The sequence below is a fragment of the Moschus berezovskii genome, chromosome 15, assembly GCF_049115385.1.
Source record: "Moschus berezovskii isolate FMDL1 chromosome 15, NW_MosBer_1.0, whole genome shotgun sequence".
Taxonomy (NCBI): Eukaryota; Metazoa; Chordata; class Mammalia; order Artiodactyla; family Moschidae; genus Moschus; species Moschus berezovskii.
Window position 1 is genome coordinate 5,488,683 of NC_142474.1, and position 141,036 is coordinate 5,629,718.

A 141,036-nucleotide genomic window follows, 5' to 3' on the forward strand; every position below is an offset into this window, starting at 1 on the left:
TGACGGGGCCTTCTTCCCCTTGGGCATGTCTGTATCCACATATCCTCCTTTCTCTTATAAAGACACCAGTCAGTGGGTTTTGGGTTTTGGGCCCACCCTCATCCAGTATGAGCTCTTCTTAACTTGCTTACATCTGCAAAGCCTTGTTTCAGAAATAACCCAAAGTACACCTAAGATTTTTACCTTTCACTGAATGTCAGTTTTACAGACAAGAAATATTTCACCTATCCCAAAGGAAAGATCTTTGGGGTGCATACTAGATATGTTAAGATCAGAAGGGCAATGGTCCCTGAATGGCTCACAATTAAACGATCTGGCAGTCAGAAGTGCTTTACAAAGGAGAGGAACACTCTGATAATGAACATGTCCGGGGCAGCTCCCTTGGACTTGACGCCTCCAATTGTAATTTCCCCTACAGGAGCCCTGGAGAAGGAAATGGCAACCCCACCCCAGTATTCTTGCTTGGAGAACCTCATGGACAGAGCAGCCTGATGGGCTGCAGTCCATGGGGGCGCAGGGAGTCGCACACGACTGAGCAACCAGCGTTTCTTCATTGAACTCTAGCTTCTGGCGTCCCTGCTGAAGCATTCAGGGGAGGCGTCCCGGCGTTTGCCACTCTCTCCGCATTTCATTGCCCTGTCTTTTTGGCATCTGGGAAACAGTTCCTTGGTCTGTCTTTCCTAAAAGTTGACGACCTTGACACTTTTGAAGAGGCCTGCTATTTCACAGAACGTCCCTCCTGTGGTTCCGTCCAAAGTCTCCTCGCGGTTGAACTCAAGCTGTGCACCCTCGTCAGGAACCACCCGAGTGGTGTGCGTCTACCTCGGTGTCTGCACCAGGAGGCCCTGGGAGCTACGTGTGCCCTTATTGGTGATGCTGATATTGATCACTTGGCCGAGTGAGGTCCACCAGCTTTCACCACTGCCAGAGAACTGTATCTTCTCTTTGTAATGAATAAGCATCTCACGGGGAGATATTTTAAAACGATTTCAATATCCTATTATTCCTGCAGTCTTCACTAATTTTTTCACGATTTCACTACCTTTAGCATCCATTATGATGCTTGCTCAATCAGTCTATAGCTACGTGTATAATGACCCCAACACTTAGCAGCTTCAAATAATAACCGTTCATTTTTTCACTGGTTTTTGGAGTCAGGAATTCAGTATTGTTTGACCCGAAGGTTCTCCTTAGACTCTCTCAGAAGACTGAAGTCAAGATGTTGCCTGGGGGCCTCCCTGGTGGTCCAGTGGTTATGAGTCCGCCTGCCAACGCAGGAGACACAGGTTCAATCCCTGGTCCGGGAACATCCCACATGCCCCGGAACAAGTAAGCCTGGGCACCTAGAGGCCGTGCTCTGTCCACGACAGAGAGTAGCCCCCGCATGCCGTAACCGGCCGAAGACCCAGAGCAGCAGCGATGACCAGCACCACCAAAGGGGAATGAATAAAGAAATCTTTTAAAAAAAGAGAAAAAAAAATGTTGGCTGGGACTAGAATTATTTGAAAGTTCGGCTAGGGCTGTAGCATCAATGTCCAGCAGGAAGAGCAGAATGAGAGCCATAATAGAAACCCCATGGTTAATGATTGATTTTAGTGACATATTTTACTGAGCCCACTATATCTAAAATCTTATCATTTCAAAATGTCCTCAATATAAAAAATCATTAATGAGATATTTGACATCTTTTTTTTTTCAGGCTTCTTTGAAATTCAGTGTGCATTTAACACAGCACATTCCAATTTGGGCCAGTTACACTCAAGCCTTGCACAGCCCTGTGTGGCTGGTGGGTGTCACAGCAGACAGCTCAGTCCTGGGGGATCCGCTTCCAAATGCCTCTCTTATGTGGCCCTTGGCGGCCTTGGCTCCCAGCACACAGGCCGACTGCTAGGGCTGCTTGAGTGTCCTTGTGACGTGGGGGTTGACCTCCCCCAAGCAGAAACTGCCAGAGCCTGGCTGGGACGTTCTCATTCATCCACCATATTCACCAGACATTGCACCTTCAGATTACCATTTATTTCAGTCTTTACAAAATTCTCTTAATGGGAAAAAAAAAAGTTCAATTCCCTGGAAGACTGTAAAAGGCACCTGGAACAGTTCTTTGCTCAAAAAGATAAAAAGTTTTGGGAGAATGGAATTATGAAGTTGCCTGGAAAAATGGCAGAAGATAGAGAAACACAATGGTGAATGAAAGAAAGGGAAGTCGCTCAGTCGTGTCCAACTCTCTGCGACCGCGTGGATGGACTGCAGCCCACCAGGCCCCTCCGTCCATGGGATTCTCCAGACAAGAGTACCCGAGAGGGGTGCCATTGCCTTCTCCAGGGGATCTTCCCGACCCAGGGATGGAACCTGGGTCTCCTGCACTTCGGGCAGATGCTTTACCATCTGAGCCGCCAGAGAAGCCCCCAATGAATACATTGCTCAATATGAAAAGTGGTGAAAATGAACACTGTGTCTTTTATTTTTACTTAAACACCAAAGTTGGCACCTTTTGGCCAACCTAATATAACCGAGTTTCCCGATAGTTTCCCTTCTGCCATATTCTGTTTATTAGAATCGAATCGCTGGGTCCAGTCCCTGCTCAGGAGGAGGTGAATTTGGCTCCACCCCTGAAGGGTGTCAAAGAACTGGTGCTGTTGCTGTCGTTCAGTCACCCGGCTGTGTCCAACTCTTTGCAACCTCATGGACTGGGATTCTCCAGGCAAGAATACAGGAAAGAGTTGCCATTTTCTCTCTCCCAGGGAGAAAGAGCTCTTCCCAACCCAGAGATCAAACTCAGGTCTCCTGCCTGTGTCTCCCGCATTGTAGGCAGATTCTTTACCCCGAGCCACCAGGGAAGCCCGAAGAGTTGGCAGCCATATCTTAAAATCCCCTCACCCCCGTTTATTCGCTTATGTCAATATGGACTCGTGGATCTTATTCTATTCCATTTTTATTGTCTTCCGTCATTACTATTATTTGATTTGGTGCTCAAATGGGCCTGGTGTGGCTCCTGTCAGCCCCTTGCATCTGGTTCCTATATCTTTTTATCACATCCCCCTTATTGTTGGAGCATGACCTTATTTTCTGACACAACGATTTCTACTTTTCTTACTCCAGCCTCGATCCTTTCAGTGGTGAAAATCCGGGTGCCGTCCAACTTGAATTCTGACTAACGTGCAGTGACAGCTCCTCTTTGCATTTCCTCTTACCTGTGAGCCCGGGCCTTCCTCCCATGCTTGTGGTTTTCCTCTTCTGCAAACTGATCTTCACGTCCATTGCTCTGTTTCCACTGGGGCTGCCGTCTTCTCTGCCGCTGTTTCCAGGAGTTTCTCGTACGTTCTAAGCACTGCAGTTTTAGACACTGTGATGTGTTCACACTTACCATCTTTCTATTAACTTTGTCCATAGGGTCCTTTGGTCAGAATTCCTTCATTTGGACATAATCAAAATAAATTTTATTGGTTGTTGTTTTTTTTTTTTTGCCTTTGATACATCGTGCTTTTTTTATTCTGGTAAAACATAGATAATATGAAACCAACCATTTTAGTCATTTTAAGGGTACATTCATCACGTGTGCAACCACCATCATTGTCCACATCCAGAGCTCTTTCATCCCAGACAGAAACTCTGTCCCCGCTGAACTCCACCCCTCCTCCCATCCCCCCAACAACCTCTGGAAACCACTAATTTAATTTCTCTATGAAATTGACTACTCTAGGCATCAGAGACATCGTACAATGTTTTCCTTTTTATGACAGGCTTATTCCCCTTAGCGTAATGTTTGCAAGGTCCATCCATATTGTAGCAAGTGTCAAATGTAATTTCTCTTTATGGCAGAATAGTACTCCATTGTGTATACATAACTTCTAATGTTTCTAATTTTGCACTTCATATTGTCTTTAATCCATCTAGAACCCATCTTTGTTTTCAGTATGAATGAAAGATCTGGTTTTAGGGACTTGCCTGGTGGTCCAGTGGTTAAGACTCTGTGTTCCCAGTGCAGGGGCCCTGGGTCCAATCCCTGGTCAGGGACCTGGATCCCACTTGCAGCAACTAAGAGTTTGCCTCCGCAGTGAAGGTCGAAGATCCTGCCGCAACTGAGACCCTTTACAGCCGAATAAATATTGATTTGTTGTTTTTTTAAAAAAAGATCCAGTTTTATTGGGGGCCACTTTCCCAACACCATCTTCTGAACAGTTCCTCCTCTCCTCACCGGGCTGCGGGGCTACTGTCATTGTGTCTTTATTTCTCGTATCCCCACGAGATACACTCTTGTATATCCACGAGCTCCCCTGACCCCGTTGGCCTGTGGTCCCTGCACCAGCAGCCCCACGGCCTCTGTTATGATGGTTACACATCTTTTAACTGCTGATGGGATGTCTCCTCTTTACTCCTCGTTTTTAAGGTTGTGGTTAAGCTCTTTCCACGTCATGTCTCATCAAATCCTCAAAACGCCCTGTGTCAGTGGGTTCGACCCCGATCCTCACGTGACAGGTGAGGAGACGGAGGCCTCAGAGAGGGCAGGTGGCCTGATGGAGTTTACAGAGCTGACAAACGGCAGAACTGGGACAGAGAAAAGCTCACCTGGCTCGAGGGCCACCCTCTGTTCCCCGGAGCCCAGCTGCCTCTCCGGCTGCAGTCTGCCAGGTTCTTATCTGTAAGAAGGGGGAGGGCACTGGAAAGGCTGCTGGACGGGCCACTTGCCAGCCTGCTTTCATATCAGGATGAGAAACCACTGAGCATTTAAGCAGAGCCTTTCCAACCGGGAACTGGTTACAAAGATGATGCGGGAGCCCAGAAGCCAACCAGGAAGTGGTTTAGAACTCCCAGCTCCCCCTCCTTCCCCCTCGGGCCCCCTCCCTACAGGGATAATACAGTCTCCTGCGAGGGCGCCCCAGTACAGGACATGCCTGTGAGTTCCTTACTGAGACATTAAACGACAGTTCACATAAGACGCTCTTCAACGTACCTAGACTTGGAAGCACCAAGAGTGGAGTCATCAACAGCCCACTGATTGGAGCTGCTGACCAGGGCGTGGTTTGCCCTGGCTCCTGCACCTGCCCTCTTGGCAGACCTTTGCAGGCGCCTGATTGGAGTCAAACCTTTCACTGAGGCCTCAGAAGAGTGAACTTGGCGGAACCCCAGGGTATTGGATGAGGCCTTGACTCTACTGACAACTGAGTAACTTTCTCAACCAGGCCACTGAAGGGAAGACCTATTTGGAAGAGTGATTTAGATCATTCTTTTCTGACTTTTCAGTGAAAAGAGAAATTAAATGCCTAAGCTACTGCAGTTTTGGAGGGAGGTTTTCTTTAACCTTGGGTGTTTTGTTTTTTCTTCTTGCATTGGTTAAGAAGATTGCTTTTCATTTTTCTACAGACTTTGATGCAGTAAATGTTCTAGACTAGCAGTATTTTCGTGTATGTTGTGAGAAGATTAAGATATTTTAGAGTGTATTTTGGAGAAGACCCCTATCTTAGAATTGGGTTGCCATTTAAAAATAAACAGTTCACCAAAAAGACAACAAGAAAAGAATTCACAGCAGTGGAAGGTCATTGCCATCTCTAAGCTGGAGGGGCCAAAGGAGGAGGTAATATGACAGTAGTCCGGGGCCTGTGGTCACTCAGCAAAGCTGGAAACACAGAGGACTGGCCTGTGGGAGCTGGAGCTGTGGAGAAGACGCGGTTGTTGATGGAGACGCAGCCCAAGGTGTGAGGAGACAGGGAAAAATACCCTGGCTTCTCCCTCCCTCAAACCGCCAATCTCCCCCAGGACCTCCCGTTGGCCAATGAGAAGTCCACGGACCTGGAGCCTGGGAAGTGCAGCCTGCAGAAGTCAGCCGCTCTGCAACTCAGAGCAGAACCAGGGAAGGGCAGCACAGGGATCTGAGGGCAAAGAGGACCGGTCCCTCCCCAGCGGGACCTCCCATCCCTGTCCCTGCTCCTCCCAGCAGTCCCCACCACAGCTCCAGCCCTGGCTTCTTGGATCTAGAGATGCCACATCATACCTGTGTCTCCCCGCCCGCCAGCCGTAGCCCCGCCTGGGATGCCTCCTCCTGCCCGTTTAGCTTCTCAGCTCTTTCATCACCCGTACAAGCACCTCCTTGTGTTGATATTCCATCTTCTGTTTGAAATTCCCAGACTGGTCTCCATTTTCCAGACTGGACCCGTGCTAATACAGCCATGCCACATTTCACAGAATGGCCACAGTGCTACCTGCTAAGTCTGTGGATGGACTGAGTAATGAACCAGATGGGAAGGCAGAAATCAAATGGGCTGAGTGCTGGCGGCAGGGCCCACCCCAGGAACTGCGTGGGCCAGGCTGCGAAGGAGCCACAGAAATCCCATGGCCGACTCTAGTTTCTACCAAGGTGCTGGGATTCACAAGTCAGGACTCGGGCACAGCTGAGAGGCTCCGCGTGGCTCTGGGCCAAGGGAATCAGTTTCTGTTAAGGGCCTCAGGCTGCTTGTCTGTATTCATATATCACCCCGTGTTTGCTTGCCAGGGTTGCCAGAACAAAGCACCACAGACCAGGCGTTTTAAACCACAGAAACGTCTTCTCTCACAGATTTGGAGGCTGGAAGTCTGAGAGCAAGGTGTCCTCGGGGCTGTTTCCTCCCGAGGCCCTCTCTCGGCTGATAGAGGGCTGTCTTCTTCTCTCTGTGCATCCGTGTGTCGTAATCCCCTTTTCTTATAAGGTCCTATTGGATTAGGACTCACCCTGTTGACCTTGTTTTAACTTCATAACCTCTTTAAAGGCCTCATTTCCAAATAGAGTCCCATTCTGAGATGTCGGGGGCTAAGACTTCAACGTATGACTCAGGGCCTGAGTGGGGGAGCGGTTGGTTTACAATTCAGCCCATGACAACCGCAATCTCACAAGGTGGACATTTTCAGCCCCATTTTCCAAACAAGGCAGTGGAGGCCCAGACGGTGATCTGCCCGGGGCCACCCAGAGCTGGTCAGCTCTCCACCCGTCAGGCCCCCAAACTCTTCGCTCGCTCTCCGTGATGGCCTCAGACCCCGGGAGATGCACTCGTCTCCCCTTTAACTCCTGTGTGTCGTAAGACAGCGATCCCCCATGTATTGAGCGTGTATCAGTGACCAGGCTCTTCCACTGGCATTTTGCATGTCTTCCGTGTACACAAGATGCCCTTCCTGCTAGCCTCTGCTCAGACGTCCTCAGACACGCCCCCCCACCCCGGAGCCCCTCATTTGTAACAGTGCCACCACCCTCAGATCCGTCTCCTGCCTTGTCTTCCCTTACAGTGTCATCTGTACCTGAGAGTATCCTGTATGTGTGGGTTTTGTGGGTTTTTTTTATAGTCTTCCCCCAACAAGACTGCATGAGGGCAGGATCCAGGTCCTGACATATCTTTATTGCCTAAATGAGATTCATCACAGTCGCTTAATGTTGGTTCAGTAAATAATGAAATGAGTGAATGCTCTCGTCAAATCCTCACCAAATATCTGTAGGATGAGGGCCGAAGGAGTCTCCCTTTATTGGAGAGGAAACTAAGCTCAGAGAAGGTCCCACGCTCACTCAGGTGGCAGGTAGAGAAGATGAAATTTGAACCAGGTCTGTATTCCCAACCTCCACAGCCAGGCCAGCCTCCTTGTCTTGGCCTTCCTTCTAAATCGCTCCTTGCTCTGTGGCTTCCCAAATGACCCTCACAGCTGAACCTCTTATTCTGGAAATTCCCAATTCTTCACTGAGCTGAAATGCAGTATCATTTTGTGCTAGCAGGTGTCACAAGAGCAGTTATCATGGCCACAATCAGCTGTCCAGAACTCCCCAGCAGGAACCTGTCAGAGTTTATTTAATCACCTTTAAGGACAAACTTTTGCTCCATAATCAGTCTGCAGCTACATCCTTACACCTGTGTTTAGGGGCAGTCAGGTGAGAATTTCTCTGGGAACAGATTCCTAAAAAATGGAATTCCACAGAGCTATGAACACTTTTAAACTGCATAGGTTCCATGCAAAGCCGGGAACTTACAAAGTCTGGTTTACAAGCCAGGAATGTGGGGCCCAGAGAAGGCACGTGGGTTATCCAGGAGCACACAGCAAGATAGCACAAGGGCCAGGTTTGAAATTGGCTCCATTGGCTTCCACCTAGGCTCAAATGCCATCTTTGTGCATTTTGATATGTTTGTGGGCCTAGATTTGACTACTCCTTTAGACATTCAATCATCCATCTGTTCATTTAACAAATGCATTGGTGAGATACAGGCTCAACGCTGTAAGAATGGTTCAAATAACAAATATCTCCTAGACAAGAAAATAAGTTTATTTTCTTCTCTCACATCAGTCTGAACAAAAGCTGTTCAGAGCTGGATGATGGCTTTATGGTTTTAGAGGCCCAGACTCTTTCCAGCAGTTTCCATCTCATGGTCCAAGAGGGCTGCCCTAGTACTGCCATCACATCTACATTACTGCTAGTAGGTAGTAGAGAAAAGGCAATAAAAGTCAACCTCTTTAAGGGCACAAACCAGGGTGTTTTGTGCCACTTTCATTCCCATCCTATTGGCTGAAACTAGTCATATGTCCTGTACTGCTGCAAGGGAGACCACGAACAGTATTCATTAGCTAACACAGCTAGGCAGCCATCACGTTTATTCGAAAACTCAGGGCTCTATTTCCAATGAATATACTGTCCTTTCTCTGCCACTCATACATTTTCTGAGCACCTACCATGTGTGGAGAAGGTGCAGCAGACCGGAAATAACATAAACTTTGGAATTTTACTCCTCTTGGGTTTGAATCCGAATTTTGCCTTTCCCGGCTGTGTGGCATGACCTCTCTGAGCCTGTTTCGTCATTTAAAAAATGGAGACAGGAAAGTGAGTGTGTTAATCCCACGTGGGAGTCTTGTGAGAGTCATGGTGTAGGCTTAGCACTGAACCTGGTCTATACTTGGCACTGAGAAAACAGCAGCTGCTGCAATGTGTATTTTATGCTTGCAGCATATCTCAATTCAGACTACCACATTTCAAGTGCCCAGTAACCACTTATAGTGTACGAAAGGTCTAAACCAGCAAACAAAAGGATAAATGTTTTGAAAGAAAAAAAGAAAACAAATGGCAGCTGCTTTTAAAATGAGCCATACCCAGAGCCAGCCTCCCAGAGCCAGAGGTGACTCAGCAGAGGCCCTGCCCTCCATTCCAGTGGGGAGACATTCCAGGGCAGCTTCCTGTCAATAAAAGCTTGGAGACATGTCCACGCATAATCCCAATATATCAATCATGCATGAGTCAGAGAATGATACCCATAGTCACAAAGCAGCAGCTGGGCCCAGGATTCCTGGCATCCTTCCACACCCAAGAAGCTTCCCTGGTGGCTCAGATGGTAAAGAATCTGCCTGCAATGTAGGAGACCTGAGTTCCTCCCCTGGGTTGGGAAGATCCCCTGGAGAATGGAACGGCTACCCACTCCAGTATTCTTGCCTGGAGAATTTCATGGACAGAGGGGCCTGGTGGGCTACAGTCCATGAGATCACTAAGAGTTGAACATGACTGAGCAACTTTCATTTTCCAAGCCCATCTCCCCAACCCCATTTTACCTTTGCTTCTCTAAGCAAACAGAACCAAGGGTTTTTCAGGTGGCGCTAGTGGTAAAGAAACTCTCTGCCAGTGCAGGAGACATAAGAGACACAGGTTCGATCCCTGGGTTGAGAAGATCCCCTGGAGGAGGATATGGCAACCCACTCCAGTATCCTTGCCTGGAGAATCCCATGGACAGAGGAGCCTGGTCGGCTACAGTCCAGGGGGTCGCACAGAGTCAGACACGACTGAAGTGACCTAGCACGCACGCAAACAGTGCCAAAGGGAGTGCTGCAAACACCGTGGGCTCTACTGTTGATCAGTCTCCTCCTACAGGGCCATGGGGCCCGGTTCCAATTGGAAGCCATCGCGAACAGACTCGGCTGACCCTTCCTACGCCTATAGGAGCAGGGTTTTCCAGGGTAGCTGGGGAGAGAAAATTGCTGGGGTGAACTGTAGATCTGGGGGGTGCTCCAATTACAACTGAGGGAGGCATCTCTTCCCAGTTTACCCATAGGTCACAGTTTCTCAACCTCAGCCCTACTGACACTTTGGGCCAGAAAATTCTGTCCTGTACCTGGTAGGGTTCGGCAGCATTCCCAGCCTCTACCCGTGAGATGCCAGCAGCGTATCACTACCCCCAGGTGTGACAGCCACAAGTGCTTCAAGGCATTACCAAATGTCCCCTGGGGGGCAAAATCATCCCAGTTGAGAAACACTGCTCTCAATGTACAGAGCCTGCAAGCAGGGTTTATGAGCACAGATTCTTTCAGCAGATTCATGGCTGTCATTGATTTTCTTCTCTGTAGACAGAGACATTACTTTGCCAACCAAGGTCCGTCTAGTCAAGGCTATGGTTTTTCCCGTGGTCATGTATGGATGTGAGAGTTGGACTGTGAAGAAAGGTGATCACCAAAGAATTGATGCTTTTGAACTGTGGTGCTGGAGAAGACTCTTGAGAGTCCCTTGGACTGCAAGGAGATCCAACCAGTCCATTCTAGAGGAGATCAATCCTGGGTGTTCATTGGAAGGACTGATGCTAAAGCTGAAACTCCAATACTTTGGCCACCTCATGCGACGAGTTGACTCACTGGAAAAGAGTCTGATGCTAGGAGGGATTGGGGGCGGGAGGAGAAGGGGACGACAGAGAATGAGATGCCTGGATGGCATCACCAACTCTGTGGACATGAGTTTGAGTGAACTCCGGGAGTTGGTGATGGACAGGGAGGCCTGGCGTGCTGTGATTCATGGGGTCGTGGAGAGTCGGACACGACTGAGCGACTGAACTGAACTGAACTGAGACAGGTGCACAGTTTATCTCTCTGGAAGAGGGCCATGACCTTGGTGATTACTAGTGTAAGAATAAGGATTCCAGACAGATAACTAGTTGGAAGTTGCTGAACACAACGGGGAGCTCAACTCAGGGCTCTGGGACAACCTGAAGGGGCGGAATGGCGGGGGAGGGAGGGCGTTCCAAAAGGGAGGAGATCTATGTACACTTGTGACTGGTTCACACTGTTGTGCAGTGAAACCAGCACAACATTGTAAAGCAATTATCCTCCCATTAAAAGTAAATTAAAAAAAAAAAGAGTAAGGATTTCAGGTCTTATTGGGATAATTAGTGGAATTTGAATATGAACGATAAGAATGACGCTGTAAGACTGGATCGACGTCAAATGTCCTGATTTTGAAAACTATGCAGCGGTCCTGTAAGAGAATGTCCTTGTTCTTAGGAGATGCACACTAAAGTAATTAGCGGTAAAATGACATTGTATCTTTTTTATGTAACTGACTCTCAAATGATTCAGAAAAATTACACAGAGAGAAATAATGATAAATGCAGTAAAATGTTGACAACTAGGGGATATGAATGAAGGTGATACACAGAAATTTACTGTACTGTTTTTCCAACTTTTCTGTAAATTTTAAATTGTTTTTTAGAAATTATTATTTTAAAAGGGTTTTTTAAAATCATCGATGCTTTACTCTAGTTTTTAAAACACAGTTTTCATCTGCTGTTCCCATCTGCTCCCAGGGAAGGGAAGCATGATTATGCCTAGGAACTGGGACCCACAGAGGTTACAGCCCCAGGAATCTCCCAGAAAGGGTTCTATTTGCTTTTATTGGTGTCTGTAAAACGCCCAGCAGGGGCATGACCATGGAAGGTGACAAGAAACAAGGTTGGAGAGTCAGCACGGCCTTTACAGCCAGGAGAGGGTGTGGATCTCACCCCAACACCCTCATAATCAAATGTAACAAACATTTCTGCCAAGAACCCCACCTCTCACGGAGCTCACTGTGAACCTTACAAGAGACCTATGAAGTGCTACTCTTTCCATTTTGAGGAAGGAAAATGGACCCACAGAGGCTCAGAAACACAGCTGTGAAACTCCAAGCTTCAAAGACCAGGCTTCTTCCACTGCCCACCGCTGCCCTGGCCTTCGTCCTCATCTTAGGAGTGTAATTCTGGGTCTTCCCTCATTTCTGGCTTTGCTCTAACTCGATGACCAAAATCATGTGTCATTCTCTAGGTCAGAAATAACTACTTGATGCTGCTGGACATCGCTCCTTGGGATGTCCAACCTGCATCTCACGTGCAGCATGCCCAGAACATAACTCCTGGTCTCCCCCTCCCCAAACCTGCTCCCATCTTGTTCTTCCCCAGGTCAGTCAATGGCACCTCCATCCTTCCAGTGGTTCAGACTAGAAACCTGAGAGTCATCCTTGACCTCTCTCCCTCACCCCCCATGACATCAACCAGCAAGTCCTGGCCACTCCACCTTCAAAATGCATCCAGAACCCACCACTTCTCCCACCTCCACAGTCACTCCAGTCTGACCTTCCAACCCCTCCTACTTGGACTATTGCAGTCACCTCCTCTCTGGTCTCCTGGTTTTCCTCAGTCTCTGAGCCCACCTCCCACAAGCAGCCCAAGGATCCTACTAAAATGTAAGGTCAAGGTCACTGTACAATTCTTTACTAAAATTTGCCCAATAGAACTTTCTGCAATGGTGGAAATGTTCTATATCTGCACTAATTCATTAGCCTCCAGCCACGTGTAACTATTGAGCACTTGAAATGTGCTACGTGTAACTGAAGGACTGAAAGTTTAATCTTAACTTACTTAATTAGCCACCCTCTCTTGGCAAGACTGTGGGAAATGGGTATGCTTGAACACAGCTGCTGCTGCTGCTAAGTCATGTCAGTCGTGTCCGACTCTGTGCGACCCCATAGGTGGCAGCCCAACAGGCTCCTCTGTCGCTGGGATTCTCCAGGCAAGAATACTGGAGTGGGTTGCCATTTCCTTCTCCAATGCATGAAAGTGAGAAGTGCAAGTGAAGTTGTGTCTGACTCTTAGCAATCCCATGGACTGTAGCCTACCAGGCTCCTCCATCCATGGAATTCTCCAGGCAAGAGTACTGGAGTGGATTGCCATTGCCTTCTCCATGAACACAGCTAGTGGGAATATAAATTAGTTATATGATTCCAATGGCAATATCTGCTTACCTACCTACCAATAGGTTTATCTATATCTGCCAGAATGGCTAAGCAGTTAACATTTGTCAAAGCAATCCCACTTTAGGAGCAAGTTCAATAGACCTACCTTCATGTGCCAAAATGACATTGAGCAAAACGTCTATAACATTCAAAGATGGGAAATGACCCAAGTGTCCATCAATAAACAACTAGTTAAATGAATTATGATCTAGCCACACAGTGGAAAACGATGACGTTATCTTAAAAATGAGGAAATAATGACCCTTGAAGCACAAAGAAAACAGTAGATAAGACTCCATCAGAAGTAAAAACGTTTTGTGCCTCAAACGACGCCCGCAAGAGAGTTAAGAGACAATCACAGCATGAGAGGAAATGCGACAGCCATGCTCCCGGCTCTTTCCCTACAGCGACCTGGGCCAGGCTAGTGCCTGACAAATGTGTTCCCTGAGCAAATGAATGACCTGTCTGTCCATCACCCATCATGTGCCGGCCACCAGGGGAGCTCCAGCTCCACCAGGGGACACCAGCTGGAACCAGCCACCTCATCCTGCTTAGAGGTCTGGGACACAGGCAGAGCTTGGAAGGGCGTGTCCCTGAAGTCTGAGATCCAGCCGATCCCAACGCAAGGCACCTTAATCTCCTGGACTGAAATTTTGAACTGTGTAAGCTACAAGGCAAAGCCAGCCAGATTTGCCAGAATTCAGCAGGATGTGAATTGCAGACTGCAATCTCTCCCTGCCAAAGAAGAGTGCTTTTCTTTCCTGGGAGGTGGTATGTACAAAGAAACGGAAAGGGGGCGTGGATCTGGCGGGGGAGAGTGGCCGCCCAGCGTGGGAACGCCTAGGAAACACTCCTGGGGTGACTGACTTTTCCTAGCACCGGGACAATCCAGGGTTTAAACCTTCAGAGGACAAGGATGGAGCCTCCAAAAGATCTTACAGAATGGGGTCTTACCTCCCCTCCCTGTTTCCCCTGGGTACCTCTCGGGTTCTTCCACCACCTCTTGAACACTCTTAGCTCCCATCTGGTGGGTGAGGAGGTGTGGAATTTATGTGAGCAATTACCGTGTAGTTTGTAGTCGGCTAGACCTCAGTGCCTGGAGAATCCCAGGGACGGGGGAGCCTGGTGGGCTTCTGTCTATGGGGTCACACAGAGTCGGACACGACTGAAGTGACTTAGCAGCAGCAGCAGCAGCAGACCTCAGATATGCAGATGACACTACCCTTATGGCAGAAAGTGAAGAGGAACTCAAAAGCCTCTTGATGAAAGTGAAAGAGGAGAGTGAAAAGGTTGGTTTGAAGCTCAACATTCAGAAAACAAAGATCATGGCATCTGGTCCCATCACTTCATGGGAAATAGATGGAAAAACAGTGGAAACAGTGTCAGACTTTGTTTTTTTGGGCTCCAAAATCACTGCAGATGCTGATTGCAGCCATGAAATTAAAAGACGCTTGCTCCTTGGAAGGAAAGTTATGACCAACCTTGATAGTATATTAAAAAGCAGAGACATTACTTTGCCAACCAAGGTCCGTCTAGTCAAGGCTATGGTTTTTCCCGTGGTCATGTATGGATGTGAGAGTTGGACTGTGAAGAAGGCTGATCGCCGAAGAATCGATGCTTTTGAACTGTGGTGTTGGAGAAGACTCTTGAGAGTCCCTTATACTGCAAGGAGATCCAACCAGTCCATTCTAAAGGAGATCAATCCTAGGTGTTCATTGGAAGGACTGATGCTAAAGCTGAAACTGCAATACTTTGGCCACCTCATGCGATGAGTTGACTCACTGGAAAAGACTCTGATGCTGGGAAAGGTTGGGGGCGGGAGGAGGAGGGGACGACGGAGAATGAGATGGCTGGATGGCATCACCGACTCTGTGGACATGAGTTTGAGTGTACTCCGGGAGTTGGTGATGGACAGGGAGGCCTGGCGTGCTGTGATTCATGGGGTCGCGGAGAGTCGGACACGACTGAGCGACTGAACTGAACTGAACTGAGACCGGTCGAGTTCCTGCTGAGGTAATAAATTCATCTGAGACTCAATTCACTCCATAAGCATTTAGTCGAGCCCTTTGGGAAGATCCCCTTGGAGAAGGGGAAAGCTACCCACTCCAGTATCCTGGCCTGGAGAATTCCACGGGGTCTCAAAGAGTCGGACACGACTGAGGGACTTCCACTTCACTTCACTTAGGCTGATCGGGACGTGTGAGAGAGGCTGCGAACCCAGCAAGTCTTAGCCCTGGGGAGCTTGCTTTCTGCGGCGGCGGGAGCCTGGCACCGTCCGTTCCGACGAGCACTGGGAAGGCGGGGTGACGTCACAGTGACCGGAGCAGGGGGCACCTCCGGCGCTGCGGTGACAGGGGCCTCTGAGGCCACCCAGCTCCCGGCCGTGAGCAGGGAACACCCCGCGGTCGAGCGCTTGGCCCGGCGCCCAACAGACAGCCAGCGCTCACCAAATCTGACCGAGACTTATCGCTCTCCCGTCTCCTCCCTCCGGGGGACACTGCCCCAGCCCCCGGTCAGGCTCGTCCCCGCGGGCACCGCGAGGGCTGGGCCCACGGCGGGGGGCGACGCTCGGGGTCTTCGGAGAGCCTGAAACCGGCCCCGGCCAGGGGCCCACCCCGGGCGTCCCCTGCCCGTCACAGACGCCAGCCTGAGACTGCCCCAGAGACGCCCGCTCAGACCTCGGCCCCCGGCCGGTCCGCGGCCGGGTAAAGCCAGCCCACCCGGGGCCGCCAGCGCGCTCGGACCCGCAGGGCGGCGGCGGCGCGCAGAGGGGCGCGGGCGGCAGAGACGCGCCGCCGCCCGGCTCTTCCGCACGCCGCGGGCCCGCCCCTCGCGCGCCGCGGTTGGCTGCGGCTCGGGGGCCGCTGATTGGCTGGCGCAGACCCGGCGCGCGCCCCCATTGGCTGTGACGCCCGGCCGGGCGAGGCCCCCCGCCGCCGCCGCGGCCGCGCCCCGGGCCGGGCCGTCATTGGGCGGCGTGATCTCGCCGCGGTTCCGCGGCCCTGCCGCCGCCGCCAGCGGAGCGCACCGGGCTGGCCGGGTGAGGGGCCATGGCGGGCGCCGAAGACGGGCCGGGCCAGCAGCCAGACCTCGAAGACGACGAGGCGGCGTCCTGCCGGCGCTGGGGCGCGCAGCACGCCGGGGCCCGCGAGCTGGCCGCGCTCTACTCCCCAGGTAGGACCGCCGGGCCCCCCTCCCGGCCCGCAGTCGCCAGCCAGCCTGGGCTGCGGGGCCGCGATCCCGGGCCCTCTGGATCGGAACCCCAGCCTCAGGCCCCGATGCAGAGCTCCAGCCGCGGCTCCTAACTTGCAAGTAGCGCCCCTAAGTCTGGGGACCCCACCCCAGCGCCCTTTCCAAGCGCAAACCAGAAGCCCAGCCACGGGGCTTTCTGGATGCAAAGAGAGCCCCCCGGATCAAGGACCTGCCATATCAACTCATCGGGCTACGGACAGCTCCCGTCACGCTGTCCGATCCCAATCCTAGCCCGGGGTCCCCGCGGCTGTAAAGAGCCCCTAGTCTTGGGGACCCAGCACGCCAGGACCCCAGCACGAAGGCACCCCCCCTCAGCGACATGCACTGCCCCCACTCCTAAGAGTTACACCCTATCCCAGGTTCCCCAGATACAGATTTCACACCCTAAGGCCCTATCTGCACCCCTGCCAGGGCCCTGGGCTGTAGTGACTTCACCCGACAAATCTGAGCATATCAGGTCTGCTCTGGGAACCTCAAGTCAGGGGGCCCCAGGTGCCGAGTGCCCCAGACGCCCTTCCTCCAAAGCCCCATCCTAGATTTATAGCTTCAGTTTACAGACCCTCATCCCTCCCCCCGCACCCCCCGAATTAACTCTCACCCTGTATTTTGAAATTCTGGGTGGTGAGGGCCCTCTCTGCACACCTTCCAGTTTAAGCTTTCTCTCAAAATTTAAGCCCCAGGCCCATCCATTTCCTCTCCCCCATGTAGATGTTTATATTAGCCTCCTCCATAAGGATTTGGGGGTGTCCACAAATCAGATCACAAACTTAGAGACCCTTGCTCTGCTTCTGCCCCCAGGACAAGGTCTGGGTGTCTTCCTCCTGGGCCTACCGTTTCTGCTCTAGCAAGCACTGACCTCCACCCCCTTCTCGTGACTTCCACTTGAGCCTCACGAATCTCATTGCCAGGGCCCAGCAGAGCCAAGTGTCCCCAGGGGTTAAGGAATTGCCTTTGAGAACTCCAGAGTCAGGTGACTGGGAGGCCCCTCTGCTTGGGTGTTCCCAGCTCATCCAGCTTTATTTATTTGTCAAACATTCTGACATCTTTCCTTTTGCCCCGGGCAGGGGGAGGGGGACCCCATGCATAGATATCCCTTGCCTGGGGTGAGAATGAGTCCGCCACCACTTTTGGCTTTCTGCCCTGATTGGCCAGGGTTTGTATTCCATCTCTGCCATAGCTGTCTGTATGACCTTGGGCCATTTGCTTTCTCGTTGAGTCCTGGATCACCAGAGGCTTTTCTTGATTTGCAGTTTCATGTTCTGAGTCTGTTGTTGTTTTTTCTTTTTCATACCTAACTTGGGCACCTGGTCCATGATGCCATAGTGTCTTCAGCCTGTTCCCCCAGCACCCAGCTTGTGGACCTAAAACCTCCGGTGCTGCCTGGGGCAGCCTGGACTTAGCATCCTGACTCTGCTTCTTAACTGTGTGACCTGGGTCAAGGTGCTGGCCCTCTCTCAGCCTCAGTTTCCTCACCTTTAAAATGGGTTATGATAAAGCTTAGCTGTTCCTTAGTGTCACTGGGAAGGGGAAATGATATCATCTATCTTGTGCAGTGCCTGGCATACAATAGGGAATCCCTATTATTAATGCAATAGCCCAACCTCTCCTGTGAGTCTTGGGGTACGCTGCCTCATCTCTGCGGTCCTCCGGCTCACCACCTGGAAATCCAGGGTAAGATTCAAAGGCCTCCTCCTTTGAGGAGCTCCTCCTTTGTCCAGCTCCACCCACTCGAGTAAACCCTACAGACCTTGAAATCATGAGGGTGTTCTGAGCCTCCCTTGTGAACCCCCACTTCTCATTCCACCATGACTACATCTTTGTCCAGTTCTGGTTTCCCCAAGTGCCCCTCACCGTCTGAAGGACAGCCCCTCAGGGATTTAAGGATGCAGACAGTCTCCTGGTGCCCCAAACCTCCAATCAGAGGGCTTGTCTCCTCCCAACTTGGAGTTTGGGTGGGGCAAGGGGAGTGCCTGGAGAGGGGGAGTGAAGCAGAAAGAGACTGGCTTCTCTAAATTCCATAGGCCTCCCCCTGCCTGCCTCTGTCCCATGACCTTGGGGAAGCACCTCCATCTCTCTGGGCCTGGCCTTTAAAGTAAGGGACCAGACTGAATACATATTGAGCACTGGGACCCTTGGGGGAACAGTGGTGAACCAAACAGGGAAAACAGAGTTGGTTTTTTGTAAACCCAGTAAATAAGGGAAATAGCTCACTTGCTCAGTGGTGGCAAGTGCTGCGGGACAAATAGCCAAAAAGGGAGAAGTTGGGGGCGGTCACATTTTAGGGGGGCAGTTAAGGCCTCTCTGAACAGGTGACATTTGACCCGAGGCCAGAAGGGAGGGCCGCCTGAAGATATTTGAGGAAGGATTGGTCCAGACCAGGGACACAGCAAGTGCAGAGACCTTGAGGTTAGGAGCAAGCGGGAGACCGAGGTGGCCCGTGGGCTGGAGCAGAGGGAGCCAGGGCAGAGTCAGGAAGGGTTCTGGGCTCTGGGACGGAATTCCTGAGATCCACGGGTCCAGCGGTGGGTCGGGACCGTGACAGCTGGCAGCAGTAATGGGGCAGTTAACGTGGTTGACATCTACTGGTCCCTGAGTGTGTGCTGGGCGTCTCCTTCCTGCGCTCCCATTTCAGTCTCCCTACAGTTGCCTCAGGGGTATCCTGGTATTAACTCCATTTTACAGGGCAGGAAACAGAGACCCCTGTAGCCTCCTCATAGCCCACCCTCCACACATGTTCTTCCCAGTGCTTGTCCTGCCTGGGACTCGGCTTGCTTCTGCCCACCAGAGGGGAAGGTCAGCCTCGCCAGGGACACCATATGTTTGGCTGGCCTGGAGTGGCTGCACCTTGTCCATCTTTAAGACCTTCCCTGAGGCTTAGCAAAGAGTGATGATCATGGTCACACAGAGAGTTAGCAGGGCCAGAACCTGAACACTGTTCAGGGGCGTCTGGGTTCCGTGTTCCAAATCTTTGCTGTTGAGGTGAGCCCGCCCAGGGTGGGGGTGCAGGAGGGGGCCCATGTTCCAGGGTGGCAGGGCAGCATGCCCGCAGGGCTGGCAGCAGACACAGAGGGCCTGGTGTCAGTCGAGAGCCGTGAGGGGCCTGATTGGGGCAGCTTGGGGCGATCAGCCTCAGCACGATCCCCTGGACCCTGAGAGTCTGCCCCGAGGACCCGCCTGGGGCCTGGGAGCCATAAAGGGTCCAAGTTTAGGTTTTGCAGACCCTCTGCCAGGTGCAGCCTTTGTGAAGGGTGGGCGGGCTAGGCAGGCCTCCTCCAGCCTCACGGGCATGCCCAGAGGCGAGGCGGGTGTCCCGCTTCCTGGCAGGTACCAGCTGACCTCTGGCTATGTGGCTACGCCGGGTGCAGGGGTGGATCTTGGCGGGTCCCCGGAGCCCCTGTTCACCCCCCTGGCCTGTGGGACACAGGCATTCAGCGTGGGCGGGGGGTGAGGTGAAGGGTGTCAGGAGTGCCGGGTGGGGGTCCTGGCCTGCTGTCCTGGAGTTGAGCTGGACTTTGCCCCCAGAGGGCCTCCCGAGGCCCTTCCTGGGCAGGCTGGTCCGTCACACTTGCGGCCCGGGTTTCTGTCTCCCTCTCCGGCCACACTCGTTCTCTCCGTCTCCGTGTATGTGGAGACCCCGTCTCTCTCCTCCTCTTCTCCCTGTCCCTCACCTCTGTGCTCTGATGCTGTTCTCGCCCATCTGTCTGTCTCTCTTCCTCTGCTTCTCTCTGGTCCCTGCCTCCCCGCTACCTCCTGTTCCCCGACCTCCCTGAGACCGAGGATCACCTAGTGGCCCCGGACCCACCTTAAGGGCAGGTTCCAGGGCTCGTCTGACTGAAACCAGAAGAGGCGGGCCCGGCGCCAGGCCTCCAGCTGTGACCTGTCCCCAGGAAAGCAGAGGTGCCCCCCGCGCCACCCCTGCCAGCCCTGCACAGCCGCCACACGCCAGCTCGGCCCCTCCCCAGGCCTGCAGGCATCACCTCTCCCCCTTGGCTCCGATCATGGTCAGACCAGGGGCTGACTCGGGGAAGCAAGGCCCGGCGCTGTGCCGGAGGTGGCCCGAGCCCTCTATCCGGAGGAAAGACCTTCCCCTCCCCGGCCTCAGTCTGCCCACCTGTGATGTGATACCATTTAGACCCCTTGACCGTGTGGTCCTGGCCCAGTTAACTGTCCTTGTTGACTTTGGTGACGCTCAAGGGACTTTGGACATCTCTGCAGGCCTGCATTCCCCTCTGAAGGTCGGGGCAGATAGCCGCCAGCTTTTGGTGTACGGCAGGCCAGGCTGGCTGGGATCCTCCCTGGCAGTGTACCTGGCCTGTCAGAGGTGCTCAGTGAATGCTTGTTATAATAGATGTGTTTTTTCTGGGTTATGGTTGAGGCACTTGTTCTGCAGAAGACTCCAGATCCCAGAGCCTAGAGGACGATTTAGATGGGAAAATACTCAGATTTTGGGATGTTGTCCATGGCAAGGGGAGAAAGTTAGGCACCTTTGGAATCAAGACAGCCCCAAATATCCAGGCTAAGGTGTCCCACTTACAGGCACGAGCCTCAGTTTCCTCATCCAGGAAGGAGGATCACATAGTTCCTCCCTCAAGGCACTGAGACTTGACTGAAAGCCTGTACCTCACCTTTAAAAACCTTGATGACTGCAGGGGCCTGGCCAGCGCTGCCACCAGGGGAAGCCCCCCAGGATGAGGCCTCAGGGAGGAGAGAGGGCTGGGGTGAGCCGGGAGCTCTCCCCCCCATCTGAGGAGGGCTCAGACCTGGGGTGGCCAGAGCCTATGTTCTTAAAGGAAGCAGGAAAATAGGAATTTAGGGTATTTTTCTTTTAAGTGTAGCTCCTCTTTTTCTTAAAACTAAGAGCAAACTATGGCAGAGCAGGGGACTTCCCTGGTATTACAGTGGTTAAGGATCTGCCTGCCAGTGCAGGGGACTTGGGTTCGATCCCTGCTCCAGGAAGATGGACATGCCACGGGCAGCTGAGCCCGCACCCCACGACCAGAGAAAGCCTGTGTGTCGCCAGGAAGCACCAGGGCCGCCATTTGTTGTTCAGTCACTCAGTCGTCTCCAACTCTGCGACCCCACGGACTGCAGCACCCCAGGCTTCCCTGTCCTTCCCCACCTCCCAGGAGCTTGCTCAGACTCACGTCCATTAAGTCAGCGATGCGAAGCCATGCAACCGCCTCATGCTTAGAAAAGACCCTGATGCTGGGGAAGACTGAAGTGCAGCCATAGATGGATAAATGAGACAAGACAGAGGGAGTGGGTCTACGGAGGCTCTGGCCTGGGCTGCACGCTGTACCCAGCCCACAGCTGGCCTGGTCAGTCGTGTTCCTGTCACTTAATCTCATTGCTGGTGCTGCAAGCTGGGGGGCGGCAGATCATACTGAGGACTCTTCCGTCCCTGACCACCGGCCTTCCCGGCTTCCTGCTTCTGAGCCCCCCGTCCCGGCCGCAGACCAGAGACACAAAAGGGAAGGCCCTTCAGGGTCCCGCCAGGGTGACCCCAGGTGGGGGCGCTGGGGTGGCAGGGCCCCGGGGTGCCAAGGAAGCAGCCCCTGACTGCAGAGTGGACGGCGGGGGAGCTTCTGCACCTGCCACCGTGTGAGGCTGGGAGGATCCTGGGCGTGTCTAGGCCCCAAGGTCCTCGTCTGTAGGAGGGATGCAACCCTGGGCGTGTCCTTCGCCCACTCGGAGCCTTGGTCTTCTCACAGGGCGGAAGTTCTGGCTCTGGCTCAGGGCGCAGTCCGCTCTGTGCAGCCCAGACAAGGCCCGTTCTCTCTCTGAGCCGGTCCGTGTCACGCAGCACTTCAGTGAAGGGTGCCCAGAAGCAAAGCCTGGCAGTTTTCCTCTAGGATCGTGCTTAGGAATTTGTTATTCCACAAGCATTTACTAAGCACCAACACATGCCATGGCCCTACTGTGCAAGGCAGGCACGGTCCCTGGCCTCCTGAGTTGACATTTAGGGAGAGGAGGATGGAGGTTACGCAGGCAGAGTTTCTCATGATGTCGGGGAGCCCAGGCTAAAGGAGCAATCGTGGATGGCTTCCTGGAGGTGGAGGTTCCACAGAGAGATCTTCAAGAGGAGATCTGTCCCTGAGACCAGCTGCCTGAGAGAACAGTGTTCCTGGGGGCCCTGTCACATGCTGTGTCACCCATGCAGTGCTTTTATTTCCTTTTGTATTTTTAAATTTTAATTTATAATTATGAGATCTTTGCGAAAATATCACATTCATAAATTTTAAATTCAAAGGGAGGCGAAAAGACAGTCTTAACTCTACAGCTGTTGGTTTGTTTGTTCTTTCTTTTTTTACGTAAATGGGTGTTTGGCACTTTGCTGTCTGAACTTACCAGTTTGTCCCGAATGTCCAGTCCCTCCGTCAGCCACATAGGAACAGTCACCCAGGCTTTTTGCCTGGCAACAGAGACACTGTAAACCAAATTAATTTGTCCAATTCCCCAGGCAGTGGACACTGAGGTTATCCTCAATGTTTCAATACGTTCAACAAAGCTGCAGTTGAGTGAATCAGGCTGTCCCAGCCTCCAGGATATTAGAAATATGTGCCGAAATTACAGAGATGGTTTCATACCTGCATGCTGATTCCTGGCTCCTCTTGAGAATTAGAGCATCTAACCTCCCCGGGCCCACACTCCCCATCCTGGCAGTAGTCAGCCAGGTAGTGCCTACTGCTTCAGGAAGGGCACGTGTGCTACAGTGCCCCACTGCCCCCACCCAGCCCAACTCACTGCTTCGAACCACCTATCCAGCCCCTGGAGATGTTAAGAGCTTGAGACCTCCTCATCAGCCCTGTGGCTGGAGCCATGGATGTGATAACCATGGCTGGTTTCTCCTGAGTTCCTGACTCATTGGCTGGAGCCCCACTTGATGGACGTAGGGCAGGGTCTGAATGTGCGTAATTAAAAGCTGTCTGTAGCGCTTCCAAATAACTGCCTACCAGAAGGGGGCAGGTGATGGGAATAATGAGGATTAAAGAAGCTCATTAAAATTCCTTCAGGGGTCTCCAGAGAGAGCCTGAAGGGGTCCACGAGACCAGCGTTCTGGTCCCATCTGCCAAAGACTCGGCACATGTAAGGCCAGCCTCGTGGGCAGCAGGCCTGTGCGCAGAAGGCTTTGGTTTAACACAGCCGGCCCGGAGTATATGACGTTGGACAGACCTGTCCCATTCTCTGGGCTTCAGTGACGCTCTCTGTGAAATGGGCAGGCTGTCCCTGCTTGCAGCCTGCAGCCTGCACTGCGGACTCATGGAGCACAGTCAGAGCCGCTCCCGGGACCAGCCCCGCCTGGCCCTGATTCCGATCCCGCTGCCTTGGCCCGCCGGCCTGCACTCACTCTCGCCCCTTCTCCCCGCAGGCAAGCGCTTCCAGGAGTGGTGCTGCGTGGTCCTGTGCTTCTGCCTCATCGCCCACAACACGGTCCACCTCCTGCTGTTGGCCCGCTGGGAGCAGACGCCCCTCGTGATGCTGGGCATGGGTGAGTGCCCGCGGCCCCGCTGCCTGCCTCAGTTTCCCCAGGGGCCAGGGACCTACCTAGTGTCTGTGCCACTCTGTGGGCGACTCACACACCCGTGCGTGTGTCCGTGCGTGCACAGGCGTGGGGTTCAGGCTGTGGGGACCCTGTCTCCCGTCGCACACAGGTGGCAGCTGTGTCCTTGCTTGGCCGAGACCTGGGCGCCATCCTCGGCTCCTCCCCGCAGTCACTCCACATCCGCACCATCAGTGAGTCTCCTGGCTCTGCTTCTGAGTTGTATCCAGCATCCACCATCCCCTCCCTGGTCCGGCACCATCCTCGAGGCTGGGCTGTGGCAGAGGCCTCCTCCGTCGTCTCCCCACCTCCACCTCAGCCCTCCACTGTCCACTGTCTACAGGCAGCCGGGAGGATCCCACCGGATCCCCCATGAGCTCACACCACTGGCCTGTTGTCCCCAATCTACTTAGAATAAAACACCAGCTCCTCAGCACAGCCCCCATCCCTCCTCCCGTCACTTCCCTCCTCCCGTCGGCTCACCCTGCTTCCGCCGCACCAGCCTCCTCGCTGCGCCTCCCTGGGCACTGTCAGACACGCTGCTAGCTCAGGGCCTTTGCACATGCTCTTCCTGAGCTTGAACGCTTCCCACGGAGCCCTGCGTGGTTCACTGCCTCGTCCCCCTCACGGAGCTCTTCCCTCAGCAGCAGCAGCCCTGCTGTGCACCCAGGCCCCACACCCCACTCTGTCCTATATTCTGTCTGTCCCTGCCTCCCCCCGTCACACATCCGCTCCCTGAGCGTCAGGACTCGTGCATCTTTGCTGCTGTGTCCCCAGACGCGATGCCTCACACAGTAGGTGCTCTGTAAACACTCACCGGATCAGTGAGTGAATGAAGGGACGAGCTGTACGCATGGGTGCCTGCCAGTCGGCTTCCGCCGGTCCGTCCTCATGCGTCCGCGGGCTGGGCAACGGCACTGCCATCATTGGCGGCGTTATCCAGAGCAGGAGACCTAGCCTCAGAGTGGGGACCGGCCGGAGTCGCCCCTCAAAACGGAGAGCACTACAGCTTCTAATGCAGTGTCTCCACGCCCAGGGCCTGGAGTGACGTCATTCCTTCCTGTCCGCGCTCTGCCCCTCGCGCTCCCCTCTGACTCCAGTGCTTGTCGCCCGACCCCAGGCTCGGTGGCCGCTGTGCCCTTGGTCCAGCCGGCCGGCCCCAAGTGTTCAGCTTCCACAGTCTCGTTAAAAGCATTCTGGCCACTCAGGCCAGTAGCACTCAGGCCTGCTAATTGAGCCATCAGGGTCTGCGGTGGGAGTGGGCATGTGCTGGGGGACCAGACCAGCTGGAAGGGAAGGAGAGCAACCCATTAGTGCTGAGGAGCCGGGCCCTGCCCTCAGAGCCGGACATGCCCCCTCTGTCCAGGGGCAAGAAGGGCCTGTGTCCCCGGCCTCTCTGCCTCGGAGCAGCACGGTCACTGCCAGGGGTGTTGACATGTGAGCCCGACGCCCCACCTGGGGGCGCTCACAAGCAGACTGCTGCATCCACCCTGGCCTCACGCCAGCTCCGCCACTCCCAGGCTCTCTGGCTCTGGGCAAGTGTCTTTACACCCCCGAGCCTCTCTGCCACATCTGGAAAGTGAGGCTGCTCGTAGTACCTGCTGGCTGGGGCCACTGTGAGCACCAGATGCATCCCTGCTGAGAGGGCAGCGGCTGGGTCAAGCTAGACAGGGGGCACCGCCCAACGTTCCCCTCCCCGGGGCTCAGACCTTGCCTCTCAATGGTCATTTAACTGTGGATATTTCCTGAGACTACTGCATGCCAAGGGCTTGTCAGGTGGCACTAGTGGTAAAGAACCTGCCTGCCAATGCAGGAGACCTGGAGGCGTGGATACGATTCTGGGTCCGGAAGATCCCCTGCAGGAGGACATGGTAACCCACTCCCATGTTCTTGCCTGGGAAGTCCCACGAGGAGCCGGGCGGGCTGCCGTCCACATGGTTGCTAGTCAGGACTGACGACGGCACAGCACACCCGCCGCGTGCCGGGCCCCCCCGGGCTCTTTGAAGCGCAGGCGGCAGCGAGTGAGAGTCTCGGCCGCGTGCTCTGGGCCCCGGGTGGTCTGCCTGTTGGGCAGCAGGAGGGTCTGGAATGGTGTATCCAGACCTGCCCATCTCCTAAACTGCAGACTCCCTGACTAGGGACTATATGGCCTCCACTAGGAGGGAGAGCATGTTCTCAGCAGCGGGCCCACTCTGGGCAAAGGACCCATAGCACGAGAGCCCCCGTGTCGGTTGAGTGAGCCAAGAGGTTGGACACCCTGGGTAGTGCCCACCTCCCTCCCCCGACTGGGGCCAGATCTTCCAGCCCTGGGGTCAGGAGATTTCTCACCTGCTTATCAGCCAAGCTCTTCCACCAAACACCTTTGCCTCTGGCCTGATAACAGCCCACAATCCCCTGATAGCAGTGTTTGCACAGTTCCTGATCGATTTAAGTAACCACCCTGATTTCTGTGTTGACACGCCGGAAGGAAGGGCACTGTGCCAGCCTACAGAAGCCACCCCTAGACTGCTGGTATCTCCCAGGAATTCTTGTGCCCCTGGTAGGCCCCAGAAAGCCAAGGAGCCAGAAGCCTTGAAAAGGTGCCCAGTTAATAAATACAGATAGATGATGCCATCCTGGGTGGCAAAGTCAAGATTGGCGGAAACTGGCAGGGAAGATGAGAGGGAAGAGGTCAGGGAAGGTCTCGCTGGAGAAGTGACATTTGCGCAGAGACCTGAAGGTGGTGAGGGAGTTAGGCAAATGGTTCTCTCTGGGGTATTCCAGGCAGAGAGAGCAGCAGGTGCAAAGCCCTTGGGTCTGGTGTAAGGCCCCCATGCGCTTGGAGAAGAGAAAGGAGGCCAGTGTAGCTGGAGAAAATTGACCAAAGGAAAAGTAGTTGGGGGCAGATCAGAGACCCATGGGGACCAGCCATGCAGGGCTTTAAAGGCCGTGGTCTGAACTTGGAGTTTTATTCTACAAGCCGTGAGAAGTCACTGGCGATTGTCCCCTTGGAGCTAGTTCAGTTCACTCGCTCAGTCGTGTCCGACTCTGCGACCCCATGGACTGCAGCACGCCAGGCCTCCCTGCCCATCACCAACTCCCGGAGCTTACTCAAACTCATGTCCATTGAGTCAGTGATGCCATCCAACCATCTCATCCTCTGTCATCCCCTTTTCCTCCCACCTTAAATCTTTCCCAGCATCAGGGTCTTTTCCCAGGAGTCAGTTCTTCACATCAGGTGGCCAAAGTACTGAAGTTTCAGCTTCAGCATCAGTCCTTCCAATGAATATTCAGGACTGATCTCCTTTAGGATGGACTGGTTGGATCTCCTTGCAGTCTAAAGGACTCTATAGTCTTCTCCAACACCACATTTCAAAAGCATCAATTCTTCGGCACTCAGCTTGCTTTATAGTCCAACTCTCACATCCATACATGACCACTGGAAAAACCATAGCCTTGACGAGACCGACCTTTGTTGGCAAAGTAATGTCTCTGCTTTTTTAATGTGCTGTCTAGGTTGGTCATAACTTTTCTTCCAAGGAGTAAGCATCTTTTAATTTCATGGCTGCAGTCACCATCTGCAGTGATTTTGGAGCCCCCAAAAATAAAGTCTTCCACTGTTTCCCCATCTATTTGCCACGAAGTGATGGAACCGGATGCCATGATCTTAGTTTTCTGAATGTTGAGTTTTAAGCCAACTTTTTCACTCTCCTCTTTCACTTTCATCAAGAGGCTCTTTAGTTCTTCTTCACTTTCTGCCATAAGGGTGGTATCATCTGCATATCTGAGGTTATTGATATTTCTCCCAGCAGTCTTGATTCCAGCTTGTGTTTCATCCAGCCCAGTGTTTCTCATGATGTACTCTGCATGTAAGTTAAATAAGCAGGGTGACAATATACAGCCTTGACGTACTCCTTTTCCTATTTGGAACCAGTCTGTTGTTTCATGTCCAGTTCTATCTGTTGCTTCCTGACCTGCATACAGATTTCTCAGGAGGCAGGTCGGGTGGTCTGGTATTCCCATCTCATTCAGAATGGTCCACAGTTTGTTGTGATCCACACAGTCAAAGGCTTTGGCATAGTCAATAAAACAGAATTAGATGTTTTTCTGGAACTCTTGGTTTTTCAATGATTCAGTGGATGTTGGCAATTTGATCTCCGGTTCCTCGCCTCTTCTAAGACCAGCTTGTACATCTGGAAGTTTCACGGTTCACGTACTGTTGAAGCCTGGCTTGGAGAATATTGAGCATCACTTTACTAGCGTGTGAGATGCGTGCAATTGTGCGGTAGTTTGTACATTCTTTGGCATTGCCTTTCTTCGGGATTGGAATGAAAACTGACCTTTTCCCCCTGGAGCCGACACCATCTGATTGATGCAGCAGGGAGGGCTGGAGGGAAGGCGAAGGTGGTGGTCCAGACCCAAGAAGGGCAGCGGAGGTGGTGAGAAGTCGTCAGAGCCGGGGGCGCTGTGAAGGGTGAGCTGCCAGAAGGTGCTGACAGGTTGGCTGTGGCGGTGACAGGGAGAGGGGTCGGCGGCCTGAGGGAAGAGACCGCCAACAGCCGGGAGGGAAGTGGAGGAGCCGCGCGAGAGGAGCTGCCCGGGGTGCTGCCCGCCGCCGGAAGGCCTCCAGCGGGAAACCGGAACCGGAAGTCCGGGTATCCCGGAGGAGAGACGCTGTTTGCGGCCCAGGTGCTGGCGGAGCGGCCCGGGCTGTGCTTGTGCGGGCAGAGCAGAGGCCTGAGAGCCCCAGCGCTTCGGGGCGGGAAGAGGGCGAGCCGGGCAGGGTCGCGCAGACCTAGACGAGAAGGTGTTTCGGAAGACTCGGGGTCAGCGAGGAGCAGCCACCACGCGGAGCGGCGAGACGGTGTCGGCTTTGCCCACCGGGAGGTCTTCAGAGGCCCGCAGGAGGACGGCGTTGGCCGCAGGGGATGAGTGACCCAGGAATGGCCGCGGGAGCCCCGAGCGGTTAGCTGCACTTGGGGAAAGTGTGGGGTGGTGAGCTGGTGCCCAAAGGAGGGACTGGAAATTCCTGGTAGACAAAGGAGGGCGGGGGTTCCAGGCGAAAAGCACAGTGAATGCAGAGGTCAGCAGTCATTCAGCAGCCACAGGGCCTCGGGTCGTGGCCGGCCTCTCGGGTCAGGAGTTTGGCCTGGAGGAGTCTCCGCTGGATTTGAGCGGAAAGGTGGTAAAGACAGGATTTGGCCCCAGGTCCGGAGGGACCAGGGCTTCCCTGATGGCTCAGCAGGGAAAGAATTTGCCTGCGTTGCAGGAGACGTAGGTTCAATCCCTGGAGGAGGAGGAAATGGCAACGCATTCCAGTATTTTTGCCTGGAAAATCCCATGGACGGAGGAGCCTGGTGGGCTACAGTCCATGGGGTCACCGAGGGTCGGACACAACTGAGCAACTAAACACACACACACACTACACCGTAGGGACCAGCCCTCAGCAGCGTCTGTTTCTGTCTCAGCCCGGTCTCCACATCAGGCCTCAGGGTGGACGGGGCGGAGAAGTCCCAGGCCGTGGCCTGTGGGGAAATGGAGGCCCCGGGGGGCAGTCTCAGGGTGAGTCAGGGTAGCTGGGGTGAGCCATCATGGTCTCCTAGCCTGGCCCCGTGTCCTGCAGGCAGGTTGGTGACCAGGCTCAGGCCACCCCCAGGGTGAGCCAACCACCAGGCGCTGACACCAGCCCTGGGACAAAGAAGCTTCTGTGTGCCTGCCTCTGCCAGCCCTCCTTCCATTAAAGAGGACTCGGGCAGCAGGCCTGGAGGCCTGGACTCGCGCTCTGGAAACGGCCACGGCCCATAGATCACAGAGCCATTTCCTCCTGGAGGCGGGGGAAGGACTCTGTCTCTTCAAAAATAATTCCTGGCATCTCTGTAAAGCCCACTTCCCTCCTCCCTGCTGGGCAGCCAGAAAAGGCCAGGGGCTGGTCACTGGACAGATGACACCGCAGAGGCTTCGAGAAGGGAGCAGTATTTAACTACTAACTGGCTGCATTGGCGGACCGCTTACTGTGTCCCAAGGGCCTGCACTGTGTGCTCAGTCACGCCTTTGTGTCTGACTCTTTTCAACCCCATGGACTGCAGCCCGCAAGGCTCCTCTGTCCATGGGATTTCCCAGGCAAAAATGCTGGAGTGGGTTGCCATTTCCTTCTCCAGGAGATCTACCCACCCCAGGGATGGAACCTGCGTCTCTCGTGTCTCCTGCACTGGCAGACGGATTCTTTACCACTGCATCACCTGGGAAGCCCTTAGGACCTGCATTCGCCTGTTATTAGCTGATGGTACTTAAGCGATGTAAATACCGTTCCTGTCTCAGACCTGGACCTGAAGGCTCAGCATCGTCATGAACAGCCCTCTCTCTGGTCTTTGGCCACCGAACAGCAGCTCTGACCACTCCTTACCCTCCAGGTCTCATTTCTTCCTCTAGCAAGTGGGATGTGGTGGAGCCCATCACAGTGGACAGGAAGTGAGATGATACACTTTTTTTAATGGACTTTTTTAGGACAGCTTTAGATTTACAGGAAATGAGCAGATAGTACAGCAAGTTCACGTGTAAGCCCTAGCCCCAGTTCCCCTTATTAGTAACACCTCATATTAGTATCACATGTGTGTTACAATGAATGCACCAATGTGCATACATTATTATGAGGTCAAGTCCATATTTATTCAGAGATCCTTAAGTTTTTTTCAGTTTTTAAAATTGTTTTAGGTAACAGCTTTGTCGACATATCGTTCACACAATATTTTGTTCACCCATACCAAGTGCACAATTCAGTAGTTTTTAGTAAATTTATCAAGTTACCTAATCATCACCACACTCAGTTTTAGAACTTTGATCACCCTGCTGAGAAACCCTGTACCTCTTAGCCATAAAGTCCTAACTGCTGTCCTTTCTGCATCAGTAGATTTCCATAGTTTGGATATCTCATGTACATGGAACCCTAAACTGTGTGGTCTTGGGTGTTTTGGTTGGTTGGTTGGTTGTGTCCTGCTTCTTGTTTTGTGTTGGAGGATAGCCAGTTACGACGTTGTGATAGTTTCAGGTGCGCAGCAGTGGCTCAGCCACACAGACCATCCTTCTCCCCAAGACTTGCCTCCCGTCCAGGCTGCCACTTTCTGAACACAGTTCCCTGCGCTGTGCAGTAGGTCCTCGTCGGTCATCCGTTTTAAATGTAGCAGCATATGCGGATGTCCTTAATTTTTAGTTACTGCCCTTTTTCTATTCCAGGATCCCACCCACGATCCCACATCACATTTAGTTGTCATGTCCGTTGAGGTTCCCGAGCTGTGAGTTTCTTGGATCTTCCTTGTTTTAAGTAACCTGGACAGTTTGGAGGCGTGCTGGTGTCTTGTGGGATGCTCGTCTGCTGGGGTTCATCTAGTGTTTTTGTTAGTGGGCCATGTGTCTTAGGGAGGAAGAGCCCAGAGGTCAAATGCCATTTTCATCACCATCTATAGCAAGGATACATACTATCAGCTGACGTATCACCATGACGTCAGCCTTGACCACCGGGCTTAGTGCTGTTTGTCAGGTTTCTCTAAAGTTCCTCTCACCAGCTCCCTTTCGTATTGTTATTCCCCTTGGAGAGAAGTCACTGCACAGCACATGTTTAATCTGTGGGGATTTATATTCCCAATAATATACTTTTTTTTTAACACTTTTGACAAAGGACCCAGCACACAGGAAGCACCCTAGTGTTAACTGTAATTACAAAACATTTTTCTAATATTGTTTTTATTATCATCATCATCTGTAAGGAGTTTCTCAGGTGGCGCTAGTGGTAAAGAACCTGCCTGCCAATGCAGGAGACATAAGACACGCAGGTTCGATCCCTGAGCTGGGAAGATTTCCTGGAGGAGGGTATGGCAACCCACTCCAGTATCCTTGCCTGAAGAATCCCATGGACAGAGGAGCCTGGCGGGCTACAGTCCATGGGGTCGCAAAGAGTCGGACACAACTGAAGTGACTTAGCACGCACACATCATCTGTAAGGATTAAGTGCTTAGGACGATTAAGGAGATGAGATCTGTAACCGGCTTAGGACTGGCCTTGGTACAGTTTAGGGATTAAGAGAGATAAAACATATAAGGTGCTGGCACAGGGCCTGGTAACTATGAGTGCTCAATAAATATCAAGTAAAACTAAATAAGCAGGTGGGTGGGTAGATGGCTGGGTAGGTAGATGGCTGACATCTTTACCCAAAGAAGAGGGGGGTGTACGTCGTTACACAGGCTTGTGAATGAAAGCTCACAGGAGCCGAGTCATTCCCACCCCAACCTGGAAACAGCCTCGCTGTCCACCAGCCAAATGGATAAACGCACTGCGGTGCATCCAGGTGGTGGAACACTGTTTGGCCATGAAAAGGATGGACTCCTGAGACAACCACAGGAATGCCTCGAGAAGCATTGTGCTAGTGAAGGAAGCTAGACCCAAAGCACATCCCATAAGGCTCCATCGATGTGAAGCTCCAGAAATGGCAAAATCACATGGATGCCTCGAGAAGCATTGTGCTAGTGAAGGAAGCTAGACCCAAAAAAGCACATCCCATAAGGCTCCATCGATGTGAAGCTCCAGAATTGGCAAAACCAATGTACAATTACGGGAAGCAGATTGGTGGTTGCATGGAACAAGGGTGAGGAGGGAAACTGGGCACCACAAGGGAGCCTGCTGGAGGGCTGTGTTCTCCGGAGGCAGTGTTCCTTCAGGCTGATGGGACGGGGGCTCAAGAGGCACCTCCGCCGACTCTTCGCTGGCAAAGTGAAGATGCTGGGGCCCAGAGCAGGCAGAGAGTTTGCCCAGGGTCACACAGCAGCACCTCCAACTCCTGATCTAGCTCCCCCTTAGCTTGGCCACAGCGCCGCTATTCCCCCGTGGTAGACACAAGGCAGTGTGTACACAGCATCCTGCAGTATGCAACAGGAGCTCTATTAATGCCCCCGGACCTACTGAGGCACAGTGTAAGGGCATGAAAGGGTGCTGGTTTTGGAGACTGGTAGACGAACCTCTTCTCAAACCAGGTCTGCCACTCAGGGAGGTGGTTCATCCTCCATGAGCCCCTTTCCTCATCCAAGAATTGGGGAAAATAAACGAGGCTGTGCCCTCAGATGGTGACCAGTGCTGTGAAACAAAGCAAGGAGATGTGACCAAGAGCACCTGCCTGGGAGGATGGCTTAGCCAGGGCCTTCGTGATGTCTACCCTGAGCTAGAAGACGGAGGAGGAACCAGCCCTTCAGCCTCCTCTTTCTTCACCAGAGAGAAGAGCAGCAAGTGCAAAAGCCCTGGGCCTCCCAGCCTTCGCCAGCCCCTTCCCCAGCCCAGCCCGCGCTCCCTGCACCGCCCCTGAGGAGCAGGACTGCCCAGCCCTGTGCACCAGCCTTAGAGCCCTGGCACAGCTTCCCCCTCCCCAGCGCGGCCCCCAGGCAGTGTCACCCGTTCCTCACCTTTTTTTTTTTTTTTTTTTAATTTATTTTTGGCTGTGCTGGGTCCCCACTGTTGTGCGCAGTCTTTGTGTAGTTGCGCCGAGCGGGGGCTACTCTCTGCTTGTGGTGCCCAGGCTTCGTTGCCCTGTGATATGTGGGATCTTCCCAGAGCAGGGACTGAACCCATGTCCCCTGCACTGGCAGACAGATTCCTCTCCACCATCTGGCAAATCCTCCTGCCCCTTATCTTTCTGTCCCAATTACATGAGCTCAGCCTATGTCCGATGCATCTCTGGCTCTAGCGCTGGGCACACAGTAGGTCCCTGCAGAATGCCGTCTTTATGGACTAAATGACTGAACGACAGCAAAGATAATAATAGTATTGAGGGCTCCCTCTGCACTTCAGACTGTACTTAGCGCTTCCCGTCGATTAATTCAACAGATGTTTACTGACCCGTATTGTGTGCCAAGAAGTGGGATGTAGCTATAAACGAAAGATGAAAATTCCTGACTTGTGGAGCTGACATTTTTATACGGGAAGACAGTAAACAGAAGTGAAGTCCAAGGTGATAGGTGCTTGGAGAAGAGAGGCAGGAAATGCAGGGAGATGGGGGTGGTTACGGTTTTAGATCAGGTGTCCTTGGGGAAACTTTGAGGCAAAGATCTGAAGGAAGTGAGGGAGTGAGCTGTGTTACATTTTGGGAAAGAATGTTCCAGCAGGATGAAGAGCAAGTGCAGAGACCCAGGGCTTATAAGGGGGTGTAAGGGCAGGGGAATATGCCAGTAGGGCTGAGATGCAGGCGGTGGGGAGCAGGATGGGGGTGGTGCTGGGGTGTCACCTCGGGCAGCAGGCTGGCCACTCTGCCTTGGTTTCCCCGTGTGGTGGACAGTGTCGTGGTACATCCTACTGAGTTATATTTGGACCCCAAGGTAGCTTAAGAGCCCAGCTCTGCCACTTGCCATGTGTGCAACCTCAGTCTAGTTAGTTCTATTCTCCAAGCCTCAGTTTCCACCTCTATAAAGTAAAAATAAAGATGGTACCAGCTTCTAATAGATGGTAAAAATTCATGAAGATCGAGCATGTCTAGCACTGAGAAAGTATTCAGTAGACGGTAGCTGCTGTGTTCTTTTTTAATCCTCATTCTCATCCGTCTAGAGGAAACTGGGGCACAGAGAGGTTAAGGAACATGCCCAGTGTCACACAGCTGGTGAGTGACAGCTGGCATGTGAGTTCAGGCGTAACAGCACTTACCCTCTGGATTATACCGAACCCTCCAGTGAGCATGTGGTTTGGGGGCTCTCTGAGGGGGTCTTTGTTCTGAAAAGGCTGCTGGGGGCCCAATGATCACACTGACTGTTGGTTAAAGCTGAGTTGCGGGGGTGTGGCTTCTGTCTGGACCTCGGGTCCTCCCTGACACATCTATCACCAGTAGCACTGGGGTAGAGCAGGGCGGCTGTGGGTCAGAGAGACAGCGCCAGGCGGCTACTGACAGGGACAGGCCGGGCGATCGGAGCTCCGTTTAGTCTTCCAGGCTCACCTGGGAAGTGAGGCCCCGCGGCTCCCTGGGGGTGATCAAGTAAAGGGACAGCTGCGGCTCCACGCATAGGGAGCAAAGTGTCCCGAGGAGAGGACGCCCTAAGCTCAGTGAGTGAGCGAGTGGCCTCCTGCGGCGGGGTTGGGGCAGGCGGGGACACGCCCTTGATGCCCGCCTCTGGCTCACCCTCCTCTTGTCCACAGTGGCAGGGGCTCTCCTGGCTGACTTCCTGTCCGGCCTGGTGCACTGGGGAGCCGACACCTGGGGTTCCGTGGAGCTGCCCATCGTGGGGAAGGTGCGTATGTTGACCCAGCCCTGAGGCCCTGTCTCCTCCAGGAGGAGGTGGGGCTATCTGACTTGGGCTGAGTCCCCTTTCCTCTCTGAGCCCATTTCCCTGTCTGTAAGATGGGAACTGTCGTTCCAGCCTGACCCCCCACCCCCGCCTTCAAAACTAGAACAGGAATCCCCTGGGATTTCCTGGAACAAAAGCATCAGGCCTGGGACAGACAGCTTTGATACATGTCCACCTCACTGGACCCCCTTGAACTTTGGGACCACACCGCATCTTGTTCTCTGCCTGCCCTGCTGCACCACACTGTTCGTTTTCATTGAACTTTTATCTAGTGCCAGTCAGACGTTTTTGATTGCGATAGAAAATCTAGTACACACTTAACCACAGAAAGGTACTGATTTGGGTACTAAAAATTTTAGAAGCCAAATTAGAGTGTGGCTGGGTCCAATAGGACGAACAGACTGTATTCTCTGGACCCCGTCCCTCTCCACTTCTGTCTCTGCTTTCCCCTCCGCTGGCTCCAGTCTCACGCGGGCTCTCCCCTGCTAAGGTGGCCGGGATGGCCGTCCACTGCCTCGAGGTGCGTCCTGCCAGCTCGGTGCTCCCCGGAGACCACCCCCTTCCCCATAGTTAGGACCAAGGTCCCATGGCTCGTCCCCATTGGCCTCGCTTGGGTCACGTGACCACCACAGCCAGTCACTAGCCAGAGGAATGGGGCGCTCTGATTGGCCAGGCGGGGTCCGAGGAGGCAGCCTGATTGGAGCAGCTGGTATTAAGAGAAGAAGCGGAGGCTCTTATAGAAGGAGCGGGTTGGATACTGGAAAAAAATAAAGGGTCCTGCCTGTCAGTGTGAGGGGTCTCCTCAGTTGCCTCGGGGTAGGAGAGGAGGGAGGAGGTTGTCGCCAACCCCATCCATAGCCCAGGTCCAGAGACAGGCCCACAGAGGAGCAGTACCAGCCGGAGGTCCCACCAGGTCATTTCCAGCCATCTTCTGCCAAAGCTGCTAGACCCGGAGCCTGAAGGCTGAGGGCACCCACAACAGTGCCGTGCTGGGGCGGCATGCCAGAGACGAGGAGGCTCTCCCGCGCGGAGTGTGTGTGCAGGAGGTCGGGGAGGGGCTGACTGGTCGGCTGTGTCCCCCCTCCCATCCCCACACCTCACCTAGGCTTTCATCCGGCCATTCCGGGAGCATCACATTGACCCAACAGCCATCACCCGGCACGACTTCATCGAGACCAACGGGGACAACTGCCTGCTGACGCTGCTGCCACTGTTAAACATGGCCTACAAGTTCCGCACCCAGAGCCCGGGTGAGCATGCCGGCTGGTGACGGGGAGCCTCCAGGGAGCCCTCCAGGACAAGCACACACTCACCCCTCCCACAAGCCTCCCATAGCTTGTGTGGGTGTTTGGCCCCTTGGTGTTATAAAAGTTTAGTTAGTTGTCCTCATGTAAAATTGGGATATTTGACATAAGCATCTCTGTTTCCAGCTTCTCTTGCACAATCCAGCCTGGCTACCCTGGGTCCTTTGCTCCCACCTGGCCTCACTGGGCCGGAGCTGAGCTGTGGGGTCCCCCTTACACAAGATGCACGCTCCCCAGTTTGCCACAGCCCCCGCTGCTCCCTGCAGTCCTTACCTTCCCCCGCCTCCCACCACCTTGTTCATTTGAATTCACCTGCCTGGTCCTGGGGGCTTCTGATCTTGCTCCCTTGGCTTAGTGGAAAGAGTGTGTATAGCCTGCAAACTCAGTCCTAAGTTCAGATCTCTGCCCTGCCTGTTTGGGGAAGGGAACTTGTCCCAAGGCAAGTCGCGTCACCTCTCAGGCCTCAGTGACCTCAGTGCAGGGGAAGGTGGGGGAAGAGCCCTTCCTCTGAGCTAGCTCTTGTTCGAACTACTTGACGCCTCGCTGGTCTTCAGAGCAGCCCCCCATGGGGAGATGGGCTGAGTGTGCATGGTTCCCACCCACATCCTCTCCCTGCTACTCTGAGCGGTTGAGGTGGCGGATGTGAGCTCCCTTCTGAGAACTGCCAGCACAGGTCCTGCCCCTCCCCTTGGGATAAGCCTGGAGCCAGTGACCCAAAAAGCCTGCAAAAGACCAGCCCCTGCCTCTGAGTGGGACCAGCTCTGTGGAGTCATCAGCGTTTCAGAATCCAGCTCCGCCCCCCGGGATCGGGCTGAGACGAGACTCCTCCATCCCATCTTTGCCTCCCTATTCCCCTGCTCTGTCCTGCTTTCCTCACTCCCTTGGGTGTGTTTCAGAAGATTCCCCTCCCCAGTCAGATAATCACATGCACATGAGTCCTTGTCTCAGCGAGGCTCTGCTTCTAGGGAATCCAGACCAAGATGTATTCCCGTTTCATTGATGAGGAAGTTGAGACGCAAAGAGCTAGAGTCGCTAACCCAAGTTCACACAGTCGAGAATGTCAGAGCAGGGACCTGCACCCAGCCCTGCCTCACTCCAGGGCCCACATTCTCAGCCATTACTTCTGCTTATTCCCATTCTGCCCACTGAGTAGAAGGGAAGGCTGAGGCCAGGAAAATCTGAGCCTGCCAGAGGCCGTGTGGGAGGTCAGAAGGAGGCCGGGGTTCCTGCTGTCCCGGGAAGTTTGCTGGCAAGGGGTAAGGGCCAGGCTGGCAGTGGGCCCCCACCCTATGTGACAGCTGTTTGGGGCCCGTGGGCACCCACCCTCTGCCCACCCCGCAGAAGCCCTGGAGCAGCTGTACCCCTGGGAGTGCTTCGTCTTCTGCCTGATCATCTTTAGCACCTTCACCAACCAGATCCACAAGTGGTCGCACACATACTTCGGGCTGCCGCGCTGGGTCATCTTCCTGCAGGACTGGCATATCATCCTGCCCCGAAAACACCATCGCATCCACCACGTCTCCCCTCACGAGACCTACTTCTGCATCACCACGGGTGCGTTCACAGAGTAGCAGGGGACAGGCTGACCCCACTCCGACTGCCGCTCCATCCTTAGGGTCGGAGGCAGAGGTCATGGGGGAGGCGGCGCAGTCCTGGAGGAACTTTGTCTCAGAACTCACATTTCATGGGCACCTACTACATGCCTCGCACCCTTCTAGGTGCCAGGGACACAGCCATAAATAAGACAGACATACACACACCCTCTTCATAGAGTTGTGATTCCAACCACCCGTCATCTACCAAATGTTTATTGAGCACCTACTGTGTGCTATGGCACTGAACAAAGCAGACAAAACTCCCTATCTTTATAGCATCCTAAGAGGGGACGTTCCAGGCAATAAAAAGTAAGTACTACATCTAACAGTCCCAACTGCCAAGGAAGAAAATAACGCCGAAGGGGGTAGCAGAGGGAAACAGGGAGCTTTGCCCCTTTAAATGAGGTGGTCAGGGAAGGCCTCCCAGAGAAGGTGGCATTTGAACTGAGGGAGAGAGTCATGATTCCTGGAGGAAGAGCTCTGCAGGCAGCAGGAGCAGTGGGTGGAGGAGGCAGGAACACACACGCCTGGTTTGTTTCAGGAGCAGCGAGGGGGCTGGTGTGGAGTCGGGCCCAGAAGGATAGGAGAGCTGGCAAAGTCCAGGTGTGAAAGATGCCATGGGGACAGACAGAGCCGGGTGAAGAGCAGAGAGTCGGGGGGAGTGGGGTGTGGCTGTTTATAAAGGAGATCAGAAATCTGAAAACAGTGTGAGAGGGGCCCTGCGGATAAATAAGGACAGATCAGACCAAGCAGAGGGAACAGCAAATACAAAGGCCCTGAGGCCAGAACATGTGCCCCAGGAGCAGTCAGGAGGCCCACATGGGTAGTCAGTGAGCCAGTGCCAAGGAAAGGCAAGCAGGTTTTCCAGGGCCTGTGATTATCTTTTTAAGCTTAAGTATACTACGGGTGCTGTTAAGTCAGGCCAACTTGGGTAACCTTCAGCTCCTCTGTATGTAACTTTCAGAGGCTCGCAAGCCTCCCTGGTTACCAGTTTTCTCATTCACAAGATGGGGCTACAGCCACTCCTTCACACACCACCTCCTAGGACTGTGGTGTGAATGGTCGGACAGCAGATACAAGTGCCTGGCACATAGCGGGTATTCAGTAAGCTACACCTGTGGGTTTGGGAGTAGGGGTTGGGTTTCACTTTGGTTTAGTTTGGTCAGGTATTTTGTAGGGTTTTTTGTTTTTGCCTTTCTGAAAGCAGAACTGAGAGCCACAGGAGATATTTTGTTGTACATCCTAAAGTCATGATTTTTAGGAGCAGGTGGAGTGGTAAAATTTAGGCTGTTCAGGAGATCACTTAATTGTTCAGCCAGGCCTGGGATCAGTCTGGTTTGGCCAGGTACTAGCTGGGAGACTGCCCTCCAAGACAGTCTTCTCATGGGGAAAATGGGACTCATAATACCTAGTTCAAGGTTCAGGTGGGAGACTGTATACAGATTAAATAAGATTATGAGACTTACTTAATGGAAATAAGACTATTCACTTAGCAGCTACCATGCCAGGCATCATCCTAGGCCCTGGGATCCAACAGGATCAACAGTGAAAGAACATGGGGTTCTGGTTGGGAGCTGGAGATCAAAACCAACACTAAACAAGGAAGTGACAAATCAATGAGGATGGTTACAGGTTATCATGAAGGCTGTAAAGAAATAAGGATGGGTGATGTGTCAGGCCTGGAGGACTGTTAAGTGGTAGTCAGGGAAGGCTTCCTGGAAGGGGTGGCATTAGAGCCAAATGATAAGAAACACTGCCTCCATGCCTGGCATATAGTAAGCGCTCAATAAGAAGGTGAGTGAAGGAACGAAGGTATGTCTGAGCAGCCCCTCAGCCCATTGATGGGAATCTCCCATCCCCAGATTCCTTGGTCAGCCCTTTTCCCCTGCCCTCTGCAGACCTACTCCCACTTCCTCCGCTGCCCACACCAGGGCCAGCTCTCTCTCTCTCTCTCTCTGCTCTTAGTGTCGCTCTCCCTTTCAACCCCTCCTCACACCTCTCTGCCCTGTCTCTGCTGCAGGCTGGCTCAACTACCCTCTGGAGAAGATGGGCTTCTGGCGACGCCTGGAGGACATTATCCAGGCCCTGACAGGCGAGAAGCCTCGGGCAGACGACATGAAATGGGCGCAGAAGATCAAATAACTCCTCTAGGCACCGCCTCGTTGCCAGCCTTCCCCAGCTCCCCCAAACTGAAGCCATCTGCCAAATTCCAGCCTCCTCGCGCTGGCCACTCCAGGTGGAGAGGACACCCGTGGGCTGGGCCCGGGCACCTCCAGCCCACCCACCCACCCTGTGACACAATACTTGAGCCACTGGTTTTTTTTCATTTCCTTCTTTTCATTTTTTTCCCCCTTGGCCCCTCCCTAGCCACCTGAGCTGCTCTGTCTGCCAAGCCTGACTCTGCAAAAAAAAAAGAGCTCCACCCTTTCAGCCATCCCTTGGGTTGAGGACAAGATCACCAACTCCCCCACATGCCCACCACCCCCTGCCCCACGGGGCAGCCCTTCAGCATGGCTGGTATCAGGGCACTGAGTCATCTTACCTGTTCCTGTCTGTCTGCCCACAGGGCTCTAGGAGCCCCCAGGCACAGCTGAGTGTCCCTGGACTGCCACCCCGCTATGGCCCTGCAGACTTGACTCCAGAGGCCTGGGTGGACAGCCCACCCAGTCACCACCTTCAACCTAGCTTGTCCACCCAAGGGCGGCAAAGTGCAGCAAGGGTCTGGGGGCAGCTGGCCAGACGAAGCTGGAATTTTCTGATTGAGTCTGGACTCTGTTCTCCCCGACCCTTCCCCCATCTGCCTGTGTGATTCCAGCCAGAGCTGATGTTTCTAATCGGAGGATGTCTTTGAAGGGAACAGCCCCTGCAAAGGGTCTTGGTCATTGGAAAGGGACACGGTGTCCCCTCTGACTTGAGGGTATGTCACAGAAGGAAGAGTGGGGCTTTTTTGTTTCAGTTATTTTTTTTTAACGGTGCTTGCTTGTTTAATGTAAATAATAGAAAGCCTTAATATCTTTTCTGTAACACGGAGTAATATTTTAATGTCATGTTTTGGATGTACATAATATATTTATAACAAAGCAGCAAGAGTCTCCGTAACCTGGGCTGCCTCCTGTTTCCTGATTGGCTGGGGGAGGGGACATAAGGAGGCTGGAGGGTGAGGTCCCACCCACCCCTATTCCCAGCTTCCCTCGCAGCCCTCTGCTAAGGATGGAAGCTTTGTCCCCCGATACAGTGAATTGGTGTTGCCATCTGCTCCAGACCCTTTTGGAAGGGGGACCCATGACTCCGTGAGGAATTTTCGTGTAGGAGATCATGGTGATAGAGACATGGAGGCAGAACCCTACTGAGGACTCCTTCTGCAAAGCTTTACTGGCACCTGGTATGTGCCAGGCTCTGGCCTGGACACCAGGCATGGAAATGAACCAACAAACAGGACCTCCCCTGGTGGAGTTGACTTCCTGGGGAGAGAGACAATAAACATAAATAAATCCACACGGACATTCAGATGGTGATTTGTAAAGAAAATGAAATGCTTGGGATGACATTGGAAAAGCGGGGTGAGGCTGCTTTGGCAGGTCAAGGAGGGCCTCTCTGAGCAGGTGACATTTGAGCTGAGACTGGGAGGAGATGGAGCCAGTTGGGGAAAGAACTGTGGGAAAAGCCCTCCAGACCGGACAGTAGTGCAAAGGCCCTGAGGCAAGAACACGCCTGGGATTTTTAAAAGAATGTGGCTGGACTGGAGTGAGCAAGGGGACAGTGGAAGAAGAGGGGTTTGAAAAATAGGGACCGACTACACGGACAGCCAAAGCGAAGACTGGACATGTTAGATTACCTGTTCATTCATTCACTGAACAAAACAAGGCACCTCCTACAAGCCAGGCGCTGGGGTTCAGCAGTGAACACACAGGCATTTACAGTTAATCTAGTCTGGGCTAGATAGTTTCTATAACGTTAAGGAAAAACAAAAACCTTCTGGGGACAGAGAATGATAAAAGACTAGAGCAGTCACAGGTAAAGTTTTTTTAATGTGACCCATAACTTTATTTTCCTTAAACTTTGTCCACCACTAGACTTTTGAAAAAAGTTTTATTTTGAGAGAACTAGATTCTCATATTCAGTTCAGTTCAGTCGCTCAGTCGTGTCCGACTCTCCGCGACCCCATGAATCACAGCACGCCAGGCCTCCCTGTCCATCACCAACTCCCGGAGTTCACTCAAACTCATGTCCACAGAGTCGGTGATGCCATCCAGCCATCTCATTCTTGGTTGTCCCCTTCTCCTCCCGCCCCCAACCTTTCCCAGCATCAGAGTCTTTTCCAGTGAGTCAACTCGTCACATGAGGTGGCCAAAGTATTGCAGTTTCAGCTTTAGCATCAGTCCTTCCAATGAACACCCAGGATCGACCTCCCTTAGAATGGACTGGTTGGATCTCCTTGCGGTACAAGGGACTCTCAAGAGTCTTCTCCAACACCACAGTTCAAAAGCATCAATTCTTCGGCGATCAGCTTTCTTCACAGTCCAACTCTCACATCCATACATGACCACGAGAAAAACCACAGCCTTGACTAGACGGACCTTTGTTGGCAATGTCTCTGCTTTTTAATATATTATCAAGGTTGGTCATAACTTTCCTTCCAAGAAGTAAGCGTCTTTTAATTTCATGGCTGCAATCAGCATCTGCAGTGATTTTGGAGCCCAAAAAAATAAAGTCTGACACTGTTTCCACTGTTTTTCCATCTATTTCCCATGAAGTGATGGGACCAGATGCCATGATCTTTGTTTTCTGAATGTTGAGCTTCAAGCCAACCTTTTCACTCTCCTCTTTCACTTTCATCAAGAAGCTTTTGAGTTCCTCTTCACTTTCTGCCATAAGGGTAGTGTCATCTGCATATCTGAGATTATTGATATTTCTCCCAGCAATCTTGATTCCAGCTTGTGCTTCTTCCAGCCCAGCGTTCCTCATGATGTACTCTGCATGTAAGTTAAATAAGCAAGGTGACAATATACAGCCTTGACACACTCCTTTTCCTATTTGTAACCAGCCTGTTGTTCCATGTACAGTTCTGACTTGCTTCCTGACCTGCATACAGGTTTCTCAAGAGGCAGGTCAGGTGGTCTGGTATTCCCATCTCTTTCAGAATTTTCCACAGTTTATTGTGATCCACACAGTCAAAGGCTTTGGCATAGTCAATGAAGCAGAAATAGATGCTCTTCTGGAACTCTCTTGCTTTCTCCATGATCCAGCGGATGTTGGCAATTTGATCTCTGGTGCCTCTGCCTTTTCTAAATCCTGCTTGAACATCTGGGAGTTCACGGTTCACATATTGCTGAAGCCTGGCTTGGAGAATTTTGAGCATGACTTTACTAGCGTGTGAGATGAGTGCAATTGTGTGGTAGTTTGAGCATTCTTTGGCATTCCCTTTCTTTGGGATTGGAATGAAGACTGACCTTTTCCAGTCCTGTGGCCACTGCTGAGTTTTCCAAATTTGCTGGCATATTGAGTGCAGCACTTTCACAGCATCATCTTTCAAGATTTGAAATAGCTCAACTGGAATTCCATCACCACCACTAGCTTTGTTTCTAGTGATGCTTTCTAAGGCCCACTTGACTTCACATTCCAAGATGTCTGGCTCTAGGTCAGTGATCACGTTATCGTGACTATCTTGGTCATGAAGATCTTTTTTGTACAGTTCTTCTGTGTATTCTTGCCACCTCTTCTTAATATCTTCTGCTTCTGTTAGGTCCCTACCATTTCTGTCCTTTATCGAGCCCATCTTTGCATGAAATGTTCCCTTGGAATCTCTAATTTTCTTGAAGAGATCTCTTGTTTTTCCTATTCTGTTGTTTTCCTCTATTTCTCTGCACTGATCACTGAGGAAGGCTTTCTTATCTCTCCTTGCTATTCTTTGGAACTCTGCATTCAGATGCTTATATCTTTCCTTTTCTCCTTTGCTTTTCACTTCTGTTCTTTTCACAGGTATTTGTAAGGCCTCCTCAGACAGCCATTTTGCTTTTTTGCATTTCTTTTCCATGGGGATGGTCTTGGTCCCTGTCTCCTGTACAATGTCACGAACCTCCGTCCATAGTTCATCAGGTACTCTATCAATCAGATCTAGACCCTTAAATCTATTTCTCACTTCCACTGTATAATCATAAGGGATTTGATTTAGGTCACATCTGAATGGTCTAGTGGTTTTCCCTACTTTCTTCAATTTAAGTCTGAATTTGGCAATAAGGAGTTCATGATCTGAGCCACAGTCAGCTCCTGGTCTTGTTTTTGCTAACTGTATACAGCTTCTCCATCTTTGGCTGCAAAGAATATAATCAATCTGATTTCGGTGTTGACCATCTGGTGATGTCCATGGGTAGAGTCTTCTCTTGTGTTGTTGGAAGAGGGTGTTTGCTATAACCAGTGCGTTCTCTTGACAAAACTCTATTAGCCTTTGCCCTGCTTCATTCCGTGCTCCAAGGCCAAATTTGCCTGTTACTCCAGGTGTTTCTTGACTTCCTACTTTTGCATTCCAGAAAGATTCTCATGTAGTTCTAAGAAAACCACCAGTAGACTTTTGATTTGAGACTATCTGAGGGGACCACAAAAGGAAGGGGTATTAGTTTATCAACTCTAAATGACAGAAACTATGTAACTGTGAGGCAAAAATTAGTAGTGAAAATAATTCTCTTAGTTCATGTAACTGAAAAGTTTAAAGGTGTTTCTGACTTAAGGTTTGGTGGAATCCCGGGGTACACATGATTCATCAGAACTTGGTCTCTGTCTAGCTCTATTTTCTGTCAAGCAAGTTGAGGTTGACATTGGACCAGCTCCATATCTCAGTAGAAAATGTTTTCCTTCCCAGCAGATGCAGCCAAGCCCCAGGGCAGGCTCTTACTGGCTCTTACGTGCCTACCCCTGAACCAAGTGTTCTGATTGGCCAGGACTGAAATATCCACCTGGAGTTGCAGAAGTGGGATCAACATTTCCCAACCACAGGATGAGAGAAGGGAAGGATGGTTTCCGAAAGAAAAATTAAGGTGTTAACCAGAAGTCTGAGTGGGTGGGGCAGAGAGCTGAAATCAGGGCCAGATAAGCAGCCTTGGGGCTACAGGGCTTGCTTTCCTATTCCCTGCACTAATCACTGCAGATGGTGCAGTGCAGACAATGCAGATGGTCCCTGCATCTAATCACAGCAGATGGTGACTGCAGCCATGAAATTAAAAGAGGCTTACTCCTCTGAAGGAAAGTTATGACCAACCTAGACAGCATATTATAAAGCACAGACATTACCTTGTCAACAAAGGTCCACCGAGTCAAGGCTATGGTTTTTCCAGTGGTCATGTATGGATGTGAGAGTTGGACTAGAAAGAAAGCTGAGCGTCGAAGAATTGATGCTTTTGAACTGTGGTGCTGGAGAAGACTCTTGAGAGTCCCTTTGACGGCAAGGAGATCCAACCAGGCCATCCTAAAGATCAGTCCTGGGTGTTCATTGGAAGCACTGATGTTGAAGCTGAAACTCCAATACTTTGGCTACCTGATGCGAAGAGCTGACTCATTTGAAAAGACCCTGATGCTGGGAAAGATTGAAGGCAGGAGGAGAAGGGGACGACAGAGGATGAAATGTTGGATGGCATCACCAACTCAAAGGACATGAGTTTGAGTAAACTCCAGGAGTTGGTGATGGACAGGGAGGTCTGGTGTGCTGTGGTTCATGGGGTCACAAAGAGTCAGACACGACTGAACTGAACTAAACTGATTCCTATTCCCAGGCCCTGAGGGCAGTACATTTCTAGAGCCTACCAGAAGCCAGCAAGAACAAACACCCAAGTTCAGAGTGAAGTGGCTTGCCCCAGACCACACAGCTAGTAAGACAAAGCCAGGCCTCAGACTCAGACGGTCTTGCTGCTCCTGAATCCCAAGGACAGGAAACGTATTTTTCTAAACCAGAGTGAGGTATGTTTTGTGTCATGTCTGAAAAAGCTGGGGTCATTTGTGAGATGGGAGTTTTCCAACAAGTTCCCACTGAGAACCGGGGCAGGAAATGCTGACTAATACCCACTGCACACTTAGCACCGGCCAGAGGCGGAGAGCCCCAAGCGAGAGTCCCTTTGGGCGGTCCCTGCAGCTCTGAGAGATCCGTACACTTAGCCCCGTTTTTTTGAAGATGAGGAAACTGAGGCAGAGAGTCAAATAACGTATCAAACATCACACAGATGGTCGGTGGCAGGGCTGGAGTCTGAGCCATGGTCTGATGCTGAGCTCTGGCAGGCTTCACACACACCTGCAGCCCCAGTGGAGGGAGGGAGGTGGGAAGGCAGGGTTTCCAGTGTGTCTCCCATGAGAAAGCAGCCACATCGCAGGATGAGAAATGGCCACTGAGGCCGAGGAGTGGGGCACCCTGGGGACATGAGAGCCCAGAGGGCAGCAGCCACTCACACCAGTTGATTAAAGAAGAGTCAGAAAAGCCAGATCCTTGAAAACGCTGGTTCCGTTCTGTAATCATACCACAGGCAAAATAAAACAGGTGTCCAGGTCAACATCTGCCCACAGCTTCCCAGCTGGTAGGTGCTCAGTCGCTCAGTTGTGTCCGACTCTTGGTGACCCCTGTGGATTGTAGCCCACCGGACTGCTCTGTCCAAGGCATTTTGCTGGCAGGAATGCTGGAGTGGGTGCCATCTCCTCCTCCTGGCTGGCGTAGGGGCCGCCTGACTTCAGGTGGATATATGTGGCTATCTGGTGGGGGACCGGGGCAGGTGGCAGTGCCAACCAACAATGGGGTCCCAGCTCCACTATGTCATGCATTCCCCTGTGCTGACTTGTCTTTAGAGGGGTTCTGGGCACCGTGTCTGCCCCCACCATTCACTTCACCCCCTTTTGATAAACCTAACAATTTGGAGCTACCCTTTTTTTGTTGTTGTTGTTACTTGATATTTTATTATTGCTTTTAGTAAACACAGAAAACATGTTACAACAAGTTGTTTTAATTAAGAACTTAAAAACTAAAATTTTAAAAAGAGACTTGTGCAGCAGTTATTTCAATCTATATTTTAAATATCACTGGATTCTCAGTTTCAAACTTTTCAACATGAAAGGCAATTTTAAATTACCTCGCTGTTTCATAAGTTGTCTCAAGGAATAAGAACATGATCACGATGACAGTGAGAAGGAAAAAGTAGGACATCAAGTTGTTACAACTTAAAAAATTTTGTAGGTTCAAAAGATCATCTTTACCCCTAAAGGGAAAGAACAAAAGGAAACCCTGACCAACTAACGGCCTGGACACAGGAAGGGGACACAGGAAGGGGGCACAGGAAGGGGGCTCCCGTTCCTTCATACTGACTCATTCATTCCTCATGCACATTAAAAGCACTTTAAAAAATCCTGTTCGTTGGTCCTCTACTTAAAAGGAGGGAAATACTGGCCAATATCACCCTCTAGGTTCTTTCAGATCTGCATGTGGAGTTTGCAGTAGTAATTAAGCATATTAAATACAAGTCTGTGTTTTAAAGGAGAGAGTCTGGGTTGCTCAGGGCCTTGAGGGGTCGGGTTTCTAAGGCAGTCCATCAGTGTGGACCTGAGCTACTCCCCACAGCCTCTTCCTAAGACTGTCAGCTACAACGGGAACAGAACACTGGAGCTGGTGGACGAAACTATACATGAAGGAAGTGGTTTTAAGGAACATTCTCCACCACCACATTACCACAGAAATTTCATCTTTAGGTACCTGCAGTGTTTAAGGATTATAATAACAGCAAGATTCACCAGAATCCCTAGCAAGGACATTTTGGACAACACCTAGACCTTTCTCTTACTAAACATACACTGTAGTGACTAGAAGAGATCTCTATATATTCACTTCTGCTGCTGCTGCTGCTCAGTCACTTCAGTCGTGTCCGACTCTGTGCGACCCCACAGACGGAAGCCCACCAGGCTCCCCCGTCCCTGGGATTCTCCAGGCAAGAACACTGGAGTGGGTTGCCATTTCCTTCTCCAACGTGTGAAAGTGAAAAGTGAAAGTGAAGTCGCTCAGTCATGTCCGACCCTTAGCGACCCCACGGACTGCAGCCTACCAGGCTCCTCCATCCATGGGATTTTCCAGGCAAGAGTACTGGAGTGGCTTGCCATTGCCTTCTCCGATATTCACCTCAAAATAACGCAAATATTTTAAGTTTTTTTTAAAGCTCATGATTCTTCAATATGAATTTGCAAAGCTTAATATGATTGTGTGAGATGATACTGTGTGAAGATTTTACATGGAATGAAACATTTTTGTAGAAATCAACCATAATACTTCAAAGACCCAGAGTAAAAATATCAAGGAAATGCTCAAATGCACATCAAACACCAAATTTTCATTCACACATCTCTACGTGGTAAACTGGCAAAGTACTTTTTTCTCTCTTATCAGGAATTTAGCATTCATCCCTACTGTAGATTTCTATCTCTGCTAAATGGAAAAAATGTTTCTCAAACCACTTTCTACCCCAAAAGCAAACGTACTGGAGAGAAGAAAACACTTCATTTAAATGCTCACATCTATACCCATACACACAGCAGCATCCCCTCACATTAGCTTCTACACAAAACCTACCAGCTAGGAACCTATGAGGAACGTATTTCAACCAAAAGTCTGAACAATGTACATCATCAAGGTTTCCTTATTGGTAAGTTCCATGGAGGAGAAAAGTAGGGGTGATCCACATCTCTAATAGGTAGCTTAAAATCTGTCCCCCATCCCCAGTAAGTAAGACAATCTCAATTTACTAAGTGAAATTTCAGATTTTAAATTATAAGTATCATTGCTAAACTCTTCTAGAAGAGGCAAAAGTCCACAGTGGGTGAATGCCAAAAGGCCAGACTGCAGCAAGTGACTGGTACCCCATTAAGTGTCCTTAAAAAATCTCAACAAAAAGTGACAGTCAAAAGAAACTTCAGTACTACTAAACACTTCGTTTACTGGAATGCACTTGAACTAAACTATTAATAAGTGCCTAGATGACAATTTATAGAGAAAAGATGACCCTCACCCAGCCCAGATAGTTCTTAAATATCACAGTCCACATGAAGTGGTGCTTGAACTGAAACACAAAAATCATTTAATTGTTTAGGAACTACCAATGTTCTACAATACTTTCACTATACATGGAATCAATAGTAGTGTTGAAACTCACTTTTAACTTGATGTTCTTTCCGAAAGCAAACTACACATAAGGAAAAGGAATCTTCTAGTGGCAAGCTGGCGTGACCTTACCAGCTGTGGAATCTGAGAAGCTGTTCAGAACAGGAGGAAAACAGGCTTCGCCTAAACTGAGACAGATACTGAAGTTAAGCACCTGTCAGCCATTTAAAGGCATTTGGTGTCAGTATCTGAAAAGATTAAGATGCTTTAAAACAAAACCCTTATAAGAATATCAAAGATGTAGGGAATTCTCCTCATATATAACCGAGTGTCTATGGCTTCAGTTGTCACCCCACTGCTGAGGTAGGTGACCAGGATTCATCAAAAGAGACAATCTTTTGGAAATTCCCCAAGGAAAATCTTGCAGAATCAGTTGGTTTCTTAAACCTGTGTCCAATTTCTTTTGATAGTTTTTGTTTTGTTCTTTTCTCTCATTTACACTTTTAAAAAGAGGTTGTCCAAGCAACTGCTCCTTCCCTCAAGCCCTGGCGGAGCAGCATCTCATACACTCCGTCATCCACTGGTCCTCTGAGGAGGCAGGCTGGACCCGCCTATTTTTCTCCGCATCAGCAGAGCCGCTGCCTCCGAGCCGCCAGCCTCCTCTTCTCCACCTGCCTTCTGTTCCTGGCTCGTAATGCTGATTCATGGATCTCACGCACGTGGGCAGAAGCACAGGCGTTGTGAGTTTTCTGGCTTCTGTATCCGTCGGTTTCCCTCCGCGCCCACAGAGGGCAGCGGGCGCCGGTGCCCTTTCGTTCTGTGGATGCGCTCTGAGGACTCGGCGCTCCTGCTTCCTCGGGCAGCTAAGGCACCCGGTGGTTGCTGAGGGTCGGTACCGCGGCTGACTTTTCAGGGCCTCTCACCCTGACCTGTCGTTCAGGAGTTTCTTTCGCATCGTTCGCTGGCAGCGCTGGCAGCGCCGCGGCCTCCACGCCCCGCTCCTCCGGCCCGACGCGCGCCTCGGGCTCCGCGGACGGCGGCGGCGAGGCCGGGGCGCACTGGGGCGCCGGGGCTCCAGGGCCCGACGCCGCCGAAGACGCCGAGTCGTCCCGGAACCCGGGCGCGTGCGCTGCCCCCGCAGCCGGCGACCCACGGCAGTGGCGCGGCGCACGGCAGCACGGCCCGGACTCGTCCCGGCGCGGCTTCCTGGACTCGCTCTTCACGCCGCGCCCCGGGGACACGGAGCTGCGCGTCGGCCTGGAACGCCCGCCTCTCCGCGCCGCGCGGCCGCCTACGGAACCCACGACACGACACGGAGGCGCGCCCCGAACCTCCGCCAGCCCAGCCCGCCGCGACGCTAAAACCCAGAGCCCCGCCCGGACCTGGAGCTACCCTTTTAAACATAATTTTGTAACAGGTGATGCATGAATAAGGTAAAGAGTAATAGGGGAATTTCCTGGTGGCCCAGTGGTTAAGACTCCACACTACCAATTCAGGGGGCCTGAGTTCAGTCCTTGGCCAGGGAACTAGATCCCACATGCCAGCAACTAAAAGATACTGTACGCCGCAGCGAAGCTTCCACGTGCCTCAACTAAGACCCGGCACGCGTGCTCAGTCTCTTATTCATGTCTGGCTCTTTGCGATGCCATGGACTGTAGCCCGCCAAGCTCGTCTCTCCATGGAATTTCCCAGGCAAGAATACTGAAGTAGGTTGCTATTTCCTTCTCCACTAAGACCCAGCACAGTCAAATAAATATAGATAAGTATTTTTTAAAGAGTGATAAACAATACAGGGGTCAGCTGACTGGCCAGTAGGCTAAATCTGGCCCACCTGTTTTTCTGTTGTCCCCATGAGCACTTTTTTTAAATAGTGGGGGCAATAAAGAATATTTTCCTAACAAATGACATTCAAATTCAGTGTCAGTCACAAAGTTTTCTTTGGCACACAGTCACACCCATCATTTGCATATTGTCTATGGCTGGTTTTTCAATACAGCAGCAGAGTCAAGAGACCAAATGGCCCACAAAACCTAAAATACTATCTGGCCCTTTATTGAGAAAAATGGACCAACTCCAGATCTAGAGTGATCCCCACTCATGCTCCCCCAAGCCCTCAGTTCTCCCCAGAGGCCACCATTTGGATGAGACACTTGCAAGTCCTTTCCACAGTCACAGAGGCATGGCCGGCCCCCACTCTTTTCACACAATGGGTAGAATATTACATACACAGTTCTGCACCCTGCCTATTTCATGCAATATGTTTTGGAGATAGTATTCCATCAACCACTTCTTTATTTCCCTCCTTATTTTTTTCTACAGGTGTATAACATTCCAACCTCAGGATGGACTTTTCTTTTTTAATGCATCACCCGTTAAATTTTGAGGTCATCTTCAGTCTTGGGTAATACAAATTGCTATGGTGTGCACTGAAGGATTTAAGTCTTTGCTCATGAGGGCCAGTAGACCTGAGGGGTCAATTCCTGGGGATTGAATGGCTGGGTTAGGGATATCTGCGAGTTACCTTCCGATCGCTCATGCCAAAATTGCCTTTGACCAAGGCCATGCCCATTTAAACTCTCAGAACTTTTGAGAGTGCCAGTTTCCTCACACCCTTGCCAACACAGGGTGTTATCAAGTGTTTTGTTCTTTGCCAATCTGATAGGTGGTTTTAATTTGCATTTCTCTTACTGTATTTCATTGAATCTAAGATATCATTGACTGTACCATGCACCTGATTTCAGAAATGTTTGAATATAAAATTTGCCTCTTAGAATTACTGAAATAGAATATGTTGAGTGGAATTGGCTATTTTATTGTGTTTCCTTACTCTGTATGTGTTCTATTCTGTTGTTTTTGGCCGGGGGCGGGGGTGGCGGGAGGCAGGACAGTGGTTAAGATTTAGAGTTCAAATGCCAGCTCTGCCCCTTACAAGTGTGATTCTTTGCACAGGTTACTTAATCTTTTCTGTGTTTCAGTTTCCTCATCTGTAAGGTGAGTACCTACCTCGTAGGGTTGTTGTGAAAGTGAAGTGGAAGTCACTCAGTCATGTCCGACTCTTTGCAACTCCATGGACTGCAGGGTTCATGGAATTCTCCAGGCCAGAATAATGAAGTGGGTAGCCTTTTCCTTCTCCAGGGGATCTTCCCAACCCAGGAATTGAACCGGGGTCTCCTGCATTGCTGGAGAAGGCAATGGCAAGCCACTCCAGTACTCTTGCCTAGAAAATCCCATGGATGGAGGAGCCGGGTAGGCTGCAGTCCGTGGGGTAGCTAAGGGTCGGACACGACTGAGCGACTTCACTTTCACTTTTCAGTTTCACACACTGGAGAAGGAAATGGCAACCCACTCCAGTGTTCTTGCCTGGAGAATCCCAGGGACGGGGGAACCTGGTGGGCTTCCGTCTATGGGGTCACACAGAGTCAGACACGACTGAAGTGACTTAGCAGCAGTAGCAGCAGCTCCTGCATTGCAGGCGGATTCTTTACCAGCTGAGCTACCAGGGAAGGATTGTTATGAAGGTTAAATGAATTAATATATACAAAACACTATGTTCCTATAACATACTAAATGTTCCATAAACTTTTGCTATGATTGTCATGTTTCCTTTCGGATCTCTTTTTCTTAATGAGTTGCAAGGGCTCCTTATAAATAGTCAGACATGACTAAGCAACTGAACTGACTAAACTGATAAAGCAGAAATAGATGTTTTTCTGGAACTCTCTTGCTTTTTCCATGATCCAGCGGATGTTGGCAATTTGATCTCTGGTTCCTCTGCCTTTTCTAAATCCTGCTTGAACATCTGGGAGTTCATGCTTCATGTACTGTTGAAGACTGGCTTGGAGAATTTTGAGCATTACTAGCGTGTGAGATGAGTGCAATTGTGCAGTAGTTTGAACATTCTTTGGCATTGTCTTTCTTTGGGATTGGAATGAGAACTGACCTTTTCCAGTTCTGTGGCCACTGCTGAGTTTTCTAAATTTGCTGGCATATTGAGTGTGGCGCTTTCACAGTGTCATCTTTTAGGGTTTGAAATAGCTCAACTGGAATTCCATCACCTCCACTAGCTTTGTTCGTAGTGATACTTCCTAAGGCCTACTTGACTTCACATTCCAGGATGTCTGGTTCTAGGTGAGTGATTACACCATCATGGTTATCTGGGTCATGAAGATCTGTTTTGTATAGGCCTTCTGTGTATTATTGCCATGTCTTCCTAATATCTCCTGCTTCTGTTAGGTCCTTACCATTTCTGTCCTTTATTGTGCCCATCTTTGCATGAAATGTTCTCTTGATATCTCTAATTTTCTTGAAGAGATCTCTAGTCTTTCCCATTCTATTGTTTTTCTCTATTTCCTCTATTGCATTGATCGTGGAGGAAGGCTTTCTTATCTCTCCTTGCTATTCTCTGGAACTCTGCATTCAGATGCTTATTATATCTTTCCTTTTCTCCTTTGCTTTAACTTCTCGTCTTTTCACAGCTATTTGTAAGGCCACCTCAGACAACCATTTTTCCTTTCTGTATTTCTTTTCCTTGGGGATGGTCTTGATCACTGCCTGAAGACAAGAGTGGAGAAATAACTCCGGAAAGAATAAAGAGATGGAGCCAAAGCAAAAACAACACCCAGTTGTGGATGTGACGGGTAACGGAAGTAAAATCCGATGCTGTAAAGAACAGTACTGCATAGGAACCTGGAATGTTAGGTCCATGAATCGAGGCAAATTGGAAGTGGTCAAACAGAAGATAGCAAGAGTGAACATCAACATTTTAGGAATTGGAGAACTAAAATGGACCAGAATGGGTGAATTTAACTCAGATGACCATTATATCTACTACTGTGGGCAGGAATCCCTTAGAAGAAATGGAGTAGCCATCATAGTCAACAAAACAGTCCAAAATGCAGTACTTGGATGCAATCTCGAAAATGACAGAATGATCTGTTCATTTCCAAGGCAAACCATTCAATATCCCAGTAATCCAAGTCTATGCCCCGACCCGTAATGCTGAAGAAGCTGAAGTTGAACAGTTCTATGAAGACCTATAAGACCTTCTAGAACTAACACCCAAAAAAGATGTCCTCTTCATTATAGGGGTCTGGAATGCAAAAGTAGGAAGTTGAGAGCTACCTGGAGTAAAGGCAAATTTGGCCTTGGCATACAAAACAAAGCAGGTCAAAGGCTAACGGAATTTTGCCAAGAGAATGCACTGGTCATAGAAAACACCCTCTTCCAACAACACAAGAGAAGACTCTACACATGGACGTCACCAGATGGTCAATACTGAAATCAGATTGATTATATTCTTTGCAGCCAAAGATGGAGAAGCTCTATATAGTCAGCAAAAACAAGACTGGGAGCTGACTGTGGCTCAGATCATGAACTCCTTATTGCCAAATTCAGACTTAAATTGAAGAAAGTAGGGAAAACCACTAGACCATTCAGATATGACCTAAATCAAATCACATGCTCTGAGATTTGTTCTGCTCTGAGATTTGTTCAATTGCTCAACTACAGCATCCAGGTCCTACCTAGCTCTTGCCATTTTTCTGTGCTGGCATCTTTGGTGTGTTGGCTTTTCAGCATCAGGCTTGTGCCTCATGGTATCTTAATTATTGCCACAGCTCCAACCATCACATCATATTACACGGGGAAAAAAGAGGGACAAAAAAGGCTTTCTCCCCAGCTATTTTCATGAGAGGAAACTTCCAAACATGTCTTCTCCCCAGTTCACTGGTCAGAAAGAACTAGGTCATAGGCACACCCCTGGACTAACCACTGGCAAGAGGAAATCGCAGTGCCTGTGACTGGCTTGGATGCACACCTGGAAGCCGAACTTTCAGCCTCCTAAACAAAACCAGGCTTCTGAAGGACAGAAGGACATGACTGACCCAGTAGTAAAAAATGTACAGCACACGTCCTCTCTGAACCTCTCACCTCCAGTCTTGCTGCGGCCAGTTCAATCTCCTTGAGGCAGCCAGGCTGCACTTTGTTAAAATGCAAACCTGCCCACGTCATTTCGCTTAAAACTTCCCAAGGCTTCACCTCCCTCACCGTAGAGGAAACACCGAGCGCCCCAGGGTTAAAAGAACTGGATTCCAAACCTGATTTTACATCTCTCCTGTTGCCTGACCTGGGGAGCCATCTTACTCCACCGAGTCTCAGTTTCCAAGTCTGACAAATGTGGAGATAACAGCCGCCTTTGTAAAGGTCATTGAGGAAATAATGACAGCAGCAGCCAATACTTCTATAGCCCTCCCACTGTGTCAAGCTGTTTTCTAAATTCTTTAGTTGTATTAGCCATTTTCACCTTCCCACGCATCCGATAAAACTGGATTCTCATTGGCATCAGCTGAAGCTACCAGCTCAAGCACAGGGAGAAGCTGGGGAGCAGGCGCCAGAGCGATGCGGCTCTTGGGACTGGCAGTGACTTTAGGACGCGGAGGACTACAACTTCCAACAGGCTCAGCCGCGCCGCTGGACTACAACAACCAGCATGCCCCGGGCTGTCGTGCTTCACCTAGTCCTCCAGCCAGGCGGACTGTGCAGACATTCTCTTCATGGTCAGTTTCGCTAGACAGACATTCCCCACGGAAACCAAGGAATCTATGCGGGTAAACACATATGCGCATCATGAATAAGAGGCTTTTGTTCTAATCCTAACTCCTCCACCTGTTAGCTCTGCGTCTGTTTCCTCATCTCTAAAATGAGGATATTCCTAGGAGCTGTCGTGTCATTGAGCTGTGAGGATTAAAAGCTGAATATGATAGCTTGGTAGATGTTCCCTCCTCCCTGCGTGCCCAAGCGTTTATCAACGCATTTTATCTCCATAGCAACCCCAGGAGATTGGTATCCTTATCACCCTTTTCAGAAGGGGAAATTGATGCCAGGAGAGGTTCAAGTCTCTTGCCTCAAGTCACACAGCCAAGTGACTGGCAAACTGGAACCCAGAAAATTTCACTCCAGAGGTGAGTCCTCTTTAGGAACCCAAATGCTTCCCATCTGTTATATGACATTTTACAGTGACTGAAAGTCCAGGGCAGATATTTTGTGTGCCCTTCAAGGTAAATTTGAATCACTTGATACAGGGTATAATGCCAAGATGACTGCATGTGGCCAGTGGTGGGAAGGGGCTTCCCTGTTGGCTGAGACAGTAAAGAATCTGCCCACAATGCGGGAGATCTGGGTTCCATCCCTGCGTCAGGAAGATCCCCTGGAGAAAGAAATGGCAACCCATCCCCTGGGTGGGGAAGATTCCCTGGAGAAGGGAATGGCTGTCCACTCCAATATTCTTGCCTGGAGAATTCCATGGACAGAAGAACCTGGCGGGCTACCGTCAGACACCATTGAGCAACTGAGCAGACTCAGGCTGTCGTAAGGAGAATGAAACATGGGGGCAAGAATGGAGGCTGCTGGGATCCTCCACGTGGGAGACAAGGGGAGCCTAGACGTGGATGGGGTAGGGAGATGCTTAGGAGGCACTGCTGTCAGGACGCGGTGAACTGGCTGCGGGTGTCCAGCTGCTTGTTCCTCTGTACTGAAAGTTCTGGTCCTTTCCCTGCCAATGTGTAGCTGTGCCACCTTGAGGCAAACCTTTCATCTCTCCCAGCCTCAGTCTTCACATCCACATAAGGGTTTCTCAGACCACTTATGATAGAGGAGTCAACTCCTTGAATTTAACATTTGCAAATATGTCTCCTGGGCCTTTGCACATGTCACTCCCACTACCCGCTTCTCATCGTTCAGGTCTCTGTTGAAATGTGGCTTTCATAAGAGGCCTGACCACTCCTTCCCTGGTTTATTTCCTATCCTACTATAGTTAGGTTCTTCCCTATTTGTTTACTTGCTTCCTGCCTCCAACTAAAACGTAAGCCCATGAGAGCAGGAGCTTGCTTCTTCAGGAGCTTGCTTCTCTCCACAGCACCTATTAAAGTGTCTGGCACATAGTAGATGCCTAGTAAATATTTGATTGAGTGAATTAGTGAATGAATGAGTGAATGTTTTCCCTGCCACCTTTATATACATGTATATATATGCCCCCGAATCCTTTAACCGCCCTGCTTCAAGCCCCATCTGACCTGGGAGCATTGATCTTAGAAGCAAGACATATGGCCTGGGTTCAAATTCTGACTCAGTTACTTAAGGGCTGAGTTTATATAAATGTCTTAACCCCTCTCGCCCTCATTTTTCACTTTAACCCAAACCTCACAGAGGAAAATGCCCAGGGCAAGATAAGTGCTTTTAAACAATATTATAAATTTGCATCTATTTGCTTATTTTTATTGAAGTATAGTTAACTTACAATACGGTGTTAGTTTCAGGTGTACAGCATAGTGACTCAGGTTTTGGGGTTTTGGTGTGTTGTTTTTCGTTTTTTCTTCAGATTACATTGTATTATAGATTATGACAATAGGCGCACTTTTAAAGCTTTCTTTTCGTCACACCCTTCCAAGTCTGATCACCCTTGCCCTTCTCACCAAGCACCGCAATACCTGCCTCGCACCAGAGCCTGGAGGGCCTTGCAGGTTGCTGGGCCCTCACGCACGCAAATGTTTCCTCGCTCTGATGCTAGGAGGGATTGGGGGCGGGAGGAGACGGGGACGACAGAGAATGAGATGGCTGGATGGCATCACCGAGTCGATGGACATGAGTTTGGGTGAGCTCGGGGAGTTGGTGATGGACAGGGAGAACTGGCGTGCTGTGGTTCATGGGGTCGCAGAGAGTCGGACACGACTGTACGACTGAACTGAACTGAAACGCGCAGGAAAAAAAAACAAAAAACCTGCCAGGCAACGGGGCAGCGGCCCGCGGAGCAGGCGTCAGTGAGGCGTCCGCGCCTGCGCACGCGCCTGCGCAGAGGAGCCCGGGGCCGGCGGGGGGTGAAGAAGGGGCCGGCCTTTGAGCGACAGCGACGCAAGATGGCAGCCACCACGGGCTCGGGTGAGCGGGGGCGCCGGGCCCAGCCGGCCGAGGGGGCATGGGCTTGGGCCGGGGGCCGGAGACCCGCACAGGCCCCTGTTGCGGGGCCAGGGCCTCTGCAGGGCCGCCGTCCGCCGGGTCCCGCGGCGGCGACGCGGGCGGCCTGAGCGGGGAGGAGGAGCAGGCGGTGGCCGGAAGCACGGGCGGGGGCCTGAGGGGCCTGTGGGCGGCGCGGTGAGGCCGAGGCTCCCCCGGGCGGCGTGCGGGCCCTGCGGAGAGGAAGGGCCCGGCCCCGCGGCGCTGCAGAATGGCCGGAGCAGGCGAGGGGCGAGCCCGGGGCCACTCCGGAGGAGTCGGGGGCTGGCGGCTCCTTAGACGAGATCGAGGGGTCCCCTAGAGGACGAGGAGGCGCCCCCAGAGAGATGGAAGCCCTTTATTGGATGCTGGGTGTCTGAGCGGGGGGAGGAGCCTTGGGGATGTCCGTTTGGCCCTGACTTCAGAGAAGCCCCTGAGGAAGAATGAGGGAAGAAAACGGGATCCTGAGGGGTGACTGATAGGATGCCCCGTTGGTTAAGGGCATGATCCGTGTAAGTTTGGGAGATTGGGTTAGCTGAGAAAATGTTGACGCTGATTAGAAAGGGGGCGTCTTGGGATGGCAGTTTTTGCGGTGGGGGAGCTGGGATTAAGGGCGTCTCCACAGGATACGTGAGAAGGGGAGAGGGATTTCTCAGATTCCAGAGGGATTTGGTTGGAGCAGCTGAAAGTGCAGTGACCCCATCATAACCAGGCCCCTATTTGAGGAGATAGATGTTAGGTTTCAGGAGGCGAGCTCTGAGTAGGGCGGTCGGTGGAAGCTTGCGAACCTGGGTGAAGAACAGATGAGTTGGGAGCCCTGGAGGTGTCTCTTAGGGGAAGGGTCTCTGAGGGAAGCCCCATGCAGTGAGTGAGACCGGGAATCAGGTTTCAGAGATGTTCTTCTTAGAGAAGAAACATCTCTTACTTGGTTGAGGGATGCATACCTTAGGAGTGTCTCATATGGAGACTGCCTCTCTTCCACTCTTTCAGGTATTGGTAACATATGGGGGTTCAGGTCAGAAGTTCCCCAGTGGCTGGATGGTCATGGGGAGAGGAATAAATGAAGTGGGAACTGGAGAAGAAAGTCGAGATGCAAGAGGGTTGAGGGGGCTGCACTCTGGGCCAGGGGGAGTTCTTCCAGACTCTGGTAGATAAAGGGAAGCAGCATTTATTTTGCATTCCCTGCTCTGTACTCCCCTAGGATGCTCCAGAGGATCAAATCCTGAAGGAATCTGTTTCAGAGTGAACATTCACAGTTGGGGATAAGGGGATGGACTCAAGTGGCCTTCTGGAGGAGACAGGGTGATGATTGTTTGGGGAGGGTCCCCCAGAGGGGCCAGTGAGACAAGAGAGTCAGATTCTGGAAGTGCAGGATTTGGGAGTGACAGAGCGTCTCCCTTTTGGCAAGCAGGGTGTCCCCTGAGGTGTCTGGCCGTGAAATTGGCCAGAGAAATCCTCCCAAATGAGGTGACCATGGGCAGCCTCTGATGGAGGAAGCAAACAGGACCACCGGGCTGGGTACTGAAATCGCCCAGCTGTGTAAGGCCGTAGCAGCACTGTTAGGAGAGGTGGGTGACCTGAAGTGAGCAGGGTGAGGGAGACTGTCTTTCCCGCATGTTACGTCTCTAGCATCCTGAGGGGCCATCTTTGTCGGGTTGTTCGAGTGGGCGTGGAAGGAGTTGGACGCCGGAGGTCTGACCACAGTCACCCACCACAAGCTGTCGTTTACACTGAAAGCCATGGGGTCTTCCTGAAGGATAGAGGAAACCACACCTCCCTTTCCTGGATTTAGATTCAATTGGAACAGTGCTGAGTCAATTCAGTTACCAAGAGACTGCCATGGACATTCTCAGAAGAGAGGGGCTGAGTCAGGCCAGACTGCCATGAGGCTCCTCTCAGCGGAGTAACACCCCGGCCAGGTTCCTGTGAACTGGGGAGGCCGTTCATAAGGCTATGCCCATAGCCACTCAGCTCCTTGGCAGTGACTAGAGATTGGCTATCTATAATCCGGTTTAACAGCTACTTAATTCTAACTTCTTGAGATTCTGCCAGTTGAAGAGTGCTTCATAAATGCTGTGGTCATCAGATAAAACATCGTCAGCTGCTGTCTAGTGGCATACAAGAGCACTTGGCATGGTTTAGGTAACAGGGAACAGGTTTTGAGATGCCCTGGAACTGGACTTCCCAGAATTCCTCTGTCTGTGTGTTCAACAGATGTTTGTTAAGAATTTGCTCTGCCCCTTGATGGAGAGTGAACAGGGTGGACATAGCCCCTGTCCTCGAAGAGCTTCTGTTCTAGTCCATTAAAGGAATACATAAATATGTAAGATTTCAGATAGCAGTAAACGCTGTGAAGGAAATTGATGTGCTGTCCGGAGAGGTGGTCAGGGAAGGCTTCTCCAAGAGCAGGCATTTGAACGGAAGCAGATGATGGAAGGTGTGTGTCACAGGCCAGGGCTGGGGGACAGTGATTGGAAAGGCCTTGTGGCAGGAACCCGCTTGGCAGGTTGAAAGAACCAAAGATCTCAGTGTGCAAGGGAGGCCTGTTAAAGAGATGGGTTAGAGAAAGATGGCTTTGGTTTTTATTCAGTGTGAAAGGAAGCCATTGAACGAGCACCTGGTCTGAAGCAGGCATTCAGTAAATATTTGGTGAATGAATGAATGAGGGTCTTAAAAAGAGAAGAATGACAAGATCTGACCTCTGCTCCCAGGCAGTGAGAGGAGTGTAGAGTGCTAAGTGGGAAGCAGAAGGATCATATTGCTATGACTTGGGGCAGACTGCTGGGTTAAACTGAATAAGTGTACAGGCCCCTCTGCTTTCTAACCCTGAGAAGTCTTTCAGGTGTGCTCAGGGGCCCTGAGGCCTTCGCTCAGCAGGTTTAGAACAAGCTTCTTGATTAATCTGTGTCCCTGGGTCCCAGGAAACAGCTGTGAAGCCTTTGAGTTCCTGTAAGGGCTGAACTTAGTTTTTTGTGGTCACTGCTTTCAACACTTGGTGACAACACCTTTCTACCTCTTTTGCTTCTGCAGTGTGTATTTTCTGCATAGATCTTAGAGGGTGGAACTGTGAAAAACCCACCAGAATCCTCAGGATGCTCGTGTTCTGACAGGTTACTTCCTCCTGCCTTGACCAAGATTGCAGGGCCTCAAAGAGTAGCCCTTGGCAGCCAGGTCTTTTCTCTGACCCAGCATCCCACAGGCTACCGTGACAGTTAACCACAAGCATAGTGCCAGAAGAGTAAGCCTGTTACATTTTAAATCCACATGTGTTGGAGCGGCCTCATACACACAGCCCTCTTACAAACATGTCACCACATGGGCGGTGGAGGTTACGGTCTTCCGTTCCGTTCAAGAGTGTTCCCAGAAAGCTGGAGCTGGCAGATGAGAACCTGTAGTCTCTTAGCTGGTCTTCCCTTGTGTCTCACTGTGAGCATCTTCTTGTGCCAGTTGTAGGTAAGTGCCTTTTGTCCGACAGGGACTCTGCTTTCAAGAGAACGTCACGTGGTGCTCAGCTGAAGAAATACCAGTCTGCCCCAGTGATGGAAGGAAACGCTGTGTTGGGCCAGAACAACCTATGGTTCCTCTTAGGGATTGCCAGGGTGTGATGGCCATGATTTCCCCCTTCACAGGAACTTTAAAACCACCCTCTTCCCCCGACTGTATTCTCTTTCTCTCACCCTCACTCAAGTCTCTTAATTCTGAAAGTCCCCAGGGAAGTACAGAGCAGCACATTCGGTGACAGAGACGGTAAAACTATTACTTCTGCATTGCACATAGTGGTTTAGAGGCTTCCTCATACTTTGACTTACCTGTTACATCATCTCATTCAACTCTCCACAACCCGGCGTGCTCTCCAGGGGAGGTGTTAGTCCCACAGTATTCCTGAGGGAGATTGGTGGCTGGCCCAGGCATGGTGACACTCAAGGTTAGAGCTAAGGGTTCCTTTCCCAACTTACTCCAGCACCTTCAGAAGGAGATGGAAAGGCGTGGATTTGGCCGTGTGCTCTTCCTTGGTCTTGGCGTGTTTAATCTTGGTGAGAATGGGCTTTAATAAGAAGTTAGTACCACCTGTAGCAGGAACTCTTCATCGTATCCCTGACCACTTCTTACCCCATTCTGGGTTGTGTGCTGTCTGATGAGAGGGAAGGCCACTGCTTGCTCTAGCTTATCCTTCACACTCAATAACTCACACTCATTGGGCTTCAGGCCCTGTGATGTCATGTACAAAGTCTGTCAGTGCTTGTCTTCAGTTACATGCAGGACTTTCAGACTTCTTTTTAAATGGCACTTCTAGGGCTAACTATGTGCTGGATACTATATTAAATATATCATCTTGTTTTTGACAGTAGCTCTTTGAAGCAGGCATCTGTTGTGAAGATGAGGAAACTGAGGCCCAGAGAGGAGAAGTGGCTTGCCTGAAGCCCAGAGCCAGCGGCTTGGGAACCAGGGCTGTGGCAGCTCTGCTCCAGGGCATACACTTTGGCCATAGTAGCATTTTTCCAGCCCCCGCTGCCTGTTCTCCAGCTGGGCATCTCAAGTTCCTTCAGCCGTTGGCAGGTCTGTGGACATTCCTGCCTCGGCGGATTCGTTCCTTCATGGGTGGATAATAATAACACTGAGTAGGGTTCTTTGCTCATTGTCACGTTCACCCTGTGCAAATCCGTAGGTGTAACCCCAGAACAGACGCCAGATCCTCCTCCTCTCTCAGCATTATGGCTACCAAGACAGTGGTTCCTGCCAGAACCACCTTTCTTTCACCTCGAAGACAGCAAAGACCTCCTGCTTGCAGTCGTGCGTTTTTCCAGTCCATTCTCTATCGAGGAAGTAGAACAACCTCTCACGGACGAGAAGACAGAAACTGCCACTCCCAGCAGAAAGCCCTTCAGGCTGTTCTTAGAGTAAAATCCGTCTCTTCCACGGCCCTCAAGGCCCGCCGTGGTCTTGGCCTTGCCTGCCGTGACCTGGCGTAATCCAGTACCTCTGCTTCTGCCCTTCCGGTTTGGGAAGCTTGGCCTGCACGTGACTGCCTGCTTCTCCCCCTTTAGGTCTCAACTCTCCAGAAAGGCTGTCCTTCCCACCCTTTTCAGCCTAGTCTTCTCCTTCATCACAGCTCAGTTCTGTTCTCTTCTTAACCTTGTGTGCAGGTTTCTCTGTTTGTTTGGGAGGGTTTTTTCTAGGCGTGTTTTCTGGGACTCTCCAGTGGGACAGGACTCCGCCTTGCTCTTTGCCTTGTCCCACTCCTGTGTGGTCCCTGGTAAGTAGGAGGCGCTCAGCAGACACTTGAGTGTCGCGGTGAACCAACCCAGAAGGACAGAAGCGAAAGTGCCTGTTCAGCCTTTCAGAAGGGAAAGCTCTTGCCCTGATTAGTTGGTCCTTACAGAGGGACTTTAGCATTAACTCGGTCCTCTCCTTCCCTAATGTCCTGAGACACTTACCACACCTTATTCTATGTCTCCACCCCTTTCAGAGAAAATATGCTCTTTGGCCTTCGTCACCCTCGCAGCAGAGGAACATGAGGTCTTGCATTTTGTCACCAGCTGTTTGTTGTCACATCGTCTGGACTCTAAAGGATGATAGAAGGAGGGATATTTCTTCCCCTCGATGAGTGATTCTCAAACTGGAACACGTTAGAATCCCCTGGAGGGCTGGTTAGGTTGCTGGGCTCTAGCCTCAGTTTTTGATTGGATAATTCTGTGCTGTAGTGTAGTGTTCCGGTGTCTGGCCTGAGAATTCACACCTCTAGTGGGTTCGCAGGTGACGTGAAGGCTGCAGGTCTGGGGACTGTACTTGGAGAATCATTGCTGCAGAGGAGGAGAGAAGAAATATCCTCTTCTGGACAGTAGGCACCCAGACTTCACTTGCTGGTTGCTCAGAAGTGAAAGTTACCTGCCCCCTCACTTTATGTCAGGAACGTTTGATCCGGGTGCTTCACCTTCCAGGCGTCCTAATTTTCCAGATGGTAGCACCACCAAACTCCTAGCTCAGTTCGCTGTCTTCCCTGAATGGGCAACCAAGTCAGTTTCAGCTAGTAGCTTTCTCTCCAGAGAGACCTGTGAGGCGCTGCTATTTTAAATCAAAACCCAGGCCAGGCTGGGGTTTTTCAGGGTTGACCTGCTGAGATACCGGCCACTTTGTGGCAGTGATTTTCCCAAAAAGACATTTGAAAGGCTTCAAAATTCTTTTTGTACCACAAATACGTTAATATGTTGCTGTGATTCACATTACTGTGTTAAATGTTTTACTAGGACATGGTGTAAAACTCTATCAAATATTCATGCTTTTATAACCTGGTTGTCATCTTTTCTTTGTGATATCCTGCAGCTGCTGACTTTTCAGTTTATATTTAGCCAAGCAAATAACTGGCTGACTTTTAATACTGACACAGATCCAGGAAAAATCCTTCTGGAAAGAAGAATTCTGAAGTAACAGTAACAAATGTTTTCTTTTTATAAATCTTGGATTCCTGTGTTATTTTAGCACCTTGATAGTTATCTTAACATTTTCATAGTTAACCTTTGAATAGTTACAGTTTATTAAGATTAACAAGAGTCCATTTTTACATACTCTTGTAAAGGTATTGTCTCTTGAAGCTGTTTCTTCAGCTGCCTTGTAGGTGAAATTTTAGGCAATTTTAGAAATTTTAGGAATCTTAAAATTGAGGTTAATTCAGTGGATTGGGTGCCAGAGGAAGAAAACATGTTAGGGTGTTACTCAGTTTTTCTAACCTGTTAATACTTCTGGTTTTTGACATATATGGATTTAATTTTTAATATATTCACTGAAGTCTTTTGTTTCACGTATCATGATTTTGAACCTATTCTCTCCCATTGGGATGGGATGACGTCCTCCTGTGACTGATACACACACAGGGTCTGTAGGATCTATGACAAGTATTTGGATTTTTATCCCTGGAGTAGCCCCTGAGGTTCTAGAAGAAGGGTGTGGTCAGGCCATTCAGAGCTAAATGCTCTTGCTTTGTAGAAAATATCGGTGTATTAACTTTGTAAGCAGTTTCTAAATGGTTTGAAATATCAGTAACATGCTTTCATATATATTTAATGAAGCAAAGTTCAATTTGTAATGAAGAATCCCCGACTTGTGTGGTCTGGGGAGAGAAACAGTTTTCCGTTTTTTTAAAAAAAAAAGGTTCTCTAAAAGTCTTGATCACACTTTTATTAAAAAATAAAACTACTTATCAAATTTAATTACCTCAAAATAAAGAACCTTTGTTATCTCAGTTATATAGGATCAGTATTCAGCATTTTGGCCACAGGAGAGCATATTAGAGGTTATAACAGGAAAGGAAGAGGTACTGCCTTTTCTTCAGTCAGGAAGCATTAGTTGAGTACCATTACATGCCAGGGAACACACCAGATCCTGGGGAGGTAGAGTTGAGTGAGTCACAACTCTTAATTTGAGAAGCTGCGAGAGTGAGTCAGACAATAAAAAAGAAAAAATGAAATTTAAAGAAAAAGAACAGGTCCAGCACAGTCATTGTGTGAGGGACCATGGGGTGCGGCGTGAGGCTCTAGGAGGCCCTCTGCAGACTGCCCAGCTCCCCACTGAAGACTGGTTTCTTCTTCATGTCCTCACATTCAGAATTTAACATGCAGCTTTCCTGGGTGATTTAAAATCCATACCAGTCCCTTGGATAATCTTCATAATATTAGACTCCCTTTTAATAGTGCTGTGAATGTTTCCCTGCCATGTTTCTAAGATAAACCAGAGTTAGAATTTTGTGACACTGAGCATTATTCATTCTCAAACAAAATCCATAGCTAACGCCCAGCCATCCATTCACTCATTCAGCAGGCATTTGAGTGCAGGCTTTTTCAGAGCACTCTTGACATATTGGAAATTCAGTAGGGGACAAAACAGAAGTTTTCCTCTCAGGGAATTTATGTTCAGATGGGAGAGACAGACAATAAACAACTAATGCAGTGGAAATGAATACTGTACATTTAAAATGTCAAGCGGTAATGATGCTGTGAAGAAAAATGAAGCATGATAAGAGAATGGGAAGTGAGACTTTAGATGAAGAAGAAGGGAGCCCGCCACCATGCCCAGCTCTGGGACAGAGAATTCTGGGGTGAGCGAACATCAAGTGCAAAAGCAACATCAGATGGCCTGTTGACAAAGCTCAGGGAGGCTGGTGTGGCCAGAGGAGGGTGAGGAGCAAGGGATGGGAGGCAGGAAATGATGTTGGGGAAGTTGGCAGGTTTCTGTGGGTGAGCTCAGGAATTTGGGGCTAGTTGGAAGGAGCAGCCGGTGGAGGGTGGTGAGAGGGAGCCATGGCATCTAACTTGCCTTTAAAGGGCTCGCTGTGGAGAACAGCCTGTAGACAGGCCAGGGAGACCGAGAAACCAGCCAGGAAGCTGAGGTGGCGTGCACCACAGTGGTTGTGGTCCAAAAGGTGAAGATGGTCGTGTTGGGGATACATTTGTTTTTTTTTTTTTTTTCCAAAAACACTTTTAGGAATCTTTACTTAAAAACAACCTTATCTTAAAATGGAGTAACTTTGGTTTTACGAGCAGCAAGCAAAGTACAGAAGCAAAAATGCATTACAGGAGCATTAAGTTCTACATTAGGTCACAGCGTCTAATCTGAAATCACACCCATAATATCATTTTTCAGGATATCTGGGAAATAGTTATTTCCCAGGATATCTGAACCATAGCTACTCTATTTTGACTTTTAATTGTAAAAAAAAAATTTTTTTTTTAATAGCCAAAGCAGATTTCACCATTAATGACGTCAGTATTTTTCTAGGTATGAGAAGATGCAAGAGTTGGAACTCATAAAACCTTTTTCTGAAAAGATCTAACTATCTTAAAGCCTGTTCTGCCAGTTTTTTTTTTTCAGAGCACAGAGTGCCTCATTCCTGATTTTCACCCTGAACTTCTTTCAGGGGGTGTTGAAGGTCAGCAGTTTGCAATGGTCATGATGTAATCTTTGTAGAGGCAGCTGGCAAGGACCAACTTCCAGTCAGCAGGGTCCCTTCATAGCCACATATCTGACCATGTGACACCATTTCATGGCCATTGTGTCCCGCGGTGCTGGGAAGGCTCATTCCCAGGTCTAGGGAAGTGATGGGCCACTCAGTGTGCTAAAATTGGACCAGGCCTTGCAAGTAACAAAAGTCTCTGGACCACTGTCTTACTAGCCGCCTGGTCCAGGAAAATATTTCCTCTTGTTGCTTTTGCCCATACCCAGAGTCACATTATTACAATTATTGATCTCATATGGAACTGTCAGTTCAGCATTATATCACAGGCTCAGTGAAACAAGTAACATAGAAAATAATATAGCCATCAGTTCAGTCGCTTAGTTGTGTCCGACTCTTTGCGACCCCATGAACCACAGCACGCCAGGCCTCCCTGTCCATCACCAACTCCCGGAGCTCACTCAAACTCATGTCCATTGAGTCGGTGATGCCATCCAGCCATCTCATTCTCTGCTGTCCCTAGAAACTAACCTAGAGTGTCCTTTTTAATAACTTACTTAAATCTTTTAGCAGTATCATGTAACAAGGAACTGTCTCAGCAGTGAGTCTTAGTAAACACTGCTGCTGCTGCGTCACTTCAGTCGTGTCTGACTCTGTGTGACCCCATAGACAGAAGCCCACCAGGGTCCCCCGTCCCTGGGATTCTGCAGGCAAGAACACTGGAGTGGGTTGCCATTTCCTTCTCCAGTGTGTGAAACTGAAAAGTGAAAGTGAAGTCGCTCAGTCATGTCCGACCCTTAGCGACCCCACGGACTGCAGCCTACCAGGCTCCTCCATCCATGGGATTTTCTAGGCAAGAGTACTGGAGTGGCTTGCTGTTGCCTTCTCCGTTGGGGATACACTTGGAATTGGGTTAGATATGGGGCATATGGGAAAGATTTCTTACCGTAACTCCAGGGTTTCTAGTCTGAGAGATCTGTACCATACACTGAGATCAAGGGGTGGGTAGTTTTTGGTTTTTGAGGAGTGCAAGGGAGTTTTGTTTGGAATTAAGTTGGAGAGGCCTGTTAGGCATCTAAATGGAGATGTCTGGCAGGCAGTTAATTAGAAATATACATTCAGTTTAGTCGCTTAGTCATGTCTGACTCTTTGCGACCTCATGAACTGCAGCACGCCAGGCCTCCCTGCCCATCACCAACTCCTGGAGATCACCCAATCCCAAATCCGTTGAGTCAGTGATGCCATCTAACCATCTGATCCTTTGTTTTCCCCTTCTCCTCCTGCCCTCAATCTTTCCCAGCGTCAGGGTCTTTTCAGATGAGTCAGCTCTTCGCATCAGGTGGCCAAAGTATTGGAGTTTCAGCTTCAACATCAGTCCTTCCAACGAACACCCAGGACTGAACTCCTTTAGGATGGACTGGTTGGATCTCCTTGCCGTCCAAGGGACTCTCAAGAGTCTTCTCCAACACCACAGTGCAAAAGCATCAATTCTTCGGCTCTCAGCTTTCTTCACAGTCCAACTCTCACGTCCATACATGACCACTGGAAAAACCATAGCCTTGACTAGACGGACCTTTGTTGGCAAAGTAATGTCTCTGCCTTTTGATATGCTGTCTAGGTTGGTCATAACTTTCCTTCCAAGGAGTAAGCGTCTTTTAATTTCATGGCTGCAGTCACCATCTGCAGTGATTTTGGAGCCCAGAAAAATAAAGTCAGCAACTGTTTCCCCATCTATCTGCCATGAAATGATGGGACCAGATGCCATGATCTTAGTTTTCTGAAAGTTGAGCTTTAAGTCAACTTTTTCATTCTCTTCTTTCACTTTCATCAAGAGGCTTTTGAGTTCCTCTTCACTTTCTGCCATAAGGATGGTATCATCTGCATATCTGAGGTTATTGATACTTCTCCCGGCAATCTTGATTCCAGCTTGTACTTCTTCCAGCCCAGCATTCCTCATAATGTACTCTGCATATAAGTTAAATCAGCAGGGTGACAATATACCACTTTGACGTACTCCTTTTCCTATTTGGAACCAGTCTGTTGTTCCATGTCCAGTTCTAACTGTTGCTTCCTGACCTGCATACAGGTTTCTCAAGAGGCAGGTCAGGTGGTCTGGGATTCCCATCTCTTTCAGAATTTTCCACAGTTTATTGTGATCCACATGGTCAAAAGCTTTGGCTAAGTCAATAAAGCAGAAATAGATGTTTTTCTGGAACTCTCTTGCTTTTTTGATGACCCAGTGGATGTTGGCAATTTGATCTCTGGTTCCTCTGTCTTTTCTAAAACCAGCTTGAACATCTGGAATTTCACAGTTCACGTATTGCTGAAGCCTGGCTTGGAGAATTTTAAGCATTACTTTACTAGTGTGTGAGATGAGTGCAGTAGCTGGAGCATTCTTTGGCATGGCCTTCCTTTGGAATTGGAATGAAAACTGACCTTTTCCAGTCCTGTGGCCACTGCTGAGTTTTCCATATTTGCTGGCACATTGAGTGCAGCACTTTCACAGCATCATCTTTTAGGATTTGAAATAGCTCAACTGGAATTCCATTACCTCCACTAACTTTGTTCGTAGTGATGCGTCCTAAGGCCCACTTGACCTCACGTTCCAGATGTCTGGTTCTAGGTGAGTGATCACATCATCATGATTATCTTGGTCGTGAAGATCTTTTTTGTACAGTTCTGTGTATTCTTGCCACCTCTTCTTATTGGAGAGTTATTAGCATCCTTGGCCTGGGTAAGATCACTTGGGGAGTCAAGTAGACAGAAAAACAGCGGTCAGTGAGCTGTGCGCTGAGGCCTGACAGCCAGTGGCGGGAGGTCACGGCAGTGAGGCTCCTCAGCACGTAAGGTTGCAGAGAGAGCCCGAGGCTTAGGGAGGAGTCACAGGACCAGCCGTGGGCGCTGCTGGCGCTCCAGGTCGGGAGGTGGGGACTGAGCGTCCGTCACAGGGCTTGGCTAGGGTCCTGGCGCCCCTGGGAGCAGTTTGGGTGAGTGGCTCGCTAGAGAAGCTTGAGTGGAGTAGGTGCAGGTCAGGTGAAAAATTGCAGACAAGGAGTCAAGACAGCCCTCTTGAGGTTTTTTGCTAAAAACGAACAAAGAAATGAGCTAGTAGCTAGAAGGGGATATGGGATCAAGGGAGGGTTTTTATACTCTGATGGTGTGCTGATGAAGGGGATTCAGTCTCCGTGCCCGGTATAGCACCAGGTGCTGTATAGATTTTAGCTCATTGATTCTTCCTCACCTCCCGTAGAAGCAAGGTGCATCAGGACCCCTGTTTTGCTGAGGGTCAAGGTAACTTGCACAGTCCCTCAGCTGGATTGTTAGAAAGTGGCGGGCTGTGGACTTGAGCCTAGGACGGTGCTCTTAATCCTCTGCTGAGGGATTGTAGAGTTTTCTCTAAAGTTGCGTCCCGATTCTTGCTTGTGGGTGGTAACTTCGCCATTACTCTGACCAGCCTTTTCAAAATAGAGTGGTCGACCAGATGCTTTACATTTGTGATTCTACTTCCATGGCTTCCCTGACGGCTCAGATGGTAAAGAATCTGCCCCCTTTGCAGGAGACCCCGGTTCGATCCCTGGGTTGGGAAGATCCCCTGGAGTAGGAAATGGCAACCTACTCCAGTATGCTTGCCTGGAGAATTCCATGGACAGAGGAGCTTGGCAGGCTACAGTCCATGGGTTCACAAAGAGTCGGACAAGACTGAACGACTAACACTTTATTTTTTTCACTTTTCATGGCATCGAAAGATAATTTATGGGAGTATACACATATAATGGGCTTCCCCGATGGCTCGGCGGAAAAGAACCTGCCTTCAGTACAGGAGACACGGGTTCAATCCCTGGGTCGGGGAGACATATAGGGAAGCATGGGTTGACTTTGTGTTTATCTTTTATAAAATGGATTGTGCATACCTTTTTATTCTTTGCTCAGATTTTTTTTTAATTTTCAACAAATATTCATCTAAAGCCTACCACGTGAAGGCCAGTTGTTTTAATATCTCTCTATAAAAATGAGAAGCACCACCATAGTCATGCAAATTAATATGTGCTTCCTTAAATCTCTTAACATCCCACCTACCTCAGCCTGTAAGTTGTTTGATAACCTGTTCTGTTGTCACAGTATTTGCTCCAAGCAGATGCTTCTGCCTTTGTATCCTGAGATGTTCAGAGTAACACATCCCTAACCTGGCCTCTAATCCTTCAGCACATCCTGAACATTACCTGGGAGATTTACCTTATCTCTTGCCCTGCTCAGAGCCTTTTGCAGCTCCCCACTAATTACCTTCAGGATAAAGTCCAGTTCCTCTTAGAAACACAGCCCCACCTGTTTAGGTTTCATCATATTCCGAAGGGTCTATGACCCTCTCACAGGTTAAAAAAACACTGTCTTACAATTATATTTCTCTTGTATGTTTTAATAGTTTTGTTTTATTGGACTTGTGTGTGTCTTGTTTCCATAGTGAGACTTCATACTCTGATTGGGCGGCTCCTGTTTTTCTTTCTTTCATAGCCCTTGCCTAGTGTAAGATGCTGCTGCTAAGTCACTTCAGTCGTGTCCGACTCTGTGTGACCCCATAGACGGAAGCCCACCAGGCTCCCCCGTTCCTGGGATTCTCCAGGCAAGAACACTGGAGTGGGCTGCCATTTCCTTCTCCAAGTGTAGAATGAGTGTTTGGTAATTACTGTATGAAAAGTGTGTGTACGTATATATTACTGACAAGTTTATGGGTAGGGCAATGTTGAGAAACAGTTAAAAAGCCTTGCCAACTTTCAGAATTGCAGTCCTAAAATGTATGGATTTTGCTTGTGAAGGCTTCCCTGGTGACTCAGAGGTTAAAGTGTCTGCCTGCAATGTGGGAGAACCTGGGTTTGATCCCTGGGTCAGGAAGATCCCCTGGAGAAGACAATGGCAACCCACTCCAGTACTCTTGCCTGGAGAATCCTGTGGACAGAGGAGCCTGGCGGGCTGCAGTCCATGGGGTCGCAAAGAGTCAGACACAACTGAGCAACTTCACTTCACTCACTTGCTTGTGAACGTGGAATGAGCTCAGTTTTAGACACATGAAACATGGAACCCTAGATGGTTCTTTACTAGATCTGTTCAGTCGCTCAGTCGTGTCCGACTCTTTGCGACCCCATGGACTGCAGCACACCAGGTCTCCCTGTCCATCACCAACTCCCAGAGTTTACTCAGACTCATGTCCATTGAGTCAGTGATGCCATCCAACCATCTCATCTTCTGTCATCCCCTTCTCCTCCCGCCTTATAGAGTTCAGTATATCAGCTAATCAGGTACTCATCAGCCACTTATCTTTAAATAGCAGAAAAAGCTAACTGAATTACTGCATACTTTATATGTTTTTTCAGTTCCTGATTTCTGCTGGCTGTTCTTCCCCAGGCTTTTAATCAGTTTTTGAGTGAAAATAAGTTTATGGCTTAGGGAAACTTAAAAGTAACAGCCGTCTTAAAAAGCTGTCCACTTTGTGGACTTAAATTCTTCAAGATTTAGCTAAATGAAGGTTAACTGAGTACGTAACTGCCCAATGCCAGATTACAGCCTTTATCAGTCTTTACTTGCTTCTACCGTTAAAGGGTTTAAAATATCCTCTGAGCTAAACCTCGGGTGTTAAGGCTCAAAGGGATTTTTGAGAACAGTTAAGTGACCTCAGATGTTGCAGAATGGTGGCCCATAAGCAGAATCTGAACCACAGACACTTAGCCAGAGCAAAGCAGTGACTGTCACCTTTGGACAGGACATCTATTCTGCAGTTCACGTCAGTTCTTAACACTTCCTGTTGTTTTGAGCCAGACATTTTAAAGAAATTTGCAAAGCCATACCACTCTTCTGACCAATTTATTTTTGCTCTTTTGGAAAATATAGTTGTCCATTATTTATCTTAACACATAGTGGTTTGTTGTGGTTAGTTATTAAGTGAGTTAAATATTTTTACAATTTCTCAGTTTTAATTTTCTAATTTGATAAATAACAATAGCTATAACCCACATAAACAAAGGCTTTTTGAAATCTTCAGTAATTTTTAAGAGTATAAAAGGGTCTTGAGACCAAAAAAGCTGAGAACTGCTATTCAGATAGAATAAATGCTTAATGTAAATAATCAGTATATATTACAGTTATTCTGATATTTATATGTATATTCCAACTCCTGCTTGGACTAATTCTAGACTGCCTAGTAGATCCTGGCCAATCCAAAGTTTGTCATTTATTAAGCTGTTTTAATGCCTGTTTCATAATTGACTCAAACTGAATCTCCCTGTAATGTCAGTGCGGGAGTGACAGAGGCTGGCTTTGTCCTCTGTGGTGTTCAGTTACTGTTCCAGATGCTGCTGCTGCTGCTAAGTCGCTTCAGTCGTGTCCAACTCTGTGCGACCCCATAGACGGCAGCCGACCAGGCTCCTCTGTCCATGCGATTTTCTAGGCAAGAGTACTGGAGTGGCTTGCCGTTACCTTCTCCGGTTCCAGATGCTAACCTAAAATAAGTTTAACTGCCTCATTTGTTGTTGTTCAGTTGTGTGTGTGGGCTTTGCATGCTTTAAGTAATTGAATGTCTGATCCAGTGGAAATGCTTTGAAGTATAAGATTCTTTACTAATATAATATTTTCCCTACTTCACCAGTAAAAAAAAATGAAGCCTCAGAAAGATATAACTTGAATTCACTACCTGCTTTGAAACTAATAGCAAGGAGCTTGTGATATTTGGTTGAAGATTTCCTAATCAGGGGGATCTCCCTGGCGGTCCAGCAGTTAAGACTCTGCTTCCTCTGCAGGGGGCTCAGGTTCAGTCCCTGGTTGGGAACTAGGATCCCACATGCCGAGTGGTGTAGCCAAAACTGTTTTTTACAAAAAGGATTTCCTAATTAGACCTGGTTGTTAGATGAAGAGGGAACATATACAGCCATAAGGATATTCTTTGCTAAAGTTTACAGGAGGAACAGTACACCTGAAGTAATTAATCCAACCTGACTTTAAAGTTCTGACACCAAAAAATAGTACAATTTTTTTGGAATTTCCCCGCGCTCCAGTGATTAAGATTTAGTGCTTTCTGGGACCTTCCTTGGGTTCAATCTCTAAAGTCCTGCAAACTGGCGCAGCTCCCCCCACCCCCCCAAAAAAAAACGCCCATTTTTTTATCTTGCCAAAGAGAGTAAGTTGAAATAGAGGTCACATGTATAACTTCATTCAGTGATGAAGGGCTTAGGCATGGGAGCTACTGGACTTTGCTGTTGGTCATTTGACTTGAACAGGTTTTGGTAACACTAAAAAACACAGACTACTTACAGAGTTAGTCTCTTAGGGAATGCCTCCCGCTCTCAGGGTATCCTCAGCCCTTACTGCAGTCAGGCGCCATGTAACCAGAGGCCTGGAGGAGGGGAGGGAGCACGGCCCATGTGACTCCCCTGGGGGAGGCATTCGAGGCAGAGCAGATCGCAGGTGCGCTTTGGCTGACATGGTTCCCAAATGTTTTCTTGATCAGATAGCACAATCGTGGTTTGGGGTTTGTTTTAATCATAAAATATAGAAAGGGGGTTGGAGTCACCTATAATTCTTGCACCCAGAGATAATCACTGTCACCATATTAGCCTCTATCCTTTCCAGATCTCTTAAGACGTCACTCAGCGTCTGTATCAGTGTGCTGGGGCTGCCAGAACAGTGCTGCAGACTGGGTTTCTAAAATAATGGAAGTTGAGAATTCTGGAGGCTGGAAACCCAGGATGAGGGTGTCGGCGGGCTCGGTCTCTCTGACCTGCAGGCGGTCGCGTCCTCACGGGTCCTCGTGTGGTCGTTACTCCATGCGGGTCTGCATGCCTGTTGCGCTCCCGGGTCTCCTCTTCTGATAAGGACACCAGGCAGACTGCGCTGGGGCCCACCCGCCTGGCCTCATTTCAGCTTGATCACCTCCTTGAAGGCTGTTTACAGACACAGGCACGTTCTGCAATGCCAGGAGTTAGGGCCCAGTATATGGATTTGAGGGGACGCACTTCGGCCCATCACCCCATCTGTGAGCAGGCACCTCAGATATTTGTCAGTCTTCCTATCAGTACAGCTCCGTGCTGCTGGGATATTCATGTGTATTGTTGCAGGGTTATAAATTAACCAGTAGTAATAGCAGTGGTAATGCACAGTGATCTTTCTCCCTGAGCCAAATTAGTTAGGATTGTTAACGATTTAACTCTTTCTAAACAAAAGGCCAACCAAGGTCCGTCTAGTCAAGGCTATGGTTTTTCCAGTGGTCATGTATGGACGTGAGAGTTGGACTGTGAAGAAAGCTGATCGCCAAAGAATTGATGCTTGTGAACTCTGGTGTTGGAGAAGAATCTTGAGAGTCCCTTGGACTGCAAGGAGATCCAACCAGTCCATCCTAAAGGAGTTCAGTCCTGGGTGTTCATTGGAAGGACTGATGCTGAAGCTCCAATACTTTGGCCACCTCATGTGATGAGTTGACTCACTGGAAAAGACTGATGCTGGGAGGGATTGGGGGCAGGAGGAGAAGGGGACAACAGAGAATGAGATGGCTGGATGGCATCACCAACTCGATGGACATGAGTTTGAGTGAACTCCCGGAGTTGGTGATGGACAGGGAGGCCTGGCATGCTGTGGTTCATGGGGTCGCAAAGAGTCGGACACGACTGAGCAACTGAACTGAACTGAAACAAAAGGCATTGTATTGTCTGGCTTTTTGCTTATAATATCAAAAACCTCCTTCAGTTTTGTGTTTGCTGGAGGAGACTTAATTTTTCAGTGTAGCTGAATAATCCAGTTGGCTGGTCTATGGGTGAAAAATGCTAGTGTTTTCCAAATGGACCATTCAGGAATGTTTTCAGGATTTTTCTGTTTCAAGTACCATCTGTGCTGTTTAATATTTTTCTTCAGTCAGCTGACTCTTTTGCTTATATTTATTTTTAAAAGGAAAATTTTATCATTGTCATAAATGGAAAACTAGTATAATATTACTTGCCCTAAACAAGTTATTCTCAAAAATAAATACATGACTGTAGAGTGACGTAGTATTCACTTAGGTACCATCTTCAAAAAGCTTGGGGGCCATAGACTCTTCTTTCTGTCACACTTCGTAGGCAGCCTGACAACACATGTCACCACTCAGTCCTCTGAATATCAAAACTTGTCGCCCCCTGCACTGCCATCACTTGCAGCCTTCTGCTGGGTCATCGCCAGAGCCTCCTGTTTCCGCCCCAGCTCCCGTCACTGTGTTCTTCACACAGCAGCCAGAGGGGTCCTGTCCTTCCTCTGTTCACAACGCCAGTGTTTTTATTCACAGTCGGAGCCCCTGATTTCCTACTGTTCTTCTATCTCGCTGGCTTGGTTTTAGCTAAATTGGCATCTTTGCTGTTCTTTGACACTCTGGGCAAGGTTGTGCTTCAGGACCTTTGCCCCTGCCTGGAAGACTCTCCCTTCAGCTACCAATAAGTCATGCTCTCTATTTAAAATTGTAACTTCCCCCATCATTACTCTGCTCCAGAACACCACCATCTGTCATATTAATAACTTGCATGTATTTCCTTCTAGAATGTAAGCTCCATGAGGGCAGGCATTTTTGTGCTGTTCACAACTTACTTCCTGGTGCCTGGAAAAGTATCTGCGATCCTCAGATATTTATTCCAGTTGAATTAATAGTAACGTGTTCTGCACTTTGGAAAATACTGAAATATACTGGAAACACCTCCCACAGCTTTGAGTCCCTCCAAGTGGGTCTTTCTTCACAATCATCCGTGAAGTGCTGCTTGGCTCTCAGAGTCTGGCCTTGGGGGCTCAGTAAAGAAAGCTGGTAACTTGCCTGGATCCTGCATTTTTCCCGGAGGAAATAGCCTGAGTGTCAGGGGAGGTGGGGGACAGGGAGGCAGGACTGGTTGGGAGAGCAGCATTCCCATCTGGCCCCAGTACCTAGAGTCTGTTCTGGGAGAGGTGTTTGTGTGTCTGCTTCCCCGAGCTGCTCGCCAGTCTTGGGGAGTTTTAGAAACAGGTGAAGCAGAGAACCTGCTACCCTCCTTTAGCTTTTTCACAAGAGAGAAACCATGAATTAAATATTTGAAAATTTTCATCCATGCTGCCTTCACTTGACTCTTGAGTTGATGAAGGGAACACCATTGTTACATGCTCCGAGTGGTCATTCTGGCAAAGGAGCACACCCTTAGACTCAGAGGTGCAGAACAAGAATAAAGCAAAAGAAATAGCCTCTGTTCTTTCAAGGCACTTTTATTAACACTGTATTTATGGTTTTCATCTCAAGCTCTCGGGCCCAAATTGACAGTTCGACTTGTAAAGCCTTTGTGAAGTTTGTCAGCGCTCCAGGGACGGGGGCGGGGTACTTTCTAGGTTCCGTCACCTAGCCCTGGTTTAGTCGTCACTGCACCGGTAACGAACCCCGTGCCCCTGCCTTCTGGTTGTGCTCGTCAGTACAGATAGCTTCGTAAGCAGCAGGCTGGAGGCGCGGCAACTTACAGCGGTGTTTTGCATGTAAGCATCTTTATTGTCAGGTAGTGATAATGAGCGACTAGCTCTAGGCTTACAAATTCCCCTGGAGTTGCTAGTATCTTGAATCTCTTTCCATTTATTTTAGGAGTAAAAGTCCCTCGCAATTTCCGACTGTTGGAAGAACTCGAAGAAGGCCAGAAAGGAGTAGGAGATGGCACAGTTAGCTGGGGTCTAGAAGATGACGAAGACATGACACTTACAAGATGGACAGGGATGATAATTGGGCCTCCAAGAGTAAGCGTCGAGCTACGGCTATAAATGTCAATGTCTTACATTCACTGTGCCTCCTTTTAAAAACTGTTAGCCTTGTCACGGGAAAAGCTCACCAATGGTGTATTTTCTGAAATGTGGCTATTCTTTTTTGACCAGTTTCAGTTTATATATTTGAACCTCCTCTGATGCTGTTTAATCCCTCTAAATGGTAAGCAAAAACCTGTTCAGCCTCATAGTGTGAATTTACATGACAATGTAGACAGTGAGGTTTGAGGTAATTGTACCTTTAGATGTAGTTTAGAACAGACTCTTGGGCTTATCAAATAACAAGGCTCCAGATACAGCCGACATTCCTGAAGACAGGGTCTGGGTGAACTGTGGAAAGCCTTCTGGGTTGTGGTTTTTATTCATTGTTTCCCAGTCCTGTCGTGTGTCTGTGTCCTGGTTGGTCGGGCCACTCCGCAAAGGGTCATTGCCTGCGTGGTCCGCTCTGGTCTGTTCCAGGCGCCGTTGAGCCCAGAGACCTTTGCACAGAAGACAGAGACGGTGGGGGCGAGGAATGCGGCCTCTCCTAAGCTGTGTGATCGGCAGGAGTACCCAGCCTTCGTAATGCCAGCCAGCATTTTTTATGGCATGTAGTCAACTCCCCAGAAACACCCTTTAATTCTCACAAGAGCTCATTGTTGGGATGCTCTTGTTGTGTAGGTGCATTCCATTTTACAGAAGAAGCCAACTTGGAGAAGTCTGCACAGAGTCACTTAGCTGATAATTCCCAAACCAGGTCTCACTCCAGAGCTTGTATTCCTAACTACCAGCCTATATCGTCTCCTTCCTATTTATATTTTGAGTTTTCAGCTGTTCCCATTATAGAATTATCTAGTGTTAAGTAATAATTTGATGTGGAAGTGAAGAGATAGATTCCAGTAATGTGACACTCGTTTCAAACAAGCTGTAGGAGATTTTAAGCATGGCAGGCCCTTTCCTGTGTCTGCTTGTGCTTGAGGATAGTCAGTCATTCTGTTCGTCTCGTGCAAGGCTCTGCGCTAGTTCTGGGAGGTAGAAAGACACGTGGGGTGTGCCCCTGGCTGAGAAAGGAAGAGTGTGGGACTCGCTCAGTGTTAGGACAGTCTGTTGTTCATCTTAGATTGTCATAGATGCTCAGGGTGAATGACTGGCCTTGCCATTTACTTTTCTGAGTCATTTTTATGACCCTATAGTTTTGTTTGTGGAGGGTGGGGGTGGTTAAAAAAAGTGCAATCTGTTTTTACTCATTTCTTGATCTTTTTTTTTTTAATCTATGAAAATCAGGATTTTCTGAATCTTATAAGTACTAGGGAAAACCTGATGCAGAAGGCTTTTGTCTTCACATAGATCATTTCTTGCTGTCTCTGAAAGCCCTTTGTGTAGTGATGGTTTCCTTCACTGCGTTTCATCTCTTCTTAAGAATGGTTTAGGTTTTTTGAAAATGAAAACTATTCTTCTCTCCTCTTTACTCTCCATAACACCTAGAAACAATTCAGAATGAGGTGGTAGTTCAATAGATTTGTTAATGAACAGACCGATTTTCAGACTTTAACGTAGTAAGGATGAACCAGTGTACAACACTGAACACGCTAAATTATGCCACGATTGAGTGTGTTGGGCGAACACACTCAGCAGCACCACTGAGTCATATACTTACACAAACACGTGAACAAATAAAATGAACACTCAGTTCTGTTAGAAATACGCTATTCCATCTAACACTTTAGATTACCCTGAATTTCAGTTGACTTCTTTGCAAAGGAAGCTGTTAGTGAGTAGCTATAATGTGCAAGGTACATCCCATATATCCGTTACATCTTTTTTTTGTTTTTAATTGAGACATAATTCACAATGGAGAATTCACTTACCATAGAATATACTTTTAAAGTGTTCGATCATATTCAGCATTGTGCAACTATTCTTAACTTGAGGGCATGTTCATTAGCCAAGAGAGAAACTCCATGCCCGTCGGCAGGCACTCCCATTCTGCCCTCTGCCCTCGCGTTCCTCGCCCTTGACACATCACTGATTTTCTGTCTCTATGAGTTTGCCAATTCTGACATTTAATGTAATTGGAATCAATATGTGGCCTTTTGTGACTGGCTTTTACTTATCATGATCTTTCAAGGTTCATCCGTGTTATAGCATTTACCAGTAGTTCTTTCCTTTTTGTGGCTGAATGATATTCTTTTTTAATGGATATACCATGTTTTGTTTATCCGTTAATTGATGGACATTTGAATTTTTTCACTTTTCCCTATTATGAATAATACTGCTATGAATATTTGTGTATAGGCTTTTATGGGGTTAGATGTTTTCCACTTCTCTTAAGTATATACATAGGAGTGGAATTGTTAGATCATATGATAACTTTGTTTAGCGTTTTAAACAACTATTTTCCGAAGTAGCTGCACCATCTTACACTCCTGCCAGCAGTGCATGAGGGTAGGCGTCTCTGTCCATCTTCACCAATTCTTATTATCGTCTCTTTCTACTCTTAGAGTTTCTGTTGCCCTGGTTCCCTAAGGTTAAAAGCAAAGACAGAAAAGGAACTACCTGCTTCTAGGTACTTCCTGTGACCAATCTATTTTGTGGTTAACGTACAAGGTGTATGCTGTGCAGCTGGAGTGTCAGCCTCATTATTAAAGCATCTAAGAACACTGAGGAGCTCCTCTCCCTGTTATATTTTTGTTGTGTTACTCAACAAAATCCTCCACCAGTATTTAAAAAGCATGTACCAAATGATCCAGCAGTTCTACTAGGGATTTGCTCCTCTTTTCTTGAATATATTGCCCCAAATCCTGTACGTACACAATTATCTCATGCATCATTTTCAGTCCTAGCAAAACATTGGAAACCACCTCGGTGTCTTTCATTGGACCATAGAATGTATTGTGTAGCTTTTCAAGGGAGTGAGACAGATTCATATGTGCTGAAACGGAGTGATCTCCATGATACTTAAGTGGAAAAAGGTACAAAGCAGTGTACAGAGCATGCTGTCACTTGGGGTTAGGCTGGGTGAGGGAGGAAGAGGTGGATACGCTTGTGCTTCTATGTGCTCAGAATACTTTGGAAAACAGAAGAGGCTGATGTCAGTGGTTGCATTCTTCAAAAGGAATCACTCTCTAGGGCCGGGGGGAAGGGAGACTTATTCTTAATACCTTTTTGTACTCTTTGAGTGTGCTTTAATCATATGAGTATGTTAGCTATTTGAAAATAGATATGTATATATATTTTTTCTTTTTGTAAAGCAAATCTTCCAAACCTAAAAGCAAAGCTTCCTGTACAAGTGCCCCTTGCAAAATTCGGCAAACATGTCTGTCCACAGCATGGCATATAGAGGATTTCTACTCTGACCATGGAGTGGTAATGGTAGCCAGGTTATAGAGCAGAGTTTCCCAGCCTTGGCACTGTTGACATACTGGGCTGGGTGGTCCTTAGTCTTGGAGCTGTCCTGCCATTAGCAGGTGTCTAGTAGCATCCCCGGGGCTGTGCCAGCCAGGAATGTCTCCAGGTGTAGCCTGCCCCCACCACTGCGGGAGTGGGACGGGGACGGGGGTCGCACTGGTTGAGCAGCACTGTTAGGCCTCTGGAGTTCTCCATGATGGTGTTTCTGTGGGTGGTTAGAGCCTAGGTGTGTGTTTATACACATCCTTATCTAAAAGCATTCTGCGCACACTTAGGAACAAATAGGATTACAGGATTGTGTGAAGTGAAAGGACAGTGATCCATTCCCCGTTTCATTAAACTCTCCACAGAATAAAAACTGATCACGTGGTGTGTGGTGTGTTTCTGCTGGCATTTACTGTGGGTGCACAAACCTAAATACATAACCATTTTAATAAAAATGAGACCTTGCTGTGCTGAATGTTTTGCAGCTTTTTTTTAAACCTTACCAGATGGTAGACGTCTTTCCATATCAGTGTATATTGACCTGTCTCCCTAAAAGCTTTTGGTTACGTGTCTGGTACGTGAATGTAGTCTCATAAAGTTTTTCAAGCGATACAGATTAAGCAGTTCACTTTGTTCCATTTAATTCTTTGTGTCAGTCAGGAAAAGAGAAACCATACTAAATATTTCAACAGAGATAAATTAATATAGAAAGTTGATCAAATAGGTATTGGGCTGAAAAAAAGCCTACTAGGGGAACACAGATAACACTAAACAATGACCACGGCCTGAGTCTGGAAGGCTGGGTCAGGGGAGGCCAGGACACTGAAACCTATCACTTGGAGGACAGGCACCCTCTGCTGTTGGTCCCTGTGGGACCCGCAGAGCTGGTTGGAGGAGCCCCGAAAGACCAGGGTCTTAGCCCAGAGACAGCTCTCACTGCCAGGACGGGGGCCTCGGGCCAGAGTGACCCTGATGGGAACAGAAAGCAAAGGGGAAGGAAAGAGGGCCTCCTTTCACCTTTTTATTTTTTATTGCGATTGTGCAGTCAGCTCAGCAACTTAAGTCTTCAGCTGTACAATATTCAGGTGGTACTGTGATTGAATTCAAGAAATGAATAATTAATACTGCTGTCAGAGGATCTATGGCTCATTTAGATACCCTGACTGATGGGAACAGAGTTTTTGTGCAGAGGAAGTCTGTCTTGCCCCGGTCCAGAGCGGGCTGTGCGGGTGCTGGGTAGTGAGCTCCAAGCCCACCTTTCCTGCTCTGCTTTGGATCCTGGCGCTGGCATCCGTGAACTGCGTGTTTCCTCTGTCAGCTGGCTTCCTGTTAGGCGCCAGGGGAGGACACAGGAGAGAGCCTGAAAGGCAGAGAGAAAGACTGCGTCCTTCCTGTTTGCCTCTGTTCTGTCTGCTCCCCTCTGGTGGTTGCCCTTCATCCTGGCATCAGCAGTGGGTCCCGGCCTCCAGGTTTTGGGGGCACCCCCAGCATCAGCCTCACTGCAGCCCCTCCTCAGAGACCTGGGTTCAGTTCTGGAACCCTCTTCCTCCGAGCCTCTCGATCTGATCAGCTACGGCTTTCTTCCGTTGTCCCCCAGCCTTCAGGGGAAAAGGCACTAAGCCTCACCTAACACAGAGGCAGTGTCTGCTCCCGCAGTCATTGCCTCTGTGTTTGTTCGGGTTCCTCTTTTAAAACTTTTTCCAGTCCAGTGAGACCTGTTTAACCGATTTCCTATATTAAATTCTTTGTTAAAATACCTAGTGTGGTGTTTTTTTTCCCCAGCTTTTCCCTAATTTTCCAGTCCCCACCTTCATCCCCAGAGTCACCGTGAGCAGTAGTTTGACATGTCTCCCCCCACACCTCCTCCTGTCCATTACTGCCTGTCCACGGCCTCCGTCAGGGAGATCCTCTCGGGCTGTACCCCGGCTCCCATTTCGAGGCCCCAGCCTTTCTTCTGACCGCATTTGCCCACCCTGTACAGTGAACGCGCCTTTTATGTAACTGTGTAGGATTTGAACTGATTCACCTAATGTCATCTTCTTTACTAATTTAGATTTTGTGCTTTGCATATTTTTGCAGCCAATGCCTTTTTCATTTTCTCATATCTCATATGTCTTAAAAACACTTTTAAAAGCATGAAGTTTTGCCATTTCAAACTATGTGGATGGACCTGGAGGGGGTTATGCTTAGTGAAATAAGTTAGAGAGAGGCAAACACTGTACGTTACCACTTTTACGAGGAATCTGAAAAATAAACGAATGTACCAGAACAGAAATAGATGGACACAGAGAGCAGACTGGTGGTTACCAGGAGTGGGAGGCGGGCAGCAAAGACAGGGGTGGGGATTCAGAGACAGACACCACGTGGGTAACAGTAAAGCTACGAGAACATATTGTATAGCACAGGGGATGTAGCCAGTAGTTTATAATAACTTTAAATGGAGCATCCTCTATAAAAATACTGAGTCACTGTTGTATACCTGGAACTGTCAGTTGTATTGCAATATAAATAAATAAGCAAACATTCATTGTATAATACTTCCAGATTTACAGAAAAGTTGCAACGCTCATTCCTTCAACAAACAGATGAGCACCAGTTTGTTTGAGGCGCCTGCCCACCTTGCTCTGAGTTTAGTGAGGAGTGTCTGGCAGGTGACTGGGCGTCAGTCTTCAGAGGGGAACATGCATGGGAGCTGAGCTGCAGGGCTCAGAGAAGCAGCTGGTATGAGCACCCCAAGGAGAGAATTCAATGTGTCTGAAGAGTGATGAGGAGGCCGGAGGGGCAGGATGAGGAGGGCAGGGCTGCACGGGGTCCAGTCCCGGAACCGGGCCCCTCTTTCTCGGGTCTCCAGGAAGCCACTGGAGGGGTGAAGACACAGGCAGTTTCCAGGGCTGTCTGGGGAGCCGGTGGTAGGGGCATGGGAGAAGGCAGAGGCTTGGGGTCATGTGGAGGAGGCGTGACCGTGGAGGAAGGTTGGGTGGGTGTGCATCCCTTCTGATGCTTGGGATAAGGAGTGAGGAAAGAGGGAGTTGCGGCTGGCTACCAGTTTCGCTGTAACTGCAGGATGGTGCTGCTGCTTACCAGGGAAGAAGGCAGGTGGGGGGGAATCCTGAATTGAGCTTTTGTTGCAGGTTAGGGTGTCTGTGAAGTGGATGTGAAAATCTATGGGAATATTATGCCTTCTGAATCTTAACATATATGTTCCAGTTTTTATGCTAGGGACAATTTAGATGGAATGTTTTCAAGCCTTTAAATCGTCTTTCTTAATGTGTTCCCCCCAAAGGCCGCTAGATGTCACTGTTCACACAGGAGTCTGAGCAGCAGGCGGTGCGATGAGCTCGGGCGCGGGTGCGGGAGAGGGCCCCGGAGGAGGGCGGTCTCCCCCAGGGGCCCGGTCTGACCGGAGGGGGTCAGCCGCGCTTTGGTGTGGTCTTCAGACACGCAAGTCATGATGACGCAGCTTCACACGAGAAAACCGTGGACAGCCTTCCGTTTGACATGATGCTTGCACTGGGTCTCAAAGGCTGTGAGGAGGTCCAGGTGGGGGCTCGGGGCCCCAGGCAGAAGGAGCGGCCTGGAGAAGGCCGCAGGCTCCGCCGCTCACGGGCGGAAGTGAAAAGGGAGCAGCTCCCTGGCGTGAGGCTCGGTTGGCGCTCGGAGAAGCACCGTTTCTCCTGGGCAGGTCTGGCGTCCTTGCCCCCCCGCCCCAACCTCGATGCCGGGCATCTCGGGTGGTCCTAAAGGCAGCAGGGACGCGCCGGAGTGCCCGTGGCTGAGATCCCTTCCCAGAGCGCGGCCCAGTGGTGAGGAGTGGGAGGCGCCCCGTGTCTGTGCCCACCCCCAGCTTGCGCTTGAGTACACGGCGGTATTGGTGCCTCGGCTGATGATCCCAGCGTGAGTAGACATCGGTGCGACTTCCCAGAGTAGGTAAATGAACGTAAAAGCAAGGCCATCTGATTGGGCTAATGATACTGCCGTAAAACTAAAGCGAAACTCGCTTAAACTTCCCCAAAAACCAGGATTCAGATGCACTAGCGCAGGGACTGATGGCGGCTGACCTACCAAACAGCGAGTAGACTGTGTGGCGGCGGTAGACGCACCAGCTCTCCATCAGGGATAAATGGGCAATAAATGGGGTTTCAGAAGTTGTGCGTTTTTTAATTCTTTGTAATTGCCTGACATGGCTATACCTTCTTTTTTTTTCCAGACAATTTATGAAAACCGAATATACAGCCTTAAAATAGAATGTGGACCTAAATACCCAGAAGCACCCCCCTTTGTAAGATTTGTAACAAAAATTAATATGAATGGAGTTAATAGTTCTAATGGAGTGGTAAGTTGTTTCTGCTGCCCCTCCTTGTCCCCTGGGGCTCCCCGAAAATTCTTTGTGCTGGAGTGTCAGGGGCACTTGGGGCCTGATCCTGTGTTCTCCTTGATTACTGGGTGATGACATGGACTGCAGGGCGCGCATGCGCAGTCGTAGAGCGAGGGTTTCCTAGTTGCGTTTAAGCACAACTTGTGCGGCGTCTGCTCTGGCCTGTTGCCACTCAGCCTGTGCCAGCCACTCGGAGACAAGAGTTCCTGCAGCCCACCTGCTGCCACCCCGAAGAGGTGGGGATGGGGAACCGAGGCAGAGGGGAGAGACCTTCCCCAAAGCCACACTTGTCTTCACGGGCCTTGTTTGTGGGCCATGGGTATACAATACTTTTTCCTTGGGACGGCCTTGCTTTTTTAACTTACTTTTACCACCGTCTTCACGACCATAAACGGAAACCAGTCTCATTTGTCGTAAGAAGGCAATAAATGGCAGCACTACAGCGTGTACCATAAAAGCCCAGCAGAGCTGTTAAATTCTTCTCCGTACGCCGCTTGCCAGAGACTTTGGAGCGTCTGAGGCCGCTGTCTTGGCCAGGGGAGTGGCAAGTGTTAAAGGGTGCTTGCACACTAGCATCATAGGAGCTCCTAAGCCCTCTGTTTTGAGGTATTCAGAAGACTGGGATGGAAGCTGAGAAGAGCTGAGCCTGTTGCTCGGGTCAGTGTTGCCTCTGAGGCCCACCTGCCTGAACCCAGGAGAAGCTCCCACTTGGGGGTGTTTCTCCCAGGGGTGCTGTGCTGACTTGAGAGGGCGTGGCTCGGGCAGGCCCTGGTCTGCAGAGCCGGGGTCCGGGCTGCCATTGCTTTGTTCTCCCTACTGCCCTGAGCGGTGGCCACCACCTGGGCACAGAGTGGCTGCAGCCGGCCCAGGAGCAGGTGAGGTCGTCATTTCATAGCCAGCTGAATCTCACCAGGTGTCGGTGCCTTGTCTGTAAAAGCGGCTTTTACTTATGCGTAATTTCCTCCTTCCACACCGTGAGGGTTTGGGACCCAGAAAGGGGAAAGCAGACTAATGGGAGGGAGAGAACCCTGTGGGCATTCCGTATGTCAGATCCCACCAGTTGATCGGCATGTTCAACCTGAAAAATGCTTCTTACTCACTTTTCTGCTGTAGCTTAGCTCCAGCACACAGCTTTCCTTTTGTTTGAGAGCCTGACAGTAATTTGTTTTGTCTTTGCCTTTCTGTAGGTGGACCCAAGAGCCATATCAGTGCTAGCAAAATGGCAGAATTCGTATAGCATCAAAGTTGTCCTGCAAGAGCTTCGGCGCCTAATGATGTCTAAAGAAAATATGAAACTCCCTCAGCCACCTGAAGGACAGTGTTACAGCAATTAATCAAAAAGAAAAACCACAGGCCCTCCCCTGCCTCCCGTTCGATTTAAGCCGTCTTCATTTTCCACAGTAGTAAATTTTCTAGATTCATCTTGTAGACCTCAAAGTACTGGAAAGAAAGCTCCCATTCAAAGGCAGTTTATCTTAAGATACTGTAAATGATACTAATTTTTTCGTCCATTTGAAATATATAAGTTGTGCTATAACAAATCATCCTGTCAAGTGTAACCACTGTCCCCATAGTTGAACTTCTGGGATCAAGAAAGTTATATTTAAATTGATTCCCATCCTAACCGGTGGGGCACATCTAACTCAACTGTGAAAAGACACATCACACAATCACCTTGCTGCTGATTCCATGGCCTGGGGTCTCTGCCTTCTCCCCCCTCCCCTCCCCCTCCCTGCAACAGCCCTCCAGCTTGGGGTGGCTTATTAGAGTAGACGTGAAGGTTTCAGGTCACAGCCTGGGGGACCCTGCTGGTGTGTGGGGTGCTCTGTCCGCACCCCAGGTCTCTCTAAGTCTTAAGTGACGCCCCCCCTTCCAAGCCATCAGTCCTCCCCTCGCCCCACTGCCGCCCTTGGCCAAGGCATAGATTGTAGCCCCTCTGCTCCCCTCTGAAATTGGCCTTCGGTGAGGAATTCAGGGCTTTCCCCCATCTCTTCTCCCCCCACCTTAATCGAGGGGTGCTGCTTTTTCCTCCTCCTCCTCAAGTCCCTTTCTGCACCACCACCACCCAACACTTCCCACGACGCTTCCTTGCTTTGGCCAGAAGCCATCAGGTAAGGTTGGAAAGAGTCTCTGACCTCCCCTCATTTAGTCTTGGAACCATAATTTACTCTCCACCAGCCTGGGAAATGAACACTGGGTTCTCAGCCTTGCCACCCTCTGCTGTCATCATCAGCTGATGCATTTCTTTAGCTCAGGTTCGAAAAGGTGAACAGAATAGTCACCAGGGTTACTCAGACCTGCCAGCTCGCAACCTCCTTGGTGGTTAAACTTGGAGAAAGGCCACAGAAGACACTTGTGAGCACACTCGGTAGCTCTGAATGAATTGCTTTCTTTACCTGCAGAGGCTCTGGCCTTTAAAGTTGCAGAAGTCTTAAACAGGGCTCTCACTGGGTCATCCCTTCAGTCCGTTCGGGCCTAGTTCGCAAGCTGACACCTGGGGCAGAAGGAGCCTGGAATCCGGTGCGTACTTTGGTTCTGGTGCTGCTGCTTCTCCCGGCCCTCAGCAGGGATTATGAAAGAACTCGGCGTGCACGGCAGACCCCCGAAATTCCTGGCAAATCGCTGCGTTTTTCCACTTTTCTGTTCAGGACCACTAAATGCTGAGATGTGGATGCATACCGAAATAAAATCAATTCATTGTGTTCCAAGGGTTTTTTTTTTTTTTTTAGTGTCTGTGTAAAACCACCTTTAGAAGCAGCAACTATCAAGTCTGAAAAGCAATTGATGTTTCCATTAATCTTTTTCTGGGGGAAACCTTAGTTCTAAGGGTTTAACATCCTGTAAGTAAAGTTTAACATAACAGTATTCCATAAGCAGCCTTTTTACTGTCAGACCATTGCCTGATTTTAATATAATAAAAAGAAGTGTGCATTACTATTTAAGAAGCTGTGCTCTTCTTCCTCAGCATGTAATTTACTCAGGATTAGAACTTAATTTCTTAGATGCTTTGGTATTCAATTTGACTTCCAAAAGCAGGGGTCGGGGAACTTTTCCTACAGTGGGTCCAAGTTAGTAAACATTTAGGCTTGTTTTTTTTTTTGGCTTGTGAGATCTTCAGTTGCACCCAGGCCCTCAGCAGTGAGAGCACAGAGTCCTAACCACTCGACGGCCAGAGAATTCCCAACTATTTAAGCTTTATTGGCTAAGAGGCAAAATCAAATTATGTATGTGTTTATTTAACGAGAAAACAATTTCCATAATTGTTGGATGAAATTCAAAACATCCTAATTGAGTACAGTTCTTTGTAATGTTAACAGATACACTGAGAAGAATGGAATGCTTTTTTTTAGGGGATAACATGTAATTGGGATTCAAAGTTAGTATTCCCTGTTATCAGATCAATTTCAGATGTTCCTCTGTATAGATCGTTCCTCTTTTGAGGGGCCAAACAGAACTAGGCAGTGGACCAGATCTGGCCCATGGACCATAGTTTTCCAGTTCAGTTCAGTCGCTCAGTCATGTCCAACTCTCTGCGACCCCATGAATCACAGCACACCAGGCCTCCCTGTCCATCACCAACTCCTGGAGTTCACTCAAACTCATGTCCACAGAGTCAGTGATGCCATCCAGCCATCTCATTCTCCGTCGTCCCCTTCTCCCGCCCCCAACCTTTCCCAGCGTCAGAGTCTTTTCCAGTGAGTCAACTCATCGCATGAGGTGGCCAGAGTATTGCAGTTTCAGCTTTAGCATCAATCCTTCCAGTGAACACCCAGGATTGATCTTTAGAATGGACTGGTTGGATCTCTTTGCAGTACAAGGGACTCTCAAGAGTCTTCTCCAGCACCACAGTTCAAAAGCATCAATTCTTCGGCGATCAGCTTTCTTCACAGTTCAGCTCTCACATCCATACATGACCACAGGAAAAACCATAGCCTTGACTAGACGGACCTTGGTTGGCAAAGTAATGTCTCTGCCTTTTGATATGCTGTCTAGGTTGGTCATAACTTTCCTTCCAAGGAGTAAGCGTCTTTTAATTTCATGGCTGCAGTCAGCATCCGCAGTGATTTTGGAGCCCAAAAAAATAAAGTCTGACACTGTTTCCACTGTTTTTCCATCTATTTCCCATGAAGTGATGGGACCAGATGCCATGATCTTTGTTTTCTGAATGTTGAGCTTCAAGCCAACCTTTTCACTCTCCTCTTTCACTTTAATCAAGAGGCTTTTTAGTTCCTCTTCACTTTCTGCCATAAGGGTAGTGTCATCTGCATATCTGAGATTATTGATATTTCTCCCAGCAATCTTGATTCCAGCTTGTGCTTCTTCCAGCCCAGCGTTCCTCATGATGTACTCTGCATATAAGTTAAATAAGCAAGGTGACAATATACAGCCTTGACGCACTCCTTTTCCTATTTGGAACCAGTCTGTTGTTCCATGTACAGTTCTGACTGTTGCTTCCTGACCAGCATACAGGTTTCTCAAGAGGCAGGTCAGGTGGTCTGGTATTCCCATCTCTTTCAGAATTTTCCACAGTTTATTGTGATCCACACAGTCAAAGGCTTTGGCTTAGTCAATGAAGCAGAAATAGATGTTTCTCTGGAACTCTCTTGCTTTCTCCATGATCCAGCGGATGTTGGCAATTTGATCTCTGGTTCCTCTGCCTTTTCTAAAACCTGCTTGAACATCTGGGAGTTCACGGTTCACATATTGCTGAAGCCTGGCTTGGAGAATTTTGAGCATGACTTTACTAGCGTGTGAGATAAGTGCAATTGTGCGGTAGTTTGAGCATTCTTTGGCATTCCCTTTCTTTGGGATTGGAATGAAGACTGACCTTTTCCAGTCCTGTGGCCACTGCTGAGTTTTCCAAATTTGCTGGCGTATTGAGTGCAGCACTTTCACAGCATCATCTTTCAAGATTTGAAATAGCTCAACTGGAATTCCATCACCTCCACTAGCTTTGTTTCTAGTGATGCTTTCTAAGGCCCACTTGACTTCACATTCCAAGATGTCTGGCTCTAGGTCAGTGATCACGTTATCGTGACTATCTTGGTCGTGAAGATCTTTTTTGTACAGTTCTGTGTATTCTTGCCACCTCTTCTTAATATCTTCTGCTTCTGTTAGGTCCCTACCATTTCTGTCCTTTATTGAGCCGATCTTTGCATGAAATGTTCTCTTGGAATCTCTAATTTTCTTGAAGAGATCTCTTGTTTTTCCTATTCTGTTGTTTTCCTCTATTTCTTTGCATTGATCGCTGAGGAAGGCTTTCTTATCTCTCCTTGCTATTCTTTGGAACTCTGCATTCAGATGCTTATATCTTTCCTTTTCTCCTTTGCTTTTCGCCTCTCTTCTTTTCACAGCTATTTGTAAGGCCTCCTCAGACAGCCATTTTGCTTTTTTGCATTTCTTTTCCATGGGGATGGTCTTGGTCCCTGTCTCCTGTACAATGTCACGAACCTCCGTCCAGAGTTCATCAGGCACTCTATCTATCAGATCTAGTCCCTTAAATCTATTCCTCACTTCCACTGTATAATCATAAGGGATTTGATTTAGGTTTCCAACCCCTGTCTTAAAAAACAAGCAAAAGAGGGGTAGGGTTTTCCCTTAGATTTTAAAATGTTGCTTTGTGAAACTCAAGCTATTAAGTCTCTGCTAGTAACAACTATTAGTGCTTAGTAGCTGGATTTACGGAGAAGGCAATGGCAAGCCACTCCAGTACTCTTGCCTAGAAAATCCCATGGATGGAGGAGCCTGGTAGGCTGCAGTCCGTGGGGTCGCTAAGGGTCGGAAACGACTGAGCGACTTCACTTTCACCTTTCACTTTCACACATTGGAGAAGGAAATGGCAACCCACTCCAGTGTTCTTGCCTGGAGAATCCCGGAGACGGGGGAGCCTGGTGGGCTTCCGTCTATGGGGTCACGCAGAGTCGGACAAGACTGAAGTGACTTAGCAGCAGCAGCAGCAGCTGGATTTAGTTGTCCATTGGATGGAAAAGAAAAACACAATTCTCCCATGTGCTTCTAGCATTTGAAACAAGGATTTTGCTCAGATGGACAGTGTGTTTTCCATCTACTGTGTGAGGGGTGAGGACGTGTCTGTGGCCATCTTGACTTAGAATTTGCTCTCCCTGCTGTGGTCCCAACTAGCAGCAGGCACCACCCGGGTGTCTGTGCCAGGAGCCAGGTCATCCCTTGGGGCCAGAGCGGACGCCACAGTCTGACCGCTTGGAGGGAGTCGGGTGGTTCGCAGAAGGCCACCTTCCAGAAGGGGCTGCCTGACTCTGCTAAAGGTCCTCATGAGCCCGTCCTCTGGAGGGAGCTGCTGCCTCAAGCTCCCCTGAGAGGGGGTCGGGCCGGGGGCGTCTGCGGACTCCTCACCCTCAGCTCGCAAAGGAGAAAGAGGAGCGGAGCTTCTGACACTGCTTCAGACGCCCCAGGGCACCCCGAGGCGGGCGCAGGGCCAAGCCCACAGGTGCGGCGGCCTCCAGACGCAAGCGGAGGCTCCGCCCCTGGCGCCTCCTCGGTGGCTCCGGGGAGCTGGCCTGGAGCCTCGGCACTCACCCGGAGCCTCCCGGGACAATCTCCGGTCTGAGGTCTGTGGTCACGTCCCACAGTCGTGCGAGTTGCCCCTCGTCTCGGCCGGTCTCAAGCTCACGGCCGGTCTCAAGCTCACGGCCTACACGTAGGGCGGAGAGGAAGCGCTCTTTCGAGGTGCAGAGAGCACCTCTTTAGTGGGGTGGCCCCCGACCCCCAGTCTCTGCCAGGTCCTTGCCCATGAGAGAAGGTCCTTCCGCTGTCACTGTTCACCGTGTGGAGCTGCAGGCCTGACGCTGCTGGGGAGGGAGGCACTCTGACTGACCAACAGCAAACCAGCGAAGGGTCTCTGCTGCCCCATGACCTCTGCCCACGACCTTGTGGGGAGGGCAGCGCCCTTGAGCTGCTTCTCTGCTGAGATAGCTCTGGGGCCCCTGGCGGAGGGGGCGGGGGGCACCGGAGCCCTGCTGCGTCCGGCTGTGAAGCAGCAACATGGGTGTCGGGTCAGCCCCGGCCCTGCCGAGGGCCCGCTCCTCTGGCTGGCGGCCAGCCAGTCCCCGCTGGGCCTCTTGCCCTTCCCACCCCCTCAGCCACGTGGCAAGTGGACACTCAGTCCTCTTCCTTCCCTGGCCTGCACCTGCTCCACAGAACTCTGCGAAGGACTCGGGTCTTGACGTCAAGGATTCACACAGAGAACGTTCTAAGGAAGGGCAGCTTGTGAGAGCATCTTCTTTCCATTTGAGAGAAGATGCTAGGGTGGGCTGTATGGGCCGCACGTGGCTCTGGGCTCTGGGGGTGACAACTGGATGCACCCCCAGAGGCCTCCTCCTGGGGGCTCCATGAAGTTACCTGCTGCCAGCAGAGTGGCTATAGGCAGCCTTGCAAGAGGGGAGGACTTAGCACTCAGCACCAGCCTCGCAGTTGTTGGCCCTGGCACTGGAAGGCACTGGCCACGTCTTTGGGGTTCTGGTGTGTGCCTGACGTGCTGGGAATGTGGGCTCAGTGAATGCCAGATTTTTTTTTAATTGAAATATAGTTGACTTACAGTATTATATTAATTTTAGGTGTAATCTTTCTGATACAGAGTTTTATGTGAGATCTCCCAACATTAGTGTGCACACGCATTTTTTTTTTTTCATTCCCTCATAGAACAGGAGCACTGTCGCAGCTTGCTGGCTGCAGCTGAGGCCTCAGGATGGGAAGCTCCATCACCAGCTGTACCTTCTCCCCAGATTGTCATCATGGTGGCCTTTGACCCCTGGGAGGCCTGCAGTCCTGGAAACTCTACCCAGGGGCATGTGGTGGGTGCTCAGAGCGTGGGCAGGACCCCTGTGGCCCAGGTGGAAGGTGCCGAGTAACGGGGTGGCCGCAGGGTCCCCAAGAAACAGACCCACATTTTATTGAGTCTGAGATCCTGTCCTCTGTGAGATGCACTGTTATTTTATGCACTTCCAAGAAAAAAATGTTGCCAATTATAAAGATGCCACTGATTGTATGGAATGTCCCAGTTCCAGAAATGTTAAGATATTAAAAAGTGAACATTTTAGGTTTGATGAGAAGGAGAGAGTCTTGTCTACAAGGCATTGGTGGTTTAGTGGTAGAATTCTTGCCTCCCACGAGGGAGACACAGGTTCAATGCCCCGCCAATGTATGTACTCTGAACTTGCCAGGTGGCGCTAGTGGTAAAGAACCTGCCTGCCAATGCAGGAAACGTTAGAGACTTGGGTCTGATCCCTGAGTCGGGAAGATCCCCTGGAGGAGAGCGTGGCCACCCACACCAGTATTCTTGCCTGGAGAATCCCATGGCAGAGGCCCCTGGCGGGCTACAGTCCACGGGGTCGCAGAGTCGGACACGACTGAAGCGACTTGGCACAGCACACACACAGAGTATCTCAGCGGTTGTGATAAGCGCAGGGGCGGCCGCCACCCCAGCAGTGAAGGTCAGAGACCACATCAGCTCCCGTGCTAAAAGAATTAACCTCGCCTTACACTAGTGATGAGGACTCTGAGCTGGAGACCCCACTTTTCCTTTCACCAAAGAGAGACTACAGGAACCTAGACAGCGCTTCAAACAGCAGCAGGGACAGAAGGAAGGCGAGGTTCCCTCCCTCGCCTGACCCCGCCCCTCAAGGCGAGGCCCTTCCGAGGTCCGCGCGCGCCGTGGCCGGCTCCCATCTTTCTCTCTCTGTTTGCTCTATTTTTTTTTTTCCAGTTAGCATAAAAGGGCGTGTGGCCTCCACTCCGTTCTTCCCCAGACACGTCTTTCACCAACGGGACCTTCAAGGCCCCTGGACAGCTGCTGAGCGCCCAGTACACCGCGTGCCACCGCAGGGACCAGGGCCTCCCTGGAGACGCCGAGGGCACCCCTGACGCTCCGCCCGGCCCAGCGGCCTCAGCGCACCGCGGAGCGCACCCCGAGGGAACGCCTAGAAGCAGACTTCTCGGGCCAAGGACACGGGCACTTTTAATCTTGTCATTTTCAAACTGCCTCCAAACGAATAAGTACCAAACCCGCCCTCCCGCCAACAGCGCGAGATGGTTCCTTGCGTTCCCTTCCCTTTATCTGCGCGCACGCGTCCTTGCCCGCCCAGCTTCGAGCTGAATCTTGCTATTTCATGGATTCTGTGCACTTTCTCACGTGTGACGCCGAGTGTCTTTTCTCGCGCTGAGAAGCCCTTTGAGCCCTCTCAATTACGTCATCCTTGTTCCTTTTCCCTCCTGATTTGTACGAGTGCCTCGCACACAGGCATCCTCGCCGTCTGAGACGGTCGGTCAGCTGAAGCATAAACACATGGCTCTTGTGTGGCTCAGCGCGGGCAGCGACGGGTGGCCGCCCTCACCAGCCACCGCGGGCCCTTGTGATGCAAGGAGCTCAGATCAGAAGCTCTCCCTGGTGGTCGGCGGGGCACCTTTTCGGTCCCTGCTCGAGGCCTGTCCACTTCAGGGTCCGGTGGGCAAGTAGAGTGGAAGACAGGCAGGTGGCCGGCCGGTGGCCTCCTGACCACGCGGAGCGGGGCTGGGTAGCGCTGGCCTGCGTTCTGTGTTCTGACCCACCGCGCCCCCGGGGGGCTTCAAGAAGCGCAGACCATGCGCCAGCCCACCAGGGCACTAGGTTGGCACGTCAGAAACCTCTTCCTTCCCCAAGCCAATTCTCATGCCCTCCCCCTTCTGCCCCAAGTGCCACCTCCCTGGGCTCTCCGCCCGTCACCCCCAGGCAAAACGTGGCCACCTCATGCCCGTCTGGTGCCCCAGCCTGGGACTTGCTTCCTTGTCTCCATGGGGCGGGCTCCCACCACAAGCAGCACAGGTACCCCCCCGAGAGAGCCCTGACCCCTCTAGAGCAGCCACTCCGGGCTGGCTGTCCTCATTAGCCGATGCTGTTTTGTTCCTGGCAAGTATTCATACCTAATGAACTGATTTATTCGGTTACTGATTCCTCCTTCCCTCTCTGGAATGGGCACCATGCAGGTTGGTGCTCACCTGGCTCATCCACATCTCTGCCTCCAGCGCCGAAAGCTGTCCCCGGGACACACTGAGAAGGTTTCCGTGAGTTCAGGAATCCTTCTCCAGAGCAGGGCCTCGCCTTCCTCTCCAGGCCCAGGGCAGTGACGAGGGCAGGGTCCCCGCAGCTCCGCTGAGAACTCGCGGAGTGACGGAGGGACTGTGGGCTAACTGGGCGGGCGAACAGAGGGACCAGCCCAGTAGGGAGTTTGGCGGCTCCAGGTAAAGCTGGTGAAGACACGGGTGGGTGAGCGCAGGAGGAGAGGCTCGCATGTCATCTCTCTCTCCCCGGATCTCAGCACATGACCTGGAGTCACGTGGGCCAACCCCAGTCCACCTACGGCTGTGTGGCTCTGGGCAGAGCCCTTGGCCTCTCTATATCCTCTTCACAGGACTGTGCTAAGCATTACGCAACGTTTTACGTGCCGTGAGATTTTCACGGTCCTTAGCACACGGCCAACCCTTTAAGCCACTGTCAAATCACCTTGTTGCCCCAGAGACAAACTCTCCAGGTCTGCAGGCCCCAGGGCTGCAGGTTGGGGCTCAGGGCTGCGCCCCCGCTCTGGGCCAGCAGAGGGCGCGCGCGCGCTTCAGACGGCCGCCCGGAGGGCGGGGCAGGAAGGACCGCTTCTCAGCAGCCTCGCAGGCTTCTGGGCGCGTGCGTGCGGCGCGCATCCACCCCCAGCCCACGCCTGGGGGACCCGCGCGCCTGAGCTACCAGCCCACTCTTACTGAGGACGAACCCATGACCCAGAAGGCGTCCCCAAGGTCGCCCAGCCCGGGTGTTCGCGGTGGGGTCCTGCAGCGATGCCAAGGCGGCCTCTGGCTTCAGGGGTCACAAACGCAGAGGCTTCAAGGGGCTGATGTTACAAGCTGGGAAGCTGACCTTCTTGCCTCTGGAATGAGAGATCAGGATGGCCATATCTTTACGTTTTTTGAGGCAGAAGCCAGACATCAAGATTTAGTAAAATATCTCAACTTTCATGGTGTCAATGGATTAAAGGCTTTTAACATTTTAATCACCTTACCACTGAGCTACCTTTTAACCCTCCCTTGAAGAAAGGCATTTTGAGACAAAACCATTCTCCTCCAGTCTTCACCAGCCCACCCTCTCCCCCTCCCTCAGGCCTCAGGTTACAGGTCACCTCCTCCCTCTGGGTTAGGAGCCAAACCCTATCCCTGAGCTTTTACTCATTGGTTTGTTCATTCATTTCTTCAACAAACGTTTACTGAGCTCGTTCTGTGTGCATATCTCTATACCAGAGTCACAGGAGAGCAAAGCAAGCTAAAACCGCTGCCTTTGGAGCTGACGTTAGAATAGAGTAGACAAAGCAGACAGCGTGAATTTACAATGTCATTTCAAAGTATTAAGCACATACCTGAAATATCCCAGCAAGAGAACAAGAGGGGAAGGCCACCCTGGGCAGGGATGGCCTTTCTGCAGAGGTAACTTACATCTTCAAATGTGTGGAAGAAACCCCATGCCCAGAACTCGGCAAGGTGGACAGTTCTGAGTGAAGAGAACTGCAGAGCAAGGGCTCCGGGGCTGGAAGAGGCGTGGCATGTGGCCATGGTAGAAGTTCTCAGTGCCTGGCACAGAATGGGCACTCTGCCCCGATGGATCAGTGGGCGCATGGATGTGCCGCACCACGCCCCACGCTGGGCACCGGGGAGGCAACGCCTGATGAGCGAGTGGATGGATAGACCCAGGATTTGCCCAAATCCAGCTGCTTCTGCCCTGGTTTCAGCATTTTGGTCCCAGCTCTCTCCCCACACATTCTGGCCTTATGGTCAGCCTGGCTGGGAATTGTCCAGGCCCATCTCTGGCTGAAAAGGCCCTGTATGGTCCCAGGTGTCTTCTCCCAATCTGGCTTGAGCCCCCTTTTCTGTGGCCTAGAAACTGTCCAGATTCCACATGGCTTGTCCAGGAGTGGGGGGTGGAGAGGGAAATGAGCTGGTATCTGACGTCCCTGGGTCGAGTTTTGGCAGGAGGTTCTGGGAACATCAGGCCTGTCCCCAGAGGAAGGCAGTGATCTGGGGGCTACAGAAGCCCCCACCCCACCTTTGCCCTGGGCTGGAGTCCAGCCTAGATGAAATACCGTCTTTCTTGAAGGATGGCCAGTTGGCCCGTCCACTCATGCATGAGCAGCTCACAGAGAACGGACATCTGCCTGCCTGCCTGTCCGTCTGTCTGACTTGCTCACTGCACAGCTACATGAAGGTCTCCGAAGGTCTCCTTTGTGCTAGGCACTGGGAATGCAGAAACGGACAGAAAAGCCTCTGCCGTCGTTCCAGGTATGGGGGACAGAGTAAAGAAATGAATCAACAAGATAATTTCACAACAGAATCGGGGCAACAAGAACAGGACAGTGAGGGAATCCCCTGGTGGGCCGGTGGTTGAGAATCCACCTGCCAATGCAGGGGACACGGATGGATCCCTGGTGTGGGAAGAGCCGGCTTGCCATGGGGCAATTAAGCCCGTGCGCCACGGCCATTGAGCCCACACCCTAGAGCTTGTGCTCCGCGACAAGAAGCCACCCCAATGAAAGCCTGTGCCCCGCAACTAGAGAGTAGCCTCTGCTTGCTGCAATTAGAGAGCCCGCACACAGCAGCCAAGATCCAGCACAGCCAAAAATGAATAATACTTTTAGAAAAAAAAGAACAGTACAGTGAGCTGACGTGGTACAAAGGAGAAAGGGTGGGAACTGCTTCACATGGGTGGTCAGAGACGACCTCTAAGGAATGACATCTGAGCTGCGTGCTCATTGGAGAAAGAATTGGTAGCGGGAATAGCAGGTGCAAAGGTCCTGAGGCAGGCGTGAGCTTGGTGGGACCAAGGAACGGCAAGGAAGTTGGTGCAGCTGGAACCGAGTATGCGAAGGTATTGGTGGCGGGAGTGAGCAGTGGAATGGAGGCAGCTCCCTCAGGCCCTTGAGGCCTGCCGTGGTGGGAAGAGTGAGCGTGGTCACCTCATGGGGTGACGTGAGGGTTAAATGGGACAGTGCAAGAAAGTGGCTGACACACAGTATGAGCTATTATTACGACCATTCCTATCAATCACCGTCATCCGCCCCGGCTCTGGGCCTTGGGACCATCCCAAGGATGGCTGTCAGGCTTTATCTGTGGCTCGTAGCACAGCGGTTCCCTGCGTTGGCCCATCGCCACCACCAGGGCCTGGGGGATAGAATGAACACAGCCTGGCACGAGGTGAGGCTCGGGCAGCTCCAGGGGCTGGAGGGGCCTTCCTGAGGGGCACCCCAGCCTACAGCGGTGGTCTCCTCTCCCGAGAGGCTGTACCCTGCTGCCACGCCCCAGCCACTCACAGTCTGGAGGCCTCTGCACCGGCCCAGTCTGCACCCTAGTTCCCTCGGGTCACCCTGGGCCGACAATTCGACCTTCTGAGCCCCCGGCGGGGCCCACCTGCCCCCACCTTCAGCCCCCGCGATGGCTCCCGGCGCCCAGGCCATGGGTTCTTGGGAATGCAATTATTTTTCTTCCCAGATAATTCAGGCCAGAAGATGGCCACTTCCGGCCACACTGTTCTCACTGTGGCTTCCTGACCCTCTCACTCCACAAACTTGACACTGTGGTCAGAGGCCTGAAGCCAGACCCTGGAGCCCCTGTGTCTCCCCCTCTTGCCCTGTCCCTGAAAAGCGCCCAGCTCTGGGAATCTGACTGCAAACACTTAGGACCCTCAGCTACCCCTTTCCCACAAACTCCTGCTGAGAACATGCCTTCCCAGCAGTAGATTCCAGGGAACATGGTGCGCGACAGTTCACAGGGCAACTGAGAACCATAGGGCTCTCTGGAGCTTCCCAGTTAACCCAGGGACATGGCAGCATCCATTCTTGCAGGTTCATTCATTCAGCAAGTGTGCGATGAGCACCCACTGAGTGTCGGGCTTCCTTGGTGGCTCAGCTGGTAACGAATCTGCCCGCAATGCGGGAGACCTGTGTTCGATCCCTGGGTTGGGAAGATGCCCTGGAGAAGGGAAAGGCTACTCACTCCAGTGTTCTGGCCTGGAGAATTCCATGGACTATACAGTCCATGGGGTCGCAAAGAGCCGGACGCGACTGAGCGACTTTCACTTTTCACACTTACTGAGTGTCAGGTGGGCTTCCCAGGTGGCTCTAGTGGTTAAAAAAAAAAAAAAATCCACCTGCCAATGCAGGAGCCGTAAGACACGTTTGAGTTTGATCCCTGAGCTGGGATGATCCCCTGGAGAAGGGAATGGCAACCCACTCCACTAGTCTTGTTTGGAAAATCCTGTGGACAGAGGAAGCTGGCGGGGTCCATGGGGTTGCAAAGGGTTGGACATGACTGAACACAGCACAGCATGGTGTACTAGGCACTGCCCTAGGCCTGGGGGCCACAGCACGGAGTAAACTAGGCAGAAACACCTGCCCTCATGAAACCGACCTTCCGCATGCAGTAAAGGTGGAGCAATAAACAAGTGAACATTCAATTATGTTGAATATTGGCTGGTGATAGGAGTAAGTCAGGGAAGGCCTGAAATTCAAGAAGGTGGCATTTGAATACAGGCCTGAAAAAGTTACGGAAATAAGTCTGTAGGCACCTGGGAGAAGAGTCTTTCTGGTGGAGGAAACAGCCGGTGCAAAGGCCCTGAGGCTGGAGCATGCCTTATTGATTGGAGAAACCGCCAGGAGGCCAGTGTGGCTGGAAGAGAGTGGGTGAGGCGGAAGAGGGCGTTGAGCCCCAGGAGACAAGGCACGGAGCTCGCAGGGCCGCGGCAAGAGTCCCCTTTCCCCCGAGGCAGGCAGAAGCTGTGCAGAGGAGGCACAGGCGGGACCCAGGTGTTCTCGGAGTCCCTGCAGGCCGCGGGGGCAAGGGTGGAACAGGAGACCAGCGAGGAGCCGGAAGCAGACCCCCCCCCCGTGGGGCGGTGGCGAGGAGAGAAGGGGACCCCCCAGGCGCTCCCCAGAGAGCAAGTGAGAAGCAGGTGGGCGCGGACAGGACAGCGCGTCTCCATCCCGGAAGGTGAGCCTTTCCCACCGGCCGCCTCCCACTATTTCCCTGCCCTTTGAGACTCACTGAGCTCTGGAATGTTCAGACGATGGGCCCGCGGGACTGGCTCCGGGGGTGGATGTGGGGTTTGGGAGGGGAGGAGCCAGGGCCCCCAGGCCTGGCCCGAGCCCAGGAAATGGCCTTTTCCTGCCCCCAGGGACGACTCAGGAGCAGCCAGCTGGTGGGGGGCGTCCAGGGGTGGGTGTGAGCGTTACACCTCCGTGAGTCCGAGACCCTCAGGGAGGGACGGAGGAGGCTGGCAGGTCCAGAGTTGAGCGGAGAGCCGCGTCGGGGCAGCCAGGGGTGGGGGGCCCTGAAGTGGAGTTTCGGGCCTGCGTCTGAGCTCCCCAGGGCGGGTAGGGGTCAGCAAGGACAGACAGAGACGGCGAAGTCTCTGCAGTCCATCCATGGCTTTCAAAGCGGGAAGAGGTCCCCGTCCTGCGGGAGGAGCCCACCTGGGCAAGGACACCCTTTGCTTCTCGGGGGCACAGCCTCATGTGAGGCTCAGAGCAGACCCGGGACTAGGCCCCGCGTTTCATTCATCCCTCTGCTGCACGGCCCTGGGGTCTTCTGTTGGTAACAGGATAAACCCGAGGCCCCAGGTCACGCAGCTCTGAGCCACTCAGATTCAGCTCTGACCAGCGTGGCCTCGAACCTGTCACACTGCCTTAACTGCCTGCCCCCGAACACCGCCCCCACCACGGGGATGATCAGCTACTCGACCTGCTGGCCAGGTCCAGTGACTCGGCGTGGACTGAGTAACACAGAGCCTGAGCTCATACCCCCGGGCTCATGTCCTCCCCTCCCATCCTCCCGTGTGGCTGGGGCCCATCTGACAGATGGGGGCACTGAGGCTCCGGGAGACTAAGTCACTAGCTTGGGGTGAGCCACAAGAGTGGGGATCTGAACCCAGCAGGGTCGGGGTCCAGAGTTTTCCCTCTGTGCCCCCCGGGCAGGAAAAAGAGAGATGGCCTCGGGATTAAGAATAGTAGACACGACTCAGTGGTAAAGAATCCACCTGCCGTTGCAAGAGACGCAGGTTCAATCCCTGATCCGAGAAGATCCCACAGGCGGAGGGCAACCTGGTCCGTGTGGCGGAACTACGGAGCTGTGCTCTAGGGCCCTGGGCCACACCTGCTGAGCCGCAAGCCCCGCCACTTGCCACGACTGGAGAAAAGCCCATGCGGCACGGCCAAAAAGAAACAAAAAAGTAAAGAGTAACAGTCAAGGTTTGACTCCAGTTTTCTGCATGCTGGGCACGTTTATGTGCCCCCGGCCCTATGAGGCAGGGACACCTTATCGATCCCATTTCATGGAAGAAGAAGTTGAGGTCTTAGTGATTGTCTGAGGGGGGTCCATGAGCCCCTGCAGTTCCTGGTGCCCCCACTCACCTCATCCTTCCCGAAGGCCCCAGAGCTGGCGGGATAGGCCAGCGATGATGGGTGACCTCTAGCGGGTTGCTGGCCCCAGAGCCTCAGTGCCCCCAGAGTGACCACAGGCCATGACTCAGAGCCCTGAGTCCCCCACCCCCAACTCCCCCACAGACCCAGTCCCAGGGGATGCTCTTACCCCTCCCTCCTCACTCCCAGCCCAAGACCTGCAGGCTGATGTCCTGGGACATTTATACCCAAGACCTGTGCTCCCTGCGAAATTATAGACATGAGACCCTCAGTCCCAGCAGAGCAGGGAGCCTGGGGTGAGCCAGGCCCAGGGAGGCAGACCCCAACCCGCCAGGCCGGACTGAATCTGCAAGGGGCGTGTGTGCGGGTCTATGCCCCCACCACAGCTCTGTTCAGATGAGTCACAAAAGCGGCGGCCCTGACCGGACACCGGGGACAGCCCAAGTTCCCAGAGGCCAGCACAGTCCTCATGCAGGAGGAGGGCGTGGGCCACACCCCGGGGCTCAGAGAGGGTCGATGACCTGAGACAAACAACTGGCTGCCGGGGGCTCCCATGGGGGTCTGAGCATCTCTGCTCTGTGACCGGGCTGCAAATCAGTTGCAGCTGCTACAGTCCTGACCCCGGGGTGGGGGGAGGACTCTCGAGACGAGTGCAGGGGTCCTGGAATCTGAGGAGCAGCCAAGAATGCCGTGTGTGTGTGTGTGAATGTAGGGGGAAAACCTCCAGAAGGAAACAGGCCAGTATTTTAACACACTCACTCCAGCCAGTTCTCAGACCAGGGCGACCCCGCCCCTGAACCCTTGGCAACATCTGGAGACATTAGGATTGTCACAACTGGTGGGGGAGGGGTGCGACTGGCGTCTGATGGGTAGAGGCCTTCCGACCATCCTACCGTGCCCAGGACAGCCCTCCCCCACCCCGACAGTGAGCCAGTCCACAGCATCCGCGGTCCCCCGCCCAGAGAGACTCCGCTCTAGCCTGTGTGGCCACTGGGGGTGGCGGTGTCTTTCTTTCCCTTAGCTTTTCCTGTTTCCCAGAGAGAAGTGGTTAAGAGTATGGGCTCTGCAGCCAGGACTGTAGTTTATATCACATCGCGCCAGCTGTGTGCCCCCAGGCAAGTGTCCTTACCTCTCTGAGCAGCAGCTGTGGCCGGGGGAGCACACCTCCAAGGGGCTGTCAGAAGATTCAGGGAGATCATATCTGTGAAGGGGCTGGCTCAGCAGATCCTTAAGTCCAGAGATGTGAATGTTTGTGTCACTAGGAAAAACAATAATAACATGCCCCAGGGAAGGGGCCGCACGTCACATAAAGCCCCTCGGGTCTCCCTCACCCAACCGGTTGAGAGAGGGATCGGTTTTCATCCTTTATTTGGCAGATGAAGAAGTTGAGGTACAGAGAGGTTAAACAACTTGTCCAGTGTCACACAGTAATTGTCAGAGCAAGGCTCAGAACTGTCACTTTGGAACCTAAGTCCCCACCCTTCCACCATGGGGTCCCTCACTGCCTCGAACATCAAGCAAAGGGATCTTTTCAGTTGAGTTTTCCCAGTTGTCTTCTCTAAAACTTGGGACGACTGAGCCTTCGTTGGAATTCAGATCGCTGCTAAAATGCCAGGTGCCCCTTGCCCAGCCACCACCCTTCTGCCCAGGCCCTAGACCCTGCTTTATGGTAGATCCCAAGAGAAGGGCCAGATCCCTGGGAATTTCATGCCCCCTGTCCTGAGCCAACTCCAAAACCTTCCATGTTGTGAGCTCTGCTTTGATTTCAGGCATTTTATGGGCATGAAATCCAAGCCTTGGTCCTTTTGGAGATATGGAGATATGGTGGGGTGGCCTTGTGGGGTCACTGGACAGGCCCACGGGGCAGGGGGCTGGGCTCTGAAAGGATCAGAGGGACAGTCAGGTTCTGGGAGAGCTGGACCACAGGCCCCCTCCTCTTAGCGGACACCTAGAGGCAGGTGCCCTGGCCGCCCAGGCGGACTTCATCTCATCCACTGTCCACGGCAGTTTCCGAGAAGCCAACGGCATTCCCCCGGTTACAGATGGGGAAACTGAGGCTCAGGGCAGGACAAGCACTCACCCATCCCATCACTCAACACAGAGTCAGGTTCTAGCCTCTTCCCTTGTATCCCGCCATCTCCCAACCTCCAGAGGCCACAGCGAGAGGGACTAAGGGCAGACAGGTGGAGAACTTCCGTCCTGGGCTCTAATGGAAGGTGCCACGAGTCTCTTGGGTGGACACACTGTGGTGTGTCCAGGATGTGAGGAGGCACACTGGCTGCAGCGTATCTGAAAGGCATCTGTGTCGTGGGGGGTGAGGTCCCCAGAACCTCAGCCCCAGGCGTCCAAGCAGGGAGTGGAACTGAGTTTCGGGGGCTGGGAGGGGGTGATGCCTGCAGAACCTGATTTCCTTGTCAGCTCAGCCAACCAACTTCAACAGCTCCTCACATCCGCCCCCACACTGGCTAGACCCACTTCCAGCACCCCCTACCCCCAGAATCCAAGCAGGCACCCCAGACTACAAACCCAGGCACAGAGTCACGGGGCCATACACGACTGGCCCGGACCACCTGCTGAAGCTGAGCGGCTTCTGGCTCCTTCCTATGTCCACGTGGTCATCCTTGCGAGGAACCTGTGTGCACTGAGGAATCTGTGTGCGTTTTCTGTGGCTGCCATCACAGACTGCTGCAAACCTGGGCGCTGGAACAAGAAGAATTTATTCTTGGACTTGCCCGGCGGCGGCGTGGATAAGAATCCACCTGCCAATGCAGAGGACACAGGTTCAATCCCCAATCCAGGAAGATTTCACGTGCCACGGAGCCGCTCAGCCTGCATGCCACACTACAGAAGTCTGCACTCTGCAACAAAGCGTGGCCCCAGCTCCCTTCAACTAGAGAAAGCCCACGTGAGCAGGAAGACCCAGCACAGCCGTAAATAAACACATATTTAAAAAACAAAAAGAGAGAAGCTCATCCTCCCACAGTTCTGGGGAATTCTGAAATCAAGGTGTCAGCAGGGCCTTGTCCCCTCTGAGGGCTCCAGGAAAGAAACCTCCCCGGCCGTTCCAGCCTCTGGGGGCTCCCGGTGTTGTCCGGCCCGTTGACACTGCCCTCCAGTCTCCGCCTCCCTCTTCACGCGGCCTCTGTGTGTCTGTGTCCGTTACTCATAAGGACACCAGCTGTTGACTCTAGGGCTCCCCCCAGTCCGGTGTGATCTCATCTTACGATCCCTGACTAATGCCATCTGCAAACATCCCATTTCCAAATAAGGCTGCATTCTGAGTTTTGGGTGGATTCGAATTGTGGGAGGGACACCATTCAGCCCACTGCAAGTGCCTACTGTGTGCTCCAGGCCCTGGGGACAGAGTAGCGGACCAGACAGGGCAGGGCTGGGCTGGGGAAAGACAGAAACGGTTAATTTCAGAAGAGATGCTCTAATAAACCCCACCAGTGACCTTGGACTCCGGACACCCACAACCAGAGGAGGAGGCCTGGGGTAGGCCTGGGCAGTGATCCTCCTCCCTGTTCTGAGTCCCCTCCTACAAGACCGGGTGCCTGAGCTAGGATTCACCCTTTCCTGGGAGCCTCCTTGATCCCAGAGGTGCCCCCTTGGGGCTCCCAAGGCCCCCTACACCTCCTCCCGGCATCCAAAGATGATAAGGTTGTATTTTTTGAACTTGGGAATTCTCCAAGTTTATTTATTTACAAAAAGAATGCTTTCTGTAAACAAGCAATGACCATTGAAAGCCATGATAGAGAAACGCACTGACTTTCTCCGCATCCACTCTCTGGGAGTTATCTTTCTTGGCAGTTAGGTGCAGTCAGCGGAGAAGGCAATGGCAAACCACTCCAGTACTATTGCCTGGAAAATCCCATGGATGGAGGAGGCTGGTAGGCTGCAGTCCGTGGGGTCACTAAGAGTCGGACACAACTGAGCGACTTCACTTTCACTTTTCACTTTCACACATTGGAGAAGGAAATGGCAACCCACTCCAGTGTTCTTGCCTGGAGAATCCCAGGGACGGGGGAGCCTGGTGGGCTTCCGTCTATGGGGTCACACAGAGTCGGACATGACTGAAGTGACTTAGCAGCAGCAGCAGCAGGTGCAGTCAGCACAGTCAGTGGTACACAGTAGGTGCTTTATAATGTTTGAATACATGGATGACCAGTATCACCCTGCCTACCCTGGGGACAGTTAGACGGTTAAGTGACAGCCTGTGGCTGCGAATTCACTGCTGTACAATCTCTATGTTGGCTAGTCTAGAGTGGAGCATACAGTTGGTGCCCCATAAATGCTGGCAGTGGTTGGGGAGTTGCCTTTGGGGTCCCCTCCATCTTTGCTGCTGTCCCTGGTGAGGGGGCCAGCAACCAGGGATGCTGGGATACGGGAGATTCCAGCCCGTGGCTTCAGGGATCTCCTCCTGGGTCTCCACTCCGGGGGCAAACTCTCAGCTTCCAGGTCTTCTGCTCACAGCCGCTGCCCGGACAGCACAAACTTGGGAGGCTGAGTTGTCGATGTTCAGTTGCTAAGTCGTATCTGACTCTGTGATTCCATGAACTGCAGCACGCCAGGCCTCCCTGTCCTTCACCATCTCCTGGAGTTCACTCAAACTCATGTCCATTGAGTCAGTGATGCCATCCAACCATCTCATCCTCTGTCGTCCCCTTCTCCTCCCGCCTTCAATCTTTCCCAGCATCATGGTCTTCTCCAGTGAGTCAGCTTTTCACATCAGGTGGCCAAAGTATTGGATGCTGAACTATTTCAGCTTCAGCATCAGTCCTTCCAATGAACACCCAGGACTGATCTCCTTTAGGATGGACTGGTTGGATCTCCTTGCAGTCCAGGGGACTCTCAAGAGTCTTCTCCAATACCACAGTTCAGAAGCATCAATTCTTCGGTGCTCAGCCTTCCTGACATGAGGCTGAGCCCACTGGTCAATCCACTAGCCTTTATTGAACAACTACTGTGTGCTGGGTGGGGCTGTGTTAGAAGCTCAGTGGTAAAGAAGCCAGCCCTGTCTTCCCCTTGTGGAACTTGTGTTTCAGGCAGAGCAGCAGACACAGACAAATCAGTAAGGTATCAGGACCCAGCGCCAGGGAGAAAGAAGGCAGGAAGGTTCGGGGGTGGCGGATATTAAATAGACAGATCCGGGTGGGCAGCCTCCTGGAGGAGGTGGCATTTGACAGAGTCGGGAGGGGAGGAGGGATTGTTAAATGTCTGGGAAAAGCAGAGGGAAGGCCTGTGGTGTAAGGTCACCTTAGGGTCTGAGGAATAGGGAGGAGCTGGTGTGGCTGCAGCGGAGGGCTGGAGGGCTGGAGGGCAGGAGGGCGGGGTGGCCACGGAGCCCCTCGGGGCCTCTTGCCCACCACGGTGAGGATTTTGGCTGTTCTCCGTTTGAGCTGGGAGCAAGCCGTGGAAGGTGAGCGCAGAGAACAGACTCGACTTGGAGTCACACAAGGTCTTCATCCTCAGCTATTAAACGTTGGGGTCGGACTGTTCTGTGCCGCGGGGTCATCCCGGGCGTGTGAGGGCAGTTTGGCCGCATCCCTGGCCGCCACCCACTGCCAGCTGTGACAATCCAAACGTCCGCAGACGTGACCGCGTGTACCTCGGGAGGGGGGCTGCTGGGCAGATCGCCCTGTCGGCCTGTGAGCGGAGGTGGTCAGGAAGCAAGGCAGGGAGTGAGGACACCCGTGAGGAGGGGTCTGCTGGCGGCAGCCATCGGTTCTGGGTTTAGTTGGAAGCAAGAGCAAAGAGCACGGAGCTGTGGGATCTGTGTGGGTGGGCATGGAGCTGGGTCTGGACATGTGGGTCCTGGGTGTCATCAGGCTGTGGGCCCAATGGAGCGGGGACTTCCCTGGTGGTCCAGCGGTTAGGACTCTGCCCTTCCACTGCAGGGAACATGGGTTCCATCCCTGGTCAGAGAACTAAGATCCCAAAAAGTCCTGGAAACTTGCCACAACTTCCACTTATGAAGCATTTTGCGTTTACCCTCGTGATCTCATTTGATTCTCAAGACTGGCACCCTTGGGAGCCCCAGTTACAGATGAGGATGCAAGGCTCAGAGAGGCTGAGTTACTTGCCTGAGGTCACACAGCAAGTCAGGCGTGGGGATGGAGAGGAAGCCAGCTCAACCCAGGGCCCAAACCCTAGTCTGTAGCCAGCCCCCTGGTGGCTACCTGGGTGGGGATGGGGGTGGGGGTTGAGTGGAGGCAAGCTTTATTTTTCTAATATTTTTTCCCCTAAATTTTCTTTATTTTCTAAGGTTTCTGAAAAGAATGTGTTTCTCTTTTGTATTCAAAGAGAAACAAAACCCATAAAGGGAGGTTTTGGTTTGGTTTTTCACCAGAGACTCCTTGTGAAGCCATTCCCTGCTCCCCCTACAGAAGAGCTGACTGGCTCCGGGTCTTGGGTTCCTAGTCAGCACCATTGCTGGTGGGCAGACACAAGGAAACAGTCTTCAGGGAGGGCAGAGGAGCATGACTCTCAGAAGAGAAAATAGGACTCCTCCAGTATTCTTCTAAGAGCTCATCATCTAGAAAAAACTTGCCTGAAAAAAAATGAAAGAAAAGAAAATATTTGCCTAGGTCCTCGAAGACATGTATGGAGTTGGGGTCGACCTCAGTGTGGTCTGTGGTCATGACAACAGGCAGCAACCTAAAGTTCATCAAGGGGAGCCTGGAGAATAAGCCAAAGTGCCTTCCTTGAGCGGAATACTACAGAGCTGTGAAAAAGAACAAGGCCCCAGGGAGGTTCCCGGAATATTCTCGTCAAGAGAAGACAGCTCAGTGCTGCAATGTATGCCATGTGTGTGTGCTCAGTCGTATTTGACTCTTTGCAACCCCGTGGACTGTAGCCCACCAGGCTCCTTCGTCTATGGAATACTGGAATGGGTTGTCATGTCATCCTCCAGGGGATCTCCCTGACCCAGGGATCTCTTGCATCTCCTGCAGCAGCAGGCAGATTCTTTACCACTGAGCCACCCGGGAAGCCCTAGATACTATTTGTAAAACAAAAACAAAATAGGAAAGAAGAGAGATGTGGATTTGTTTGCGGATTCTCAGACAATCCCTGGAAAGTACCAGAAGACACTCTTAACAGGGGCAGGCTGAGGGTCAGAAGCAGGAAGAAGATTTGGCTTTTTCTTTTTTTCCCCTCCAGTTATTATTATTTATGAATACAAAATAGTTCAGGCAAACAAAGAAAATATAAAGAATAGCATCCCTACCACCCAACCCAAGAAAGAAAATATGGAGAGAGCTGGGACCCAGTGAGAGCGTGTTCTTCCCAGCTCCTCGGAACTGCCATCCTGAACCTGCAATTTATGCTCCCCACAAGTGTCTTCACTTTGCTACTCCCTTAGCACCCCTTGACTTGAACTGAGTTTTGTGCTTTGTTTTCTGCCGGTTACCTCTCGCCCCAGGGATGCAGAAAATTAAAAGAAGTCTTCTTGCATTGTCACCCCTCCAGACTGCTCCCGGAGCTTTGGTTTCCTGGAACGAGGGGGCTGTACCCTCCGTCTGGGCCCCCGGAGGCCCCGCACAGAGCAGAGGAGCTGGCGGGAGGGCAGAGGCAGCCCTGGGCACCGCAGCCCCAGCCCACTCGCCGGGCTTCTGCAGGCCTGGGGCGTGGAGCCAGCAGGCTGGAGCCAGGCGGCCTCCCGGGCCTCCTCACAGCCGCTTTTGATAAAGCCCCTCTGTGCACGGGGTGGGGGGGCCCCGGCCGGCTGGAGCCAGCTCACATCTGGAGGCCAGCACAGGCCCGGGGCAGCCGGCGCGGCTGACAGCGGCGCCACCCAGAGCCACACGCCCAGCTCTGGGTAAACAGCCCCGCGCCCACCCAGCAGCTCACCTTTCGCCCACAAGGCCGCCTTTCTTCTCGGACCCGGGCCGCGGCCACCACGAACATTCCTCCAGCACGAGGCAGAACGGGCCACTGACCTCCAGGCCGGGAGAAATCTGAATCCAGGCATCAGGTGATGATGGAGAGGGGGGCGGGGCCATGGGAAAGCACCTACTATGTGCCTGGTGCCCACCGAGCTCATCTCGGGCTCACTGCTGCCCTGGGAGGGGGAACAGGTTGCTGGGAGCGTGTGCATTGGCCCTGAAAGGCCTGGGTGCGAAGCCCAGCTCTAGCTGAGTACACTTGGGCAAGGTCCGCCACCTCTCTGAGCGTCCTCTGTAAAAGGGAAATTATAAGAGTGCCTCCCCCAGACTGTTAAAGAAGTTACCCTGGGCGATTCCCGGCAGCCCAGGGGTTAGGATTCTATGCTTCCATTGCAGTTCCCCCTCGGTGGGGAACTAAGATGCTGTTTGGCACAGGCTAAAAATTAAATGAAAAAAGAAGTTACCCTGAGTTAATTGCGGAGAACTGTGCCTGGCCTGGCTTATACGTGATGGATCTTTTGCCTGCTCTGTCACTCATTCATCAAAGCTATACTCGGGTGTGCTCTGCTGGATACCAGGATTCAGATGGGGAAAACTGGGGGGCTCGGCCCCTTAAGAGCTGTGTCCCTGCTCAGCGGGCAAGGCTCCTGCCCAGCCACCCAAGGGACATCAGGGCCAGCCTGGGCTCCAGGCGGCGGTGGGGGCAGACCATCAGGCCAGGGCTCCACACACACCCCTTTCTCTGGGGAATGTGACCCAGGACCCACCTGGGGCCTGCAGGCCTGGGTCCTCATCTCCCGTCCCAACAGGTGGCAAGAAGCGGCCAGGCATCCTGACTTCCAGTGAAGCCCCCAGTGCACACCCAGTTCTGCCTTTTCCTGGCGGGGAGCCCCTCACTGTGCTCTGCTGCCCCACGACCCCCGTTTCTTCACCTGCAGGGACAAGGGCCAGGGACAACAGCACAGGTGCCTCCTGACCCTCGAGTTCCTCCCCTGCCAGAGGGGCAAATAACACATGTACCAGTTATGCCACAGAGCTGGGGAGGGCCACAGGAAGGTCACATACCTGACACAAGGGAGAGGCCTGAGTCCAAGTCAGGGAGGCTTCCTGGAGGAGGCCACCGTTCTCTCTGGCGGGGGTGTGCTTGGGGGAGAAGCAGGACTTGAAGGAGGCTCAGGGCAAGAGAGAGACAGAACAGAGTGCCTGCAACATGCACAGCCCATGCTGCCCCACGGTGCACAAGAGCCAGGTCCCTGTTCCAGCAATTGCCAAGGTCAGCGCTCTGGCCATCCCCATTTCACAGATGAAAAAACTGAGGCTCGGAAAGCAGAAGCAATTGGTTCCCTCAGGGACTAAAAGTCAGAGTCAGAATTTGAACCCAGGGGGCCAGAATGCCTCCCTCCTTCTGTCTCTTCTTCCCCGTTTCCTCACTTGGGTCTTTACTGCAGCCTCACTCTGCGTTGGACTCACAGAGCCGAGCATACCCAGGAGCCCCATCCTCACGTCTCTGTCCACCACCAAGCTGGGACGGTCCCTGGCGCCTTCAGGGCCTCCGTTTCTCTCCTCTGAGGAATGGGTTGAACTCCCAGTCCTGGCCCGGCGTCCTGCCTCTAGGCAGCCAGGATGGCGGCAGCAGCGGGCGGGCAGGGCCTCACTGCCCCGACGGGGCGGGCGGGGGTCCTCCACCTGCTGCGGTCCCCCAGTCCCCCGTGAACCTGCTCGCCAGGCTGGAGCCAGCCGCCATCTGGAGCGACGGGCTGTTTATGGAGCCGGGCGGCGGGGGCCCCGGCCCTGACCTGGCCAATCTGGAAGCGATTAGCGGCCCGGGGCTGGGAGCGTTTGGAGTTCTCATCAGCGGGTCGGGACCACCCCCTCCAGCCCCCACACCCCGCACCACCCGGAGCCAAGGCCGCTCTGGGGGTCTCTGAGGAGCCCCGTTTCTTGCAGGGCACTCCAGTTCGGACCTGCTCCAAGGCCTCGAGCTCTGAAACCAGGCGAGACTGGGCCACACACAGAGGCCAGGGCGCAGGGGTGCGTGGAGAGGGTGGGGGTGGGGAGCACCGGGGCCTTCCTGGAGGGAACCTCACGCGGAATTGCTTTCTGGCATGTTTGGTTTTGAATATACATACAAGCACACAGAGGAAACACACACACATGGAACTCAGCACGGAGGGTGTAAAAACAGTGAAAAGTCTGGGTGGCTCTCCGCTCCCCACAAGTCCGCACTCCCTGCACCATATCCAGTGATTCCAACGTCTCAGATCTCCTTCTGAGAGGCTGCGAGCGTCTATGCACGCAACCCAGCTGTTCTTGCCTTTTTCTACAACTGGCAGCCCGCTTTCATTTGATCCTGCCTCTTCTCCCTTGGATTAATCCAATTTCTACCACTAGATGGTAAAGGATCTGTCTGCAATCCGGGAGACCCGGGTTCGATCCCTGGGTGGGGAAGATCCACTGGAGGAGGGCATGGCTACCCACTCCAGTATTCTGGCCTGGAGAATTCCATGGACAAAGGAGCCTGGCAGGCTATAGTCCATGGGGTCACAAAGAGTTAGACACGACTGAGTGACTTTCACTTTGCCAAGGAATAATAACCATAATGTTCACAATAATAACAATGGCAGCAAAGATTTCCAGAGGAAACCTGTGTGCTGGGCACGGTTCCAGGTGCTTTGCATGGATTAATGAATGCATCAGAAAGGTGAAGTGATCCTATCAGGAAGTTCTAATCCCCATATTGTAGATGGGGAAACTGAGGCCCGGAGTGTCCAGGCACCTGCCCAGTGCCACGCAGCTGTGCCTGGCAGAGACAGGACTCAGACCCAGGCAGGCGGGCTCTCAGGTCTGTGCTCCAAAATTCTTCACCATCCAGCCCCTCCCTGTGCTTTCTGGATGGATCTGGTGGTTTTGATGGGTGACGGATGATGTTCCACTGGGCTATCTCCATCTTGGGCTGGTGCTAAATGTGCTGTGAACCCCCTCGTGGGACGTCACGCCATGTGGAGCTGCAGGGAGGTCCCATCTCGGAAGTGCCTGGGCAGACACAGGTGTGAGCAGTGCAACGGCCAACGGCCACTGCCCAAGTGTTGTCTTGGTGATGCTGGGGGTGATGCTGGGGGTGATGCTGGAGGTGATGCTGGAAGATGATGCTGGAGGTGATGCTGACGCCTGATCCAGTTCCCCAGAAGATGGGAGGAATCCTCAGCTGCCACATCCTGGGCCTATTTCTGGGGTTACTTGACCTCCCTCCTGTTCTCTGACGGGTGGACAGGACTCCAGGCTCTCCTCTGGTCTGCCCGCCTCTAGCCACTGTGCTCCCCCAGTCCCGGCTCCACGCTGTGGCCGGAGTGACGGTACAACCTAAGTCAAGTAAGGCCTTTCCCAGCTCCCCCTGCCCTCTCTCTCCCTCCCCACTCCAGGCCAAGCCAGAGGTGGGCCCCCCAGTTGCCAAGTCCACTCCCCCACCTCCTGCAGGGGCCAGTCCTGGCCCCTGGGACAGCCTCCCCCCCCCACTCTACACCTGGCTACATCCTCTGGTCTGAAGGCACAGCCTTCCCCAAGTGCCCAGACTGAGGCAGGCAGGGCCTCCCCTGACCACCCACCCCCAACAACCCGGGCCCTGAGAATCTTAGCTTGACTCACACGATCTCTGATGGCTGTCTCTACTAACAGAATATCTACAGAGATTTTTGCCTGTTTTCTTCGTTTCCGTATCCCTGCAGACTGGAGCTTAGTAGGTGCTCAAAAAATTTGTTGAGGGACTTCCCTGGTGGTCCAGTAGTTGAGACTTGGTTTTTCCAATGCAGGGGAGCTCCTGGTCGGGGAGTTAAGATCCCACATCCTGTGGCGTGCTGCCAAAAAGTTTAAAAAAAAATTACTGACAGGGTGAAGGTACGAATGAGTGAGTGGGGAGCCCGGGTCTGTGGGCAGAAAGCCTGTCCTGAGGTGGGTGGGGTCCGCCCCCCCCAGGGGAGGGGGAGAGGAGCACAGCTGGGGAGGGAAGAAGTACAGACGGGTTCCCAGAGCGCCCACTGTCCTCAGGCACTTGCTCACTCTTTGGGCCTGCAAGGCCCACTGTACAGATGAGGAAACTGAGCCCCCTTCATTCACTCCACAAACCCATCCTTCAGTCTCCAGGCCTGGGGCTGGGAGCAGGGTGACTCCGGGTTTTCAGAGCTGGTGGCAAAGGCGAACCCAACAGGAAGGGGACTGGAATGAACCGGAACACCTGAGCGCCACCACACCACAGTCAGCCGCTGACGTGGCCGCTGGCACCACTCCTAGTGACCCCGACACCAGCGACGGCTCTCCATCCCGTCTTCTGGAGGCTCAGTAAGGACCACAGCTGGCGCTTACGTGGCGACTACTGTGTGCCAGGCCCTCATAGGAGCCTGACACAGATAGATAGCTCATTTATTCCCACCAGGCCTCCAAGGCGGGGACTCTCATCACCCTCACCTTACAGAGAGGTAACTGAAACCCAGAAAGTTTGAGTGACCTGCCCAGGGACACACAGAGGTCAGCAAGGTAACACTGTGGAGTCACACACAGGGTCCTGAAGGCCAAGCTCAGGATGAAAGCCCCTTCGGAGGGAGGGCGTGGGCGAGGCCCTGAGGTCTCCCCGGGCCTCGGCGTGTTTCATTTCTCTCTTGGAGGTGGGGATACAGATGTGTACGCCTCATTCCTGAACTCCTGGTGCAAGCTGAAAACAAACCACAGCAGCACGTAGCCACGCAGCCCCACTGTGGGGAGTGACTAAGTGTGGACACGGGGCCGACCTTTGACCCAGCTCTGGCTGACCTGGGGCTGAAACCAGCCTGGGTAAGGGGGCTTCCCCCCTATAGCCTCTGGGCCCCCCAGGCTCTCAATGACGCAGCTGTGGTGACGTTTGGCAACCCGGGCTGCCCGCAGTTATGACAGCCCAGCATCTGGCAGCCAAGGGAGAGCGGGGCGGGGTGGGGAGCCCCGGGCCTGTCCCTGCCTGGTCGGCTGAACCCTCCTCCCAGCAGCCCCTCTCTGGCTCCATCTTTCCTCCCCTTCACCAGCTAATGTCACAATTGCTCAGGGACCAGAGAGTCTGCACCCTGAGGGCAGGAACCTGTGCTGTCGGCGCCCGCATACAGCTGGCACTCCATAAGTACTTGCTAAACGAACAGATGAAAAGCTGGATAAACGAACTGCAACCCCTACCTCCCTCCCTTCTTTCCTTCCTTTCTGCCTTCTCTCCACAAATAACTGTTGAGCACCTACTGTGTGCTTGGCAACCGGGACCCACTGGTGAAGGGAACAGGCAAAGATGCCCGTCCTCGCGGAGCTGATGTTCTAGAGAGGATGCCGGTCATCCACGCGGTCATTCTGCAAACACGGCAGATGGGGGAGCGGCCACACACCTGCTGCAGGTGGTTGGACCCCCAGGGGCCGGGAGAGTCCCCTGGGGGAGGGGACCCTGCGGCGGCTCCCCAGGGAACCACCACCTCTGCTACTCACTTGGCCCTGGAAGCCAGAGGCACACACGTTAAACAAGAGGAAGCCCTGGGGTGCGGACCTGCCCTCCCAGCCCGGAAGGGTCCCTGAGGAAGTGACGCCCTGAACACGGAGCTGCATCCCCGCAACGGCAAGGAAGGCTATTCCCTTCCCAGCAGGGGCAGCAGCCCAGCAAAGGCAGGAAGCCTGCCCCACCCTGGAAGCTGGCAACTCCGCATGGGATGGCCCCCTCTGGCCCGGCTTTCTCCTTTTGTAGAAAGGGAACAGTCCCCCCCGACAGCTGACAGGGGTGTCAGAATGCTCTCTGGGAGCCTTTTAGAGGGCTGGGCAAGGCACGTGATCTAAAGTTTTCTTTTCTTTTTTTCTGCTTTACAATGTTGTGTTGGTTTCCGTTGTACAGCAAAGTGAGCCAGCCACACATGGACGTATATCCCCTCTTCCCTGGATTTCCTTCCCATTTAGGTCACCAAGGCTCTAGGTCACCATGAGTTGTATTCTACCTGTCTTTCCCACTAGGCTGTGAGCACAATGGGTGCTCAGGGCACTTCTGGTGATTAAATGAGCCAGTGAGTCTCAGTTTCCTCATCTGTGTGATGGGATGATGCTGGTGTGGCCACAGGGAAGGAATGAACCGCTCTGCAGATCCTGGGCGTGGACCAGGCCACCGGGGACCCCCTCAAGTCCTGGAAGATGACCTTCTCTGCGGGCTCGGGGAGACAGAGATGAGAGGGTAGACCGAACCGCCCTCCAACTCTGGACGTGGAGGCAGGATCCTGAGCGCTTAGAAGGAAATGACAGGCCACATCATTTACAATGGAAGGAAACTGAGGTACAACAACAGAATAATAAAACCTAACGCGCGCTGAGTGCTTACAGTGAGCCAGGCGCTGTGCTGAGCCCTTTGACCCAAGTTCTTTCACTTAAGCCTGCCAACAACCGTCACCGTGGGAAGCTGGTACTGGGACCCCTACTTTACAGGTGGGGAAAGGAAGACTCCGGACGGCAAGTCAAGGCCATGCCCTCTGTTAATGGGGGACCTGAGACGGGCACACAGATCTGGCTCCAGAACCGAAAACCTGGGACGTCCTTGGGGGAGGTGGAGGGAAGAGAGGAGAGAAGCCTGGGAGAGACGGAAGATAAGCCCTTGTCTGCAGGCCTCGGGCAGCGGAATAAATAATTGCCAGAGCGAGGCACCCGGGGTCAGTTCCACATCCATTCTACCCTGGACGGCCCAGGGCAGTGTGGAGAAGCCCCAGTTTCAGCCCCCACCCCAGGAACCTAGAATTTTCTCTGCTTCATTCATGCAATCGTTCAGTCAACAGAAAACAAGGTACAGGATGACACAAACATGGCCCTGTAAACAATAAATGTAAACGGGTGGAATGGGCCTATTAAAACACAAAGACTCTGGTATGAGATCAAAAATCAAAATCTATTCATTTATCCGTGGACCTAATATTTATTAAATGCCTAAAATATTCAAGGTCCGGTTTTAGATTCTAATGACAGAACCTAAAAATAAAATGTCTGCTGGTGGAAAAACACCGGGAAAAGGTGATCCAGGGAGAGAGGCCTGAAGGTGCAAAAACTGGGAGGCTGCAATGAGCTGGAGGAGGAGGGGCGGAGGGGGCCTTGCGGCCGCAGAGCACAGAGCAGCTCCGGTGAGCGAGCGTGGCGAGTGAAGCAGGAGAGGCCCTGCCAGGTCAGGACAGGGAGCGGGGCGGCGGCAAGCGGGGCCCAGATGCAGAGGACCCGGGTCCTTCTCACACAGAGCTCCGCACTCCCCCGGCAAGCCCAGCCGGGTCTAGGAGCCCATCTAGGAGCCCTCCCTGCCCCCCAGACGGGCCAGGATGACCTGGCACAGCCCCCTCTCCAGAAGGAGACATTGTGAATTGAAGGCCTGCTGGGTACCAGGCTCTATCATTGGTGGTTTCCATGTTTCATTAGCTCATTAATGAAACACCACCAGGTTCGCTTCCTCCCATTTTGCTGAAGAGAAAATTGAGCCTCAGAGAGGCTGGGTGGCCTACCCAAAGCCACAGAGCCAGGCACTGGCAGTCCCGAGGCTTGGACTCAGAGCATCTGACACTGTGGGTGCCTTCTCGGCCCTGCATACTGCCTCCCGGAAAAGGGCAGTGGAGCGGCCTCAGCCGGCTGTGTCCTCACGTGGGTCTCCTGACCTCCTCGACCTCAGCTCTCCATCTGGAAAACCGTGTGCCAGGGCAGCGTCAGGACCTTGATGACTCCCTCCCTCCGGGCAGGGGAGTTCCCAAAGTGCTGAGTAAGCATTTCTGATTCCATCCCCACAATGACTCCATTTAACAGAGGAGGAAACTGAGGCTCAGAAGGGGAAAGTGATCCTCCGGGGTCATGGCCTTGGGACTCCTGAGGGCTTGGGACTTTCGCTGAATCTGTTCATTGGATAATAAGGATGGGGACTCCCAAGGATGCAGAAACTCGGGGGTGGAGTGATGGGGGTGGTGCAGGCAGACAGGAATAGGACACGCAATGATGGAGAGAAAGCCTGGAATGCATGAGCCCAGCTCCCAGCCTCTGCCCCTCACTGCATCCTGGGGAAGACAGGGGCCAGGCCCCTCGGTCCAGATTATTTCCTGAGAGCGGGGAGGGCCACGGGAAGTCTCCCCACTCAGGTCCTGCCCAAACAGGAAATGCCAGGCGGTCCCCCCACCCCCATCCCAGGGCCGTGGGAAAGCTCTGCCTGGGATTCCAGTGCTTCCAGCAGCTCTGGCCCAGCCCCAGTGGGGAATCTAGACCCTAACAGGGCCTGTGTGACCCTGGGCAAGGTCCTTCCCCTCTTGGGGCCTCAGGCTCCTGTTCTGTAGTCACAGAGCTCTGCCACCTCCAGACTATGTGACCCCAGGCATGTGGCTGTGGCCCGCTGACGTCGAGCTCCTCCTCCAGTAATACAGGGGACAGGGCACTCTGTGTGCCCCACCCACTGAGCCATCATTACCCCAGGCGAGGGTATGATGGGGAGGCCTTCGGAAAGATCCCTGCAGCCCTCTGCGAAAGATGCCCTAGCTTCCCTGGGCTCAGGAACCACAGCAGGTCCCTCTCTGCACCTCACTTCCCAACTGGTACCGAATTTGCACAAGAGGCAGAGCCCTGAATCACAGGGATTGAATGTCAGGAGAACGGATCATAGGGGTGGAGGGGACGGTCACTGATTTCAGGCCACGGGAGAAGGTAGAAGGAAGCAGATTCGAGAAAGAGGGATGCTGGCTGGCGGGGGTAGAGGGGTGGCTGGAGCGTGTGGCCTGATTATTCATTTCTCTTTCCCAGAAAAGACAGCCAGGGACTTCTCTGGTGGTCCAGTGGTTGAGAATCACCTGCCGGTGCAGGGGCCACAGGTTTGACCCCTGCTCCGCGAAGACTGCACATGCCTATGCCTATGAACCACAGCTACTGAGCCCCTGCACCCTGGACCCCGGGGGCCGCAACCAGAGAAGCCACCGAAATGAAAAGCCCAAGCGCTGCAACTGGAGAGTAGCCCCCGCTCACCATACAGAAAGCCCACGCATCAGTGAAGACCCAGGGTGGCCAAAAATAATAAATAAATTAAAAAAAAATTTTAAGGCTGTCAGAATAGTGGCAGGTGGTCTAGGTGGTCAGGGCTGCACCCACCCCTTGGGGGCTTGCAGAGCTCTAACAGGGGGCCGCGTGGGAAGGGAACAGGCTTGGCGCAGGGGTGAAGGTGGCTGTTACCTTCTGCTGGTAATAGGTGCTCCCAGGTGCCCGGCCTTGGAAGATGAGTCCTCACTCCTTCCCAGCCCAGAGTCTCCTTGTCAGCAAACTGTGACTCCATGGAGTCAGTCAAGGCTGGCAGCTCAGAGAGAAGCAGCAACTTGCCCTGGGCCACACAGCAGAGTTGCTACCACGTCTCCAGTCCCTCCCTAGAGAAAACGTGAGTCCCAACTAAGATCAGAAAGGGAGCCCACAGACCCTAAAGAGACTTAGGGAAACTAAGGCACCAGAGAGGCTTTGAGGCAGTGAACGTGTAATGGGTCTCTGTATTTGGGCATCTCCACCTCCCAGTGCCAGGCGTGTCCTGGGACAGAAGAACCTGGGAAATGGATTCAAACTCTCATTCCATCTTACAACCAGTGCCAAATCACTGCGTTTCTCAGAAGTGGGTTTCTTTGTGGTAAAGTATAATAGAAGGCGTGGTACAGGTGAAGGATCCCAGATATGAAGTCAGTGCCCAGAGCAGAGCTTGGTAAGCTGGGGTTATTGTCTCTATTGTTGTTAGAGACCTGCTACTTAATCTCTCTGAGCCTCAGTTTCCTCATCTGTAAAATGGGTTTAACCATCCCTACTACAGAGAGTCCTACTGAGGATTCCAAGAGTCATCCCACATAAAGCATTTCCCATGTTCCTGCCTTTCACCTTCTACTTCTATTCCAATATTCCAGTACCTGGCACATAGTAGGAGCTCAATATGTCTTAGCTGGGTTATTATTATTATCACCCCGACTCCAGCTGTCTGAGATCTTGGGCAACTCACCCACTTCCTGCCTTGCTCAATTTCACTTTCCTCCTTCATAAAATCGAAATAACAATAGCGCCTGCCTCCCAGAGCTGAACAAGGATCCATTCACACATTCCACAAACACTTATTAACCATTTGTTTTTAGGAACAGGGGATATAACTGGGAGCAAAACAGAAAGAAAAAAAAAAAACCTGCCCTCATGGGGCTGACATGCTCACAGGGCAGACAGACAACATAAATCGGTATTTTATATAGCGTGTTAGAAGCTGATAAGAGCAGTCTGAGTACAGGCTTCAGTGGTTTTATGTGCTGAGACTGGACGAGAGTGAAGGGGAGGGTGGGGGAGGCCGGGCGGGGCCTGTGGGTTGCATGGGGTGGGGGTGCTTTCTGTGCGGAGTGGGGGCCCCAGAGGGCTCTGAGCAGAGGAAGGATGTGGTCTGACCCAGGTTCTCTGGCAGAGGGTGGACTGTAGGGGGATGCAGGAGGGATTCAGGGGGATGAAAGGGAATGCAAGGGGATGATGTGGGATGCAGGGAGCCTCGGATGAGGTCACTGTGATAATCCCGGCAGGCGGGGACCGGGCTGGACCAGGAGGGGAGCTGGGGAGACATGGCAGAATCTTGGGTCTGTTTTCATCCTCCAGGGGATTTTCACCCCTCTTTGTCTGCTGAGGAAACAGAGCCTCAGCGAGAGCTGGTGAGACGCCTGGGATTCCAGAGCCAGGCCAGGCCCCAGGAGGCCCCGCCCGAGGCCTGGGAAGTGTTGCTCCTCTTGGAGGGTGCAGGGTGTGGCCCAGACAAGCTGGGAATCCTTGCCTCTGGGGCCTCCCCTTGCCCAGACTCGCGCAGGAGGAGCGGTGGAGGGGCTCAGACCCTCCCTTTCTGCCCCACAAACCTCAGTCCGACCTGCTTCCTGGGATACGGCTGCTCCACTAGGGTGCCTGAGGATCGTTACCATCATCTTTAGATGAGCAAGAAACTATCATCATAAATTACATCATTAAACTTCGGGCTCTCGGATGCTGAAGCAGCTAATATCCTGCGTGTGTGTGTGCTCACTTGCTCAGTCGTGTCTGACTCTGCGACTCCGCGGACTGTAGCCCGTCAGGCTCCTCTGTCTGTGGAATTCTCTAGGCAAGAGTCCTGGAGTGGGAGGCCGTTCCCTTCTCCCGGGGATCCTCCCAACCCTGGGAGTGAACCCGTGTCTCTTGAGCCTCCTGCATTGCAGGCAGATTTTTTACCACTGTGCTACCTGGGAAGCCTAGATATTACCATTAACCCCATTTGAAAGCTGAGGACTGAATTGTCAGGGTGGGGGGCAGGGGGTCACTGCCCGAGGTCACACAGTAACAGGACTGGCGCTCAGACTCCCAGATCCTCAGTTACAGGGGCTGAGCTCTTGTCAAAGACGCAGAACAGAACAGGCTGCCCAGAGGTTCCACTGAGCCCCACGGACGAGGAGAATGGGGACAATGAGGTCGGGACCAGCTCGGGGACCCGTCCTCCGCCACATAGAGACCCTCAAGCCAGCCAGAGAGGCTGCTTCCCACAAGCTGGGCGGCTCTGAGCCCTACAGGAAGTTGCCCGGGCTAGGACAGGCCCGCGGCTTTGATCAGCTTTACGAGCCGTGGCTGTTTATGGAGGCCCAGGCCCCCACCTCCTGCCGCCTGGGACTGGGTCTTGTCACCGGCACTCTGGATATTGGCAGACCCCCGAGAGGCTGCCTGCCAGGGGTCCTGGCCCCACTTCCTCCAGCTTAGCCCCTGCCCTGCCCCTTGGCCTCGACCCCTGGGAACAGGGCAGGAGGGTCCCCTCGGGCCAGATCCCCTCACACAAGGGCTTCCCGGCAGCTCCTCTGCAAAGGCTAAGCAGCTCTGCACTCTGGCCGCCGCTCAGGCCCTTTGCCCCGCCGTAGGGCCAGCCAGCTGGAGCCCACCAGCCCTTCTGGAGCTGCTCCTCCTCCAGGCCGCCCCTGAGCCCCAGTCACCTCCTCAGAGAGGCCACCCCGACCTCGTCGCCCTCTAACACCACCTTCCTTTAATCCCTCACGGCCTGTGTCACTGTCTGGAGGGGTTTCAGGCCCCAGCGTGCGGCTTGCAGGGAATCTCAGTCCCCTGATCAGGGATCGAACCCGCGACCCCTGCAGTGGACGCTCAGAGCCTTAACCACTGGACTGCCAGGGAGGTCCCTGCAATTCTCTGGCTCATTCTTTTTGCCTGTGGGTCTTCTGCCTTCTTCTCCCCCTGGACAGGGTCCTCATGGATCCCACCCACTCCAGTGTCCCCTGCATGGCTCTGGCACACAGTAGGTGCCCAGGAACCTTTTCTTCAGTAAAAGAATGATAAAGTCTGTTAGTGGGTGGGCAGCCTGAGGCCCCAGAGTATTCCTCAGGGCCCTCCGCCCCTGGCCCCTCATGTGTGCCTGGAAGACTTTCAGGCACAGACGCTGTGCACGGAGGGGTTTCAGCCCCACGTTATGGATGAGGAAACAGGCTCAGAGGACTGACTCGACTTGCCCAGCGTCCCAGCCTCAAGGAGCAGGGCTGGGGTGTGCCGCCGCGTCTCCTCCCCCAGCCCCTCCTTATGCAACCCTGAGGCCCCACCTCCTCCCCCCACCCCACCCCCAGCCTGGCTCACATCTGTGATGGCTCCCGACAAAAGCATCAGAGGACAGGTGTCCGACCAGCCAAGCCGGTTCTGGGCAGCCGTGGGGGCACTGCCTGCCCCCACCCCCAGCAATGCCAAGAGTGGACACCTGCTCCCGCTCCGTCACCCTCAGGCCCTTCAAGTCCCCCCAAGGCCCACAACCATGGATGGTTTTGGAGGCCCCAGGGTGCCTGCTCCCCACCCCGCCAGCTCCCTGTCTGAGCTCTGCGACCTGGGGCAGGCAGACCCATGCCCTGGCCTGAGGAAAGAGCAGCAAATTCACGTTTTCCGTCCTTCCAAGCACCCACTTGCTCTGGCGGGCTGCCTCTCCGCTGACCCCGGCCAGCTGGGGAACCTTGGGGTGCGGGGGCAGGGAGCGTGTGGGCACCTGCTGAGGGCAGGCCAGTTCCAATTTTCACAGTTTACGAGGCTTCCCAGCCACCCAGGAGGCAGTTTCTGATCATCCTTTATTCCAGCTGGGACAATGGCCATCCAGACTCAGAGAGGGCAGGGCATTTGCCCAAGGTCATACAGCAAGCAAGACGAGAATCCCAGCGCGTGTGCTATTCCCGTTCTTCTAACTCGTCCCTCCTTGGACCATCGAGTGTCACTACAGCCTTGGCTGAAAACCTATCAGACATTCAGCCAGGTCCAAATTCATTGAAAAACACTTGTTCAGCAGTATGGATTTGTCAGGCCTTCGGCTGGGTCTGGAGATGGAGCAGGAGACAGACGCTGGCTCTCGGGGGATGATCTTCCAGTGAGAAGACAGAATTAACAAGCTCGGGAAGAAACCAACCCAATGATTCAGACATGATAAGAGTGACAAATGAAAGGGACTTCAGAGTGAGGTCAGTTGCAGGGCGCTCTGAGGAGGGGAGGTTTGGACTGAAACCTGGAAGAAGAGGAGCGTCCAAGTGGGGAGGAACCAGCGGGGAGGATGTCTGAGGGATGGGGGGGCCTGGGAGACAAGGAGGGAAGAAGGGCTGCTCACTGCACAGAGCAAGATGGGCCTCAGTTTTCTCATCTGAACATTAGGCTGAGCTGCTCCTGGGTCACAAAAGACCAGGGGCCTTTAAAAAGCGTGGAGCCTGCCCTCTCTGCTGTCTGCGGGGGCATCAGACCCCCTCCTGCTCTGGGGGGAGTCTTCTCGTGCTTTTCCCTCTTATGAAGGGTTAGGCAGAGGACAGGGACTGAAACAGGAGGATCTGGGCTCTGGAATCTTGGGTGAGCAGCTGGCCCTCTGGGAAGCTCAGTTTCCCCATCTGTAAAATGGGCGCAGCCCTGCTGCCCCACCTCTTGGGGCCAGTCGCCGGGTTTCAGAGGATGTACCCTGCACTCAGCAGCTCTTCCACTTAACAGGGCTCCGATCTCCTTTCTTGGGGGTGGGGTGGGGCATTGCTTAACCCGGTGGAAACTCAGACCTGTTAGGCGGCCAGACGTATGAGCTCAGGACCTATTCTGCTCGGAGCTGGAAGGTTCTCAGCCCTGGGTCGGGCCCAGAGAGCCAGCCCTTCCACCTGCCTGCTGGGGTGAGTTGCCAAGTCTGGGGCCACCAGCGTGGTCACCCCTGGGGTCCAGGGTTGGAGAGGCTGCAGGGCATTCTCTACCCACCCAGACAAGGCCCTAGGAGAACCTGGTTTCCCAGCATCTAAACTGCCCCATCCCGCAGATGAGGAAACTGGGGCTCAGAGAGAAGTGACTTGTCTGAGGACTCAGAGAGACAGGGCTCTTGTCATTTAGTCCACAAATATTTATTGAGCACCTATTATGTGCCAGGCCAAAATACATGAGCAGGGATTAAACAGACAAGCTCCACTTTCGCGGCCTTCACAGTCCCAGGAGAGAGACAGACAACGAATCCTCCATGGGTGATGCACACCAGGCTTTGCAGAAATGCCTGGCTTTGAACCCAGACTTGGCACTTGTCAGCTGTGTGACCTCTGTGCCTGATTCCTCATATATATATAACGGAAGACAATAATAAAATGTACTTCATAGCATTGTTCCAGAGAAGGCACTGGCGACCCACTCCAGTACTCTTGCCTGGAAACTCCCATGGGTGGAACATGACTGAGCGACTTCACTTTTCACTTTCATGCATTGGAGAAGGAAATGGCAACCCACTCCAGTGTTCTTGCCCGGAGAATCCCAGGGACGGCGGAGCCTGATGGGTTGCCATCTATGGGGTCGCACAGAGTCGGACATGACTGACATGACTTCGCAGCAGCGTTGTTCAGACTTCCTTGATGGCTCAGACAATAAAGAATCCACCTGAAGTGCCGGAGACCCGAGTTTGACCCCTCAGTTGGAAAGATCCCTGGAGAAGGAAATGGCACCCCACTCCAGTATTCTTGCCTGGAGATGTTCATAGACTGAGGAGTCTGGCAGGCTACAGTCCATGGGGTTGCAAAAAGTCAGACACAACTGAGCAACTGACATAGCATAGCTTAGGGTTATTCACAGTTCTTACATAGGAAAGATGCTCTCTAAAGCTATTGTTTTCTGTTCTTTCATTTTACAAAAATTTATTGAGTGCCTACTGTGTACAAGACTCTGGACTGGGAGCTGGGAACACAGACGTGACCAAGATGACAGTCACTGATCTTGAGGGGTCTAGTTTGAGCCAAGTTGTCTGACTCCCAGACCAGCAATTTCCAGCCCCACCACCTCCTCCAGGAAGCCTTCCATAATGCCAGCAGTTTCCAGCCCCACCACCTCCTCCAGGAAGCCTTCCATAATGCCAGCAGTTTCCAGCCCCACCACCTCCTCCAGGAAGCCTTCCATAATGCCTCTGGCCTGCTGAGAGCTGCCACATTCTGGGATTCGGTAGACCAACTCTGACACCAGCCCCTCCACCACGGGTGCCCAGAGCCACTCACCCGCAGCTGGCACTGGTCTTGGGATGGAGGGCAGGGCCTGAGCGCTGGCAGGATGTTTTATCCATTAAGGTCCTGACAGACGCCAGGAGACGGGTGGGGTGGAGGTGGGGGTGAGAAATGACTTTTGCAGGCAGGACAGTGCCTCCTCTGTCCTGGTCTGGCTCTCTCCGGGCAGCCCCCGGCCTTCACTACATGTGTCCTCCCCTAGGCCCAGCCCTGGAGAACTGAACACAAAGGCACCTGGAACTTCTCTCGGACACACAGCAAGCTCCCCTCTGGCCTCCGCCGACAGACAGAGATCAAACACTAGGGGCCCTCGGATCACGTCAGACTCACAGAGGGACAGAAGGGTCATTTCGATTCCCGTAGGATTTGAAACAACGAAATTCTGTCAAAACCCAGACTTTCCGATTCCCAGGGCAAGGGGCCTACTTTCCTGCACGACAGTGAGTCCTGCCCGCCACCAAGTCCCCATCAAGCCCTGTCGCCCACCCTCTGCTCATTTAAGCACCTGCCTGCGCACTCATGTGCCTTTGCGCACATGTGTGTCGGTCACTGCACTCACATTTGTCCCTACATACGTGCGTGTCTGTCCCCGGGCGTCGACCCGGGAGCGACCACTTGTCCTTCCGTACGCGTCTGCGCCATCTGTGCACACGTGAGAGCATGCGGTCTCACGCGGCGCTCTGGCGTGAGCTGGGTGCTCGTAAACGCCCCCCCAGGCGGCGCACTAACCCCGGTCTGCCTTGCTCACGCTCCCCATGAGCCCCCGCTTGCTCCAATGCCCCACCTCCTGCGAATGTCTGCTATCCCCTGACTCCACCCCTTCCATGGGGGCCTCTGACCCCATGGGGACACCGTGAAGCCTGGAAGGGGTAGGTGAGCTGAGCCCCAACCCTCATTCTGGGGCTGAGACCTCCTCCTGTGGCTCTGGGGCTATTTGGGGGACATGGAGCCGTGGGCGCGGGGCGGGGTACTCAGCCTCCTGCCCTGGGGGTCAGGCTCATCCCTCCCCACCCCCGCCTGTCTGCTGTGAGGCAGGAACTCGGCTGATGCTCTGGGGTGCGTCTGCAGGCAGGGTCCTGCTCACGGCCCCACACCCAGAGGAACCCAGACACTCACAGACCACATCACAATCACAGGAGCACTCATCACACCCTCCACCGTCAGATACACAGCAGACACACAACACTCAACACACATCTGACCCGAAACAGACCCGCGCGTGAGCAACCACACAGAATCCCAGACACACTGCACAGGCACACACACACTGCACAGGCTCCAACAATGGCAGAAGCACAGACAGCCCCAGAGAAGGCACGCAAGACAGGTGCATGGGCAGAAATACACAACTGCACAACTGGACACACACCCAGCTCGCGTCACGGACACGCACTCACACAGGCACCTGCTGGTCAAGGGCGCCCCAGCGGATCCAGGCTTCCACCATCACCATGAAGAGCTCTGTCGCTCCTGTTCCCTCCTGCCTGGCATCGGCCTCTACAGGAAGCCTCTCCGGACGGCCCCCAGCCTGCCCATGTGACGTCACCCCACAGCCATCCCTGCCCTCTCCTCCTCTCACAGTGGATACCCAGGCTGTGCTTGCAGCATCTCATTGATTAAACATTTCCTCTCACACCTAACAGCAGGATGAACGGGACAATAAGGCCCCTCTCCCTGCCTTGGGAGGGCAGTGTTAGAACCTAGCACCCAAGGACAACGCCTGGTTCTGCCCATCCTGCTCCTTATGCCCCTGCGCCTTGACTTCCCCAGCTGTGAAATGGGGACAATCAGAGTTGCTGTAAGAATGAATGAGCTGATGCCTGTAAAGGCTCAGAAGACGGATGGGCCCCAGGGACTCACTGCTATGGTTACAGTGGGTGTTACTTCCCTCTTCACAGGCAGCCTGTGCTTGCAGCTTTTTCGGGGATCCTCCGTTGGGACTTCTGGGCGTCTCGGGGTGGGGACAGCATCTGTCTCTCTCCTCACTATTCCGGCTCAGTAAACGCCGGTGGAATGAGTGGATACATGAGGGAAGGAATGAAGGAAGGAGTGAAGAAGGCACAAGCCGGCCCCAGGCCCTGTCTCAGCCGGCCCAGCTTGGGGGGCGGCAGGGAGACCATTTGGCAGGATCAGGCCCCAAACAGCAAAGGCCCAGAAGACCAGCAGCTGCATCTCGGGCGGTGGGGGTTTGCTGCTGTAAATCTGTTGGAGAAGGCAAAAATATTCCTGGAAATCCTTGAATTGCTTGAAATGCATGGAAGACTTGTTCTCCCACCCGTCTCTCCTAACATTCCCTTGGTTATCTAGCCACACTGGCCTCCTGGCTGTTTCCGGGACACATCAGCCACGGTCCTGCCTCGGGGCCTTTGCACTTGCTGTTCCCTCCACCTGGAATCCTCTTCCTGACCCTCAGATAGCCAGGGCCCCCCCCACCCGGGGCCCCACCCCCACCCCCTCCAGGTCTCTGCTCAAACGGTACCCTCTCTGTGAGGCCAGTCCGGCTGCACTCCAGCCCACTGCTGAAGGCAGCCCCTCCCCGCTCAGCTCTGTTTTACGATGACGTCATTGGTCTGCCCCTCCACTCCTCTTAGCGCAACCTGATGCTATTCTTCTGTCTGTCCCCAGGCTCAGTGATCAAGAAGCCACCCGCCAATGCAGGGCATGCAGGTTCGATCCCAGGGTCAGGAAGATCCCCTGGAGAAGGAAATGGCAACCCACTCCAGTATTCTTGTCTAAAATCAGTGTAGTATTATATGGGCTTCCCTGGTGGCTCAGTGGTAACGAATCTACCTGCCAATGCAGGATTTCAGGTTTGATCCCTGGGTCGGGAAGATCCCCTGGAGAAGGAAATGGCAATCCACTCCAGTATTCTTGCTTGGGAAATCTCATGGACAAGAGGGGCCTGGCAGGCTACAGTCCATGGGGCCATAAGGAGTCAGACACAGCTTAGTGAACATATAACAAGTCTCTTCATGAGCTCCTTCAGGCAGGGTCTTGCTTTATTCAGAGTTGTAACAAAAGCACCTAGAGCACTGACCAGCGCACAGTGCAGTTCAGTTCAGTGCAGTGCAGTGCAGTTCAGTGCAGTTCAGTTCAGTCGCTCAGTCGTGTCCGACTCTTTGCGACCCCACGAACCGCAGCATGCTAGGCTTCTCTGTCCATCACCAACTCCCGGAGTCTACCCAAACCCATGTCCATCGAGTCGGTGATGCCATCCAACCATCTCATCCTCTGTCGTCCCCTTCTCCTTCCCTCAATCTTTCCCAGCATCAGGGTCTTTTCCAATGAGTCAGCTCTTCGCATCAGGTGGCCAAAGTATTAGCTTCAACATCAGTCCTTCCAATGAACACCCAGGACTGATTTCCTTTAGGATGGACTGGTTGGATCTCCTTGCAGTCCAAGGGACTCTCAAGAGTCTTCTCCAGCACCACAGTTCAAAAGCATCAATTCTTCGGTGCTCAGCTTTCTTTTTAGTCCAACTCTCACATCCATATACATAGTAGGTGCCCAATACACATCTGTGGCCTGACTAAGCAAACAAGAGAGAACACAGAGGAACGGAAGGCCCTGGAACAGACTGCAGCCCAGAGTGGAACACAAACCGTGCAGGGAAAGGGGCAGGATGCACCACGGCAGCCCAACACAAGGCAGTGGAGACGGGCTGACCCTCACAGCCCCCAGGGTTCTGGACAGAACAGCCAAAGCCCCTCCTCAGTCATGCAGAGCCCGCTGGGAGCCCTCGGGGGCAGGCGGCCGAGAGCTGCTTTGGGTCTGGGGGTCTTAGCTCACTGCCCCGCGCATCCTGCCCGGGGGGTTCTTCCACCCACTTGGTCCCTGTTCCTGCCCAGCTGGACAGGCCAGGTGTGGCGTCTGGTCTGGGCACCAGGGCCCTGGCTCCCGTCTGGGGTGATTCCTGCTGACTCACTGGCCGTGGCTCTGGACAGGATCCCATGGGCCTGATCATGTTGGGGGTGGGGGGGGCCGGGGCCAGAGGGATGAGACACGAAGTCTCTGCGTGTGTGTCTGTGTGTGTGTCTGGGGGTGGGCGGTGGAGGCTGGGCTGGCTATAGGCCGCTTCTGTCCCACGCTGGTGGCTTCTGCGTCACCTCTCCCCCACTGCAAGGCTCTGAAAGGCCCCCTCCACCGAGCCACTTCCCAGACCCAACCAAGGCCCTGGTCAGCCTCCTGATCATGAAAGAGAAGGTGAGGAGAATTAGGGTCGCCCCCCCCCACCTGGGGAAAGGCTGACCAGTGAGAAACTGCTCGCTACCCAACACAGATTCGAGCCTGACCCTGAAAGCCTGGATTCCCTTGTGGGGCGGGGTCCTGGTCCAATGCTTGGGCCTCACATCAGGACAGGGGGGAGATAGGGGGACCCTGCCTGCCTGTCTGATCCCAACCTAAGCATTTATTGGGCACCCCTCTCTCCCCAGCCTTCTGCCTAATGTGTCTCGGAGACAGGCCAGCTCTCCGCCTAAATCTACCTGGAATCTGACCATGTCACCCCACTTCTGCTGCCCTTTCTGCTCAGGACCCTCCTGGGGCTCCCCCCTCACTCGGAGCAAAAGCCAAATCCTTGCCATGGCCTGCTTACCTGCCCACCCCGGCCCCTCACTGACCTCCTGCCCTCACACCTGTTCTGCTCCAGCCACACTGGCCTCTGTGCTACTCCTTGGTGCTGCCAGCCAAGCCCTGCCTCAGGGCCCTTGCACCTGCTGTTCCTGCAGCCTAAGACTCTTTCCCCAGATGCTCACATGGCCCCTGCCTGACTTCCTTCCAATCTCTGTGGCACCACTTTCTGAAAGAGACCTTTCTTCCCCACCCACCCACAGACATGGAGGCCACTCCTTCTGGCATCCTGGCTCCACCACCTGTGCATGATTGCTCCTTCCTGACCCTTACCATGGCCCAGGAAGGGCGGCACCACACGGCATACAAGATCCTAGTTCCCTGACCAGGGGTCGAGCCAATCCCTTGGAGTGTTTGAGGCAGAGGAAAGAACAAGCGCAAAGTCCCTGAGGCTGGAACCCAGAGTTTCAAGTCTCTTGAATCTACAAATTCAAGAGACAGAAAGAAGGGCTTCCCTGGGGGGTCAGGGGTAAAGAAGCCACCTGCCAATGCAGGAGACACAGGTTCTATCCCTGGCCCAGGAAGGTCCCACGTGCGGTGGAGCAACTAAGCCCCTGGGACACAACTGAGTGGGCTCCAGAGAGAGCCCGGAGCCACAGCTCCCGAGGCCCGCACGCCCTCCAGCCTGTGTTCCACGGCGCAAGCCACGGCGATGAGACGCCCGGGCCGCACCAAGGGGAAAGCCTCAGCGGCCAGGAGGACCCAGCACAGCCAAAAATAACATTAATTAGTGAATTTTAAAAAAGAAGAGAAACAGTAAGAAGTTCACGAAGGCGCGGGTAGTCTGAGCGCATACGGGTGGCGGGGCTTAAGAAATTCGGGATCGAGGTTGCTGCTGGAAACCAGGGACACCCCAGGACGTCCTTGTATCTGACTTGCCCCTGACAGGGGGTTTCTCTCGGTCCCACCCCGAGAAACGTCCACAACTGGGATCGGAGCTCTTGGTCACCCCCTCCCCCGGCCCGCTGGGCTGGCAGCGCCGGGAAACGGTGACTCAGGAGTCTGGCGGGATGGGGCCTCCCTCCCCCGACGTCCGTCCGGGCAGGAGCCAGCCTTGGCCGACACCGGGGCCCTCCCGCCTGTCGCCCGGCTGGCCGTGCTCTGGCCGGGGGCGTCCCCCCTGGGCCGGGCAGACACTCCACGTGGACTCCTGGCGGCGGTGGCAGCCGCAGCCCCAACCATGTAACCTCCCTGCAGCTTGTCGGGGTGGGGGGTTATCTGCACTTTCCAGGGGAGGAAACTGAGCTGCAGAGACGCTGTCGATACCGCCACAGTCACAAAGCGGAACTGGCACCCTGGGGACATGGTGCTGGCAGCCGCGGTGCCCAGCTGGCAAGTCTAGGGCAGAGGCTGGGTGGAATGCAGACAGACCACACACTTCCCCGGGCACCTCCCAAGCAGGAGGGACCCCGGGCTGCAGGCCTGACTTTGGATCCCAACACCCACCTAGCACTAGAACCAGGGTCTCCTTTCTCTCACTAAGCCCCCAATCCACAAGCACTCACCAAGAAACAGCCAGGCCCAGCGTCCAGGAAGGAAAATACCCAGCAAAAGGGACACTGGGTGCTTCCTGGGGTGTCTTTACCCCCCTCCCCATTTCCTCATCAACAACCTCCCACCCATCAGCCAGTGACCTCAGCCGGACACGGTCACTTACTTTTGCAGAACACGAAACATTTTTTCCCAGCCTTCCCCGAGGAAGGCAGTGCTGGGTCAGAGGGCAGGCTCCATCCGGTTCCTGACTGTCTGCACTCAAGCCCCAGCTTAGCCTCTTGGCTGTTCGGCCTGGGGCTGGTGTCTCCACCTCTCTGGGCTTCAGCTTCCCCAACTGCACAGGAAGGTGTATAACAGAACTGCCTCTCGGGGTCGTTTTTCCTGTGGACTGAGGCAATACACACAGCCAATGCTTAGCAAACGTTCCCGTGGTTCCCCGAGTTTGCCAGCCCAAGTCTGTGCTGAGTTCAACCAAGAGGCTCAGGGGACCCCCAGCCCCGAGCCCGCATTGAAAGCTCATCTGTGAAATTTCTCAGTCACCCCTTCCATCCTGTTAGAGTTACATGTCCAGGTTAGATTTTTTTATTCACTGGCATCCACGTAACGAACCGAGTTATTATTATTTCTGGCCTAAAATGCGGCATGGTTCTGGGGACGTAATGCACCCAGGCTACGTTCTCTTCCGATGAGGTGGCGTCCAAGCATTTCTGGAAAACTGCGTGCTGTTTTCCCATCCAAAACATCCAGTGTCACCGCGGACGTGGGACTTGAAGGTGGACGCCGCTTCCAGTCCTGGGCCCAGCCCTTCCAGCCTCAGAGCCCGTTGCCCTCCAAGCCTCTCCGGAGAGGAGATTCTGGGAGTCCCCGACTCCCTTCTGCAGCCCCCCAGCCTCACTCAAACCAAGAGCATGAGATCTCAGGGCTGGAGAAATCTCTTCCCCTTGTGTCTGAAAAGCCATGAGCATCACAACATTCCTAATGGCAACAGCAGGGGTAGGCTTCTCCCATCCTTATAGCTACCATCGAGGGAATTTCTGCCCTGAATACCCCTGAAAGGAGAAATAGAGGCCCAGAAAGGTGAGTCAGCTTGCCCTAAGACACACAGACAGGAAGAACCAAGGGGGACTGACATTCTAGCAAGGCCGACAGAGAAATGCCGCCTCTAGCCGCTTGCCTCAGCTGCCTCTGTAGATGGAGCAGAGACAGCCCTGGCCTCCCTCTCCTTCTGTCTCCCAGTTTCATTAGTTCTCATCAGTGTGAAGTTGGCTCACGAATTCCGCTCTCTGAGCCTCAGTTTCCTCCTCTGCAGAATGGGGGCAAGGCACAGCCTTCCTCATTAGCTTGCTGTGAGGATTTCCCAAGGTCATGGATGCTTTAAAAACTGCTGAGCTGATGGTTCCTCAATAAATTGAACATGGAATTACCACATGACCCAGCAATTCCACTTAGGTATATACTCAAAAGAATTGAAAACAGATGTTCAAATGAAAACTTGTACACAGATGCTCATAGTAACACTATTCACAACAGGACCAAAAACTAGGAACAAATGTCCATCAGCTGATGAATGAACAAAACGTGGTATATCCATTTGTTGTTTAGTCGCTAAGTTGTGTTCGACTAAGACATGATTTAGTAGCCCGCCAGGCTCCTCTGTCTGTTGGATTCTCCAGAAAAGAATTCTGGAGTGTGTAGTCAATTCCTTCTCCAGGGCATCTTCCCAACCCAGGGATTGAACCCGTGTCTCCCACATTGGCAGGTGGATTCTTTACCACTGAGCCACCAGGGAAGCCCGGTATATCCGAACAGCAGACTATTATTCAGCAGTAAAGTAATGAAGCACTGATGCATGCTACAACATGAATGGACACATGAAAGGGGCCAGACACAAAAGGCTACACGTCGTATGAGACATTCGTGTGAAATACACAGAGAAGGCAAGTCCACAGAGACGGAAAGTAGGTTAGTGGTTTCCAGAGACTAGAGGGAGGGGGACTGGGGAGTCACTGTTGCATGGGTCCAGAGTTTCCTCTTGGAGTGATGGAAATGTTCTGGAACTAGATGGTGGTAATGATTGCACAACACCGTGACTGCTCTAAATGCCACTGAACTGCACACTTTCCAAAGGTTAAACTGGTAAATTTTATGTGTCTGTTACCACTCACACAAAGTGCTTAGCCCAGTGCCTGGCATAGAGTAAGCAACCAGTGAAAGTTAGCCAGGATTATTATCTTATTTCAAGAGAATCTCATTGTACTCAGGGCTTGGGTTCCAGAGTTGGCTTGTGAAGCTTAAATCACGTCAAAACTACAGTCCACAAACCCCAGGGCCTGGGTTCCCTGCCATCCATCAACAGCACCCACGCTTGGGTCCTGCGGCCATACTTTCCATGCCACGTGGTAGCCAGTAGGTAACGCTACCCAGCTGATATTGCAATTACGCTCAAAGACAGACAGTGCGTCCTGCTCACCTGATACATAGAGACTCTGATGCCACAGAGTGGTGAGTGCTATGAGAAAGCATGAAATGAGGGCTAGTTTGGCCATGGTCATCAGAGAAGGCTCCTTGGAGGAGGTGACGCAGGGACCCAGGATCTCTCACTGCGACCTGCTCAGTCCTGCATGATTCATCCCCAACTCTCTCAGCCCCACCAGTCTCCGTCTGGTTCACTGCATTCTAGCAACACGTTCTCTCACAGTCACCTGGCATGCTCTGTTCCCAGGACCTTTGCACTTGCTGATGGCTCCTTTCCCTATAACTGTCTGGGACCAGCCGCTTCTCATTATCCCTGTCCCTTCTCAACTGTCACCTCCTCAGGGAGGTCCTCCTGGACTGCTCTGTCTCAAGGGGTCCCCAGCAGTCACCTTCCATCACCTCCTCCTGCTTCATCTCCGTCCTAGCACTTCTCCCACTTGGAATTGTGTTTTTTGTGTCTACTATCTGTCTCCCCTGTTAAACCATCAGCTCCATGATAGCAAGGCTTTTGGTGTCTTTTGGAGTCTCTTGTTTTCTGGTCAGTTTTCTGGCGTATCCCCTCATGCCCCATGCCTAGGACAGTGCCTGGCACGGAGTAGGTGTTTGAGAAATATCTGCAGAAGTAAAGAACAAACAAATGAAAGAGTGAGTGAGCGAATGAGTGCCTCTTTGCAGAGCAGATGGGGTTCAGCCCAAAAAGGGGCCAAGGCTCCCCAAGGGCCTGCGCTGGGGACAGGTCGGCTCCAGGGGTCTCCTCTTGGTTCAGGCCTCACCTGGGGCATCCGTGAGTCCCTGCTTGTTGACTAGGGCTATGGCCCTATCTGTCTCCCTCCCTCTCGACACTCATTCTGCCCACACAATTTGGGGGTGTGGCCCATCCAGCTCCCCAGCCACGTCCTGGACATGACAGCCTCCAGCCCTGGATGACCCACAGGGATGGATGTCACCCAACAGGTGACATCTGGGGCAGGGAGAAAGTGCTATGCAGTTACCAATCTGGTCTTGTGTTCCTGAAACTGCTCTCCAGGAAGTGAGTTGGGGGTGAGCAAGTCAGCGGGGCTCTACTGAAGGCCCCCCCCAGCCCCAGGACTTGAGTCCGGGCCCTCAGTCAGGATGTCCACAGGACAGGCAGGTGGACACAGTTCTCTGAGCCTCCAATTCCTCGTGGGTCAATGCGGGTGATAGCTCTCACCGCACAGGGCTGTGTGAGAAAGAAATGGGGCATGTGAGCAAAATGCCTCACACAGGGCCTGCCATGGGGCTGCACAGGGTACACTTACCCTGATAGATGGAATGCGGGATATACTTACCCTGATAGATGCCACACGGGATATACTTACCCTGATAGCACATGGGATATACTTATACTGATAGATACTATGAGGGATATACTTACCCTGATAGATACTGCGCGGGATATACTTACACTAAAAAAAAGACTTGTTGCTTATCTGGAATTCAAATTTACTTGTGCATTCTGGGTGTTTTGTAGCTGTCATGGATCTTGTTTTTGTTTGTGCTACATCTGGCCACCTCAGCCTGGCACGAAATGTATTCACCAATATTCACTGAACTAATGAACGGAGCTAAAGCATATCAGCTGAAAGAATAAACAGATGAAGCAGTGATTGAAATGCACAGGCATTATTCCTATGGTTGCTGTTGTTGTCTCACTGATGGCTCAGAAGTTCCTGCCTCTGAGAACATTCTAGCTCCTGTCCCAGGCCCAGACCATTGCGGGGGGGCGGGGGGGAAGTCGGGGCTTGCAAAGAAAAGTGATTCACCCAAGGCCCTCAGGGCTGTCACTCCTGAGGCAGGCCATCTGCACCCCCAGACAGCCCCCGTCCTCCAAGGATGATAAAATGCACCCCAGCCTGAATCTCAGAATAACCTCACCAGGCTGGGACAGCTGCCCTCCCCCGCTACCAACGAGGAAACCGAGGCTCAGAGAGGCAAAGGGACTCATCCACGCTGACGGTGGACCCCCTGGGACCCTCCTCTCCATGCTGGGGGCAGAGCCTGGAGCCCGAGAGGCACAGCTGGCAGAGCTCCAGGCTTGGCTGGAGCTGGTGAGTCCCACGGCCCGCACCCGCCGCCGCTCCCCCTACTGCCTCAGGCCGAGGAATTACTCAGCCCCTGCTTAACTCTATGAAGGAAATTCCTTCCTTTGGCAGGCTTCCCGCAGATCCCCAGCTCCACGGCCGGGAACTGCCTCCCCGAAGGCCCGCTCACCTCCTGGCAGCACCAGCAGATGTGGAAACCCAGGCTTGGCTCTGAGCGGGCAGACCGTGGGCGGCGGGCGGGGCCTGCTCCAGACACACTCTGCCAATGCAGCCAGCGAGCTGGGCATTTCATTCAAGCATTCAGCAAACGGAGGGGCCAGGCACTGGGCCCCATTTTGGGGGTTGGCTGTGGGGGAAAAGGAGGGTCAGATGATGAGTATTTAAAAAGCCCAACAACACAGCAGGCGCTCAGGTATCTATCTGTGCTCCTTTTCTGAGTACCTACTGGGTGCCTGGCCCTGGCTAGGCACTGTGGCCCATGAGGCAGACACGGTCACACCAGGAAACGAGAGTGAAGAAGAGACTAGAGGGACTTCCCTGGTGGTCCAGCAGTCATGACTCTGCCTTCCAGGGCAGGGGGTCCACGTTCGATGGCTGGTCAGGGGATCAAGGTCCCGCGTGCGACGTGGGGTGGCCAAAAAAAAAAAGAGAGAGAGACTAGGCAGCTGTTGAAACCAGCTCATGCTGTGGGGATCGGTGTCCCAGGGTTATCTCACGGGACCCTGGTGATAACCCTAAGTGGAGGACTGTTAACTATCCCTGTTACTCAAAGCAGGGCGAGAGGACCAAGGCTCACAACAAGGATTAGCACTGCCTTAACATCACCCACATTGAGGGAGAATGAGCCATTACAGAGCACCTTTCAGTGGGTCAGCTCCCTTCAATGGGTGATCATTTATTCATTCAACAAATGTTCGGTGAGACTTACCACGTGCCAGGCAACGGGGACACAACAGTGAACCACACAAACGAAGCTAAAACTTGATACAGGACTGATAAGCGCAGGGGGTCTGGAGCCAGATGCCGGGTTTAAGTCCCAGCTCTGCCACCCACCAGCTGTGTGACCTCGAGCAAGTCACTTGACCACTCTGAGCCTCAGTTTCATTTTCTGAAAAATTAACAAGGATAGCAGTACTCGTCTCCTGGGGTTGGGAGGATTTAATACACTCCTCCATGCAGAGTGCTAAGCTAAGAGCCTTGTAGACATTAACAGCTCAGCACATACTGAGTCTTCTTCTTTCGAATCTCCTTTTTCTCAGATGAGTAAACGAAACCTCAAAGAGATTGTGGCAGCTGCCCAGGGTGAAAAATCAGTTGAGGTGGAACTTGAATCCAAACAGTCAAAGGACTAGAAGGGCCTCTTCTTCAGGGCCGCAGCCTCAGTCCACTCCAGTTCAGAGGCGGGTAGATCCCTCGCCACCACCTCTCTCCCGTAACTTTCAACCTTGATCTTCAAGGGCCTCCAAGGGCACCCTCAGGCAGTGTCCTATGAATTACCTGCATCCAAATCTCCACCGGGTGTTCATTGCCACCCGCCCTGCGTGCCCCACCCCACCCCCTGTGTGCAAACACACCTGCATCCACGAAGTCCTGGGGTCTGCATTTGAATAAGGGCTGCTGATGGCTGCAGTACTGGGGCCTAATGCAGCCAACCAAGCCTGGAGCAGGGCTGACGGAGGTCACCCAGGCAGAGGTGGGAAGTGGGCTGGAGTAAACAGTGTTTTTTCTCAGACAGGAGGGAGGGGTGGGAGGAAGGAAGGAAAGAGGGAAAAGGAAAGGAAAAGAAAAGAAGGAAGGAAGAAAAAGGAAAAAAGAAAAGGGAAGGAAGGAAGGAAAGGGGAAAAGGAAATAAGAGAGGCGGAAAGGACGCTCACCTGGCCAAGCTGCCCAGACTGAGTTTAGGGCCAAACCACAGGGCTCTCATCCGCCCCTGACTTTTCTGCCAGAGGCAGGAAACACTCTCCCTCGGGATGATCAGAAATAGCTGAGTTCAAAAAACGAGGCTGGGTGAAAGAATTCCAGGCGAGGGGGAGGGACTGACACCAAAGGGCTCCGTGGAGTCTAGGGGTTCAGGGCATGGCCACGGGCGCCGGTCGGCCTGGGTTCAAATCCCTGTCCTGCCCCTGCCCGGCTGTGTGACCCTGGCTTTGGCCTCAATTTCTCACCCACAAAGTGGGAACCATGATAGTGCCAGGCACGGTGGCATCTAGGTATTCCGTTTTCATCCTCAGCACTTGTTTTTTCCTCCATTTTTCCTGGCTCCACTCTCATTCAAACTCTCTACTCATAGAAGCAAGACAAACTCCACCACTCCAAGTTTCCAGTCAACTAGCCACCCCAATAGAAAGCACTGCATCATTTTTGCTTCCAGCTAAAATCCCAGGTCTGCCTCTCATTTGCTGATAGGAGGCAGTGCTCTGATTGGTCAGTGCTGGGTCACATGCCCTACCCCTAGGGGAAGCATTGGCCCCACCCCAAATCCCTGGACCCAGGATCAGGGAAGCCAAGTGGGTGCTGGTTTAGAATCAACAGTAAGCGTCCCCTAAGGGGCCCATAAGGGATAAACGTGCAGAAAAAGGAGGACTTCCTATGACTGGCTCATGTTGATGTATGGCAGAAACCAACACAATATTTAATTATCCTCCAAGTGAAAATTTAAAAAAATTTAAATAAATAACATTTAAAAAAAGAAAAGGAGGGCTTAACACATGTTGATCCTGTTAAGCTTCCTGATAGTCTCCTTGGAAGAATATCCCTTTGGGGAGGTGAACAGATTGGGTCAAGGCTACCCAGAGCCAGCCTCAGCTCCTGAGCCCTCCCCCGCCACCGCTGCCCCTCTCCCATCTCAGCCTCTAGGAGAGGAAAGTAACAAGGATGACTTCCAGGGCACCTGCCTTGAGAATAACCATCCGTCCATTTGCTCATCTCTGAGCCTAGGGGGAGGGATCATCCCCTGAAGCTCTGAGAGGTTCAGGCACTTGCCCAATGTCACACAAAAGGGAGGAGGGAGCCAGAGTCTGGACCTGGCGCTGCCTGAGGCCACGCAGGGCCTGGAGGCAAGGCTGGCTTCTGCCAGTGGGGACAGGACAGGGCTTGGGGGAGCCAGGTCCCCTTGATAGGTGACCTGGTTTGAACCCAGCTCCGCCTCTTAACTCTTATGTGACCCCCCAAGGTGCGCTGAGTGCCTTGGTTCTCTGGTTCTCGCTTGCAAAATGGCCTGAAGCCCGGGAGATCCACCCCCTGCCCGCCGAGGTTCTCAAGCTGATGCTCACAACGGGCACTTACTGAAAAGCTGGCCCCAAGCCTGGCTGCTGCAGTAAGCACCTTACCCAGATGAATCTTCTGGGAAAAAGAGGTGCTGTGTCTGCTGCTGTTGTTATTATCATTACCTCCACTTTACAAAAGAGAAACTGAGGTCCAGAGGGGCGTGACTGGCCCAAGGCCACACAGCCAAAGCCAGAGCAGGGATTCGAACCCAAGCCAGTCCGGTTCTAGAGCCACCTCCTCACCATTTTCCAGCGTCCTGCTCGCCATCAAGTCTAGCTGCCATAACATTGGTATCTGCTTAACTTGCTGCAGTCGGCGTCCTACCCTGACATGAGACACAGGGTAGGTCCAAACTTCCCATCCTCAATGGCCACGCTGCTGTGAAAACTTTCCCCCTGGGAAAACGGAGGCACCAGGTGGCTGCGTATGGTACCCAAGGTTGTACAGCGCTGGGCTCCTCAGGGCTTCTCACGGCAGCCTTCCCCAGAGCCAGCATCTCCTCGGTCACTCCCCAGCTCACACACAGTCTCCCTCTCTCACACACACACGGGCACGCGTGCGCGCGCGCACACCCTCCCCCGCCTCCCTCGGCTCCACGCTGGCTGCTGGACATTTGTTACTGTGTCAGTTCCAGCTCCCGCCCTGCTGGGGGGCCGGCAGGCAGGGGGCTTCCTGGCGGCTCTGGGAGGGAAGAATGCGCCCCCGCCCCCCGCCCCATATGGCCTGCATCCCGGCCCATCTGCTTTCCATTGCCTGGCGCGGCCACTGCGGGGCCGCCAGCGCCCGCCCGCAGGGGTGCGAAGTTTATGTGGCCGGGCCTGGAGCCGGCGGTGACAGGGCCACACACGCTCACACAGGCACACACCGGACCCCCCCGCCCCGCCAGCCCTGATGTGTGCTCACACACACAATCCATCCCTCCAACCGCCTCCCGAGGCAACCACGTTCTCACACACCAACCAACAGCAAAGATCCCCACCCCGAACACTCCAGAGACCTCCAACTCCCGCAGGGTCCCCCAGAAAAGTGACACACACGCAGCCCACTCCCAGAATTGACCCCCCAACGTACCCACCAACACATCCACACACAGACTCACACATGCTGCCACTCTATACTCCCCACCCGCTGACACACACACACCAGGACCCTCCCAACTGTCTTCCACAGAAATACACACATACACACACACCCCTACCCTAACCCTGATGACACCAACACAGATCAGTGACTTTCACACAGACGCGGGTCCCAGAGAGGCCCCACGGCACAGAATGGCCACTCCCCTGTTTCATAGCCCCCTTCCTCCTCCTCTGCAGCATCTCCCTAAACTTGGAGGGGTTAGGAGGGTCCAGACCCCTGTGCTGGGCTTCTGACATTTACTGCCCCGCCCCATCTTCCCTCCTAGAAGCTGCTGAATTTGGACCCAGGCTCCAGGGACTCTGTATCCAATGCCTTCTCTAGAACACCTGAGTCTGTCCCCACCAGACTCACCTGGGCTCCTGGCTACCTGGACCATCTCCAGCAGACCTTGTCCATCACTCACCACTACCTCCAGGGGAACTCAGGGACCCAAGAAATAGGACGGGGAAAGAAGGGCACATCTTTTTTGTTCCTTTTTAATTATCGTATTTATTTGGCTGCGCTGGGTCTTCTTTTCTCGTTGCGGGGCGTGGACTTCTCGC

At 52.2% G+C, this 141,036-nt stretch overlaps 2 protein-coding genes, 1 long non-coding RNA gene and 1 pseudogene across 6 annotated transcripts; 2 read left to right on the forward strand and 2 right to left on the reverse strand.

Annotated features, from left to right (window-relative positions):
• Nucleotides 1–15,976: 15,976 nt before the first annotated feature.
• Nucleotides 15,977–41,501, forward strand: PEDS1 (plasmanylethanolamine desaturase 1). Its single transcript, XM_055393416.2, has 6 exons — nucleotides 15,977–16,195; nucleotides 23,643–23,762; nucleotides 34,953–35,044; nucleotides 36,207–36,351; nucleotides 37,747–37,959; nucleotides 40,021–41,501. The coding sequence occupies exons 1-6, from the start codon at nucleotides 16,072–16,074 to the stop codon at nucleotides 40,140–40,142; spliced, it is 816 nt and encodes a 271-aa protein (XP_055249391.1). The 5' UTR covers nucleotides 15,977–16,071; the 3' UTR covers nucleotides 40,143–41,501.
• A 5,414-nt stretch (nucleotides 41,502–46,915) lies between these two features.
• Nucleotides 46,916–55,122, reverse strand: LOC129555104 (centriole, cilia and spindle-associated protein pseudogene; annotated as a pseudogene).
• Nucleotides 55,123–57,933: 2,811 nt separating this feature from the next.
• On the forward strand, nucleotides 57,934–88,264 carry UBE2V1 (ubiquitin conjugating enzyme E2 V1). 3 transcript variants are annotated; one of them, XM_055393422.2, is made up of 4 exons: nucleotides 57,934–58,044; nucleotides 77,637–77,785; nucleotides 85,389–85,514; nucleotides 86,744–88,264. In XM_055393422.2, the coding sequence occupies exons 1-4, from the start codon at nucleotides 58,023–58,025 to the stop codon at nucleotides 86,888–86,890; spliced, it is 444 nt and encodes a 147-aa protein (XP_055249397.1). In that variant the 5' UTR covers nucleotides 57,934–58,022; the 3' UTR covers nucleotides 86,891–88,264. The 3 variants fall into 3 exon arrangements, with proteins under 3 accessions (XP_055249397.1, XP_088699810.1, XP_088699811.1); XM_088843684.1 differs by lacking the exon at nucleotides 57,934–58,044 and adding an exon at nucleotides 58,586–58,610; XM_088843685.1 differs by lacking the exons at nucleotides 57,934–58,044; nucleotides 77,637–77,785 and adding an exon at nucleotides 58,587–58,610.
• An 8,602-nt stretch (nucleotides 88,265–96,866) lies between these two features.
• LOC129534888 (uncharacterized) lies at nucleotides 96,867–105,151 on the reverse strand. 2 transcript variants are annotated; one of them, XR_016039094.1, is made up of 5 exons: nucleotides 104,537–105,151; nucleotides 103,140–103,268; nucleotides 100,638–101,777; nucleotides 100,162–100,262; nucleotides 96,867–99,566 (listed from the first exon to the last, which is right to left on the reverse strand). It is a non-coding gene; the product is annotated as an uncharacterized LOC129534888 (long non-coding RNA). The 2 variants fall into 2 exon arrangements; XR_016039093.1 differs by lacking the exon at nucleotides 104,537–105,151 and having other exon boundaries at nucleotides 103,140–104,523.
• Between the last annotated feature and the right edge of the window lie 35,885 nt (nucleotides 105,152–141,036).

What these genes read in the sequence shown, in the direction of transcription:
- UBE2V1 (XM_055393422.2), top strand. Translation starts at nt 58,023, where the DNA reads ATGGCAGCCACCACGGGCTCGG. An exon ending in GGCAGCCACCACGGGCTCGG is followed by an intron (nt 58,045 to 77,636) that starts GTGAGCGGGGGC and finishes CATTTATTTTAG; the next exon opens with GAGTAAAAGTCCCTCGCAAT. An exon ending in TTAATAGTTCTAATGGAGTG is followed by an intron (nt 85,515 to 86,743) that starts GTAAGTTGTTTC and finishes GCCTTTCTGTAG; the next exon opens with GTGGACCCAAGAGCCATATC.
- PEDS1 (XM_055393416.2), top strand. Translation starts at nt 16,072, where the DNA reads ATGGCGGGCGCCGAAGACGGGCCGGGCCAGCAGCCAGACCTCGAAGAC. An exon ending in GGCCGCGCTCTACTCCCCAG is followed by an intron (nt 16,196 to 23,642) that starts GTAGGACCGCCG and finishes TTCTCCCCGCAG; the next exon opens with GCAAGCGCTTCCAGGAGTGG. An exon ending in AGCTGCCCATCGTGGGGAAG is followed by an intron (nt 35,045 to 36,206) that starts GTGCGTATGTTG and finishes CACCTCACCTAG; the next exon opens with GCTTTCATCCGGCCATTCCG.